The sequence below is a fragment of the Mixophyes fleayi genome, chromosome 12 (assembly GCF_038048845.1).
Source record: "Mixophyes fleayi isolate aMixFle1 chromosome 12, aMixFle1.hap1, whole genome shotgun sequence".
Classification (NCBI taxonomy): domain Eukaryota; kingdom Metazoa; phylum Chordata; class Amphibia; order Anura; family Limnodynastidae; genus Mixophyes; species Mixophyes fleayi.
Window position 1 is genome coordinate 21,591,464 of NC_134413.1, and position 144,179 is coordinate 21,735,642.

At 40.2% G+C, this 144,179-nt stretch overlaps 3 protein-coding genes across 8 annotated transcripts in view; all 3 read right to left on the reverse strand.

Moving 5' to 3' along the window:
* Positions 1 to 6,471: 6,471 nt before the first annotated feature.
* On the reverse strand, positions 6,472 to 90,651 carry SYT16 (synaptotagmin 16). Of its 4 annotated transcripts, none has more exons than XM_075193018.1 (7): positions 90,387 to 90,651; positions 42,262 to 42,441; positions 28,181 to 28,393; positions 26,289 to 26,521; positions 22,654 to 23,091; positions 17,570 to 17,759; positions 6,472 to 7,978 (listed from the first exon to the last, which is right to left on the reverse strand). In XM_075193018.1, exons 1-7 carry the CDS (start codon positions 90,397 to 90,399, stop codon positions 7,665 to 7,667), a joined length of 1,581 nt encoding a protein of 526 aa, XP_075049119.1. In that variant the 5' UTR covers positions 90,400 to 90,651; the 3' UTR covers positions 6,472 to 7,664. The 4 variants fall into 4 exon arrangements, with proteins under 4 accessions (XP_075049119.1, XP_075049117.1, XP_075049120.1 ...); XM_075193016.1 differs by lacking the exon at positions 90,387 to 90,651 and adding an exon at positions 34,925 to 35,484 and having other exon boundaries at positions 42,262 to 42,347; XM_075193019.1 differs by lacking the exon at positions 28,181 to 28,393 and having other exon boundaries at positions 90,387 to 90,649.
* An 8,320-nt stretch (positions 90,652 to 98,971) lies between these two features.
* Positions 98,972 to 123,644, reverse strand: SNAPC1 (small nuclear RNA activating complex polypeptide 1). 2 transcript variants are annotated; one of them, XM_075193555.1, is made up of 11 exons: positions 123,554 to 123,644; positions 120,967 to 121,119; positions 118,662 to 118,821; positions 116,981 to 117,121; positions 115,663 to 115,767; positions 112,885 to 113,043; positions 112,218 to 112,271; positions 112,033 to 112,095; positions 101,687 to 101,825; positions 99,943 to 100,020; positions 98,972 to 99,087 (listed from the first exon to the last, which is right to left on the reverse strand). In XM_075193555.1, exons 2-11 carry the CDS (start codon positions 121,089 to 121,091, stop codon positions 99,053 to 99,055), a joined length of 1,059 nt encoding a protein of 352 aa, XP_075049656.1. In that variant the 5' UTR covers positions 121,092 to 121,119; positions 123,554 to 123,644; the 3' UTR covers positions 98,972 to 99,052. The 2 variants fall into 2 exon arrangements, with proteins under 2 accessions (XP_075049656.1, XP_075049657.1); XM_075193556.1 differs by lacking the exon at positions 123,554 to 123,644 and adding an exon at positions 123,493 to 123,535.
* Positions 123,645 to 128,265: 4,621 nt separating this feature from the next.
* Positions 128,266 to 144,179, reverse strand: part of HIF1A (hypoxia inducible factor 1 subunit alpha) — a 28,969-nt gene continuing 13,055 nt past the window's right edge. The window contains exons 2-15 of one of the 2 annotated variants that reach the window (XM_075192605.1): positions 141,838 to 142,022; positions 140,880 to 141,025; positions 140,374 to 140,458; positions 139,536 to 139,648; positions 138,812 to 139,014; positions 138,435 to 138,541; positions 137,546 to 137,693; positions 136,755 to 136,981; positions 136,398 to 136,666; positions 136,104 to 136,226; positions 134,355 to 134,722; positions 132,720 to 132,828; positions 130,679 to 130,805; positions 128,266 to 129,808 (exon numbers count right to left, since the gene is read on the reverse strand). In XM_075192605.1, the coding sequence (XP_075048706.1) occupies positions 129,657 to 129,808; positions 130,679 to 130,805; positions 132,720 to 132,828; positions 134,355 to 134,722; positions 136,104 to 136,226; positions 136,398 to 136,666; positions 136,755 to 136,981; positions 137,546 to 137,693; positions 138,435 to 138,541; positions 138,812 to 139,014; positions 139,536 to 139,648; positions 140,374 to 140,458; positions 140,880 to 141,025; positions 141,838 to 142,022 (2,362 nt within the window). In that variant the 3' untranslated portion in view covers positions 128,266 to 129,656. Of the gene's footprint in view, positions 129,809 to 130,678; positions 130,806 to 132,719; positions 132,829 to 134,354; positions 134,723 to 136,103; positions 136,227 to 136,397; positions 136,667 to 136,754; positions 136,982 to 137,545; positions 137,694 to 138,434; positions 138,542 to 138,811; positions 139,015 to 139,535; positions 139,649 to 140,373; positions 140,459 to 140,879; positions 141,026 to 141,837; positions 142,029 to 144,179 lie in introns of both variants that reach the window. The other variant, XM_075192604.1, reaches the window with a different exon arrangement.

Consider the following 144,179-nt stretch of genomic DNA (forward strand, 5'->3'; position numbering starts at 1 on the left):
GGGATAATGAATGCACTTGCTACTGTAAATTATTTTGACATAGAACTCTATGAGGATATATATGAGGAGTTATGTGACCAGATAAAAGCATGAGGCTGAAGGACTTTATATAAGTCACAGAAATCACATTTTATAGTTATAGTTATACTGTTAAGTTCACAGTAGGGATTATTTTTTTGTTATAATACCCAAATTTTCCTAATGACCACTTAAGTGATGACATCAGAATTACAGACTAGCTGGATATTCAAAACTGCCCTGAAAAATATTTGTCTCCTTCCCCATTTCGGCTGTGAAATCTCGTACGTTTGGCTGGAGGATTTGGCGTTAAGTGTCCCTGCTCTTTTCATAGACTATGAATTTTGCAAAATACTGATATACAAATAGGGTGCGGAAGCAAAAAGTGGAACTTTTTAATGTGGCCAGAACTTTGCACCACTCTGAAACAGCCTGTTCCAATGCAAAGATAGATTTACACCAAATTTTGCAATGATTTCACACATCACTAATTAGAACCCAACAATTATAAGTGATAAAAGCAGAGCTCAATGTTTATAAAGATATTACTTCCAGGCATTTATTCACACATTAACATCACTTGTACATTACAAACTGTCACTGTCACTCATTCATATGTGTTTGTAATTTAGACATAGACACAATACAAGACTCATAGAAAGGACAAACACCATTTAATCTGCCAATACACAAGGTGTCACGATGAAGAGGGAAACTGAACTGGTGAAAGGATTTGTATAATAAAATGATCTGCCTGTTATGTAGAAAGAAAATAACTTCATGATGTTACATTTATAAAACTGATGGGATCTGAAGAACAAAGTCAAGGTACAATGGAGTAGGGCTCAGATCTCTGATGCTGATATAATTTCAGGGATTTAGCCAACATGAAGTTGCAGTATAACTGCTAAAAATCAGTTCTATTATTAATATTATTATTATTATTATTATTATTATTATTAATAATAATAATAAAAATAATAATCAAGAACAGTGCTGGTTATTGTATTTGCAATTTTATCAAAATAGTCCATCTACTTTTTATTTAAGAATTTTATTTACATTTTCAAATACTTGTGAACAAATATTTATAAATGATGTCTGGTCCCCAGATTTCCAAAGTCACTATATTATATAAATTTTCAAATACCTGTGAACAAATATTGCCATCAAACATAAATCTTTTTAAATGATGTCTGGTCCCCAGATTTCCAAAGTCACTATATTATATCCAGTACAGATGCCAAATGTATATGAATGGGTTACTCTCAGGTGCTGCAGAGATGTTCCTTGGCAGACAGAGCTGAAAAATGACTGTGACACCCAAGAGGTTCTGCAGCAGCTGAGCAAGATGGGTGAAGCTGATATTTGGGCACTATACCCAGTCCATGCCCCCACCACCCCAGTACCTGTTTAAATGGTCACCTCACAGCCAGCTCCTCAGGAACCCGTCTTCTCATTGCTCTCCCCCAGGACTCACACGTGTCTCCCTCCGGCTCCGGAGTCAGCGCTGAGAGAGTCGCCCGCACGCTGCTTCCTCTCCCTGCCACCCGATTGGTCCATGTGGGTGGAGCCGCGAGCTACCCGGTTGCTAAGCTGCGTTGCTAGGGGGGGGGGGATGCGTTGCCCGGCGACGGTGACGCTCACAGCATCCCAAGAGCATCTTCATCTCTGGTGCTGCTGGGGACCATCATGTGCAATGCTGTCACGGGCAGCACTGTCATGTGCAATGCTGTCAGATGCTCTGTTGGTGGAAATAACACGCAGGCATTAAAAAGAGAAGCGTGGGAGGTGTTTTTTTTATTCCCCTTAAGGATTGAAAGTATTTTCTTTTTTTTTCTTTTTTTTTCTCACAAGATATTCCCAGGTTTGCCAAGTTTAACTGGGTGCAGCCTTCACAGCTGCTCATTACTGTCTCTAGTTACAGCAAAAAAAAAAAGTGGTTCAGTGAGTCACAGCCATTGGTGTCAGTATTGTTATCATTTATTTATAAACATTGCTAGAAGCGCTGTACAAGGGAAGAGCTGTCATTCCAGAAACAGAATGGTGTCGTTAAAGCACCCTGTTTTATATTGGGTTTTTTTAATGCTCTTTTCTTTATAAGAATGAAATAAACATAGGATATAAACAAAAGTGCTCAGGGGGTACTGTGCATTCACTTATCATCATCATCATCATCATCATTTATTTATATAGCGCCACTGATTCCGCAGCGCTGTACAGAGAACTCATTCACATCAGTCCCTGCCCCATTGGAGCTTACAGTCTGAATTTCCTAACATACACACACAGACAGAGAGAGAGAGAGAGAGACAGACTAGGGTCAATTTTGATAGCAGCCAATTAACCTACCAGTATGTTTTTGGAGTGTGGGAGGAAACAGGAGCACCCGGAGGAAACTCCCACAAACACGGGGGGAACATACAAATTCCACACAGATAAGGCCATGGTTGGGAATTGAACTCATGACCCCAGTGCTGTGAGGCAGAAGTGCTAACCACTGAGCAACCGTGCTGCCCATATAGTCGCACACAGATTAAGAATGCAGATAGATATGGCAATATCAAACAACAATGTTGTAATATATTCAAAACAGACAATGAGATGAACCTTTTTGTTACTGTATGCTTTTCATATTAGAATATGATCTGTCTTGATTATTGCTTTTTGTGTTATCTTTAAAAAGAATTTCCCACTGCAGACAACTTTAATTTATTGCCTTTTACATGCTACATTTGCTAAATATATTGTCTTTTATTTTTAGGTTCCAACTGTTTTTTTTAGCTATTTATTTAAATCATCAGACAGTTGTTCATTTTTGGTGACAAGGACTATAGCACAGTTCCATTGTACTCTCGGCCTTGGACACCATTTTATACAGAGACCAGTTTTGTGTTTTATTTTTATGCAGTATTTCATTTAAATACTAATTTGTGATGTCACATACCTATATTTCCACAACTGATTATTGGGAAGCATATGGATCTGCTAACCAGGATGCATGCTTCTGCATAGGTTATTTAAGACAGAGGTGTTCAAACCCAGTCCTCAAGAGCTACCAACAGGTCATGTTTTCAGGATTTCTGTCTGTAGAAATAGATGGGATAATTACTGACTCAGTGGGCAGCACAGTAGCTTAGTGGTTAGCACTTCTGCCTCACAGCACTGGGGTCACGAGTTCGATTCCCGACCATGGCCTTATCTGTGTGGAGCTTGTATGTTCTCCCTGTGTTTGCATGAATTTCCTCCAGGTAATCCACGCAAACACGGGGGCTCCAGTTTCCTCCCACACTCCAAAAACATACCAGTAGGTTAATTGGCTGCTGTTAAACTGATGTTTGTGTAAGTTTGGGAATTTAGACTGTAAGCTCCAATGGGGCAGGGACTGATATGAGTGCGTTCTCTACACAGCGCTGTGGAATTAGTGGTGCTATATTAGCTGATGGGATTGACCCAGCCAAATAGATTAACTCAACTGTGCATGATTAAAGAAAACATGAACTGTTGGTAGCTCTTGAGGAGTGGGTTTGGGCACCTCTTATTTAAGACAAGAATGAGGCTGCGCCCAGCAGTATTTAAGAAGAAAAACAGAATGTTTAAAATGAATGAAGGGGATCTCCAAAAGTGTTAGCAGGCTGGACTTTGAAGTGATGTTTTTAGTTGTCCACCATACACATTTTTCAGCTGGACCTCCAAAAGGTCAGCTGAGTATCACTGACCTGCCTCAGAAGTGAAATTCATCAAGACTCTTGGCCATCTTGATAACGCTACTTTAGACAAGCGGTATCAAAAGTAATCAATAAATCAGTTTTTTAAATATAGTTCTTGTGTCATGTCTTTTTTTAGTATAGTAAGAGACCTTACAATAATAAACGATTACCTAACTTATTTACTTTTATAAGCAATACAAGCTTCCCATATGGAACCTTAGTTCTACGCTACACAGATGTAGGGTAGATACACAGGTGATATACTGCATAGCCAACACGAATGAATAGAATGGGTGTCAGCTCATCTTTGTTGGATAAATCATGGAATATATTTATTTAGTCTCTAACTATATATAAAATCTTGTTTTCACATCTCTTATCACATGACATCCTAATACACGACTCTCCTTCCTAAACGCTATCGGAAGTTTCCACACCTTGACCGTGCGACCACACACAAACTGCCCACATGACACTAGAACCAGAATTTTTATTTAAATGGCTTTGCTCGAGGTAGCACTAACAATGTACATTAGCTTCTCATTGTGTCAGCTGGTGTCATTGAAATGTGACAGGCACTAAGTGAACAGGTTATTTACTGATGTCTGTGACCATGGGGCTTAGTGAAAGCTTTGTGATCTGTGCATTCAAGGTTAATTTAACTAAGATCTCTCACATCCACACATTGCTAGTTGACCTTTAATAAGGTGACATCAGTGAAGACATCTGATAAACCTCTAACAAAGGGAGTTACAGACTCTCACAATTTATATGGGCTACACGGGCATTATATGAAGAATCCACATAAACTTGAATAACAGTCTCCCATAATGCCATCCTCCACTAAATAATACTATACGTGTTTGTAGGAAGGTAAGAAATGTTAGGAATATATGCCCTATTTAAACCCCAATTAAATAATCTAATTAGAAACAATGACAGTTTATATATAATAACTTATACTCCTTCCAAAGACATATGACCTATTCATCAAGGCACGTATCTGCCGATTGTGAGCGCAACATACGCAAAATCACCTGTGCATGCCCAGAATCAGCTGAAACATCCATGAATGCAGCCCTGTTCCGTGCGCCTGCGAGCGCAAAGGACACTTACAACAGCGTACGATTTAGGTAAGTGAAGAATGGCCCGGGGAAGGGGCATTTTGCCATAGTCATTGCACAATAGGGGTGTGCCAAACTCGAGCGCACAGAGCAACGTCTGAATCAGGCCCTACGCACATCAAAGTTCATTGCTTTTCTGCCTTATCTCTTGCTCCAGCTACAGGGCTAGTCTAAGTCCCAAACAGTAGTGATGTCAGTCTTGCATGCATGCTATAACATGTGCTTGCAATTACAAGAAACTGTAAAAATGTATTTTATGCACAGTAGACATTAACAACATTCTAATAAATGTATGACATGGGGAAAAAAATAACAGAAAAAACCTTTTTTTTGTACTGTTTTAACATTAATGGAAACAATCATGCAAGATTTTTTCATTATTTTCCTGTACGTTCTTTTTGCAAATTTATGATCCACATAGGTATTGGACGCACCCTGCTGCATCTGATGTAGTCGAGCACAGCAGACCAGCCCCCGATTTCATAAGCACACATATTTTAAGATCTGTGCCTTGCTGAATTTGGGGGGGGCACAAAGCCTAAATACGTTCCAATAATACCGAAAACATGCTTTGATGAATCAGGCCTATAATGTTTAGAAAATTACAATGTAAACATACTGTAGATCAATCCTTATCAATGCGATAAGGATTGAAAACTATTTTTCATATTTTGCGAGTTTTGATAAATGTGCCCCTAAGGGTTAACTGTTCAGCAGAGAGCCATAGGACAGTGATTCAACAAAGATACTAACATTAGTTTAGGCTGTTTGCCATGTTCTGTTATAGTGAATGAAGAAGGGAAGTAAATATGAGAGCTTGGACCACTTTTTCCAAAAAGAATTGACATCTCCAGGTTACAAGTATATACATTAGAAATAATAAATACAGCATAAAATGCAACAACAAATTGCAAATCATCTTATTATCAATCGGAAGATGTGTATTAAAAGAAATGAGGTACAATATAAGAGGGAGAGCACAGACTTGTGAGCACGGACTGGTCAATTTACAGGATACCATGTGACACAGTTTGGGACAATGATACTTGGTCAGCAGGTGTGGGACGTTATAACATGACGACCCCCTCACTGAGAAAACATTTGCAGACACGAGATCCATTATAAATAGGTAGCAAACTGCATAGTTATTGTATCTAGTAGTAATTTTACCTTTACTACAGAACAGTGAAGTCTAGTTAAAGCATCAATACCACGTTGATGCTTTTTTGCCTTTAAATATGAACCTAAATACCCTCTCTCCTCCCATCTGCTCCACCTTGGGAGGAGAGAGGGATCTGCTCTTGAGCAATTACAATTCTTCTGTGGTTCCTGCATTTTTTGCAGACACTCGTTATATACATTTCCGATCGATCTTTTGTACATTATTATACTTCATTTATTGATATTCTTGCATTTATGCCTCTGCAATGTCATATTTTGCCTTTCCTTTTCTGTCTTCTTTGACAGTTATTCCTCTAAGTTTTCATACTCTGCTTTACTTTCCCACTGTACGTCGCTGCAAAATATTACGGTACCATATAAATAAACGACAATAATTACAATAGTAGATGGACACATTGCTTTTAGTTACAAAAGTTACCAATCATGAATAACAAATCTTTAAAGCAAATTTTTTATTGGTTTCCATGCAGCTTGAAAATATAGAATCCAGTCTAAATTGGTATCAAAGACATTCCAAATAATTAAAAATACCAGTATAGAGACATGTTGTGTTTCATGCAGTAGAATAAGCTATCAAACTACTATATGACAGTAGCTAGAAGATCCATTCTTGATCTGGAAACTTAAAATGGAATTTATACCACGGACTATATACCCTTATTTATAGGCCAAGACATAGAACAAGTGTCAAGGGTAAGCGTTTCTTTCCATTTGGTAAATAAATTTTACATGGACCATTTTATAACAAATTATTTAATTTAACTTTTTAACATACTCTGGCCAACTTAGAAAAGTATTGTGCTTATATGTGAATACAGAGCTGATCACTTTAGCCCTGTTAGTTGCCTTGGTATCCAACATGTATATACGCCTGTAACTATATTAACTGTGGAAAACAGAAGCAGGTAGAGAGTACTTTAGGTGTATTTTGTAATGATACTACCTGTACATACTACTACTCCTGCTGTAGTTTTATAAATTAATAAATGTCAACAGCCCAAGAGGCCTGATGTAGTCCCCAATCCTAACTGCCCTTTTAAGAAAGATCTACAATATAATTTTTCATTCTCTTATCAAGGGCGCACTCAGGGGGGGGGTTTCTGGTTCTCCAGAAACCCCTCCCCTCTACGAAGAACAGTGTCCCTACATAGCGGCACTGTACTATACAGCAGCCGTGGCGCTGTCAAAGAAGCGTCCGCGGCGGATGCTTCTTTGACAGCGCGGCGACTGCTGTTCAGTGCAGTGTCGCCGAAATGGAGCTGCCGCGCATGCACGGCCGCATGCGCAGCAGCTCTTTCTAGATGTTAAAAATCCTGCGTGCGTCCCTGCTTATTTGGGTTGATGGGCACTAAAGATTATAGTGATGGGTGCATAATGACTTCTTGAGACAGCGTCCAATGCTGTACTATTTAGTTCAAGCAATCAAAGAAATATTTGTAGCGGAATCTGCCAGACTTCGAAATATTTGACTTATGACACCGTTTTGCTACAAATTAAAGTATAGAAAAGAATATATCCCGCTAATTGATATAGTGACAACATATCACTCGCATGATGACCAAGGAACTTTCCCAAAACAAGTTGTACAGCTTTATTTCTACATTGTGAGTTCTGGCGGTAAATGTGTTCATTAGGCTTCAAGTAGCGTATGCCATTGACACACTTCCTGACCCTTTGACTCCTTCATTTCCATCCAGTGGTTTCTCTCCTCTTCTCCGCTGCTATTTTGTCCCATTGAGATCCAACCAATCATTTCCTTCCGCTTTATGGTGCGCCGGTTATAAATTGAAATCATCAGTGTGACATCGGTAAGCTGAAATAGAGCCACTTGGAACATAAAGGTCTCTTTGTAGACAGGGTTGGGTTGGCCTCTACGAATAGACGTTTTACAGCGTGATAGTTCGTGGCCCACAGAGTTCAAGAGGGAAAGTTTTCCATATGTATCTGTGGGGAGAAAAATAGATATTTTAATGTATATATGCATATGCACAACATTCATTAGGGAGCAGTATTCTTACATATCAGAAAAACTAATGAACCAATGAACTCAATGTATGACGCAAGACATCCCATAGTCTTGTTATTTGATGGAATAATCCTTCAAACCTTCATCTAATTATATTCATGTAAAATTTACAAATGGCAGCAGAGCAATCAATCTTCATTTTTGAATATTTGTATCATTTTACTTGGTAACTACAATCGTTTTGGGTTGTAACCATGGGTGATTGGGCTTAATTCTTGCAGTCAAATCTAGCTCTGTTGTGACTAGACTCACTCATTCATTTCAGAACGTGGTCTAAATTTGGTCAATGAAGTTCAAGGGCTAGATTTACTAAACTGCAGGTTTGAAAAAGTGGAGATGTTGCCTATAGCAACCATCAGATTCTAGCGGTCATTTCTTTAGTGCATTCTACAAAATGATAGCTAGAATCTGATCGGTTGCCATAGGCAACATTTCAACTTTTTCAAACTCACAGCTTAGTAAATATACCCCCAAGAATGGATCCAGACATAAGTAGAATATTGGTAAGGTTGCCATGTGTCCCTATATACCTGGGGCACAGTATCCCAATGATTATTTTCTAGAAGCTAGATCCCAGACACACTCATATTAATCGTAAATGGGGATTTATTCCAATAAATGTTTTACTGTATTTGGCACTCAACTGGAAACAAGGGTGTGATTTTATACCCTGACAAAACCTCAGGTCACATGACTGTCCTTATGTGATTCTAACAAATGGGCGACTACGAGTATGTTCTGTTCAATTTCAGGTACCTGATAGACTTCTCTACTAGAGATAGGTGGTAGTTTTCCTTGCAAAATACACTCTATGGGTACATCACATTTAAAGTTTAAAAACAATGTCAAAAAAGGTGGAGCTATCCATTAACATGATAAACTCCACCTCATAGCAGATTTAGATGGATTTCTATGTGATCTATCCAGATGCCTCAAAACAATCGTAGACAAATAGGGAGATGACTACAGAGGCTGGAATATACTGAAAGACACATCAAAAAATGTATTTCCTAATTGTGACTAGCCCAGAGGACTGTGTATATAACACATTGTTATAGCCTGTACAGAGGGATAACATAAAACAAACTCATTGGGCTGTAACTGCCACCTATGTGTCTGCTCTATACCATATTTTTTTTTTTCTGAACACGTGCATGCCCCCAAATACATCACACTTTGCCATACCTCCCAATATTTGAAGTGTGCATGTCGAGACAAAGCCACACCTCCTCCGAAGGGGGTGTGGCTTCATTAAGTTAAGGGCATGTCTACACCACAGGATTCATGGTCACACCCCAGGGGCATGCCATGTAGTTCTCAAGTATTAGGTCACCCCCAACCCCCTTCTCCTCTCTTAAAAACATCATGGACTGCCATGATGAGCAGCACATACCTCCTAACTTCCCAAAAGTCGGGATAAATGTGCTGAGCATAGAACAGTCCTCTTAAATAGGGACTGTTCACCGATATGGGGACAGCTGAGCGGTGCTTTGCCACCACTAGTTAATACTCCCGAGCTATTGTATTCAGTGGGAACTATAAAACTCAATAAGATTTGCAGGAGAGCACAAAGGTATTATGGAGAAAAAAAGATGACAGTCTGTGAAGTTCGGCTAGCAGTGTAACTAGCACTACCATAGAAACTAGATAATGTCTTCTAATAGGAATATTTAAATACATTAATTTCCATAATGTTTTGATTAGGCAAATGCAAAGAAAAAAAAAAAATCTAAAGTCCCTTTTCCATCTGCCAAAGTATCACTCCAGATGAACAGCTAGCAGACACCAAAAACCTATCAACTGTGTTTCTAACGCAACGCTCTTACCTCTCTACAGATCTGCTTTACCTCTGTCTGTTTATCTTTCCTATTTTAGCATGGTGTGTAACTGTGCCCTCTTCGTGCTGAGAATTATGTGTTGCAAAAAGTGTGAAAACCTTCCCAGTCTCACTTCCTGAGACACCTCAGAGTTCTTAAAAGGGTATTCTTATATCTAGTGCAAAACTGAATAGTACTGGTATATAACGTTATCTGTAATAATCTACATACAGAAGATGTGTTTTGGAGCAGCTTTCTTTGTTCTTTCTTGTCTTTCATCTATCTGTGTATTTTTCTATGATCTCCATATTTACTAAAGACTCAAGTGCTAATGCTTCTATAACGAACCAGTTTAAACAGGGACTGGTTCACTTGGAGGGACCTGTGAAGCGATTGCCAACAGCAGCTAATCCTTCAGTCTACCGCTCCTACATGTTCACACAGAGCAAGGGCTAAAACACAAACAGGCAGAGGTGCTCGTCCTAGGGATCAATGATCCCTGCGGCAGCTGCATTCCTTGGATGGAAAATTCTGCTGGCGGCAGGGGAGGGCTGCCAAATTTTAGCCCGGTGGGCAAGACTCAGCTCAGTAGCCTATTAGGAACGTTTTAAAGGAAAAAAAATGCATGTAGCCCAGTAATCCAGCCCAAGGTAGCCCACTATGGGACTGAATAGAGGGGCAGATGCCCCCCAGCCCAACGTGCCCCTGGCTGGAAGGCTGAAACAAATACATGCACTGATGATGATCAGCATCATTCGTTATCTGCTTCTGATTGGTTGACTGCATCTTGCAACCTCTCACTCAGTACTTCATGCATTATTGTGGCTGCTATGTAACATGACATTGAGACAGTGTATTCACATTACAGATATCTTCATTTGGAAAGGTGATTCCTATTTCATTCTTAAAGAGGAAAACTACATATTGTATTTATATGTATTTAATTTGTACTTTTCTGTTTCTGTTTGTGTTTGTATTTGATTATATTTTACATGATAAATACAACATTCACATTTATTAATAACACTGTCCAGACACTATTCTACCTTATGTATAGGACACCTTATTATGATATTATATTGTGCACAAAGTGGGTAATGCCAATATTGCATTTACTACTAAATGCCAAGTCCCATCTCTGACATCACTTTATCAGGGCTATCGCAGTGCACATTTCTGTTAATCCTGACGTAAACCAGGTGCAAATGCTACTGGTGAAGATCTGGACGCATCTTGAGATGCGTCCGACCGAGCATATGCATGTAAATTTTTAATGAATGCCATTTATCTGCTTATGTTCAGGGAGCAAAGGCATCTAATTCCACACAAGGAGCCCATCATGCACAACCAAATACCTTGATTTTGCACAGGTTGGACACGATGGTCCACCCAGCACATTTTAAGATGCACGCCTGCTCTTTGCTCTAAGGAAATACAGTATCTTTGCAAACTACGATGTGCAGAATGGTAGAAAAATAGGAGCAGAATGGTGGCTCAGTGGTTAGCACTTCTGCCTTATAGCACTGGCGTCATGAGTTCAATTCCTGACCATGGCCTTATCTGTGAGGAGTTTGTATGTTCTCCCTGTGTTTGCGTGGGTTTCCTCCGGGTGCTCCGGTTTCCTCCCACACTCCAAAAACATACTGGTAGGTTAATTGGCTGCTATCAAATTGACGTGTCTGTGTGTGTGTGTGTGTGTGTGTTAGGGAATTTAGACTGTAAGCCCCAACGGGCCAGGGACTGATATGAGAGTTCTCTGTACAGCGCTGCAGAATCAGTGGCGCTATATAAATCCATTATAACGATGATGATCTTCAACTGTACAAAGGGAGAGACCATCATGTTAAGGTCTGACCTCTTACCACTTTACTACCATCCCTTTCAATCAAATAAACATGCCCATTTTTCTCCGAAAATACTACTCGGTTTTACCTAATCATGGCTTGTATTAATCATGAGAGTATTGGGACACGGGGACTGTCTTAGTACATGTGGCAAGTTTGTATCCTGTATTGGACACTCCCTGTCTTTGTACACCTATTGTAATTCTTTGTGGGTGAACCTAGATTACGTCCGCCTACTAATCACAGCAAGCTCCTGACATACAGGGACACACCACCAACAACTGTACCATTATTGTCAATGACATACCCCGTGATTGCATGCAAGCAGGGATTATATTAAACTACCACAAATCACACCCCTGACACATAGAATTGCTAATAAAGCAATAATGTGCAAATATTTGCTGGATACTGGAGTCAAAATGAAATCTTATATTAATGTAATATATGTTTGCATCATGCTCCTTTCAAGATACAGTATTGGCAGGCGCTGGTTTGTTTGACCCTGTACAATGAAGGCAAAGTTCATCATTTAACGGATATGGCAGTGACATGTACATGCATTGCTAGGAAAGATGAATTTGCTATTGTTGCAACAATTACATTTTCTTTGGCTTTTTATTATTTTCTGGATGGTTTCTGTTTTTTAATAAAAAAAGAAATAACCTAGTTGTCAGGTTACACTGAGCAGACATTATACCATGGTTTTTTGCCAACAACAGATATGAACTTAACATTCTAGAGCTTAGCATTTGTCCTTCAGCAGGATCCAGTACAGCACAAGATACATTCCTATTTGTTTATACTATAGATTTCTATAAAAAAAAAAAAAGATATATTACATCTATTCAGAATGATGTGAAACTTTGGGCGGAATTCAATTCCCCCCCAGAATTGCGCAGTGATAAATGTACTACCGTTATTACCGTAAATTTAACCCGGCGTTGACATTACATGTAAGAACAGCAATTGAGCGCACTATTCCCGTAATAACGGTGATAGTGCGCAGGCCGCTTTACTTTTTACAGTAACGCGGCCAATTGAATCTGCCCCTTTGATTTCACTGGAAATTATGGTGAAGTTTAATAAAAAAAAACCACAAGATAAAAAAACAACTGCACCTCCTCAGACCTGAAGAAAACATTTCTTTTCCATGACACTTTACTGTAGATCATATGGATTTTCTCTTTAGCTCTGGGAGTTAGAAGGGTTTAAAAGGTCTTAACACCAGTAAAAAATAGAATTGATTTTATTTATACTTCAGTTTCATTAAATATCTGTTCACTGCTTTCTAAATAGTCTGTGAAAAGTAAATACTTGTATGTGTTTTCCAGTATGCTTCAGATGTAAGGTTCACGGTAAAAGGTTTATTCCCCCCCCCCCCCCCCCCCAAATTTAGAGCACCATATTATGATATTCTAAATCATACTTGCCAACTTTTAACATTCCTCCCCGGATCTCCTGGGGGAGAAGTCATGTGACAAGGGGAAAGAGGGGGCATGGTGACATCGTCGCGTCACCATAGCCCCGCCCCCACTATGAAATGCCGAAATTCACAGCATTGAACAGCGGGGGTGGGGCTTAATTACGCAATTAAGCAATTAAGCCCCGCCCCATCCATTCAATGCCGTGAATTTTCGGCGAATGCGGGCATTTTGCCTGCTCTTCGAGGAGTCCGTGAGGACTGCCTGAAATTCGGGAGCCTCCCGGGAATTCCGGGAGAGTAGGCAAGTATGTTCTAAATTATGTGTGTTAGATACACGTGGCCCGACAACTAAGGCCCCTATATGCTACTCCCATGCATACAAGTACTTTTGTGACTAAACTCACAGTGATTAATGCAGAGCTTTATAAACATGTCCATGAGAGTACACAAACAATGTTATGTACAAGGACAGGCAAACGGCCCACGAGAATATTATATGTCAGATAGTTTATGCGCCATTTAATACCATATACATAAAGCAGCATGAATACTGGGAGAAAGGCGGCTTTCATTCAGAGCTTGTGACTATGTGTTTGCATATTCTTACCCTTTATAAACGCAGGCCCTGAGAAAATAACTGACAGCAACATTTGCCTTTGTACGAATTAATTCATGGATTGAGCACAAAAAACATCCATCTTTTTTTAAGCTATAACATGTAAGACCTTGGACTTAGAAATGCCCCTGAACTTTTAACAAAGAAATCTACTGAGATTATCCTTTGGGATTCACCAAATATCCTACCCAGAACTGCAAGAAACACTGAAGGATTCTGGGAGATAACAGATTTCTGTTACTGCTGTGTAGAAAAACCTGAGGTAAACAGGCTGCTTTCTCTTCAACGACATAGAAGAGATCTAAGTAGTCAGTTTCTTTTTTTAAGAGAGTATTTTTTTTACTTCTCTAAAACAGCTCTTTACAAATTATCACTTTACGTGCATGTGAAAAGTGTCAGCAGTTCCTAAAATCACACCAAAAAGTACCAAACAGTGCCAGAAAGTATTTAATTTTAGCTAACATTAATGTCTCGTCTCTCAACAAGGGTGGCAATTAACCTTAAACAATACTTAAAGGAGAAAATATTTTTAATAATTCTGCATTAACATAAGAGGAACAAAAGGGCTATATGAAGCAATATGAGTAAATTGCCCAGATAACTCCATGTGTGTACCCACAGCGAGCGTGATGCCCAGGAAAGCAACCATTCAACAATGTTTTTCAGATAATTTAGTCAATCTGGTTGTAAGATGTCCTCTGTCAATCTGTATGTGTGTGCTCATGTGCCGACCGCACAAACAAACATGTGTAATTTGAGAAATAAATGATTTTGAATGAAAAGTGAGGTGGAAAAATGCAGGGTAGGGGGTGGCAAAGACAGAGAAGTTGTTTTTGTTTTATTTTATGGATGGGATGTATATATGCAACATATTTTGCCACCCTTCCCCTGTGGCTTGCTACCAGCAGTCCACTATGTTCAATAGAACACAGTAATAGACAGGGCCGTCTTTCCGACTGGGCACGATGGGCAGGTGCCCGGGGGCCCAGCGGACAAGGGGGCCCGAGGCAGGACTCCTATTAAAAAAAACAAAAAAAAACAAAAAAAACTTACCTTTTGCGTTCACCTGACTGTTCAGGTCAGGTGACCTGAACGGTCAGGTGACATTAAGAGGGTTTACAATCGACAGGAAACACGAATCTGGGAGTGTTGGATGTGGGAGCAGAGAAGTATTTTGTGCTCATTTTCTTTACCATCGTTATATCCAGCATTACAACTTTATATTAAAACAATATTTAAACCAATGAAATTGATTGGTGCGCACCAACCACAAGAATTATACACAATAGCTCCTGTTCATTTAATAGGATGAGCATCCGTTTAGTGGGGGCCATACATTTTGTATGCAGCTTATCAGTTTGCTAGGAACCAGGGCCATCATTCAAACACTACCGACTAACATTCAAGAGTCCCTATTTAAGAAGTGTTTAAAACATTGGAGTCTGTTAGAGAGTTTGACTGGACTTGGGAGTGTATTCTGTAGGTGGGAAGCAATATGGGAGTCTAGGAAGCGAGAGAGCAGGAGAGACTGTAGTGTGAGATGAGGTCTGAGATATAGGGGGAAAGGAGTGGCTGAAGACTTTCTAAGGGAGGGTGGGGAGTCTGAATTGGATGTTGCAGTGAATGGGAAGCCAATGTATACACTGGCAGAGCTGAAAGGCAGATGTGGAGTATTGGGTGAGGAAAATCAGTCTTCAATCAGTGTTGTTAAAGAAAGCTTGAAGCGGAAGACATGGATGAGAGGGAGGCCGGGAAGGAGGAGGCTGCAGTAGTGGAAGCAGGAGATAATGTGAGAGTGAATAGGGGTTTTGGTAGTGTTGAGGATTAGACCCTTCCTCGATGTTTCGAAGTTGGAAGTAATAGGCTTGGAAGAGAGATTGGTTGTGGGGAGTGAAGGAGAGAGTGAAGGATGGTGGGAGGCTTGGAGAATCTACAGGGTGGGAAGGCGATGTGGAAGTCTTGTGGGACACAAATGGGCAGAGTCAGGTGGGTGGGTGTAGAGCTAGAGGTAGAAAGAGAGGAGCTGGTAGAAAGGGAGTAAGTGAACTGGGAGCCAGTCGAGTGAAGGGCGTGCAGAAGGAGAGGGTGGTCTACAATGTCGACAGTATCAAAAGTGGCAGAGAGGTTCAGGAAGATAAGTAAGGAGAAGTGTCCATTAGACCTAACAGAGAGAAGATCACTGGTGACATTAGTGAGGGCAGTCTTGGTGGAGTGAAGGTAATGGAAGCCTGATTGGAGCAAATCAAGGAGGGATTAAGAGTGAGAGTAGATGATGCTTGTGAGGAAATTTAAGAAGCTGCTCAAGTAATTTGGAGGTGAATGGGAGGAGAGAAGTTGAACAACAGAGAGGCAAGGTCAAGGGAATCTTATTTAAGGGTGGGGGGTGGCAAGCAGGGGAGGGTTGGCAAATTTTAGCCCACGGAGCAATACTTGACTTAGCAGCCTAATTTAATGGGAAAAAAATGCAGGTGGCCCAGTGACCCAGCCCAAGGTAGTCCACTATGGGACCGGCCTGGGGGGCAGATGCCGCCCTGCCCCCCAGTCCAGCCTGCCCCTGGAGGCAAGAGTGTGTTTGAAGGTTGAGGGGAGCAGGGTGCAGGCAGGCATTGGAAGAGAGGGAGCTGAGAAGGGGACAGAACATGTGGTCAAGGAGGCAGGGAATTATAGAAGAGTGTGAACCATGTCCTCAGTGACCATGGAAAAAACAGATGGTGGGTCGGGTAAGGTGTGTGTGGGTACAGTGGGTGGGGTCTGATTTATTTATAAACCACCAACATCTCCAACAAACACAAACAAAGGCATTATAGCAATTACATATTTAAAACAATTACACAACAATGAGACACAATAGGAATGAGAACCCTGCTCAAAAGAGCTTACAATCTAAAAGTTGACCATTATAAATACTGGATTAGAAAAATAAATTATAACACCTAGCCATACATGTAATTCTTTAAAGTGTAGACAGATGCTAAATAAACATTGTCACAAGTTGATTTCAGCAATTTCAACATTGGCTGCAGATAACTGATGCATCGGGGTCAGTCTCAGTGTTGTCAAACTGCAAAATGATTTTTTGGCATTCATTTAGTAATGGGAAAACTATACAGTAATGCAGACCAGATGTTTGTGAAACTACAAGCCCCAGCATGCTTTGCCAGCAGATAGCCAGTCAGAAACTGGCAAGGTATGCTGGAACTTGTAGTTTCTCAACACCTGGAATGCCACAGGTTGGCCAGACCTGCAGTATTGCAATCATGGGTCATGACACCCTCCAAAATGAACTACCTGGTCATTGTAATCAATGACTTATAGCTTCTGGGTGATCCAAATAATTTTAGTAGGTGTAAATGTAATTATTATTATTCATTTATTTACATATATGCAAATGAGATATTTTTCCAAAAACTAGAGAAAGAGTCCAGAAATGCGATATCACAGTTCTGTTTGACCCGTCCAGTGATTTCAGTCGTCATGTGAACAACAATCCTTATGGCTACTTGCAATTTTAAAGGGAATTTCATGAGTTCAGTTGCATAGAAATGTGTGTTAAAAAGGGACAAGTCCTTCAGTTGATGAACACACTTGTAAGTGCTCATTTTAGCTTAAACATTAATCTAATTTTAAGCTAGGACCATATAAACATGCAGGAGTCTCTCAGTCTCCCTCCTAGCATAAAAGATGCAATTAAAAATATTATCGACACTTTAACAGCGACAGAGACAATTCTGTCTCTAAAGTAAACAAAATAACCTTTCATGTACTCTTTGCTACATAAAATATTTATTAGCAGAGTGTCTACTTACCAGGTGGTCTATTGATGGCGAGGTTGCGAAAATGACTTCCTTTAATCAGCTGCACAGAAAGCCGCCCTGTTGTAGCGTTGTACGCCAGGCCCACCAGCAGCTCGGGCACCCCGCCATGTGACAGAGATTGCGAGGACGAAGCACTGTCACTGCGAGACATGGCAGAAATACTAAACTGGGAATCGCCACTCTGAGAAAACAAGAACAGTATGTATCTGTTTCATTATTTAGTCTTACAATGTGAACTGTGTTGGTTTCTTTCTGTTAAATAAACCTAAAACTGCATTTATTTCATGAATTATTTAAGAAAGGGGTGAATTTACAGCAAAGTAAACTGGCGAGAGTCTACAAAAGGTGGAAATAAAACAGAACATGAATTAGCTGTTAAACACCCAAATTATTGAATTATACATTGTGGCAATTTGTTTCGTTTAGTCCATTACTCACTAAGCCTAGTTAGACTATACACTGGCAATGCTACAATGGTGACTGTGTGTGCGCATAATAATATACATACACACACATACATATATATACATATACACACACACACTGGCTTCTACCCTGTATGAAACATATGAGTATCCCTATATGTATGGTAACTGTAAAATAAGATAATTCATAGATGACATAACTATGTGGTTATATTTAATATTGGGGGTAGTGATTTGATAACTAAAGTGATGGAAGTTAAGAGGACAGATGGGCACACGTTAGTTTTCAGACCAACAATAATTTAACGTTTACACATTTGTCAATCTCCAATCACCAGATAACATATTGATAGATAACCGTTAGGGGGAAAAATAGCACTATCATCATCACCATTTATTTATATAGCGCCACTAATTCTGCAGCGCTGTACAGAGAACTCACTCACATCCGTCCCTGCAGCATTGGAGTTTACAGTCTACACTTCCTAACACAAACACACAGACAGAGACTAGGGTCAATTTTAATAGCAGCCAATTAACCTACCAGTATGTTTTTGGAGCGCGGGAGGAAACCGGAGCACCTGGAGGAAATCCACACAAACAAGGGGAGAATATACAAACGCCACACAGATAAGACCATGGTCGGAAATTGAACTCATGACCCCAGTGCTGTAAGGCAGAAGTGCTAACCACTTAGCCACTGTGCTGCCCACTAGCATTGCTCTTTAGACCAGTGCAGTGCAGTTTTATTGCCTGATACATCTATGAATTATCTTATTTTACATTTACCATTTATACAGGGATACTCTTCCATGAGTTAAGAGCCTTTAAAGTGCTTTGTTATGTTAGCTTTCAGCCTCCCTCCCTCAGATCATGTCCTCTTTTTCTAGAAATCTTTGTGTGTTTAACTAAGCTGCCTTCCTTACTGTTAAAGATGAACTAGGGTCAAAGGGAATGTTTCAATAAAAATAGTTTAACCTCTAACTCTTCGATGCATAGGATATCTGGTGCCACTTATTTTGTAAAATTCAGGCTGCTGGCAGGTATTTGAAATTATTTTCCTGTCCCATCATGCCTTGCTTCAGAGTTACTCTGCTCAGCCAGAGACTTAATGCAGAAATTAGAAGAGCAGGTAGAGACAGACTATGGTCCTGAAATAGGGCTTGAAATCATGTTCATCTCTAGGCTAATGGTACTGAAGAGTTGTCATGGTTAAAGTGCAGGGTGCTTTTAGCAAGCACATACTGGAATAGAGAAAAGGTGCAGCATTGGAAAAAAATGTAGGACATAGGTAGCTCTGCTCCTTCTCCTCTCCTCTATACTGTAACATGTAAAGCTCTTGAATGATTTCCTTCTCTTGTTGAATTACTGCGCTCTTTCCTCCTTTTGTACTATCTCTACATTAACAACCACCAAATTGTACCTCTCCAACCCTGACCTCTCTCCTTCTGTTCTATCTGTGTAACCAACTGTCTCTCTGCTTCCTCCACACGGATGTCCCAACATTACCTAAAGCACAACACATCCGAAACAGAGCTCATCTTCCCTCCTCCCAGAGCAACGACCTCCCCTCAAATCTCCCTCCATGTATAACACACTATTTCCCAGGTCTCCCATGCCTGCTGTCATGGTGTCACATTTGATTCTGCCTCTTCATACATTTCAAATCTCATCTCAAAATACTTTCCCTTGTGCACTCTTAGAGGCATATTCAATTAGTATTCGCGACTGCACGGGTCCCACAACCACAATATCACAGATTTCCATGCGCAACCCTATGGGGTGCGCACGGAAATTCGCGTTGTTGCGGTATTGTAATGACACTATATACGCGCAGCCACGAATCCTAATTGAATATGCAGAGAGACCAATGTCTTACTTGAGCCTTTTTTTTAATCTAAATAAAAAATGTCAGAGGCAAGTGGGGGTCTGGATTGTGAGGGTGGAGGTTGTATTGAACACAGTACAAATAAACATTCGGTATGAAACTATGTATGTAGGAGAGCTGCTGAAGGTCTTACAGGTCGTCAAGTCCAGTTGTATTCAAACTTGCTTAACTCAATGGAGGTTGTATTGCCTGGCCAGCACCTATGCAGGGGTGGGCAAACCTGTCCTCAAGGGCCATATCCAGTTCATGTTTTTAGGATTTCTTTAATCATGTACAGCTGAGTTAATCTATTTGGCTGGGTCAGTAATTATCCCACCTGTTTCTACAGACAGAAATCCTAAAAACATGAACTGGATATGGCCCTTGAGGACAGGTTTGCCCACCCCTGACCTATAGGGTTGATGAGGCCCGACAGCCATACTGACATGGCAGTAGGGGCGGTCCCTTCTGCAGCTCTGCCTCTCTCTAGTGACTCCGCCTCAATCCCAAGAGCCTGCGCACCAGCGGTCAGGAGAGTGTGCTGAGCCCTGATTGGAGGAGCTCAGCACATGCTCCAGTGACCCCAGCCTCATGTGATTGGGGCTGTGAACGCAGAAAGCAGTGGAGGAGAATAGTGATCAGTATGTACCTAGTGTGTGATGTCAGAGTGACCCGTGATCAGTGTGTATAGAGTAAGCAAATAAAGTGGAACCGATTGGAGATGGCAAATCAGTCTCTTGTCTGAAGTCTCATGGGGTTTTATTCCAGCGTTGCTCACTCCCGCCTACAAGACTTCTCCCCTGCCACTATGGCAGAGAATGCTGCAGGGTTTGTCCCAGACATGTACATCACTGAGAGACCAGCTAATAGTTACAAATCAGGGTGTCCTACACAGCTGGGATTTATTGGTAAAAATCTCACTGCATTACAGTTTAGTTAAATGGCTTCCAGGGGTCGGCTCAACAAAATTTGGTGCTTGAGGTGAAAACAATACGCGGGCTGTTCCGTTTACCTTTACCAAAACAAGCTTTCTCTACCTATCCAAAGTATTTGTTCCAAAATAATACCCTTTTATACTCCTTGACTAGTGATGGTTGCTATCTATTAAAACGCACCTCAGGATAGTTACGGTTACATTCAGGGGCAGGCTGGGTTGGGGGGCTGGGGGGCATCAAGCCCCTCAGGCTAAAGTTTGCCAGCCCTCCCCTGGTCACAGTATGTTTTAAGGCAGTAGATTAATGTATATAGTAGTATAATTTGACTAATTTAACAGGTTTGGTCTTTTTATAAAGTTATACGCTCATATGTATTTTTCTATGGCTCTATGGATATATTTAAATAACTATTTAGTTTAGATTTTTATAATATTGTGCTTTCTGGAGTTGCTTGTATTGTAGACTATACTCCTCTATAGAATAGTACACGTCAAAGCCTTTAAGTGTCTATCTGATGTATACATCTCTGGAATAATTATGCTTTCTTTACTTCAGACACTGTTCAGCCTTGTAACAGAACAATAGCCTTCGTTGTAATTTATTCTGAATAGGATTACGTCTGTATGTGTAAAGATCCGCTGCCAAAATTATTATGTGAATGCAGTCGCACTATTACAGTGTATTGAACTGGGCGCCTCTTGTCTTTTTCCCGGTTTCCATTCAATCTCAATAAGGAATTCAATATAGGCTGCTAAACATATCTGAAGTGTTTCAGGTTCTTAAACTATTGAACCTGAGATTTGGCTTGGAATAATCTGGTTGCCGAGCAACTGTTTTAAAACAATTATGACACATTGTGCTAGCGGTGTGCGAGTCCTTAATTATTTGGTGCCGATTCTGTAACTATGCATACAAGACTAAGGAAATGAATGAGCTCTTTATAATTATTTACTTTATAGTCTATTTTTTAGATATATATTTTTTGTACGCTAGTTTAAGTATTGGATGACACCGAAATTTAAAAATTTAAATCCACTGGAACAGTGCTTTTATGCATCCTCACACTGAGTACAATTCATATATATATATATATATATATATATATATATATATATATATATATATATATATATATATATATATATATATATATATATATATATATATATATATAGATAGATAGAGAGTTTATTGAGGGAGTAGTTTTGGCAATTCTCTCTTTTACTTACATGTTTATCTCTTATTATTTTTACTAGATGAATCATGGTAGTATATTAAGGACTTTATGTACTTTTTATTGCCTGAGAGATGCATATGTTTTATTTATATTTGCGCAAATCCAGAGGTTCTTCTTTCTTTGTTCATAAAATCAGCAATAGTTAAACGTTTCTTGTTCAGCACAGTGGCCTAGTTGTTAGCACTTCTGCCTCACAGCACTGGGGTCATGAGTTCGATTCCTGACCATGGCCTTATCTGTGTGTTCTCCCTGTGTTTGCGTGGGTTTCCTCCGGGTGCTCCGGTTTCCTCCCACACTCCAAAAACATACTGGTAGGTTAATTGGCTGCTATCAAAAATGACCCTAGTTTTTGTCTGTGTGTGTCTATATTAGGGAATTTAGACTGTAAGCTCCAATGGGGCAGGGACTGATGTGAAGGAGTTCTCTGTACAGCGCTGCGGAATTAGTGGCGCTATATAAATAAATGATGATGATGATGAATGCTTGACAATAAAATAAATGCGCAATTGATACGACAACAGAATTATTAGGCCAATGGATTTAATTAGGGTGCTAATCATTATGTGAAAATTTCTATAAAACAATACATTACAACTGACACATATACTTACACTTAAGTTGCTTCTTGGTTCTAAAACCAAAGTTTTTTTAATCTCCGCATCTGGTTTAATATTTCTTAGAGAGAACAGCTTTTCACCCATCATCTTTTCGCGTATCACTTTGCGCACAGCGTACAAACGGAACCGAAGGGCGTTGTTGGCCATGTCCTCCGGCTCCAGCTTGTTGAATGTAAAGGTCTCATTGAACACAGGCTGGGCTCCTTTCTGCATAGCCGTCTTCCCTCTTTGCTTCTTGTTTGGCAGTAACACGACATGGACCTGCCAAGTGTTGACTCCACTGCGATCCTTATCTGGGATATCTTTGGCCTCTACAATGGTTACGGACAGCTTTTGGCTTGAGGCTTTGTAATTAAACACCACATCCAGGTCACCACATTTGGAAATTGGCACATGGGCGGTGGGAGGTGCAAGGTTGCCATCCATTTGTTCCTGCAGAAAAAGCACATAACACAGGTAACAAACTAATCCTCTTGCCTCAACTGGCTCCTCTTGTGCCTGGTCTGTTTACCCTCCCTTAGGATGTAAGCTCGTATGAGCAGGGCCCTCTCTCCTCCTGTCTCCATACCTGTTCTTCCGCTCCGTCTTTACTGCATATGACTGGCCGGAGTTTCTGAAGTATTGGTACTTTTTGTTCATTGTTCTGTACTGTTATACCCTGTATAGTCTACTGTTAGTACTGTGTGCGACGCTGTGGATACCTTGTGGCGCCTAACAAATAAATGATAATAATCATTTATTTATAAGGAGCCACAAGGTTTCCGCATTGCAGTACACAATACAAACATATGACTATAGAGGCTACAACAGTACAGAACTAAAGCTGAGTAAACCAAGACCCCAGAAGCTCCAGGCATAGCAATTATAGAGAGTGTGGAGCAGAAGAAATGGTGTGGAGACAGGAAGGAAGAGGGCCCTGCTCATAGGAGCTTACATCCTAAAGGGAAGGCAAACAAACAGCAGATACAGAGGGAGTCAGAAGAGGGGATCAAGTGCAGGAGGAGAGTGTAAGGGACGGAAACGAATGAATGAGCATGGAGCGAGGATTAAGTGGAAGGCTGGTAGGCTTTGGGGAAGAGGTGAGGTTTAAGTGCCCGTTTGCAGGAGCACAAGGTCAGTCGTTGGAGCGTGAGAGGTCTTTCCAGTGAAGAGGGGAGGCCTGGGAGAATTCTTGGATTCTGAAATGGAATGAGGTGATCGAGGTGGAGGAGAGACAATGGTCATTGGCTCAATGCAGGGTGGGAGTGTGGATGGAGAGGAGGTTGGAGAGATAAGGGGCAGTTGATCTGATGTGTCTTCTACTGAAAGGGTCCAAATCCTGAAATGCTCGAATGTGCCAGAGACACAAACAGCTGAGTGCAACAAGTATCAATGGAAAAAGAAACTATTTATACGTAGATTATTTTCACTTCACTATTTTTGTATTACCTTGAGAAAAGCGTCTGCATGTTGCAGTCCCTGGGCTCGGGCAATTAGCGAATCCCTACACTACCACTTTTTAATAGGTGCTAGTGCAGCTTTTAATTGGCATGTTGTCATCGCATGTGTCTTCCCCAAATTAGCATCATAGAAATCCTATAGAAATCAGTTAGATCATTTTCAGGTGTCTGGAACAGTCCAATGTGACCATTCATTTGTGTGGGCAAAACTGGGAACAAATACCGTCAATCAATTCTCTAGCTAAACTCCGGCACCCAGTACGATGCTCCGTAGCAGTCTACTGCTTATGGAAAACAATAGGTAGGGGCCAATATTTTTACCAAAATAGTCCTATAGCTCTTCCTAAACTAGAATGTATCAAGAAAAATTTTAATTTACATTTTTGAACTCTGAAACCACACATCCTCCCTCCTCTATCTGCATTTCATACAGACGTAAATTTGTAATGTACAATTATCTTTAAAAACTTGCATCTTTTCCATGTCTACAAACCACTTGGCAATCTTCCTTAAATAATTACAACATGGAAATATAGAAGCGCCTGATAATATTAATACTATCCAAAATGTAAAGGGGATAATCACACAATTTGGCACTCAATGTTATAAATTATAGGGGAAGACTTTTTTTTGTTTTTTTTTAATGCAGCAGACAGGAAAAAAAAAATCTAAGTAAAATGCAGAGCAGAACTCACAAGTCTTGATGGAAAATAATTTATAGATAACAGATCACCTCACTGTACAGCAGAGAGTTTAAAAGTACTTTGTTTTAATTGGGCACCAGATTAATGATGTAATGGTTTCCATGGATAACGGTTAACTTTACTAAAAGTAGACTAAATAGGATTATGTGTTAGCATGATCTGAGGGCAGATTGCTCAGTAAATAGAGATGGTACGATGGTTCATGTTCTGGAAAGGAAGTTTAGCTTAAGAGATCATCTTTTTCCAAGAATATGTATCTGCCTTTTTCATTTGTGTGCTATTCATAATTAATTAGCTGTAATAGAGTGAAAATTATACAGAGAAGCTATGGAATAAGCAAATATAGACATTATCATTGGGTAAATGAAACCATATATAATGTATTTTATTGTTGTTCTTCTTAAATGAAAACTAAATGGCTTTTGTTTCTGTTAACAGTGGGTCTGGAAAACTTTAATAGAAAGAACTGGATATGTACTTTTGGTTGTGTTCATCACGGAATGTTATAGAAAGCTACTGGAGTCCAGGGTTCCCCCAATTTGGCTTGAACGGTCCTAGCAGACAGCGGTGTTGTCCAGGGGCGTAGGAACAAAAGTTTTCAATGGGGGCAAAAGGCCAAGGGCTACTCTAAGCCTTGTTTAAAGGGTTGGCCAAAAATGTATTTATAGGTTAATAAATATTATTATTAATAACATTAATTACCAATTAGTACAAAAGCTGTTAGAAAGATATATACATTCAATTGTTCAGCTTAAAAATGTACATTGTTTTCTAGTCATTAACCTAGTTTTTATTCAGATTTCGTTGACAGCCTAATCTCATTTGATTGGGAGTATTTTTAAATCTATAGTCCCTGCCTTACTGGTTATAGTATGTGCTATAAATTTAAATGGCTATATCCCATGTTTGTTATTGAACGCACCGCACGAAATGCAGGCTAAAAGTAACGTGAATAGTTGTTCATCATCAATACAGGTTATTTATTAAATGTTTAGTAAATATAACCCTACGTGTTGTGTTCATAAAGTGCGGGTTTGAAAAAGTGAAGCTGTTGCCTTTAGGAACCAATCAGATTCTAGCTGTCATTTTGTAGAATGCACTAAATAAATGATAGCTAGAATTTGATTGGTTGCTATAGGCAACATTCACACTATTGCAAACCGGCAGTTTAGTAAATATACCCTTAGAGTTTTTTAAATCAATCAGTCATTATTAAATCTAAGGTAAATATAAAGATAAGTAATCATATTATTTTGTTTGGCTTTAGCCTCTATAAGGATGCTACTATGTCTGTTGGCAGAGCTACTCATTTACTTAATTGGAGTATAAAATATATCTAGGGTAAGTATTTCATTGTATGTTGCACAGATAAACAAAATAGAAGATGCAGTGCCTTCAGTATTACAATTAATCTAAGGAATCCACCTATTTGCTTCAGCCATGTATAATCGACTGATAAAGAATGGAGCGCAGACCAATGTCTTACCTCTGGACTCCATCCTGACGAGCTGTCTGTAGCATCGTGTCCTTCAAAACCATTGTTGCTGAAAGCTGTCTCCATCTCTTGACTTCCCTCTGTGACTTGACGACTATTACTGCAGATGGAGCCGGCTTCTTGTCTGGAAGCTCCTTGAAGCTCACCAGCCACCGACGCAGGAGCCGAATGGACAGACACGTGGTCATGTTCATTATACGACTGGTAACTAAGAATATCCAAATCTAAGCGGATGAAATGAACAGGATTATGACCTTGTCAGACATGATTTCATCACACAGGTCTAAAGATCAATGCTAGTGCTATTTTTCCCCTGAACAAAGTTATCTATCAATATGCTATCTGGTGATAGGAGATTGACAATGTGTAAACATTAAATTATTGCTGTTCTCAAAACTAACGTGTGCCCATCTGTCCTCTTAACTTCCATCATTTTATTTACAAACTCACTACCTCCAATATTAAATATAACCACATAGTTTTGTCATGGTGAAAGGACCTTTACTCGCATTGCTTGGAGCATGCAATAGAGGAACAAATTGCTAGCTCCATGGGTGAGAGGAAAATTAAGATCTTTCTATGGGAGTGGAGTGAAACATCGCTACCAAGTAGTTATATCATTGTTTAGAATTCAGTATAAGGAAAGGACTACAAATTTACATATTAAAGGCCACAAAAGTGGAGGTAGTTTATTTTGTGGAGTAAAGCAACATTCATTAAAATGCAGCCTATCAATTCATTAGGAATTAGTGACACATGTCTCCTACAAATGGAATAACATTTGTGTAATGCACCTTTTAAAAGCCCATCACATTGTTGTAATAGAGGCATAGAAATGTTTTTGAAATGCACAATTTTTAATGGTCAGTTTAAAGCACAAAACTCCTCTTCTAAACGCTTGGTGCTATGGACTCTACATAACGTTAAGGCCGTGGTTTAGAGGGAGATGTAAATACAAATACTCGGCTTCTGTAAAGCTTGTCACACTGTGAATGGGCACAACTTAAGGAGGTATTTTGAGTTGAGCGTATCTTACACTTGCAGCCTCTCGCACTTGAAGAGACAGGTCAGGGGCATTCATGTATACGTTCAGTACAGTAAGGACAGGGTTCAATTCTGACTAACACTTATGTCCTTAAGATACACCTTTTTGGATGCCACATCTGATAAGTTTGGTGTAACTCTCAATGATGATGATGACAGCTGTATTTTTGTGATGGACGTATATATACTATATACTGGATTTTAAGTTGCACGTATATTAAGATACGTGCAACTCAGAATAGGGCCATAGACACACAAGTCTACTGATGCATTTTTGCATGTAAACAAGTCACAATTTTACTTCCAACTTTAGATCTTGCCTTACGTCTGCATGCCATCCCAATCAGTGGCGGAACTACCATTGGTGCAGTCCGGGGCGGGCCCCGGGCCGCTCTGTCTAACGGCTGTTCGGGCCGGCCACCACCCCCCGTGGTTGAAATATTGGCTGAATATTACAGGCGGCCGCGTCTGCCTCTGATCCCAATAAAATGTATCAGATAAAGGCTAATAGTAACCATGTCCACCCCTCTACGTCCCACTAATCCTCCCACAAACATTTAAATGTAGTGAAAATCCATGCGAATGAAAAAATAAATCACAAAGTAAAATAAATTATTACATTCATCATGACAGAAAATACATGCGCTGGTTTTGCAAACATAAGCGACGAACAACTTACAAATTAAAGGAAACACTTGGAAATAAAGAGATGAAAAAGAAGATACAAATGTAAGTCAAACTCAAAAAAAGCAAACTGCAAAATATATGAATTATTTTTTTTGCATGCTCCAAAAAAATGTTAAAATGTTGCAGATTCCAAACATTTTTTAAAGCAATACCTTCACACTCAGAAGCCTCTGTGCTCAGCTCCTCGTGGCTTGACAGCAAGCTGCTGAACTTTTGCTTGCTCTCAGTGCCAACCTGCGTTGCCTTTTCAGACACCGTGGAGCGAAAGCTTTGAGAACGCGACACTGATATTTGAAACTGTTTATACACCTCTTCATCACTGTCTGAAGATGTAGTTAGCTCGTCATCTTCCCCATAACTGTTCACTAGGAAAGATAAAATAAATGGTCTAGGCATTCCTTTTGCCCCAATATTAACCAATTAGATCAGAAGTCTGCATCCGGCCGTTGCAGGACCAAGGACTAGATTCACTAAACTGCGGGTTTGCAAAAGGGGAGATTTTGCCTATAGCAACCAATCAGATTCTAGTTATCATTTATTTAGTACATTCTACAAAATGACAGCTAGAATCTGATTGGTTGCTATAGGCAACATCTCCAGTTTTTCAAACCCGCAGTTTAGTACATATACCCCCGTGTGTCTTACATTATTCTCTGCTTTGCTAGACATCTGAGGTTCACGTTAGTGGGTGGCTTGGACATTGTCAGCTGCAGGCTCCTGAGTTAGACCATTCTATGATCATTATATCAATGTATTTCCTGTGTGGGCAAATTACAATACGTACACACAGAAACCCTTGTATAAAACTAAGCATGTGGGTACATACAAACCTGTGTAGTATGGTGTATACCGTCCCTTGAAAGTATACATTTTTCTGAAAAATATAAACTTTTGAAATTGATGCAAAATTCATAAAATCAACTTTTTTTTTTTATTTTAACCTTAATTTGGTGTTGGAATGTTGATTAATAATCCCTATAAAGGACCAATTTTTGTGGGATAGGTTAGCTCTGCAATATTTGGAGATCTGGTGAGGCAATACATCCTAAAAATGGTATCTAACAATAACCTAATGCTCGTGAAGTATCTTTCTATTAATTGAACCATCCTAAAAATACAAAAAAAAAAAATCTATCTCCTCATCTCTTATTTTACTATAAAACACCTACTTCTGTTAAGGATCCTCTAATTTATAACATTAAAACAATCCTGCAATTTGCTCAAAAAGATAAATATTAAAAAAAATGTATATAAAAGTATATGTGCAACAAGATAGAATGTTGTGAATTAAAACACTGTTGATACTGAGATTAGACTACACACACGTATATAACTCCCCTATAACCTTCCATGTATTGCATTTAGGATTCAAGTCCTGGGGAAGTGCAACCAAAGCAGCTCAATTTGCTATTCATTACATAGGAATAGACAGAAAAAAAGTGGTTGCTTATAAATGGCTCACTAATGATGGATACCTAGCTAATATAGCAGGATTATTTATCTTGCTTTGCTAATAGCATCAGAGATATGTAATAATGTCTCCATAGTGAGTTATATACAATAACAGTCTGCATAAATTTATGCAAAATAATAATAATAATGTGCATGTTTTTTTCTCCACTTTTGTTAAATAAATCTTTTATTATGCACAATTCGACTGTGAAAAGGGAACACAACTAGGATAGAATAAAATAAAGCCCTAATAGTCACATGATGTTAGTTACATAAGTCCATAACAACAGAAACAGTGTATAATTCATTTGATATTTACACTTTACACCTACACAGATTTTTCCACCTCTCTGCACACCGAGGCATTTCTAGCTTCAGTTTTCGCTGCGGCAGCGTCTCCTGAGGCTGCAGAGTAGGCGCGTACCTTGATGTGTGCAGCGTAAATAAGGTCCTGCGGAGGCATCTATTTTGTGAGCTGAATCAATATTCACCAATCATCAATTCACTAGGAGTTCGTGACCAAACCGAGGCACAAAGCACAAAGCCTCATGCCTCAATGGTGCGTCTAGTTCCTAGTAAATTGGTAACTTGCATTCTAGGGATTATTGCTCCAGCCCACAAAGTACGTGTTCAATTGAACACAAAAATACATTGAAAATTAGAGGCAGGATACGGCAATATACAGTTTAGATGCATTTCCCTCCAAGCCTTCTCCACTTGACAAAATTCTGTGCGGTTTTATTAAAAGACTTTGAAGGCCATCCATGCTTCTTAGCCCGTGAAATGGTACATTCATAAAAACACTTACAAACAGTGCCTGCAACAGAAGTGGTGTTTTATGACCTTTACTTAAAATAAACTGGGCACTTTAGAAAACCTTGCAGTGAAATAAAAGACCAACTTGCTCCATATATTTTCTAAAGCTCAGCTCGCAAAGCAGAGAGATTGGGTTGGGGGTGAGAGAATCTTCATTAGGGCCAGCAATAGGAAAATGAAGAATTTAGCACTTGATTACTTCCAAAAAATGAGGAGGGCAAAACAAAACCCAATAAGACAGATACCAATCTATACTTACGTAGGAAAAAAAACCAAATCTTCTTCCTGACCCTATATATGACATTCTGAAAAATTTCCTGGATCAATCAACTCAATTGTGTAATATACTAGTTATAACGCCCAATATCATTGTACCTTGTATAGATGACATTTGATGATTTGGATTATTTTGATGGTTGGCAAAATATTTTGGGAAGGTCTCAGCATTGAGACAATTTCTCAGATTATATATTAGAATGATAGCTGTGTTCCAAAATTAATTGTTTGTTAGGTTACTGTTCATTATGATATGTTAAGGATCTGTTTATAAAATATTTGTTTTCTAACTGCACATATGATTGTAAAATGTTTTTGATATTTTGTTTATATTTATGAAATAAATGCTTGATTCCATTATGGTGTAAAAGAGAAATTAAACGGAGGGATTGCTTCAATGCAGAACAACAGGTAGGATCAGAAAGCAGTTTACTGGCAAGAAGTCTAGCTATTTAAATTTAAAGCAACAATTCCATGAAAAAACATTTTTGGGGACTGCCATGTTAACCACAGTCACATGACGCATTATATAATGAGCAGAGAGGCTTTGGATCGCCCTCTAAACACTGTCTGCACTGTGACAACCTTTTTCTTTGTGACCGTGTACCAGACTGACTGTGTCGGGCAGCCATTTTTGTTAGCCAACCAGAGAGTTTTTGAAAAGGAGATAATGATTTGTAGTAGAACAGCTAAGGAAAATGAAAAATCAGATGCATGCTTAAAAGATGCTTCACTTGCTATTTCAAGAAGAAAAAAAACTCTGGATTGGTGCTTTAAAAGAGCCGTGTAACTCAGCCCAGCTTTGTCTGATAAAGGATAAATGACAATAGGAAAATAAATACATTATATTAAATTACACACACACAAATATAATTATGGACAATGTAGCAATGATTACTAAAAGCATACTATATCAGTGTATAATATGAAAAACATAATTGCTAGAATACTATAAAAAGGTCCATTACATATTATCAATTTGTCTAGAAAATATGTGATTTTAAGGTAACACTTTCACATTAATTGGGCTTATAGAGAAAATACTATTATACTGGATTAATAGTGATAGTAATTATGATGGTGTAGACAGCAGCATAGCGAAAATCAAGGGTGAGATAACTTCTCCCACGAAGATTCTTACTGACTCACTGAGCAAACTGAAAATTTGCAAATGCAAGAAAGTGGATTTGAGGCATTAGACAACTGTAGTCAGATCAGCGACTATCTGATTCAGTTTAGAGGAGATCAATGTGTGCCACTCACAGATTCCCTACAGCTACGCAATGGTCTACCTTCTGGATTGTGTATTTTTAAAATGACTTTTGCAATTTGCAAAAGAAAACCTTAAATTATAGTTATCTAAATGTTGAAATTTATAAATCACGGTCTATCCTAACAGTAAATAAGGAAATTGGTTACTGGCTGGTTGGAACAATCAACAACAAGAAGCAAAGTGTACTGGATCTTCTGTGTATACTCACATAAGTTCACTAATAACGCCAAGAAACTCTTTTTTATGATTGTTTCCAGAATGCTCAACATATGTAAAGGCATTGCCTAGTTTTGACTTTATTAGATGTTTACTGATGCTTTTCCACTTTAGTATTTTGCTGTCTAACATCAGATTGACTGAAGCTGGCCATAGACTCTGTGATTTCAATGGCCAACGTAGGTTATGATTGCCTGGAATTACTGTATGTGAAGGTCTCCACCAACCACCAAAGATTTCTGGTATAAAGAAATCTTTGGTGGCCGGTGGAGACCCAAACTGGGGCTAAGAAGCAGTGGTGGGGGCGCTGCCTAGGGAATCCACATTGCTTCTGCTGGCCCTGAGTTTTAGGAATCTAGGCATCTATAGAACCTCTTCCCATTTGTCATGTTGAATCGAGACACAATTGGAATTGGAATTCTAAAAAAAAAAAAAAAAAGACATTTTAATGTAAAGCTGGGTACACACTACACAGTTTTCATCCAATAATCGGCTAAATCAGCCGACATACGACCGCTCGTTCAAAAGTCGGGTCAGTGTGTGCAGTGACACCATGGTCGAAAGTCTGCCCAAATGAACGATTGTCGCCTCATTTGGTTGGTCGTACCGTTTGAAATTTTCGTTCCAATCTCGTTTCCGCTGTGCAGTGTGTATAAACTTCCGACCGATCCACAACAGTGAGTATGAAATTACAGTCATTGCTCACGACAACATGGCTGTAAAAAGTCGCTAAAGGGACATCGGCTCTTCCCTTTATCGTCCTAAACAAGGCTAGTGTGTATGCAGTCCATGGACCGAGCGATCGGACCATCGATCGCCTGTAAAATCGCTCGGCATAAAAAGTTGGTTGAAATTTCTGTAGTGTGTACCCAGCTTTACACATTTTCAAGTGCAAATAAATTGCATCTCTTGAAAAATAAGGTGTATGTGTCTTCATATATTTGGCAGATGCTGGGTTTTTTTTTTAGCCTGTGCAGAGCTTTTATTATCAATTAATCACCTTCATAGACAGCTCTACAGTAAGCCAATGTCACAGCGTTGAACAGTTCTGTCAGCATGCAAATGATGCAGAGTGAAAAAGTAATTTATGTAATCGGAGCTTTGTGCGTTTTCAAGCACAGTAATCTGCAATATAAGAATTATAAAAAAATCTTTGTTGAAATATTAATTTTAACAAGGCAAAGTTCCAGTCACAACTGGATAGATAGATTCCTTTATAAACAGGTAAAGATGAGGGACTGAATTCAACTGTAGTTTCTCTTTAACATCAATATGGAGGAGTTTTTTTTCCCAGGCTTAAGTCTGCAAATTGAAAAGTCTTGACTGAAAAAAAAATCCTCCATTTAGCTCAATTAGTTGGAAAAAAAAAACCCCACTGGTCTGAAAAGATGGCTTTTGAGAGCTCAAGTTGTACAGTGTAATTCAGTGTAGACTAAATGAAGTGTATCTATTTTCTCCGTTACATCACCATTGGCAACCACGTCCGCAGTAAGTGTCCAGAATCGTTTCCATGGAAACAAAAAGCATCTGGCATAACTTTCCTTTTGTGGCAACTTATCTCACAAGCTCCCATTGTAAATTAAAAAAAAAAAAAAATGTCCATTGAAGAATAAAGGTATTTGGACATAATGTTCTACTAATCTGCAGAAATAAGGTTTAATGCTGTTAGCAAAAAAAAAACAACGAAGAATATACGTATTTTTAAAATAAGATCACCGCTAATTATGTTGCTCAATCTGGATTCATGATTAGCTTAATAGCAAGATAAAGTAGACAACGGTTAACTCTTTAGGTTGAGAGTGGTAGCTTGTGACTTCTTCCGGGACTGCCTATAACAGTGTTGGCTAACCTGTGACACTCCAGGTGTTGCGAAACTACAAGTTCCCGGAATACCCTTGCAGCAATAAGCTGTTAGAGATTGGCAAAGCATGCTGGGACTTGTAGTTTCACAACACCTGGGATTGTCACAGTTAGCCAACACTGGCCTATAATCATTAAATCCTCTGAAAATATAGTAAGGTGATGTTGTGCCTATTAATCCTCCATTAATTCTACAACTACAAGGAATCAGGAAAAGCAGTAACAAGTGATGGTACAAAAACTAGGCAGAGCAAGCGCTACAACATTGTAGGCAAAGGGACAGCCAGTGTACTAAACAGAGACTAAAGAGCAAGAATATCGCGGGGAAGGGGGCGGCAGGGTAGGCGACACTGGCAGACAATCAGAACCTAATAACAGGCCAAAGTAATAACCTAAATACAAGACCTATAGAGTCAGTTTACATATACTTACCGAAATCAAGGTCTCCGTACATGTGAGAAAATAATAAGGTTTAGGCTATGCACACTCTGGAGCAGATTTGATGTTAACAGAGAAGAAGCGGAATATATATATATATATATATATATATATATATATATATATATATATATATATATATGGTGGTCACGTCTGCTTCTGGCAACGGATTAATTTTAAAAGCCACCAAGTAACTCAATATAGTGATACAAAAAAAGTCAATCCTAAATACAACTAATGTCTGTAAATACAGACCAGTACATTTGGATGAAGTTCTGTGTAGAACGTCAAAGAGTTAAAAATATGTATAAAAATAGACTTATTTTCAAGACAATTATGTACTGTACATCCAAGCGTTATTATGTGCTATGAATCTGCAGCAGATAAACATTTTAGAGATAGAGATAATTATTTGGAAAAAAAATTGCTTTTTGTGATGTAACTACATTAGCTAGAACATCAATTTTATACACTCCAGGAGAGACAAAGAAGGTGTTGAAGGTTAGGAAGATAAAAGTTCGGGGAGAACAAGAATAACGGTAATCTTACCTTCAAAGTGTCTTACCATTAATTGTTCCTAGAGAGCTAAATGTTGGTGTTTCACTGTCCCTCAAAAGAGTTTTTAATTGATCATTAACATACTCGTCATCCTCTGGTATTGAAGAAAGTGTTTCTAAGCTGTTCTCGTGGTGAACTCTTATTGCAGAGTTAGAAAATTTGACAGAACGTGGCGTGTCCTCCCCAGGTTCCACGAATTGTGAATTTACTTGACTCTGTGGCGTTTCTTCATCTTCAGAAGTCCATGACTCAGCATCAGAATCATGTACAATTAGTGGTGGGATTCTATTCAACTGTCCTTCTTCAGGAAACTCGTCCAGGCTGTGTTCACTGGTGATTTCCGAGCCTTGGTCACCGTTCGTTCTGGGCGCAGTCTTATTTAAATTTGTAACAGAACCGGATGTTGATCCTCCAGAAAGAGAAACGGTTTCATACATACGAGACATCCATGATGAAACTGGCTGTAAGAAATTCTGGCCAGCCATGTCTACCACCATGACCAGAATTTGATCATCGAGAACACAGGTTTTCAATTTTGCTGGTACGCCAGAATTTTAAGTCCGTGAGCTATAGAATAAGCATCATTGACATTAAACTGCTTTTCTACCTCATAATGAGTGACAAATGAATCACAATAAATCTGAATTGGCTACATAGACTAATGACGTACAACTTTATCAGTTTATCGTAGTGAATGGAGCAACCTGGTAAATTTTATTTTTCTTTTCTTGCCATCGATAGCTGAACTAATCAAAGATATGTCAACAGATGGCATGAATTCTCTACTTAGTTCTTGTAATCCATTCACAACAACAAACTGTACTTCATATGTAAAATATAATAACTTTTTTTTGTCATACACAATTTTGATCTTTTACAATACAAAATAGGTCTAATTTATGAGTTGCTCATAAGTAGATCTGCAAGCATCTGGATATACACACACATTTTTTCATAGCCTGACCCAACATGATATTTACAGGTGCCTATGGATTTACATTATATATGATTTATTTTTAACTACACAAATAGTGAGCTGTGTCCTACAGATGTAGCCAGCGTTATTACGAAGTGGTATTTCATATTAACCCAGATGATTACCTCTGAAACCAGTTCCTAAGGCTGGGTACACACTACAGGAATATCAGCCAATTATCGTTCCTAAGCAAACCGTATTAATTTAATTTTTTAACCAGACTAAAAATCTCGTTCAACGATGGAACAAAGTCAGGCAAATCCTGCAATGTGTACGTACTCAGAACCAGTAGTGTCCATAGATTTCTCTGGAGTGTGCAGAGTCTCAATATTTTTAGCCGATGGTTATGACAGAGAAAGAGCACAGATCTAGAGAATCTTGTGTTTCGTGTGTACACATGTGTGGCGAGTCTGTAGTATATCTAATGACTGATTGCTATTTTCCTTTGAATTCATGTATGACAATGTATATTGTATGTAACCTTGTAATATAATCTCAACATGTGCTTTGCTAGATGACATGAGCTTGAACTTATGCAAGTACTAGTAATCTTTTGAAACTAGCCAGGCCCGGGACAGATAAGGGTCTTGGGGGAGTTTGAACCCAAAGTTGTAAACCATCTAGCCCAGCAAAGAAGGAGCAGAGGTGAGAACTCAAGGTCTGGTGAACATTCCATCTAAATACATCCCTAGCTCACTTTGAAGCCCTGTGACATTTGGGAGATCAAACTGTCTTTATTGACAGCTAAACTCCAAAAGGTGGGGGGCTAAAGTTATGAGGAAAAAAGGGTTTAAAATCTTCTGCTCTTAGACATCAAATTGTTTATTTCTTTGAGGGAGCCTGTCAAGGCTGAAATGTGTCATTCTTCTCAATGTGTATTCCTCACACGCCAAATCCTGAACTTGTAAGTAAGGATTTATTTGGCTTTATTTCCTATTTTATTTTCTGAAACTCTTTTGTGTAAAACCTATTGTATGTCTGTTTATTACCTTTTTTGTAAATAAGCCTTGGAAATATTTTTCAGATTAAACATATTTAATACATAGCGTATTTCTCCGTGATTCTTTGTGACCTTACGGCGCCCAGGGAGGCTCATGCTACAGGTGTATGGAATTTAAGTGTAAAACATTAATAAGTGGTTCTGGTGATCGCAAGGACACCATAATAAGTCCTTTGTGGTGGCAGAAAATGTGTATTCATTGTTAATTGACTAAAGGTAACACCAGTCACGGCCAGCTGTTCACATTGCTGTATCTGGGATAGGCTGGGCATTCGTGACAACATGAATCAGCAGGCTGATCGAGACTTCTTTTTTTTCCCGTCGTTGGTAAAATTGTTAACTATATCGGGAGAAATATTCTGTAGTGTGTACCCAGCCTAAGCTACACTCCTAAGTGAATTTGGAGTAATATGGCTGAAGACAATCTAGATAACTTCTGGAATAATACTGGCTGCATGTGATGTGTCTCAATACAATATTATGTATTTATAGGATGACATTGACATTGTACTATAGATTCACATTGTAAAAAATAGCAAGCTGCAATCCAAGTATATTTTATGATGAATACACAGTTACAGGGGAAATTCAGATTCCGCTAATAAACAGAACAAACATTAAAACATTCTTGGGGCATGAGTTAAAATGGGGGGTGTTCATTAAAGGGAATTGATACATAACTTGCAACATATGTAATCTAAAATATCTATCTATGGATACAATATTGAGTAGATTAAGATTTGGGCTAATACCGGTTTTGGGATAAAGATTGTGGTAAGTTCAGATGTAGGATGTTGGCTAATTTTAGCTCTAGGGCTAAAGGCTTGAGTAGGGTCAGATTTAGAATGCGGGGTTTAGGGATAAAGGATGTGGTGATTCAGATTTAGGGCATGTAATAATGCTACCACTAGGGCTAAAGGTTGAAGTAGGTTCAGATTTTGAATGTGGGCTAATGCTAGATTTAGGGATAAAGGATAAGACAGGTTGAGATATAGGATGTGCTCCAATGTTTGTCCTCAGGTTAAAAGTTCAAAAATATTCACACTTAGGATGTGGTATAATGTTAGTTACAGTGTTAAAGGTAGGAATAGATTTAGAATGTGGGATATTAATTATAGGGTTTAATGTTGGAGTAGTGGATTAAATGTGTTGCTCCACAAAATTAGTTACCGCAGAATTTTTTTTTTATTGTACCCTAAATTTGACCTTGGATATATGAATTTATGTTGTTATGCATTTTTTTTATCTAACACTTAATGACGTATATAATAAAAAAAAAGTACAATACACTTGCTACCTGTTGATGAATGTATGCTATGAGGAAATACTCATAAGCAATGGACACGTCAAAACAGGAAGACAGAATATAGACACCAACAATCCCAGCATTTGGAAGCAAACTAAATACAAGTGACAAACATGTTAGTAACATCAACATCTCAAGGAAACAAACCAGACAGTTAGAAAAGAAATCTCTTGAAGCTAAAGTTGATTTTTAGAGTTAACACCACGACAAAAGACTCATGCAAAGACGAACAGATGGTAAAGAAGATATACAAACAAGATTTGAAGATTCCTTTATTTGATATAACTAATTATACAAGAATATAAATATTTAATATACCAAATTTGCATGGACCGTCTTGTACACTTCTCTTACCTACAGTAGATCTTGCTATATTCTTTGATCACATTTGATAATTATGCTATGTTAGCTAAACATTTATGCAATATTACTCGACAAAGAACAGATACCAGATGCTAAAAAGGGACTAAAATAAAAATAATTTCATAAACCTTAAAAATGTAGATTTTATTCCGTCGCCATTTGTACAGTCTTGGCTTTTGCCAACTAGCTTTGCTTTACCATTTTTCAAAAATGGTCAAAAGTCATTAATTGCTATTACGAGGGCAGTTTATTTATTGCTCCCAGTAAGTAAGTGAAGTTATGGGATGGTCTTTCAAAGAATATGGCAGCTTCCAGGGACAACTCTTGAAAGGCTTTCTGGGTAAACTATACAACACCTTAATCTACATAATATCAAACACGTATCTACTTGTTTGGTTTAGTTCCACTTCAATATATTAGTTCCTTTTAAATTTAATCTAATTATGTTTATCCACAAGGAAGTATTCAAATGAGACAATTGATTATAACTTTTATAACGTTATTATATAATGCTGGGTAAATATAGTACTTGACATGACACATATCTAGTTGGAAAGTGAAGCTTAAGATGAATAGAGGAGTGTTTATTTCTGGTAAAACTTGTTTATTGTTTAACATCCTACTAACCATAAAAAAATGCTGCTTTTAGAAGAGAAATCTGTCATATAAAGAGCACTACACACAGTGGGCTAAGGACATCCATTTTGTGGGCTTAACCAATATTCAGGAGCATACAGGGGAATCACTGGGGCCTGTCATGGCAGCCATTTTGTGACTGAACCAATATTCAGGAGCATACAGGGGAATCACTGGGGCCTTTCGTGGCAGCCATTTTGTGACTGAACCAATATGTAAGACAATGCAGCCTATAAATTTACCAGGAACATCACAGAGGCACATCCTGCCTAATATTCATACCGCTAACACACGGATAGGCTGCATTCGCATGAACATTGGTTCAGCTCCCAAAATGGCTGCCTCAACTGTACATGGGCCTCAGTGGCACTTTACCAACTTAACTAGAAATAGGGGATTGTCTCAAATGCCTATAGATGGTAACAACAGAATGAGTTAGTAGAATAGCGTATGCAAAAAGAAGCACAACCACATAATTGGGGTCAATGAAGACATAGCCAACCTCCCACCTGACCAAAACAGGTTGAAGTGGGGTGCAGGAGACACAGCGAGATTTACAAACCAAAAACAGTTAAAAAAAATAACCAAAATATAGTGTTTAAAGTTTATGTCCATCCAAAAGTAGTAAATTATATCAACACCTCTCAATTAGTAGTACTGTGGGGGTCCGCAGTATGGAAAACCCACCCCCACCAATGCTGTAGCACAGGCCTGGCTAACCTGTGGCTCTCCAGGTGTTGTGAAACTACAAGTCCCAGCATGCCTTGCCAGCTATTGGCTGCATATCTGCTGGCAAAGCATGCTAGGGCTTGTAGTTTCACAACACCTGGAGAGCCACAGGTTACCCAGGCCTGCTGTAACAGGTCCTCTACCTCAGCATGGCTTCTAATCCTTCATATCCACTGGTGTTTTTTACACGCATTTTGCTAGGTTTACTAACACTAGTCAAATTCAAGTAACATGGTCTGACACTATAATCCATTGTTTCCAATGTCACGCTACCTATGTTACTAGAGTTCCATTTGGAATGCAATTTGTTCTTTCCAAATGCCTATGACCTCCAAACACTAGTAAAGAATACATGATGTGCATTTTGCTAGAGTTTAACACAGACAAAAATTACAGGCACTATCTGGAAAGAGCAACAGCCTGTGCAATCATACGGTGTGGTAGAGTATAACAAGGCGCTAATTACTTTTCTGCTTTCCGCTGTTGTCAATGCAGGCAGAAGATATGGTGGAGCAAGTACTTGCAAACTGCAGGCTCCCTACAGTATTGCTGCTTGGGGGGAAGGATGGATCACTAAAAGTGGTATCAAGTTTTATGAAGCTTCTAGTACTGGAAAAGGTGAAGCTGAAATACTTGTTTTTTACAGTGTGTGATGTTTTTGTATTTTTGCTATTACTGATATAACTTGTACCAGAACAATCAAAGTAACAATAATTGAGACATATTGAGCTATACACATTTACACTAATTCAACTCACTAGTAAATCCCTCTATCTACACTGGGATACATGTGCTTCCTTCATTTACATCAGCCACCCATAATGGCTTCAGATCGTACACAAATTCTTTAAGATAACTGAATTTAGGATTAGGGATGGAAATAATGGCCAATTGTCTGTCTTTGAAACATATCTCTGATACATTCAGTACTAAGACTCATCCCTTTAACTTCTGAAATGTCCTTCTAAGCACAATTTTTATCCCTTAGTCTTCAAAGGTCTTAAATCCCAGTAAGTAAATATAAAGCCCTGTAAGGTCTTCTAATCACTGCTTCTGCACCGCATTAGTTAGGACGTGAATGCAGTGTCCAGGTTTGTCAAAACAGTAAACACTGTGCCCAGGAGAAGAGCTGGGATCAGATCTAGCAAACGTCAGATGAATTAATTGCTTTAGTTCCAGGATGTACACGTGACACAAGTTTCTGAAGGCTCAGGTTTAAGATAAGCGTGGGAATGAAATGTTCAATCACATTTCATTTTACACAACATATAGGGGTTGATTTATGACACATATAATGTTGCTCATGCTAATCATCATTTATTAACACAATTTATTAAGATTGACAGTATCTCCGATAGGAGAATAATCCATAGTAAAGTGATCGCAATCGTGATGGCCTAAGACAATTTGCGATGAGTGGGAGCACGAAGCCTACCAGGGAGGAAACCAAAGATCTCTCTCCTGCGACGCTCTCCCCACGGAACAGAACGGCTAATTCCATATTCAGAAGGCGTTAGCTCTCAAGTCAAGCTCTGAATTCCAGAGCTTAATAAAAAGGGCAAAATCGCAGCCCTTATAGACCCCTATAGGGCCTGGATTTGCTATCGATAAGACTGGGACCACAGCTGATATCAGAGATATCTGCTGCGATCCTCTAAAAAAAAAAAAAAAAAAAGAAGAAAAACAGAGTTCGCTGCGCATGTGCCAGCGTATGTGCAGCAGCTCTGTTTCGGCTGCACTGTACTGTACAGCAGCCGCGGCGCTGTCAAAGAAGCGTCCGCGGCAGTGCTGTATACAATACAGCACCACCACGGACACTTCTTTGACAGCGCCGCTGCTGCTGTACAGTACAGTGCCGCTATGTAGGGCACTTCTTTATCGGAGGGGAGGGGTTTCTGGAGACCCAGAAACCCCCCTGCGTGCGCCCCTGTAAATAGCCTCATTACTTGATAATGCAGTAATACCCTGATAACTGTATGCACAGGCGTGACACAAAGCACAAACGGACAGTCTCACAAACTTACATAACATTTAAGAAAATAAGTATTACATTTATCAGAAAACATACAGTGAGATGTTTTAGAGTTTACATTATGACAATATACTGATGCAATGAAAAACTGGGTATGCAACAAGTAACGTATTAAAAGATAATTGTAAGGCTGTCCTCATTTAAATATATAATTGCATTGTACCTGCACAAGGAGTTATATTAGCAAGGATCGTTTAATTTGATTTTGTGGTATCTCTATATCTTATTTGCTTTTTTTTTTTATAATCCACTAAAATGTGCAACATTAACCGCTTCTGAGACGCGGTGATTATAACACTTACCAAGAGCTTGCAGAACCCCAGGTTTTTCTTTTGGGCTCTTTCTTTTGCCACGTTTGTCCCAGCATGGAAAGTCACCAAGTTTTTCAAAACACAGTTTCTTGTTTATAAGGAGAAAAAGGATTGCCAGGAGTACAATGAATACACCCACTGCAGACAGAAATCCAATGGCCTCTGGGGTTACTAAAGAAGAGAAACAGTAGATTTATTTACCGGTAGAAAAACAATATAGCAAGTTGGCCTATTAATGCATTTCTGTAACAGAGGCTAAAACCGGGATTGGGGAACCTCCACCCAACTTCAATGTATCGACTTGTACAGGTGTATTCCTTCTGTGTTTCCAAAAAGACTCAGGAACGGTTGCTTATTTTAATTGACTTTGGATATGTCTCAGGGTTGCAAATCTATGCCATATCCAAGGGCTAAGAACACATGGATGAATGTTATAATGGCCATAAATGAAGGAAGGTGTTAAAGGCACCCAACTTAAAGTAAAGGATGAGTTCTGGTTTGCCAACATTTCCAATAACATATAAAACCACCAGTCTTCTTGCAGGAAGTTAAATACTCTGCACGGCCCAGTAACCGGGGTAGACCCCAGTAGGTGCAAACATGGAAAGGCAATATAGCACTAAAGTACAGGTAAATGAGTGTAAAGGAGCTGCCTGTAGATAATGATCCATTATATGATCATTATATGATCCCTAATGAAAAAAAACCCAAATAAGTTATTCAATTAGCCTGGTGCTAATGATGTGATGTGTGTGTAAAGGAATTAAACTCTTAATGTAAAATCCAATCTGTAACTATGTCATTTTCACTGTAAAGTGACCAATAAAGATGAAAAATTTGGTGAAGAAAGGAAAATAGCATCGGAGTAAAGCAAATGATCAACAATCTACTGATAAAGAATTACAGTCTGTATGACAAACATCCAATCGATTAACACTAAGGGGTATATTTACTGCGGGCTTGAAAAGTGGAGATGTTGCCTACAGCAACCAATTAGACTCTAGCTGTCATTTTGTATCATGTACTAAATATATGATAACTAGAATCTGATTGACTCCAAAAGCTGCAGTTTAGTAAGTATACCCCTAAAATCCATCAACTCAACCATATCATATAATAACAGGCTTAAAAAACAATTAAATCAAACTGTATATTCTCATATAATCAATAAATATATAACATGTCAGGCCCTACATCTCTAAAATTATAAGAATACAGGAATGTAATAATCAACAGTAAATCCTCAACAATGTAGCCCAGGAAAAGTTCATAATTCTAATGTTCATGTATAGAAACAATATTTAAATTCTTTCACTATATTATGTAACTGAAAAACAGAAAATTATTCCTCGTTTCTTTGTAGTCTTTCTATTGTAATGTTATAGATATATAATATGAGATAGAAGTCTGTTCGTTGTCAATGATCTTCAATATGCAAACTCCATATGTTTCACTTAAAAACAGTAAAGCACATGATAGCACATGCTAACCACTAAGCATGGTGGCCTAGTGGTTAGCACTTCTGCCTCACAGCACTGGGGTCAAGAGTTCGATTCCTGACCATGGCCTTATCTGTGTGGAGTTTGTATTTTCTCCCTGTGTTTGCTTGGGTTTTCCTCCAGGTGCTCTGGTGGTCTCCCACCATCCAAAAATATACTGGTAGGTTAATTGGCTACCATCAAATTGACCCTAGTTTGTGTGTGTGTGTATGTTTGGGAATTTAGACTGTAAGCTCTATTGGGGCAGGGACTGATGTGAGCCAGTTTTCTGTATAGCGCTGCGGAATTTGTGGCACTACATAAATAAATTATGTTGATAATGATCACAATACTTCATTTGTGCTGTCGCATGGCAGTTCTCTGTACCTTCATAAATGATCCTTAATGATAAAAATATGAAAATAAATGTTATGAATTCTAAAGTATAATAATTATTAGGAACACTATAAATAAATATGCATAGAACACCCATGCATTCCTTAACATGAGTCATCAGCAGTAACCTATACCCAAGTCTTTACATTAACACACAGCTCAATAGAGAATAAGTGGTGAATCCCTTTAAGTACACAGTATATGCACGCACTAACGTTCATTCTATTCCTGTACTTCTCACGATACTATGCACAATACAGTAGTTGGTAAAACAGATTACTGCATTGTATAGAAAGCATAAGATTTCTAGCCATTTGTTTCCGGTTGTGACTGAGTGTTACATTTTTGCAGAACGCAACAACATTATTACAATAATGTAGAAGAAACCCTAAAAGTAGTTCTGGCTATTTACCAAATTCTATGGTAGTGGATATGATCGAGAGGCGAGGAAGCCAAAGTAGATGTTTTCAATTTGACTTGACACATGCCCGTTAAAATCTCCTCCGAAATGTTGTCTTGAAGCAACTTTAACAAAATGCATTGCGAATCATCTTACTGTCAATGGAGGAATATGAATTAAAGATAAAGGGCCTGATTCATTAAGGATCTTAACTTAAGAAACTTCAGTCTCCTGGACAAAACCATGTTACAATGCAAAGGGTGCAAATTAGTTTTCTGTTTTGCACATAAGTTCAATACTGTTTTGCTCCCTCAAAACTGCTAGACATGATATAGGCAGGTGTTAAGAAAGAGCAAACGACTTTCATTTTTCCCCTTAACTGAAATAACACCTGAGAGCCATTAGCCCATTATCAAATGTAAGGTAGGTTCACAAATCGTTCATCATCTTATTGTCACAGGGGCAAAAACAATCTGTTATAAGAGATCCTGCACGGCTATCAGTGTATCTTGGGAGGCAAAAACTTTACAGAAGTTATTCCTCATTCACTTTTCATCCTCACTCTCAAAGATATCATCATCATCATCTATTTATTTATATAGCGCCACTAATTCCGCAGCGCTGTACAGAGAACTCATTCACATCAGTCCCTGCCCCATTGGAGCTTACAATCTAAATCCCCTAACACACACACAGACCGAGAGAGACTAAGGGCAATTTAATAGCAGCCAATTAACCTACCAGTATGTTTTTGGAGTGTGGGAGGAAATCGGAGAACGCGGAGGAAACCCACGCAAACATGGGGAGAACATACAAACTCCACACAGATAAGGCCATGGTCGGGAATTGAACTCATGACCCCAGTGATGTGAGGCAGAAGTGCTAACCACTGAGCCACCGTGATATGCAGCTTTTATCAGAAATGCCAACATTTTTGGGGATAAATGGATCACGTCAAAAATCACCTTGGACTCAGGTAAGACCACGTCTAAGCTACCAAAGTGCACTATGAAGCCAGACGCTCTGCAGTGAATTGTCCAAGAGCTCTAGCAATAAGGAACTATTATCCGCACATGCAGTCCAGCTAATACATCTACACAGCCTGTAAAGAGAACTGGTAAAACACATGGTGCTTTCTGCACAACCTCCGAGATGTAAAAGAAAATTTATACCTTCCTTTCCTATTGTTCCCAATTCTGCCACAATCCACTCTTCCATTCTATCTGAGGCTATCCACTTCTCTGTAGTTGATATTTGCTTTGCATTCTTTTCTGTTTCTATACATACTGAAAATATCTCTTTGCTATTACATATGATGGTAGACAGTACATAGGGATGACTCCCCCCAAGGGTATTATAAAAGTCCTAGTATATAATCAGGCATTCAAAAGTGGCCTAGATGACTTACCATCTAATGTTCGGTCATCCATTATATGTCAAAGATACCTTGCTCATCTGACAAAGCCATGTGTCTGAAGGACGCGATTTCTCTGCTAAGGCACTTAGCACATAAAGGGCATAAGGTAAGACAGACTTTAACTGTGGCGCAAGGGCATACAATCTCACAAAGTGAGAGATTAATTACAGACACGACGAGTACTAAGGCACATGCACCTTTGACGTTAAGTAAAGCTAAGCTCCATTCATGTCTAAGAATGACAGGCTATTGGATATCGAACTATGTAATTCTTTCAGACCACACAGGAAAGACTAGCTGCATTTAGCCAGCTCAAGGGTGCTCTCATAACTGCACCTGCATTGGGGTTCTTACCTTTTTTCTGTCATGCCAAACAGGGTTTTACCTTCACTGTTCTTACACAAACATATGGTGACAGATTTAAACCACTCACATACTATAGCCTGAAACAGCACACATTTGCTAGTGCTTACCTGTGTGCCTGCCAACTGGTGCTGACCTTATATTGGGCAATACACTTACAGTACAAGGTCCACATTTTGTGTCTGCCCTATAAGTTCAAAGAAAAACACAATATTTTCACCATGCCATGGTAACCAAATATGAATTGCTTCAACTCAGTCTCTCTAACATTACAAGCAAGAGGGGCACAATTCTTAACCCAGCTGCTTCCCACTGATGGGGAACCACATGCCACACATGACAGTATTATGTATGTTGAACACACAACCACACTTAGGCCTTATCTCGATGGCATCCCTCTACACAAGGAGGAATTGGAATTTTAGGTTGATCGGTATTGCTTTCATGATGAAACAGGAAATATTTGGAAAAATCTGGCTATGCAGTAATTATACCACATGAGCTAATGTGTCAGTCTTAACATCTACAATGATTCCAGGTATGTTTTTGGAGTAGTACATGACTATGGAATTTATATTATTTAAAAAAAATTCTGCTGGGACAGGAATCTATAACTCTCAATAGGTATGTGGCCTTCTCAGTGCTTTACAACTTTCAGAATCATAAGCATTCATTAAATGCCAGGCATATACGCATGCAAAGTGCACAGTGAGTATTGTAAATCACACGGCAGGTGATACTAGTAGGGTGGCTACCTTTCAGCCTTTAAGTACTCTTGCTACCGCCACCATTAAGTCATCTATCCATGACTTCCTTAGTCTGGCTCTTTTGCAAAACCCAACTGAATATACCATTAAAGATTTCTGGATCCTCGCTGACTGTGCACCAAAAGATGGTAGGATATGAAACAGCCCTTAGGGCAGAATAGTAAGCCCACCTGTATTGATCCCATATCTTGCTCCCACGGCATGTCCCATGTGAACTAAAGAAGGATGATAGTTCTGCCAGTCCTCAACAGCACAATAGTAACTGACTAAAGTTTAACATTTACAAATTAATTTAATACAAATGCTGAAATGTTTGAGTATGTAGTGGAATGTGTCGATTTATTCTCTGGACGAGTAGAGGCATACCCTTGTGTAAAAGAAGATGCTTCCCCAGTTGTTAACAAACTGTTGAAGGAAGCTGTCAGTACATTTTTGGTACCTCACATAATATTTACAGATAAAGGGACATGGTAATGGTAGAGGTTTGTGAAGCATTGTGGATTACTCAACAATTGCATTCTCCATACCATCCACAATGATCAGGTCAAGTTGAAAGAATCAATGGTGTGTGTTAAAAAAATAAGATTGTTAAAATATATGCAGAAACTGATCTTAATTGGACATAAGCCTTACCCCTTGCTCTGATGGCAATAAGAAACACCCCACCAGGTAACGTCAAAGGGGTTTATTTACTAAACTGCGGGTTTGAAAAAGTGGAGATGTTGCCTATAGCAACCAATCAGATTCTAGCTGTCATTTTGTATAATGCACTAAATAAATGAAAGCTAGAATCTGATTGGTTGCTATAGACAACAACTCCACTTTTTCAAACCCGCAGTTTAGTAAATATACCCCTTGTGTCTTCACATGAAGCACTTTGGGAGACCTATTTATTGTACAAAGAGCTTAAACAAATCTTTAAATGAATGTGATTTCTTTGACACAACAGCTTCCATTGACCTGATAATGTATAAAGTCATGAATCACTCCAAATGTGCTTGAGGTAAAAAGTAGAGCAACTTACAATTGTCCTACATTATCTTTTCCTGCAGCTTTAAACATCTCTCTCACAGGGCTGGTACTGTGCCATAAATACAGAAAACTAAGAAAGTTCCATGATATTTGTTATGGGGTATGTCAAATGTCTATTCTTTAAATATATTTGGACAGACAGCCAAATTCAATAATAAAACGCCCATTTTAGGATTAGTTGATGCTAAAAGTTTGTCTACTGATCCAATACACTGACTATGATTGTGTTATGGCTTTTCCCAGAAATAGAGCACCCCCCAGTAGGAAACATTTAATGATCCGTGACTAAACAGAGCTTGACTAACATTCAGGATGTAGTATACCTCACCCTTATTTACCACACACCAAAACATTTTTTCTTACGGATTTATTTCCACTATAATTTTTTGTTCATACAAGATATTTCTCCATGGGCGTGTAGAGTCCAGAAATGGCCTGAAAACAACACACGCTGAACACCAATTTTTTTCTTTAATAAACTTTCTGACAAAGACCTCAATTAAATGGAAGTTTCCGTAATACAGTCACCTACCTCCTTCTTTATTTTTTAAGATACAGCCGGTTGGTAGCAAAAATGGCTGAACAGTGTAAAAAATGCCACCCCTGGTTGCCAGGGGAAACAGCCTAATACCGCCAAGCAGCAGAGAGACAAATTAATCTATCACTTTTAGCTGCATCAATCAGCTGAGGATACTGGTTTTTCTGTGCATTATTCCGGCTTCTGAAGAATCTAATTTAATAGGACAAGTGGGGATCGCTATATAGAAGGATGTCTGCTCTCGAAGGCATCCACTCTGTTTACTACTGATCGACCTAAACCAGCTCTTGTTGAGAACAATGAGGAGTTTGAGGTAGAATCATTCCAGGACTTCAAAAAGAGAAGCTACCACATGCATTGCCTGATTAATTGCAAGGGTTCTGGATTAAAGAATAATAATTTTGATTCTGATGTGGAGGGCAGGTAGGTGTACAGTTTCATGGTAGCTTTATTTGTCCAAGTATAGGAAAACTGAACAGAGCAACATAGGAACAGGTGTGAGCGATGGATGGCTATATACAATATAAACAGTATTTACAAAGGCAGAGGATGGCAGACAGTGAGCCAGCATCATCATCATCATCATCATTTATTTATGTAGCGCCAACATATTCCGTAGCGCTTTACAATTGGGGACAAACATAGTAAAGTAATAAACAAACTGGGTAAAACAGATAAAGAGGTGAGAAGGCCCTGCTCGCAAGCTTGCTTCTTACAGTCCTTCCTACTGTATAATGATCCTCTGGAGTCTTATAAAGGGCATAGGACAAACCAATGTGGAGGCTGGGGGGGGGGGGGTGCAGTCCCATGCTTTCTCTTACCTCTCTGTCTGTCTGTATTACCCATTATTGTTTTATTAATGTGTGTTCCCAATTGTAAAGCGCTACGGAATTTGCTGGCGCTATATAAATAAATGTTGATGATGATGATGCTTTTGGAGATGTTAGCCCCTTCCTCTTATGTGGCAGATCTCAACCTGCCACAAATGTTTACACCCACATAATGATTAGAGCCTTCCATCTGCCTTATCTTGACATACCAGTTTCCTGATGGAGGAAGAAGACAGCAGAAGAAGCTGCATCCTGGCTGCTGGTGCACAGAGACAATCGCATGATCACATGACTGCTAACTGGTCAGAAACAGAAGCTTAAATATCCATGTCTAGGCAGGGGCACGTTAGCTTCCATGCACACTGGAAAGCCAGTGCTTGCTCCCACACACGATAAGGAAGGTCTTGATTAGTGATCTTTAGCTATTGCGTCTATTGTGTGCATCCGGATCTGCTAAGCTATTTACCTTGGCCTGTTCCTCACCTACGGAGTATCTTACGCTGAAACTCTGCTGCTGGCCCCTGTATTTAATATACAGAGTACAGTTTGAAGCAGCTAGTAAAGAATTAATAAGGTCCATGGTGGGTAGATAGATTGATACATATATATATATATATTAGATATTTATTACTGTCAGTAATAGCTGGGGGAAGATAAGAAATATACTAACACATAAGAGCATAAAAATAGATGATCTCTGAAAATGAAGAGCAATTTCACTAAGAGGAGAAACAGCCAACAGGCTGTCACATCCTGACAGTTCCCATCTTTATCCTAAATATATATTGCACAGTTTTCGGCATACCCGCGAAATTTCTGTACTCTACTGTCTTGGAAGTGCCATTTGTCTGTATATCAAATCTGTTAATGACACAACCAGCACATACTACTGAAATGTATCCTGCAGAACCTGACATCTGTTTCAGCACACAGCAGTATATATGTGATCACATTAAGGTGACACAGGGTCTGAGGTTTACAGCTACATGAAAGTCTCTAGAAGTGACACTTACCAACCATCTCTATACACCAGCCATATACACATGTAAAGTATCAGTTGCCAGTTTACTGACAGTAATAGCCAGGGGGAATAAGATGGTGGCCAAGTGGTTAGCACTTCTGGCTTACAACACTGGGGTCATGAGTTCAATTCCCAACCATGGCCTTGTCTGTGAGGAGTTTGTATGTTCTCCCTGTGTTTGCGTGGGTTTCCTCTGGGTGCTCCGGTTTCCTCCCACACTCCAAAAACATACTGATAGGTTAAATGGCTGCTAACAAAATTGACCCTAGTGTGTGTGTGTGTGTGTGTGTGTGTGTGTGTGTGTGTGTGTGTGTGTGTTAGTTAGGGAATTTAGACTGTGAGCCCCAATGGGGGCTGTATATTTGAGACTCTTGTGTATACAAACATCTTGCCTTGGAAGTGTCATTCAAAGACCTAACAAGGTACTGCCGACTACTGCTGTCAAGCTATTGAAGGTTTATATCATCTGTTACCGATATATGGCTTCATTTAGAATTAGGAGCAAGTCCAACTAAAAATGGCAAATCTGAACCTACCCACCTATGTTGTATTCCTTGTTCATGTCCTGCATGTCTGCGAAACCAGTTTTGACATGGACAGCGACAGATTGAGTAAATGAAGAAAGGACTGTGATTGACAAGGGCACTGCTAGCAGAGGAATGGAGAGAAGATATAGGGGTAAATTTATCAAGCTGCCCATAGCAGACAATCCGATTCTAGCTGTCATTTTTGTAGAATGTACTAAATAAATAATAATTAGAATCTGATTGGTTGCTATAGGCGACATCTCCACTTTTTCAAACCTGCAGCTTGATAAATTTACCCCATAGACTGGAAGAAGCAATAAGCTCTTTTTAAACTTATGCAGAAATATTTTGGTGTGAACCATTCCTCTACAGAAGGCAGAAGTACATACATCCAACTTTTTGGTTAAATATGAAATGACATTATCGAGTCACATGAAAATATGTGTTTGCTTTTTAATTATTAACACCTACACTGGCTGCTGTCAATTTACAAACAGGCTCCAAAGAAACATGTTGTCAAATTGTGGGACCTGGCCAGCTAAAGATATCCGCTAACCTATATGTTACTTCTCCAATGGAGGAATTCTGTACCTTGGAGGTAGCAGTAAGTAGCAGTATACTATTCTTAACATGCTGGTAATTAACGCCACATTCTATAAATAACACAATCTCTTATACCCTCAGGAATGCCATGGCAGCTTTCAATAAACAGTAATGTTTGGCCAAAATTGTTTGACATAGGGGCAAATGTGATTTGAAAATCTTGGAAGCCCCAATACTTGTTGGCTACTTCCACTTCATAGAATATGAAATAACATCAATATCACATGTATGTATATTGGTATTCATGTAGCTTATATAACTCATGAGTTAACCCCTTCCATGTCATTAATAATCCATCATTATTACACAAATGAAAGTGAAATCTTCCCTAATTTCCCATAATGATGTTTGGATTTTTTTTAGCAATTTGGAACTGCATCCAGTCAACCCCCCTTTTTTTGCTTCTTTTAACAAAAGCTTATTTTGTCATTGTGTAACAATATATGTCTGTTATAGTATATTTATGACAGTTTTGATAGGTTCAACTGCTAACCACACAGTTAAAACCCCATTATACAGATTTCATCCTCCATTGATTGTACATACAGAATTGCCAGCCAAAAGGCCCAGAACTCATTATACAGATCCAATTATCCATCCATCCACAGCAGAGATCATTGCCAACACATTGTCCAAATCGAATCACTAAATAACAAAACCCATTAGACTTGCAGTTCATTTAACAATAAACTCCTCATAGGTTGAGAGATATCTGTATTATACTATATATATATATATATATATATATATATATATATATATATATATATATATATATATATATATATATATATATATATATATATATCTGTGTATCGGTGTACTAAATAATAAAGAACTTTTTTGGATTTGGACATTGGCTACAGTTATCCCAGCTGGTCTTAATGTATGATGGATGAATAATGATATTCATATGGTTGTCAGATAGTTTGCAAGACAGTAATGAACATTTAATGCAACAAAATTATTAAGGATAAAAATGTGCAGTGTTTAAAGGTCTTTTAATCTGTTTCTTGTACTACGTACTCACACTTACACATGTATTTATGAACAAGGCATTGCAAGGTATATTGTGATACATTGTGTTTTTAATGTAGAGATACTCCGGCTCGGTTTCCCGAGAACCGAATATACCCGAACTTAGCAGATCCGAGTACCGAGCCGAGCCAGCTCGGTACCTTTGCGCTTTTTCGGATTTGAAGATGAGGCAAAATGTCATTGTTACGTCGTCAGATCTCAGATCTTGCGATTTTTGGATTCCTTTTTAAGATCCAACATAATGGTGGGTGGACCCCCATTTTTATTTTCTGCCACTGCTGTGTGCCAATGTGTCCTAGATGTGCTAGAAACTGTTGTGTGTTTGTAAGAAAAATGTAGGAACAAAAAAAAAAGAGTAAAATTATGTGATTTTAGCATATTTTAGAATTTTTTCTAAAAAACCAAAACACACAAGGGTGGTTTTGCCAAAACCAAAACACAAAGCTAATCTAGATCCAAAACCAAAACCAGTTCACTGGGGTCAGTGAGCATCTCTATTTTAATGTCAGTGTCTTTGTATATGACAATCACCCTTTTAAATATTGAAGCCTTGGAGCCTGCATTATAAAACTTAAATGTTTATATTGGTAAATACAGCTATTCTATCATTCAAATAATGGCAGCACAGTACAGTCTGCTCTCTTCTACAATTTCTAAACATTTTAGATATTTGATTTTCACAGAGAAGCGGTGGCTAGATGTAGATTAATGAGACCTGGGTATTGCACAGTGACCAAGGTTTTCCATAGAACTGAAGGGCAGCTTAGTCACTGTTTCCAGCATTGAATTATGGCAATAAATACTGAGGTATGCAATATGTTCATTAAATAACAATCCTTCATCGAGTACATAAAAGCTTTTCTAATTTCAACTACATCATTTCTTACTGAACATGCAAGCTGAACTTGTATTTAGATATAAATATATAGCTTCCTTGCTTTTTATTCGTTTTAAAATATTTTATAACCTGTTCAATTTGCAGGTATACAGATACCATGAGTCGGTGACTAAAAGGCCAAGCCATTTATTAAAGTACATCCCAGCTGTAAATTTATGCCAATGCCAAAGAGATTAAAAAAATACTTATTTCTTTTTCTTTATACTAGAGAGCATTCTGTTGACAATTGATGATTTTCCCTGTAGTAGTCAATTTTCTCTCAGTTTGTAAACACTGAAAAAGTTTGACTGAAACGCAGATTAAGATTGAAATATGCTAAAATTGTAATTAAAGCTGTCAGGAGTTTTTCTGCCTCCAGGGGGCAGCAGTGGGAGCCTGAAATGATGCCCCAGCAAACCTTGCTGCCCTCATAATATATCCTCCAACCTCCGCAGTGCCAACACCCTCCATTTTGCTTGCCAGCAGTGGCGGAACTCAGGGCCATCTTAACAACATTATGGGCCCCCGGGTAAAACAGTGCACTGGGGCCCCTACCAACACAACCACTCACAGGAATAAAAATGTAAGTTATTGATAAAATTTAATTTATATTTGTTATCTGCTTAAAAAAGTCAGTGTTTAAATATTATGAAAACATGCTGTAACACAGAGATTACTCCACATAAACGTTTTTTTCTGTTTGCCCCCCTTCACCCTGGTCCTGGTCTCCCCCTGTATCAGACACTGTGCCCTCCATTATTCTCCTATTTGTCCCCTTCACTTATCTTTCTAGCGTCTTCTTGTCTCCTTTTTTTTTTCTTTCCCGTTTTCTTTCTTCCTCACTTGCTTGTCCGTCGCGTTGTGGCTCCTCTCGGCGCGCTCCTCACTGAAAATTCAGTGAGAGTGCAGCAAGGAGGAGGGGAAAAGGGAGGGAGCCGAATCACCGCCGCGTGACCGCAAAAATGTACGGGTTTTTTTCTAAATTACTTCAGAGCCCTGGCTATGGGGCCCCTATGCATGTGGGGCCCCTGCGCAGTTGCCCACTGTGCCCAAAGGGAAAGACAGCCCTGGCGGAACTACCATTAGTGCAGCAAGTGCAGTGCACCGGGGCCCATGGAGATAATGGGGCCCGCTACACAGGGAACTAGTGAGCTGTGGGCCCTGGTTCCCTCCTCCCAGATTCCCTGCACTGGGTTCCACAGCTCACTAGTGCCACCTCTGCTTGGCAGCACTGAGTGTGTCACAGCTGCTGCACGTTTGTCAGATCACACTTACATTTGCGAGAAAATACACTCAACCGGAAATAGTCGGGTTGCAATGTTTAAACGGCTCATAGCACCTGGCAATGCACAATTGTGATTTCAGAGCTGCAATGAGCACAGGGAATGGACTACAGCGCAGTTGCCAAAAGTGATCTAGTCAAGTGATTCATTTTTCACTCTGTTCACCAAGTTCTCGAAAAGCAGAAGAGTCCACAGTTGACAACAACCTGCAGAGCACTACAGCCCTGAGTGCTTGTTTCCAACATTGAAGGGCTCTGCTGGTTCCACAATGTTGTTAAGTGAGGTTTGCATATAGTCATCCTGTTATAAAGCAAGGTCATTGATCACCTACACGCCATGTTCCTCCGTTTGACATTTAACAATAACCGTACCAGATCTCTGACGCCCGCCTGTTTGCGCCTCTCCCCTGCACTATCAAGTCAAATAACACACTCTGCGTTCGTACCGCATACAAATGTTTGGTTTAAATGTCAAAATATTATGCCTTATTACCTTAATTAATTACACTGCATTGTATGTGTGCAACCAGCTATTATTTTCACACTGGTTCAGGAGACATTTTTCATTACCAGATCATAATTATTTTACATGGATAGAGAATGGAGGAAGGGGGCTGTTGCGTAGGAAGAGGTTCTTAAGGAAACCATACAGCGAGAGTAAGTCAGTGATTAGCTGCGAGGCTTGTTAGAATGTTCACACCCACTCACACACCCACAGAAAGCGTCTCAATTCTATCGGAGTGCTTGGGCAGAGGATAAACGCTGAACCATCTGCAATATGCAGTACAATTGGTAATTATCACATATCAAAGTGACAAAATAATCACTTAGGCAGCAATTGAAATCCTGCAAAGCCCATTGTTTGCTGCAGCATAGGCTCAGAAACGCTATTATTTTCTGTAGATATATATTATACATGGTACATTTATTTTTCAATCACCACCGCCGTTTTCAATGATTAACGAACACAGCATGTCCTAACGATCTAATTGACCAAGATTGCGGTTGTGAAAGTAAGTTAGGTTTGTATTCTATTCAAATAATGTGCTTTCCCCAGCTGGAGAGTCTTTATAAGTGTGCAGTACCAGACATATAATAATTCAGTGAAATGGGCAGTCTTTAAGCAGAACTTTTATTGTCTGTCTGGACAATAGAACTCTTGGGATTTGGCGTCCCCCTTTAATCAAAATATCTCAGTCACATGTTGCATGGTACATAGCTGAAACAGTGCTGGCTGTCTTACCCAGCCATCCTACAACTCCTCAATTTACTTTTCTTTAAGCTCAGCAGGGGCAAACACAGGATTTGTAGAGGGGGGTTTCTACACCACGACACCAGTGGGCGTGACCAGCATGCATGGGGGCGTGGCTATAATATTAGACAGTGCTTGGCTGCTCCCCAACCCTTCATATCCCTATAATATACATGGGCAATGCTGCAGGCACTACTGTTAGATGCACGCAGCTCTCTCTTTTCAAGCGGGGGCAGGGTCCAGCCACCTCAATTATACAGTGCCCCAGGCTTGGAGGGGGGTTTCCAGGCACTAGCAACCCCCCACCCCCCCCTTGGTTTGCCTATGCTCAGAGACTAATTCCCTACAGCTACAATGCAACATGTTTTGCAGCAGCTCTCAGATGTTATAGTCTACATTCGTTTAAAATACACTAACACACACACTGCTACACTCCGACAGAGGGAATCCAAAACAGGTGAGATTGATAAAACCATGCAGGTTTTAAGTCTTACAACAGTGGTTTCCTCTTATATATACTAAGTAGTTGTAGGGAGATTACAGATGACCAGAATGCTCAAACAGTAGGTATGAAATGTTACATGGGAGAAAGTAGGATTTAAATAAAACAGAACTCAGACTACAGAAGCTCAGAGTCCTCTAGTTCCATTCCACATGCTTAAATGGGTAAAGCAAAAAAGAAGAAACTCAAATACTTATGAGCATATTTTGTTTTATAACACAACAGATACAGGTATAAAAATTGAAGACAGACTAATTTTTCACGCTCCCGGATAAGGTGTGGGTGAAAAAAAAACACCTATGACATTTTTAAAGAGAGAAATTAAATGTCAGTGTTGATGGACCCTAAAGGGTATATTTACTAAGCGGCAGGTTCCAGTCATTTTTTTTTTTAAATGGCAATTTTATTAGCCCAAGTTTTGTCTTCAATAAAAATGCAGTTTTAAGAAAATGATGGTAAACCGCTCAGTAAGTGATCAAATGAATTGGAATTCATTTCAAAGTCCCTCTTTGCCATGACAATGAACTTTATCCCCAAAACAACATTTCCACTGCATTTCAGACTTGCCACAAAAGGACCAGCTGACATCAGGTCATTGATTCTCTTGTGAACACAGGTGACGAGGACAAGGCTGGAGATAACTCCATCATGCTGATTGAGTTAGACTAACAGACTGGAAGCTTTAAAAAGGAGTGCAGTGCTTGAAATCATTATTCTTACTCTGTTAACCATGGTTATCGGCAAGGAAACACATGCAGTCATCATTGCTTTGCACAAAAAGGGCTTCACAGGCAAGGATATTGCTGCTAGTAAGATTGCACCTAAATCAACTATTTATCAGATGATCAATAATTGTAAAGAAGGCTACAGGGCACCCAAGAACGTCCAGCAAGCACCAGGATTGTCTCCTAAAGTAGATTCAGCTGCGGGATCAGAGCACCACCAGTGCAGAGCTTGCTCAGGAATGGCAGCAGGCAGGTGTGAGTGCATCTGCATGCACAGTGAGGCAAAACTTTTTGCAGGATGGCCTGGTGTCAAGAAGGCCAGCAAAGATGCCACTTCTCTCCCGAAAATACATCAGGGACAAACTGATATTCTGCAAACGGTACAGGGATTGGACTGCTGAGGACTGGGTTAAAGTCATTTTCTCTGATGAATCCCTTTCAGATTGTTTGGAGCATCTGGAAAAACGCTTCTCCGAAGAAGGAAAGGTGAGCGCTACTATCAGCCCTGTGTCATGCCAACAGTAAAGCATCCTGAGACCATTCATGTGTGGGGTTGCTTCTCAGCCAAGGGAGTGGGCTCACTCACAATTTTGCCTAAGAACACAGCCATGAATAAAGAATGGTACCAAAATATCCTCCAAGACCAACTTCTCCCAACTATCCAAGAACAGTTTGGTGAGGAACAATGCCTTTTCCAGCATGATGGAGCACCTTGCCATAAGGCAAAAGTAATAACTAAGTAGCTCAGATATATTTTGGGTCCATGGCCAAGAAACTCCCCAGACCTTAGTCCCATTGAGGTCAATCCTCAAGAGGGGGGGGGGGACAAACAAAAACCCACAAATTCTGACAAACTCCAAGCATTGATTAGGCAAGAATGGACGGTCATTAGTCAGTATGTAGCCCAGAAGTGGATTGACAGCATGCCAGGGTGAATTGCAGAGGTCTTCAAAAACAAAGGGTCAACACTGCAAATATTGACTCTTTGCATAAACTTATTGTAATTATCAATAAAAGCCTTTGACACTTATAAAATTTTACTTCAGTATACCATAGCAACATCTGACAAAAAGGTCTAAAAACACTGAAGCAGCAAACTTTGTGAAAACCAATACTTGTGTTATTCTGGAAACTTTTGGCCATGGCTGTAAATAAAAATCTACTTGCAATGAAAAGTTATTAGCAAACATACCATTCCTCAACAAACAGCTATAAAACTTTGCCCCTCCCTCTTTTTCTGGAACGGCTGTCATTTCCCTTGACATTGATCCAATCCTCCACTTCTATGATGTCACAAAGAGTCTATGCTGAGCACCGTGAGCATTCTTGGGCTCCTCACTCTCTCATTTATATTCAAATATTTATACATTCTCAGTAGATGGCTGACTTCACGCAGCTAGGCATAAAGGTGATCACGTCATTGAGCAGCAGGGGGAGGGACCCTAATGATGCAAATCGCTTCATTACGACCCCTTCACTTTCCTTTTGCAGGTCCTAAAAGTAGGTAAGTATGGTTTAAAGAAATGTGGTAAGATTATGATATGAGGGGCAATCTGCAGCTACTGTAACGCTGGCACCCTCACCGGAGACCTATATTGCCATTCCACAAATCTGATTTGCTTCTAAGCAGGGGTCTATAGAATATCAATTAATTAATATGCTGCTTATACTACACCTGAAATGACAATGAAAGACAATAGCTGCTCACAATAGCACTGCTACAGACAGTCTTAACACAAACGGGGGCGTGGTTATGCTCATTTGGAAGCTTGGCCTATTACTTCTGCCTAAAAATGGGGAGTTGGGAGGTATTATTATTATTATCATCATCATTTATTTGTTAGGCGCCACAAGGTTTCCGCAGCGCCGCACATAGTACAAACAGTAGACTATACAGGGTATAGCAGTACAGAACAATAAACAAAAGTACCAATACTTCAGGAACTCCAGGCAGGCAGATGCAATAGACACGGAGCAGAAGAATGGGTAAGGAGACAGGAGGGAAGAGGGCCCTGCTCAAGCGAGCTTACATCCTAAGGGAGGGTTAAACAGACCAGGCACAAGAGGAGCCGGTTGAGGGAATGGGAAAGAGGGGAGAATGAGTGGAGGAGATGGGGGTTAAGTGGATGGTTGGTAGGCTTTGAGAAAGAGGTGAGTTTTGAGTGCACGTTTGAAGGAGCACAGAGTAGGAGAGAGGCGGATGGAGCGAGGGAGGTCATTCCAGTGAAGGGGGGCTGCACGGGAAAAGTCCTGGATTCTGGAATGGGAAGAGGATAGGTATAGGTTTCACTGGGAGGTGCAACACAGCGCAATATGACTAAGCCACAACAGTTTGTCTCTCTTTCCAATTTCCAAATTTTGGGAGGTAAGCAATAGTATAGACTACAGTCATGGCCAAAGGTTTTGAAAATTACACATATATTATTTTTTACAAAGTTTGCTGCATCAGTTTTTATGATGGTAAATCGCACATACTCCAGAATGTCATGGAGAGTGATCAGATGAATTGCAATTCATTTCAAAGTCCCTCTTTGTCATGACAATGAACTTTATCCCAAAAACCAACATGTCCACTGCATTTCAGACCTGCCACTAAAAGGACCAGCTGACATCAGGTCAGTGATTCTCTAGTGAACACAGGTGACGAGGACAAGGCTGGAGATCACTCCGTCATGCTCCGTTTTCTCATTAAAATCAATCAAGTTCTCAAAATGAATGGTAGTTTTACACAACACATTATTTTATCAGAAACTATATTCAAAAAAGTGAATAATAATGGTCCATGCATGCATTCTGTTGTGCAGCAACTTATTTCATGAGATATAATCGCAAAGACGGCAAATCTCCCGTGTAGCCTCAGGACAATGACATCCCTTTTTGGTTTAGAAGTGATACATTCACACGAGAAGTAGATGTTAGGCTCTATTCTCAGAGCACTGATCCGCTTTTGAGTTATAATTTGTTGAATGAGTGAGACAGTTGAGCATTCAAAATCATGGCAGCCTACACATAGTTTACAAATTGTAGATGCCTTTGTTTATACACCATATATCAATTCTTACAAATGCTGTGCGTAAGTACCTTTTTTTTAAATTTCAATATTCCTTTATATTATTGGAGTTTTATTCTGATCTCATACCAACAACAAACTGTGTTTGTAAATGCCATCCTACCGAACACATTATTTTCTAACTGCGCCAACTGTCGCAGCATTTATTTAATCCTTTAATAGTTCCCTGTAATATTTTATGCATCAAATATAGCACATAACCAAAAGGAACGACTGGCGTTTAGTATTCACAGACACAGCCATTTAAATTAAATGCCAGCCACTGTAATTTAGCCTTTGTGTCTGATTCTTTAAGTCTTTTGATTATACACAATTCACTGATTGAAAGCACTGATAATCAACCATTTCTACTCAACCTCTTATATATTGTGTATAAATTATCCCACTTTGCATATGGTAGAAACAAAATGTCATGGTGTTTCAAATAGAGATTTCCTATTTGTTTTAATTGCTAAATTATCTAACAAATTAAAAAGAAAAACAGGGAATTCTATAGTCCTGTTTGTTTCATAGTTCTTAAAGTGCTGAGATGGGGCAATTTCCACTTTTATCAAAATACCAGACCAAGTTGTCTCATTCCAAATTACTGCGCTATAAAATCATCTTTATTTACTTATATAGCGCCACCAATTCCGCAGCTATACAGAGAATATTTGTTACTCACATCAGTCCCTGTCCCATTGGAGCTTACAGTCTAAATTCTCTAAAACACACAGACAGACTAGGGTCAACTTCGATAGCAGCCAATTACCCTACTAGTATGTTTTTGGAGTGTGGGAGGAAACCGGAGCACCCGGAGGAAACCCAAGCAAACACAGGGAGAACATACAGACTTCACACAGATAAGGCCATGGTCGGGAATCAAACTAAGGACCCCAGCGCTGTGAGACAGACCCTCTCCGTAACAGAATCTGCTACCAGTAAGAAAGATGTTTGCGGCTGCTTTTATCTCTCAAGTAAGTTCCGCGCTGTCATTTTTCGCTGACAAAGTTACTTTTCTACATTTTTGCAAAGCAAATTTAATTTTCAGAAGCCCCTGGAGCAATTGCCCCAAATGCAAAGTACAGACGTCAATGACTAATATTCTGTTGCCGTGCAAAACATAATTTACCCAAGCAAATTTTGGCAAGAGCTGCGGGATGAACATTTGAAAAATGCAAAGATGTGCAGCAATTTAGAAACACTTTGCTGCGTCCATTGGCAATTATCATTATAGTAGAGAGTTAGCCTTGTATTAACCTTAGCCTTACAGAGAAATAATTCCATCGGTGAGCCTCTTGATTATATTACAGCTGATGTGGCTTATTATAATCGACAGCCTTTCTACTTTGTGCTTAATAATATAATGCAACTTATGAGATCCCACATTTCCATGGCAGGATACACAGCCCACACTGGCAGATTGCTATTACGTCATTGATAGTCTCCAATGTCCTTATGTTGGCAAGAAGTTCTAACAAGCAGTATTATGAAGCCGGACAGCCTCATTGTATAGCTGACCATTATGCACCAATTATTAATTCACTGCCTTGTGATAATTCTGAGATGAATGCAAAGGGACACCCTTCCCCCCCAACGGGGCTCAAATGAAACAACGGAAGGGGTTGAGAGGGTCAGATCGCTATATCAAACCTTATTTAAAAACAAACATAACCAAGAAAAATAAAGTAAAATATAGAGAAACCATACAAGACAAATTTGTAAACGAACATACTGGTTTATTGTATAAATAGTTTGTTCTACAATGCAAACTGTCTCCACATGGTGGGCTTGCTGTGAACAATAAAAACACATGTACTGTAAAATAAAGTGTTAACTTGAGGGGGAAAACTAATTTATACGAATCTAAGCACATGCAGGTACTGTAGAGCATTTTGGAAGTGTAGCATTACTAAAACATGAACTATTATACTGTACTGAAGTAAATGAAAGCACAAAAAAAAAGTACTTAACAGCACAATAATAGTTCAAATGACTGTATCTGGGATATATTTGTGGTGTGAAATGTGATAAAATGTTTTAGAATCAAAGAAGTGGATCCATTTAAATTGGATAATGTGGGGACCATGGGAAAAAATATAAGGTAAAAATCGGGAAAAATTTTAAATGGGGGTTTGAATGTAATTATTCCAGTTATGTTGGTCTGTGGTGAAGGACTAGGTGATCAGTGCCCGATTATGGGTTCAGCCGCCCTAGGCTAAAATGCTCGCAGCCCCCCACCTTATCTTACACGCCTACCCCCCACCCACCCCCCCACCCGCCTCACCACCAATGTTTATGTTCTAGTGTTTTTGAAAGCTCAGGACCATTTGGCTTTTTAGGGGCATGGCAAATTTTTGTCACTCATTTCGTTTTCCTTAAAATCAGGACTGTATAGCGGAATGGAGGTATGAATGGGCACTACTTTGGGTGAAGATATGAAGTGGGAGTGGGCTGCTACACCTGACTCCAGATTTGTTTCTTCTACTGGCTTATCCTCAACCGTCCGACCAAGGACGACTCATCGTCTTCAGCCTCTACCACGGTAATTATCAAGATTGAAACCTTGCTACATATTTCTTTCATGCTTCCTTTTTACTTGGGAGAACAACTATTCTCTTATATTTTACAATTAATTTCAGTTTATACCTCTCCTTGTCACAATTTTGCACCCCCCCCCCCCAAAAAAAAAAATGTTGTGCACCTCTCCAAAAGCCTCATGTCTTAGCCTGCAGCTTAGTCAGCCTATTGTATAATCAGAACCTGTAGGTAATATAATCTTGCACTTGCACAAATCAGGCTTGCACTTTGGGTAGCCCTGGACTTCAGTACCATACACTATACTGTCCACATAGTCCATTCCTCTCCTACCTCCCCCACTTTATGCACCTACCCTTTCTATTCCGCTGATGGCATGTCACATGTGGGGCATAGATCACCTGACATGCGTGCTGTCACGTGTGCAGGAAGCAATAGAGGCAAAAAGAAAGATCTGCCTCTGAAATGTACAGTGCCAGATGGAAGAAAGTAAGTGTGGGAGGAAAAGGCTCTTAATGTAATGGGGTTGGGCTGGGCTATTAATGTAATGGTGAGGGTTGGTGGTAATCATTCAATATGGTGTTTGCAACATTAATTTATTGGTGGGGGGTAATTTGTTTGATGATGTGGGCTATTTAATAGTGGTAGTGCCTGTTTATTTAATGCTGGGGTAGTTTTGGGGCTATTAATTGAATGTAGAGCTGACTATGTGGAGAAGGGCAGGGGGCTATTTATTAAATGGGAATACTAATTACACTGGTTAACAATATTTTTATTACTTTTTGTCAAGAGTGAATATCGGTGAATCTAATAGTATTTTCTGTGCTGAATTCATACATGGTTTTAGAATGTCTCTGTCAGGTAAAGATTTTGAGTGACACCCAATTAAAGTTTACAATATTACGTTTCTTAGCAATACATACATAGTGAATGATTAACCCACTTAAAATGTAGAACTACAGGATTTTCTGCTGTATTTTGCCTCGAGAGTAACCCTTCTAAGGGTCCAACAATAGTCAACAAGCATCCTTGGACTTCACTTGCACTGGTACCATTTTTCCATTAAGGAAATATCCTGGCGGAACCGTTCATCGCTGACTGCTCCAAGATTTGTTGGGAAGAAATCCATGTGCGAGTCCAATAAATGGATTTTCAAAGACAAGTTACATCCCACGGTCTTGTAAGATTTTAAAAGATTGTCCACTATCTCCTTGCAGTTGTCTGCTCTATGTTTCCCTAAGAATTTCCGGCAAATACTCTTGAAAGACTCCCATGCGGCTTTTTCAGCCTGATTCAACTGACCATCGAAGCTCTCATCTTAAATCGGTTCTCCTTAAAGTCACTATGGCAATATCTAAAAACACATCCTATTGTTTCTTTGTGGAGGATATTCCAGCCTTTCAATCTGGTGCCTAAAAGTTCCGCTTGCCTTTAGGTAGGTTCAAATCTCAGACAAGGTTATTGAGATCTCTTTGGGTAAGTAAGTGTGGTTCAGAAGACGAACTGGAAGCTTAAAAGTTTGGATCAAGCTTTCCATGACCATCACCTTGCTCTCCAAGCTCTATTTCTTGTTCGTCATCATTAAGTGACATTTTCTGCCGGCTTTGGCACAGGCAATTCTTCAATATAAGGCACGGGCCTTATGGCAGATGGTAAATTAGGTTATGTCATATGTAATTACTCTGTACCCTTCTTAACTTATACTAATCTTCCCAGAACAATATTATTAAAGAAAACAATGACCCTTTTACTGAAGAAAAACCCTGCCTAAACATTGTATAAATGGGTTATATATTGTAGTGTATATTATTAAAGAAGGCGTAACTTTAAAATTATGGGTGATGGAAAGATTCTAAAACCATTTTTTAAATCAGCCTACAAAATACATATGTACTACGATCCGAGATGCTCTGTGACAAAATCTTTGTTTACCAGAGTTATTTAATGTTGGGCTGTTTAGAAACCGGTAATTAAAGCTCCCTTGCACTACATTTCATTTTGTACCACATTAATAACTTCACGGACACATAGGTTCTTGTCCACATTCAGTTTTTTTGGAATTCCCCCCAGATAAGACCTTTTATAGGTCCGGATGAAAATGTAAATGGTGGCAACGGGCAGCACGGTGGCTTAGAGGTTAGCACTTCTGCCTCAACACTGGGGTCATGAGTTCAATTCCCGACCATGGCCTTATCTGTGTGGAGTTTGTATGTTCTTCCTGTGTTTGTGTGGGTTTCTTCCGGGTGTTCCGGTTTCCTTCCACGCTCCAAAAACATACTAGTAGGTTAATTGGCTGATATCTAAATTGACCTTAGTCCCTCTCGGTCTGTGTGTGTGTGTGTGTGTGTGTCTGTATGTTAGGGAATTTAGACTGTAAGCTCCAATGGGGCAGGGACTGATGTGAGCGAGTTCTCTGTACAGCGCTGTGGAATTAGTGGCGCTATATAAATAGCTGATGATGATTAAAGTTCAGCCAACTGTCACTTCAGGACCACCACCTTCATGATATCTCTCTAAAATACAGCTTGTTCCAGCCTAATTTATGTCTGAAAATAATCAGTAGACTTCAGAAAGGCCTTTGTTAGCTGCCTCTACCATATATTTAAATGTTGCTACTGAATGACTGAAATTCACCTAAAAACGGTATAAAGTACACCTAAAAGAATAACAATAATAACACCTCGTAATGTGATGACTAGCAGAAAAAGGACACAATCTTTAGAAACAGAGACACCGTTTACCTGCATCCATAAAATACATACACCACAACAGATATACGTGCCTATATTTACCAAAGCAAGGAGATATCAAAGATTTTCTATAGCAGTAATAGGAAATCTTCTCTCTATTCAACTTATAAAAAAAAAAGTTCACCAAAGCAGCTGGCTGGCAGGAGTAAAGCTGAACGTTCCGCTTCACCAGGCCAGTGTGGGAGCCCATGCCCATGCTTGATCCAGCTTGTTCTTCCACTTTCACTTTCCATAGAAAATAAAAATGGTTAAAAAGAGAGAAAAAAAGCAAAACATTGGGGGAAAAAATTCAGATATTTAAAATAAGAATAAATGTTTTTCTTTAAATAATAAAGCATTTTTTTGGTGAACGTGATCTGCTATCATCAGAGGGCGACAGGAGAGCAGCGGCAGTACTTATCACGGGGAAGCTTTCACCAGGCAGACTCGGCAATAGCACTCACTGGCAAAACCCATTGCAGGCAGTGAGGGCTTTATAAATAGTGAGAAGTCCCATCTCCGGTGGAAACACCCGTTTTCTCAGTTGAAATGGATTCTCCCAGTATAATAAATAGACCCCATAGATACCTATTAGCTGTCAGTGCTGTTTGCTATACATGACTGTAAAAGGTCACAAGGAACTAAGACATACATAAAACATACATACATACATATAGCGTAGAGACTGTGACATACAAAATGTTACATCTAACTAGTTAACGATAGCAGAAAACAATGGGGACGTTCAGCAGTTATGAAAGAAGACTAAGTGAAAACGAAGTAAAGAAGATATCTCAGAATTCCACAGGCATGACTAATCAATTCCCAAATAACTCAACTTCTTTCTCCCTTTTTCTTAACACCCCTTTAATAAATGTCTCTACTGAATTGTTTCTTACTAAACCGGTGTCTCACTAGAAGAGTTACCAGTGACATGAATCTGTCCTGTATGACAATGATAGAAAGTAAATATAATTGGCTTACCTTGCCTTGCATAGAGCAGACTGGGCTATATGAGTAAATAGTTTCCCGTCATTTCAATGAGTTCTAAGTCACCAGAGCCATTGTTTCATACACCCATTTCCCTTCCTTCCTGAACAGCCAGTGACGATTCTTCTAGACTCCTTTAGCTGTAAAAGCCTGGGAGTGGTACTGTGTACGGAACAGAATTTCTCAACTGAAACAAGAGTGATATTTGTATACTGTGTACAGGGCGATCCACAAAGGAATGTCAGCCAACAAGTGCAGCGAAAAACTAACCAAACAAGTTTCCTATTCACACTGTAAGAAAGTCTTCCAGGCACTATTTTTGCCTAGGTTAGATATTATAGAGATTGGATGTATTGTCCTTGAGATAAAACGAGTTTGATATCACCTTAACTAGCTTTCTTTATCTGTATAACCAAGCACATATAAAATGCGTGTGGCTGGTTCCATAGCCCAGGATTGAGAGCCATGGACAGTTTGACATGCGCATGTTTTGCCATTGTGGCTCAGGGACAAGCATGACCACAAACTATCCACTTCTCGGCCTCTGATAAAGGGGATGTTCACATGGGGGTCCTCCTCTATTTGTTGTATGTTGGGGAAATAGCTAATTAACAACCTGCCCACGAAAGGTGAATTTGCTTACTGAAAGGTGGGATCGGGAGCGGTGTTAGGATGAATAGCAGGTTGCCAGCAACCACATAACTAATCAGTGGAGAGCTGCCAAATTTTAGCTCTGGGGGCAAGACTCAATTCAGCAGCCTATTAGGAACATTTTAATGGGAAAAAAATGGAGGTGACCTAGTGACCGAACTCCAGGTAGACCACAATGGGACTGGCCCCAGGGTGCAGGAGCCCGCTGTCCCCCCAGCCGAGCCTACCCCTGTAACTAATACTTGCACAGCTTCAGTCTAAGTACACTAATAATTTTTGTTAATTTATTTTTAACTTTAAAATCTAAAAAATACCTTCAAAATCTTCTTAATGGCATCCACTGAAACCAGTAGTCTCCCTCCAATATTTTAATTAAAAATAACAATAATAATGATAAAAATATTAATTATTAATTATTATTATTATTATTATTAAAGATCTCCTTTTAATTTGAAATTGTATTTATTGCACATTCTTTGAATTGTCTAAACTGAGCCCGCGATTGGGGTTCAATACCATTAAAAGCTTAATTTTTAAATATTACAAACTTCCAATGTTGTCTGGAGAACATCACCATTGCCCAGTTATCATTCAGTTTTCATCCTTCACCTATAAATATGTATGTATTTCTTTAATGCCTATGAATTAGTTTTATTAAGTAGAGAACGAAGGAAGGAAAGTTTTAAAATGTTGGGATAACCTGGGATAGCTGGCAGGAACCTCTGTATTATTGCTTATTATTTGTCTGGCAAATCATAAGGGTCATTCAAAAACTGGACAAACACGGAGGCGAAAGACATTTTTAAATCACACAAATGCACCTATTTCTCTACTATGCACGTATAATAAGGGATAGTTACTGACTTGTATTTAGGTGAAAAATTACACTTAAGCTCTAGCAAGCAATAGGCTTGGATCCATTTTCAGCAAGTTGTTAAAGGTTATTAAATAAATTCACATTTTGATCTTTATGCGGACGTTTGCTGTGAAATGTATGTATGCCTTTATAGCACAAAAGGTGTACCATCAAAAGTAATGACCAAGGTCCCTGTACCTCAGTGGCGCACGCAGGGGGGGTTTCTGGGTCTCCAGAAACCCCTCCCCTCAAAAAAATGCCCTATATAGCGGCATTGTACTATACAGCAGCAGCGGCGCTGTATACAGCACCGTCGCGGACGCTTCTTTGACAGCGCCGCGGCTGCTGTATAGTACAGTGCTGCCTAAACGGAGCTGCTGCGCATGGGCGGCAGTTCTCCCGTTTTTTTTGTTGGTTTTTTTTGGGTGAAGGGGAAACCCCCCCTTAAAAATGCTCCGTGCGCCCCTGTACCTCCGAGGGGATATAAAAGTGTGGCGGTTTATAAAACAGGAATGATTCCACCGTCCCCCATCACTCCAACTTCATTAGGAAATCTTGTTTTTGTATTTGTCCGCAGAATCCAGCGCCTTACTGCTGCCGGTCTACTTTCACCCCAAACTTCCCACGACTGGCTGGCTCCTTTCAAACAGCACAATCTATTTAAAGGGGAGATACTTTGTCATTAGAGATGGCTGAAATGTTCAACATTGTTCCACATATGACCTAAAAAATTGCATGTTTCAGGCCTCAATTGCTCCACACAGAATTCCCTCTATCATTTTTGTTCCAGTGGAATGGACGTATAATATTTGTTCCGAGCGGACTTCTCGCTTATTATATCCCAACCACAAGGCAACACAGATTTAATTGACCGCACCAATGTCTCAGCTCTATTAAAAGACGATAAATTCTTGTGGAATGCCATTTTGGAAACATAGGGTGGAATGCTATTCCGCGTTGCTAGTCCTTCGCACTTCTGCAAAATGGCTTGTTCCGCCGCGAAACCCAACCCATGCGCAATTTCGTTCAACTTTCTTTATCAGCCAGGGAGTCAGGGATGGACTCGGATGGATCTATCGTGAATCTTGTACAACTTCCTTGCACATTGTTAAAAGAAGCACCTCCAACTACAATGCGTTGAGGTAACATTAAAATGGTTGAGCAGCAAACCCACAGTACACGGCAACTAATATGATGAGTAGCGGTAATAATCCTTACAAGTCAGCAGCAGGCACTTAGGAGATGATTTAGAGTCATGTGTTGTACTGTGTGTATAATTAGTCATACTGCGCATGCACATAACCAGCGCTTGTATTTGCAGCTGCACATACCGGCCACTTGCAGCAACATGCGCCTGAATAGGCCAATCAGGTGTGGTCACATGCAAATGAAGAGCGTGCAGATGCAGGTTAAGCTAAATTAATATTACCAGGGCCTGGGCATGCCTAGGGGTCCTTGTGCTGCATGTGCAGTGGGAGGGGCCACCAACCTGGTCACACCCCCTTTTGCAGCTATAGAAAGGGCCCCAAGAATTTGCTGTAAAGGGGCCCGAAATTCCTCTTTGCAGTCATGAGCTTCTTTGAAAAGCATCTTATTTTCTGTTATACATATCTTTGAAATTTATTCCTTACCAAGAGTAAATTCTGTGCCTAAACAAGACAGGAACGGTTGTTGATGATGGCTTCTGTGTATTTGCTTCGAACGCATCTATACGGTAGATTTACATACTGAAACAGAAATGTGGGAAGGGGTTTACAGGTGCCCATAGATGTCAGCATTATATGTCACTTATTAATTAAGAAGATTTATTAATTTAAGATTAATTTTTGTTTTGGAGACCACAACCCCAGAAATAAATAAGAAAACTAGCAATAATTGAAATAAAGGCTACTAAAATTGTCTACAAGTCCAAGAAAAAAGATCAAGATAAACTGAAAGACCAGGGAGGAGAGAAGGAATAAACAAGTTATGAGAGAAAGGTTTAGATGCATCAAGGAATTTAACAGTTCTGGGGAGAATTGGGAGTAAGCGATAGAACAGGATTATGTAGCCTGAAGGAGCTAAATACAGTCATGTACAAAGAGTTCAAAACTGTCAAGTCCTACTTCGAGATCATTAATATCATCCTAGACGACTTTCCCCTGGGCCAGGGCGTGGCATAGAAAAAGACTGCAATACCACGTATTACCACCAGATGGTGATATAAAGCCCTCCCATTAAAATGGTATAGTTTACAATGTAGTTTTATACTAAACTAGGGCGGGGCTCACATCATACATGCGAGTATACTATACCAAAATTGTCTTGCCAGAGAGTAATGGTGCCCATAAGAATCCCGTGTTTGCATCTGTGATAGGTCACATTGTATTTGCCCTTTACATTTGGAACCCCCTCTCCAAAATCCTGTACATGCTGCCTGTTTGGTCCCATCCCTGCTGGGCCAGAATCATATTTGCGTAGTACTTTGCTGACCAGCATTTGAAAATCCCACACCTACGTATTGAAACTAGTGCTAACCAGTTGTATTTCCCATAGATATCCCCTCAGCGTGGCTGCCATGGTGACGCAGCTTAGTTTCTAAGCAACACCAGCAGTGTCAATCATTATGACACCGTTAATCCCCCATATGTCATTAAGTTTATAATACTTGATGGCTTCATTATCCAATGCAGATTGGCTAACAGAACACAGCAATTTAGTGAAAAACAAAAAGATAATTCACAAAAAGAACACATAACAGGTGTGTAATATTTAGTACATGGTAATTCAATGCTAAAACTTCAATTATAACAGGTTCTCTTTCACTAGGGGCAAACAGAGGACATATTTTAAAGCACAAAACCATTGTCCCCAGGTGGCATTAAGGGATAATTCCATAATTAAACAATCTCTGTAATACTGCTACTATTTGCCCAATAAATGCGCCCGAGTTTTTGATTTATTATCTTGATCCTAGAATATCTTTTTCTTGGAGCTTCTGTGAATCCCAGTAGCAGTCTTCTGACTTTGGGGTCTAGTTATCATTGGTGCCGCACTGGAACACGAAATGCCCTTTAAGGGAAAGCAATGGTAGGGGCCCATTAAATAGAGTTTTGGGCAGCTCCCCTCTGAAGGGGCCTAGCCTGGCACCCGAGGGTATGGTCAGCCACCAGAGAGGTGTGACCAGACTCTAGAGGGGGGTGAAAAGAAGGAAGAATAACTGCCCTGGTCACCTCATCTTAGTGATTCTTCTCTCCTTCTGAAAAATATTAAAGGGTAGTGTTTCTTCTTTCCTTGGGATGCATATCGGAGTGGTGTGGGGGTAGAGCAGAGGCAAATGCAAGATTTCTAGAGGGGGTTTTTACACACCACACCGCCAGAATGGGCATGACAATCATGCAAAGAGCATAGCAATTATGTTAGCCAGTGTGTGGCCGCTCTCCAACACATTCCCATTCACTTCTAATACATGGGCAATGTCGCGTGCACTGCTGTTAGGTGTACACAACTCGCCCTTCACTAGCAGATAAGTGTAAGGTGGGAAATACCTCCCTAAGTGAGCTAAAATTGGAACTGCCCCATTAGAATCAGGACAGTTGTCACTGTCCTGCTCTCTCCTACCTGCTGCTATTGTCTTAAGCTCAGCAGCTTGTGCTTGTCTGGATCCTGGAATGTTGGGACCCTGTTTGGAAAAAGGCATAGGTACATGAAATATAGAAGTCTAGCAATGAGTGAACACGCTAGACCTCCATCCCCAACGTTAAATCACTAATCCATGTTTAATAAATAAGCTTCTCTATCGGAAACATTAAATTAATAGCAATTACATTTAATAAATGAACCTATTTCCCCCAAAACATTAAATAATTCGTATCCACATTTAATAAATGCCACCCTTTCTCCCCAGACTCAGCCCCTCATTCAATTATTGTCCTGCAAACCACATCAGCATTAAATAAATAGTCCCCTCATCACACCTTAAATTAATAGGCACTACCATGCCCCTCTTATATTAAATTAAATAATCCCCTATCATCACCACACCAATAAATTAATATCTCTCACCGACTGTTAAATAACTAGCCTTCACACATTACATAAAAAACTAAAATAAATTAACTTGGCCGCTAATTAACGGTACCAATATTTTGAAAAACAAGTGTCGTTACTGCCAGAGGAGACTGCGAGATCTCTTATTTCGTCAGGAATGATAAAAGGGAGAGAACAGGCTGCATTTATAATCTTATTAAAATATATAAAACCTATAAGATAAAATATAGAAATATCTATGAGTTTATCCATCATGGAAACTTATATAATAAAACAATAACAATATATATTAACTTAAAGAAATTAAATAGGATTTTAATAAGCTTATTTCAATACAGCCAGCAAAGAGAACATAAATATTAAGTATATATAATAAGTGGGCACAAAGGTGGAGGAATTCTATTATTTTTTTATGACAATACGGCCACTTGGTGCCACAATTCTATAAATATCTATACTAAATGAGATTCTATGTTGTCTACGCTGCAGGGCAGGTTAAAATGCAAACCCCACAGCGATTTTTACAGGTTAGGTGGCGCAGGTTTGCAACCCGTTCATGCCCAAGAGTTTTGGTTCCGCCCCGACAGAAATGAACAGGGGTGTGACTACACCCATCTGATTCGGGAGCTGAGGATACAGCAAAGTTAGAGGCTGTGGTGTGTCCTGCGAGAGGCAGTAGGTCTGAAATAGAGGACCAGTTGGAGATGGACACGAGATCTGGACAGGAGAGTCCTGTACTACAGGGAGACAAAGAGAGACTGAAGTTGCAAGTGCAGACAGAGGAGTATATTTACTAAACTGTGGGTTTGAGAAAGTGGAGATGTTGCCTCTAGCAACCAATCAGATTCTAGCTATCATTTTGTTGAATGTGCTAAATTAATGATAGCTAGAATCTGATTGGTTGCTATAGGCAACATCTCCACTTTGTCAAACCCGCAGTTTAGTAAGTATACCGCAGAGAATTAATTGGAGATAGACAAGAAGTCTGTCCCAGGAGAGCTGGATTCTGACAGTGAAGAGCTCAGTAGAATCCTGTGTTTGTTAGAGAAAGAGAGAGACCACAGTGTCTGGCTGAGAAAGGAAACTCAGCAATACAATTACTATATATGGGTGTGCATTGTGCCACTCTTGTGAAGGTGGTAGGCAGTCTATCTGCCCACTGGACAGAGAAGTGGGGTAGTACGCTGAATGGGCGGCTAAGTGATTGTTGTATTTCTTGAAGCAGTGTTATTTAGCTGTACAGTTGCTGCTAGCTAAAGTTAATTCTGGTGGAGAGTAGTATTTTACCTTTAATACTAGTCACTGTCCAACGTCTGCTACCTTTCAATCCATTTCTGTCACCCCACAGATGCAAATAACAACAGGTCTGCAGGAATAAGCTTCTGTTGCCCATTTGTTTGACCAAAACAAATACGACCAGAATCCTACTACGTAAATCGGTTATACTGCACGGTAATAAAAGTGTCTATTCAACTCTGCAGAAATTGCTTTCACTGTACATTTACAAGCCTAAACTCTATTTATTTTGTGCTAACAATAAGGTCACCGGTGTGCTTCCTACCCATCTGTGTAAATGTTTTATTGCTTTATTTCATTCCCAATATGTAAAAAAAAAAAAATAAAAACCTACGCAATTCTTTAAAGAGGGACCTTTGCTCTGCTAAACTACATCCTTTCACCCGAGTTCTATAGAGTGGTCAGTTACCCTGGCAACAGCCTAGCCTTCCAAATAGGACGACTTGCTATTACATATCATCTAGCAACCAATTGTCTCGGGGAGACCAGTCTCTCTCCCGCAGCACAGCAATCTGCCTGTTGCTAAGGTCGAGATGAAACGTCTATTTTTCCTTTATAGTGGCTGATTTGCTTTTGATTATATTTTTATCCTTATTTCCAGTACTTTTCTATTGGCAGTAAACTCACCATGAAAAATATCTGGTATCCCCATTGCATAGACTCTACTGGTCCTGAAAAATAGAACGGACACAACTGAAATGTACCCAACTGTATCACCAGCCATATGGAGTACTTGAAAGCAGATGTACAGTAGGATAAACGTCATTCTTTGTACTGGCCTTGGTGATAGGGACATTCAAACATGAATAATCTCCTTAGAAACAAAATGTGTGTCAAGTGGCACTAGATAGGAAGGCTGCACCAAAGATAGGAAGTTATATCAATATTAGTTGTTACAGTGACAATGTCAAAAAGTCCTTTGTAGACATTCGCTCCCTATAGATTAGAGGGTGGCTGCCTCTCCCATGAGGAAAGAAATCTGTGATATAAGAGATGGGTGGGCTGTAACCAAGGACAGAGAGAGGACTGATGTACCAAATACATGGAATAAAAGTGGTCTTATCTGGATTAATGTGGGTCTGTATTTTAAATAGAGGTGTTCACTGACCCCCGTGTTTTGGTTTTGGATCAACTTCGTGTTTTGGTTTTGGATCCTGTGTTTTTTCTAAAATCCCTTTTTTTTTTTGCTAAAATCACATAATTTGGCTCTATTTATATCCCTACATTATTATTAGCCTCAATACCATTAATTTACAATAATTTCCAGTCAATTTTTGTCAAATGACAAGAACACTGCTACCCCTTCTGTTTTTGTGTGCGCATTGGTACTGGAGACTGGAGAGTGACAAAAACACTGCTACCCCTGTTTCTATGTGAGCAATGGCGCTGGATCTCCTAAGGAGGGAGGAACGTATAGAATTCAAAACCCGCGAGATCCGACAACGCAACAATGATGTTTTGCCTCGATTCCACGTCTAAGAAAAAAATAAATAACGTAGAAATGAAATAAAGTCTCAGGGGCAGACTCAATTAAGAGCTAAATGACGTAGGAACTCGAGATGTTCCTGGTTAAAATCTTTGCTCTTTTTTGCTTGCAACTCTATGAGCCGATGGTGTGCGCGGTACTCTAACTGCCTGTAACAGCACCCACTAACACCTCGAGCGAGGTTCCTAGGGGACTCTGCTCCCAATTGACCCTGACCCTTATTTGTTACATTTTAGCCTCCATAGCGGTGAGTGATCTTTCTACATCTGAAAAATGAAGGTTCACCAGCACCATAAGGACTGCAGGGGGTCGATAAAATTTGAGAGTTTTAGAGATAGGCGATAAGACTATTTTATTTGTGCGTTATTTACTTATTTTCTTGTACATGGTAATTAACCTTACTACACGACTAGCATTGTTGACTTCCATATATTTGGCACATGTCCATTCGGTGCAGTCTTCCTGTCCTTGGTTCTCTCACAATTTCAGTGCCCTTACCTTTTCTCTTCTGCGTCATAAATAATCTCCTAACGGGCATCCCCTCTGCTGTGGTACCCAAGCATGGGTATATGACTTGGGGAAGTTTGGGAGAAGCTGTGGATAAGGAACTGCAAAAACGTGTTATGACCAATAGCAACCCTTCATCTTCTGTCCTGTCCTGTCCATGAGCGTGAGTGAGTGTGAGTGAGTGAGTGTGAGCATGATCGCTAATTTAGAGAGGCACTCAGGAGGTTCAAGTCTCCACTAAATCTATGTTTGCCAACTTTACAAAATGTACAGAAAAATTTAAAGAATTTAACCTCAAAAATTGAAATCTCCATTAAATAAAAACATGAAAATGAACTATGTTGTTCAGTCTTGCCCTGACTTTGTACTACAGAAATATACTGGATATTAATACCTGGAGGTGGTACATACTGACCGTAAGGGATGGCTCTTTGCATTCATACCATGCAAACACATCCAATTCCCTCTGCAGCACATAGAAAGTGCTTTTAAAAAGCATTAAAACCATCTCCTATAATAGAGATCAGACTGAGAAACTGTGCAGCAACACAGTATGTCTTGGATGATATATTTATATTACAAAGGAAGACATAATGGGCACATAATTATTGCACATGGTATTACATGGAATGAATACAAGTTTATTTTAGTATTTCATGTTAACAAAATGTTTACAAAAATATATATTATCATTTTTTCCTTTTTTAGTTTCATTGTCCCCACTATTATTTCACTAATATTTAAATATATTTCTTATCCATTTTTAGTGTGTCTGCTATTGGTCACATATTTGTTTCTCTTGTTGCAAAAAAGTAATGAATTTCCACTTACATTTCGTATGTATTTTTTGCATTTATCTAGAATATTTACCGTATATATCCGAGTATAAGCCGAGTTTTTCAGCACATTTTTTGTGCTGAGAAAGCCCCCCCTCGGCTTATACTCGAGTGAAGCTCCAGGACAATGAAAAATACCTGCTTGAGGTGGCCGGCGGCAGCAGAGTGAGGTGCCGTACTGAGCGCAATGTAGGCTGCAGCAGAACGGGCAAGGTGGGTGGTGCATGTGGAGCCTGTGCAGAGTGACCTCTGACATCACGTCACACTGCGCAGAGCCACGTCGGGAACAGCTGAACTCAGACACTCTCTGTACTACCTCCGTGGATTACCGTCTTCAGCGTGGAATTAGCGCTGTTGTTGGGGATCCCCTTTTCTGTCACCTAGGGTACATCTTAGGAGAACCGCTGGACTTCGCTACCTCTTTGTGGACTATCAAATTTATAAGGTTGGTTTAAGACTGTTCTTACGGGACCTACTACATAGACTTGTTATTAGCAGCTTTCCCGGGCTCAATCACGGAAATACCCATTGGATACATTATGCCATGCACTGGACATTGGTTTCTTTTATATATAAATTTTAACCTTGTGCCTTATTTATGTGGTAGCGTTATCACAATTTTATCATAATTCAATTGCATGGCTCATCTTTTGATTGTATTTATCCTCTTATGTTAAATTAAATGTCTGGTCAATTTTTATACATTTGTTTTTGCTATTTCTCACCAGTATATTAAAAATTGAGCGCTATCATTATTAAGATTCAGATGCAGTCTAATCCCAAAATCCCCTTGATTTATATTATTATTATTTATTTATTTATGAAATAGCAGCCATCTCCCTCTCTCCTTCATTAGTCTAGCAATCTCTCTTCTTTCAAGTAGCCCACATTACACTGTTACATTGTAGTGTGGGGAAGTGATATAGTGTGGGGAGGTAGCACAAGGATATAGGGCATGATTCAGACCTTATCGAGGGGCCAGCATTCAGTTAAGTTATCTTTTTTTATTTTTGAATTTACCAGTAGCTGCTGCATTTCCCACCCTAGGCTTATACTCGAGTCAATAAGTTTTCCCAGTTTTTTGTGGTAAAATTAGGTGCCTCGGCTTATATTCGGGTCGACTTATACTCGAGTATATACGGTATTTCGTTTTTGTGTGTGGCACTATAAAAATGATCAAAAATAACATTTATTAAAAACTTTTAGTGGTACAAAATACAGCATTGTAAGGTCCGGCACAATCGGGAATATAGAATGTAATATTAGATATTTTAAAGGGGTTAGCATTGCTGACACACTGATCTACAGGCCTTGGGTTCGAATCTGACCAGGGCCCAACGTACTGTTAGGTTAATTGGCTACTGACAAAATTGGGCCCTAGTGTATGTGTTCCTTCATCTTTATCACCACATCTATCCAGATGTTTATCCAGACACAGGGATCTCTCTCAGCGGTCCCGAGTATCACACTCCTCTCACTCTGTCACCCCCGGCAACCACCAACCACTCCCCACTGTCACCCCCGGCAACCACCAACCACTCCCAACTGTCACCTCTCCTTAAAGAAATAAAAATATATTTTTTTTAAAATCTTTATAAACACTTTTAACAATTAACAAATTAAATTAACAAATTAAAAACATCTTAGTATACCAAATTTCAGCCCTTTCTGAGTTTTTTTTCCATACAAACTAAGAATTTAGTAGGTCAGTGTATAACTCCGCCCAGCAGGTGGCGCTGCAGCTTGGTTTTTTTTTTTTCACACACACACACACACACACACACACACAGACACACACACAGACTAACACACGCCACAAGGCTTTTATATTATAGATAATACAGGGGTTATCCACCTTTAAAATGAGTTTTACTAAATAACGTCATTTACCAATAATACTACTTTGGTGTGGGTCTCTCTACTGGGACTTGAATATAGCTGGCATATTTGCCTATCACAATCAGCACACTCCATCGGAGAGGAGATCTAACACAGCAGCTCTCTGAATTAGAGCCAAACCACTGATCTGGCCTATATGCAATTGTAAGGATCCTGTTAAATATAGCACGTGATGTTAGACCCAGATGATGGACCCCAACAAAATGCTATTAGAAGAATTTATTTAAGGAAACTAATTGTTAAAATATTAAGCCCTTTTAAGCTCTGTACCAGTGGGAATATTTGTCACACCGATACTCCAGGCGCTTAATAGTCACCAGCAATAAGGCATGTAGGATAATAGCGCCATCTAGTGGAGCACAACAAGCACTGTACAGCGTGTGTGAGAGTGTGTGTTTTTACTGCCTCAGCTCAGTAACTAAACAATTTATTCTGCAGCCAATGATTTTCAGCCGCCACCTGTTCACCTTCTGTGTGTACGTTTTGTATTTAGTCTTGGCACAGATAATCTGCCATAATTATTCACGTCCTTAGCACCTATAATTGTGTTTCATCATCCTTTCATCATCTCTGTATTGCCAACTGCTATGCTGCTATTTTAACTGCGCAGCTTTGCGGTTGCCATGGACACCACGGAACAGAACAGTGGACAGAGAATAGCTGAGTTCTATTAAGTAAACTGCAACAATTAACCTCTTTCATCATTGTGACGTTTAAGAGTTCATTTCAAACTTTAATACATGGGTCAATACTGGAGATATTCTTTAAGCCCTTCATGACCAGCTGTTTCATACCTAAATGGTGGGACTAAAGGTCACGTTTAGGAGCTGTTTCGCCAGGAGTAGATATTTTGCTCCTTAGTCTAACTTGGTAAATTTTACATTGTTTTTTGGGGGACTGGTAGGGCATTAAGTACACTCTTAAGTGTGAATATATTTTATTTTATAGTCATTGTTTGGAAAACCTGGCAAAATGGGTGGGGGAATTATACTCTTGTCAAAATTCTACTGAATTTACACCAAAATGGAAATGGATTTTCCTCCCAAGGAATGATGGATTTACCACCATTGCTGTGGTTGCCAGTGGCTATGGGGCACAGAGGTGAGGGAGCCCAAAATATGCCAGTCTACCGACCCCCCGCATTGCTCTCCTAAGAACTTCTGAAAGCCCAAACAGGGCCTCAGTACACATGTCCCTGAACATGCTCAGAAGAGTAGAGCAGGAGAGTAAATATACGTTGTGGTTTGCACAGAGATGCCGAGTCCAAAAGTCTTCATGGTGGAAGTAAAGGAAGACGGTGGTGACAGTGAATAAATGGTTTGTGACAACATTCATTCTGTGTGACATCATAAGTGCGTTATATCCAAACTATGTATGTATGGATACCATGTATGTGTGAAATCTATACAAAGTGCATTAGTGTTAACTCACTTATAGTAATGGGAAGTCATTATACAGGGGAACACACTTTTTTTATACTATACTATTTACTTTTGACTCCCTTTGTGCCAGCCGTCTGTTTGTCCTCCCTTTAGGATGTAAGCTCTTATGACCAGGGTCCTCTTCCCTCCTGTCTCTCTACCTTCTCTTCTGCTCCAACTTCAATATAATTGCTTTGCCTGGAGCCTCTGAAGTCATGGTATTACTTGTTTATTGTTCTGTACTGTGTGTGTCGCTTTATAAATAAAGGATGATAATGATAATAATAATAATAATAATAATAATAATAATTTATTATTATTTATTTTTATTTAATAGATTTTTTTGGGGATCTGAATGAAATGGCTCCTTGGCATGGTACTGGAACCGGAGGCTGTCAATGACCGCCTAGTTCCAGCCTGGAGAAGGTGGGAGAAAAGCACCCATCTGCAGAGTTTACGGAACCAAGATCTATGCCCTGGTTTAACCTGGAGATTGCTTTCTCAATCTAGAACTCCTGAAGACTTGGTCAATATGAGAGACTCCCTGAAAAACTGGTAGACTTTCAACGTCCAAAAATCCTTATATCCTAATCCTTTAGCTGTTTGGTTATGTCCAGAACTTATTGGAGATTTTTTTTTTCTCCTTTAAAAATGTCATTGACATGGTTTTCCCTCACCCATGTCCATATGTGGACTTAAGAATCCCGTTCAAGTGAATAGAGAGGCGTTTTAGGATTGTTTCTGAAGCGTCATTTGTGCTACAAACAAAATATACATCTGTCCAAGGCCTTTAAAGGGACATCATCATAAATCATTACCTATATTACAAACATGTTTTGCAAAAACTTTTTTTTTTAGTTTGAATCAAACTGGAATATTCCCATGAATGAACCATACAAAAAGTATTACCAATAAGTACAAGCAGGTAGCATGTTTATCGTGATAATTGTGCCAAAACAGTGAAATTGGGCCCATTAGTGGCTACAACCACTGCATTGACAGGAGTTCCGACACAGGTACCAGGCGCTGTGTTTGTCCCTGTTGGGAAGAGTGAGTTTTAGAGAATAATTTTAGTTCTTTTCTTTCTTTGTTATGTCAAAGTCGTATAATTGGATGAAAGAAAGTATATTGATTAATATTGTTTTACAGTGCAATTGCGATCAGTTATTTGGTTTATATTTATATATTATAAGGTTATATGTACACTTTAGTGATATTTTAAGTTCAGGTCACGGGAAGCATGTCATGTTTGGTATCATTCTAATCCCCTATTTATCCGCAGTTGTCCGGTTCATTCACCGAAAGGATCGCACATTGCATGCGCTAGTTATCAATGATAGGGTATAAATGATTAGAATGATATTGTCTGTGTAGTGCTAATAGACCAGTTTGAACCAGTTTGTGGCGGGAAAACTAAGTATGCATCATCTGGAGAGTTGACCCCCACCCTTGAAATGTTGATCCCCTCCCTTGGAGGGGGTTGTTTGAACTGACCTATGGACTGCTTTACACAGGATCCTCCTGAAGCCTGGACCTATTAAAGCAAGCCACATTATCTGTATAGTTTTCACTGTATCACTAAGTGTATATATGCAGCTCCCTGGGACCAGCTAAACAGTCATCTCTGACCACAGTCTTCTGGGCTGAAGGACTGTAGCGGTTACCAGCGGAGCACAGCGAATGTATATATAATATATTGGCTGTACTGTACTAATTTATTGAACTGCTAATCTTTTGCTTTTGCTAAATAAATTGCTTGTGCTTTGAAACCACACAAATCGCTAAGACAATGCTTATTGGAAAACGATGAAATTACTTTAATAGTTAACTTCTCCTTCTCCGAGGCAGAAGCACAGGGATCCAGTGTCTGGCATAATAGGGGAGATAGTCGCCCCCAGTGTACACACTATTAGCTGGGGGAGGGGAGGTGTTCCAGTATCATTTTAGTTCAGGATTTAGTTCTTCTTTAACAAATTGGGGTTTTGTGTTATATAAACTTGTCACTCAGAATGTGTGAAACTTAACAGGCCTTGGGTTGAATCCACATGCATTAGTAAATATTCCTTGGCATCCCAGGAGGGAATACAAAAGACTCATAAGTGTGCTTGGCTGGCCATCAAACTGAGTCATCGCTGTAGTTTCCTCTTAAAAGCATTATATTATACAGTAAGTGTCAGTAATCCCAGGGCCATCAGGATGAGAGATACTGATGTTAAAGTATTATATGCCTTAGAATTTATTTATTTTTTAAATCTACTTTTGAAATTCAGCAACATATCTATACTACCAGTAACCTGCAAAAAATATTTTTTGCACAAATTGAGTATAATGCCTGGAGGTATAAATCACAGGAGAGCAGGAGATATGAAAACACGCTCAGTTCCTATGGACTGTTGTGTACTGCTTTAGAATATCATGGCATGCCTTGCGCTACTATATTCCTTTGCTTACATGATGATTCATGTAGGACTGAAACAGCCCAACTTGACACCCTCTGGACTCCAGACGTCCTAATAAGAGGCATCCTTAAACTTCCACACTGAACCCCTGTGTGCGATTTACTGGAGCCCATGTTCGTCTTTGCTATATCAAGAGGTCATTAATAATAATGTAGCCAAATAAATAGCAAATAGAGGCAACAGGAGGAAACTTACTATTGAAGAGGGTCGGACTGGGACTAAAAATCAGCCCTGGCATTTAAAGTACACAGGCCCACCTCTGGTCCAGCAGGTAAGAAACTGTGTGCCGCAGCGCAGTGGCGGCGCTGAAAAGGGCATGACCACATTGTGTTGTGGGTGTGGCCAACATGGGGCATTGGTACATACATTATAATAATACATTACATTTATCACGCCCTCCCAGCCACATCACGCCATCCCCCCAGGCACATTATGACACCCCTAGCCCACTGTACTTATCTATGCTTCTGGTGCTGCTGACATCCCATCAGGGTGGGAACTTCTTGTAGAGTGAGCAGGGAAGCTCTTTGTCCACGAGATTACAAAATCTTGTGATACTTAGAGCTCCTCAGCTTGCTCTGCAGGCTGTGTCCTGTCCAGGAACTGGGAGCAGCTATCAGTTCCCTTTCCCTAACCATAGCTGGATTAAGGCGCAGGGTATTTATGATATCATGGCCCCTATTATGTAACATGGTTATCATGTTAGACAAACACACAGGCAATACTGTGTGCACTACTGTTAGAAGCACACAGCTCTGCCTTTACAAGCAGTACGTTGTGAAGCGGGACATACCTCCCAACTGTCTTACAGTCGGACCAAATCCTGACTAAGTGAGACAGTCACCCAAATTCAGGACTGCCCCACCAGATTCAGGACAGTTGAAAGACTGTCCTGCTCTCTCCTACCTGTCTTGGTCACTTTCACCACTTGCAGCAGCTGGTTTCTTTAGCTCAGTTCATTCTTGTCTTGATCCTGGAATATTGGATGCCCTACTTTGAAAAAAAATGGGTACATGAGATGTAGAAAACTCCAACCAGCCCCGGTAAACAATAGCACTCACGTTTTATAATTAGGCCTCCCTCCAGTCCCCACAATAATAATATTCACATTTAATAAGTAGACCTATTTCCCTCCAACCAGTCCCAACAATAAACTAACAGTATACCCATTTACTCAAAACATATTTCCCTCCCTCCAAACAGTTCCAGCAATAAATTAAATAGCATTAAAGTTTAATAAATATAGCCATTTTCCACAACCATCCCCGACAATAAATAATTCATATTCACATTTAATAAATAGCCCTCCTCCCCAAAATCAGCCCCATATTCAATTGATAGCCCTAAACTACCCCAGCATTAAATTAAAGGTTCCTTTACCTCACCTTAAATAAATTAGCCCCCACCTACACTTTGCCATTGAATAGCCTACCTCCCACACTATATTAAGATCCTCCCTTCCCTCGCATATTATATTAAGATACTGCGGACACACACACTATAGGAACATGGCGCCACACACACACACACACACAGTGGGCATTAAAATAGTATTGTACAGACTACTAATCATTTAACTTTGAGGCAATCAGAGCTATTTAAGCTTAAATTAAAGCCAAGTAATATGCCAGAAGGTAAAGGCAGCTTTAACACGTCAAAACAGAGATCATTTGGATCACTGCGAAAGCAAACACTATCTGGACAAGGAACACAGCTTTTTGCATTTATGGTTCATCCTCACTGTTAAAACTGCTGCTATTATCACAGCAGGGCTTGATATAATGATCTACTGATCACAAAATATAAGGGTACCTACATGTGTATAATATTTTTCATGAATGCAGAGGAGGTGTCATCCATAATTACACATACTTGCCAACTCTCCCGGAATGTCCGGGAGACTCCCGAAATTCGGGTAGGTCTCCCGGACTCCCGGGAGAGTAGGCAAATATCCCGCAAACGGCATCTTGCTGTCAAAATGACTCGATTTGCAGTGAATCGCATCCTTTTGGCCCTGCCCCCGCGATAAAAATGGCGGGGGCGGGGTCAAAATGACGCGATTCACCGTGCCCCGTTACTCCCGCCCTCAAACCATGCCCCCTGCCTGGGCTCTCCCGGAAAGAAGTTTAAAAATGTTGGCAAGTATGTAATTACATATTAAAATAAATGCATTATTTTACATATCTATGCTTTGTGTTGCCAAATACGAGTGTGGAAAGAAGTGATTATTTAGTGATTGTATCATGAAACTATGATGCTGCATTTTAGGTAGCTATTGTAACAAAATATTACTGCCTAAATTTATTATAGCTGGCCGCCACACAAAGTATTATTACTTCACGGTGTACCTCCTCACGAGACTACATCAATTACGAAGTGTGCTTCAGCATTGTTAAAACACAGAGAGACACACAGACAGACACACAATGAACATGGCTGGCCACACACTTACCTTGTTACCCCCCTGCGCGCTGCTCGGCGGACAGAGTTTCAGTGATATGCGGCCAATGCCAGTGATATGCGGCCAATGCCAGTAATCACATGGGACGCGCACCACGTGACAGGTGCCGTCCCATGTGATTAAAATCACATGGCCGCACATTACTGAAACTCTGTCTGCCGAGCAGCGAGCTGCTGCTGCTGCTTCTGGGGCGGGCGGGCATGCTACCAGATGGGTCGGCGCAACTAGCCATCGGCCCTTCTGGCATTTGCCAGAAGTGCCAGATGGCCAGTCCGGCCCTGGTATTGAATCAGAGTCATAGGTACACAACGCTATGGCATACCTCTCGGTTTTATTATAATTACGTATGACATGTATGGTGGTAATGTTATTATCAGTGCTGATAACACAATAAAGACGGGAGAAGAACGCATATAATTCTACAAGCGCCAGCAAGCTCTGGCAGCCATGGCAAGAAGACACTTGTAGTTCCACAACTGTCAGCATGCCCGTGAAGTTAATGGCTGCCAGAGCTTGCTGAAACTTGTAGTTCCACACAATAAATTCATGATTATCTGACTTTAACACATTACCCCAACTCCACCGTCGAGAGGTTGTAAGAGCCCCTATTCAGCATGTGGTTGGTTTGTCCTAGGGAGAGGGGGTCCATATTGTCTGCAGCTGTTCTGACCAGGCTGCGGCTGCTTAACATTATATATATATTATATAGCATAGTGGGTTCTCACGCAGAAGGTCCTCCAGAGTGACAAACTCATCCTGGTGTAGTCTGGTGCTGATCAGGGCCCCACAGTGCTTCTTCTCCTGCATTATCGGTACTCAGCCCAGCCTATAACTTCAGAGGATGGTTACACTTTTGTGGAGGGATATATCATTTTTTTTTTCAAATACTTAATATTTTTACACTAGCAAAGATATGTGCTGATGTTCATTAATCATCATAATCACAGCGTACCCTGACCCCACGGCTCCTCCTAACAGACGTATTACCGTAAATCAGTTGCACTCTCCAGACATAGGTGTTTGCCAGTGCAACTTTCTTCACAATGCGGAATATTGTGCCTAAAAGTTGGACTTAAATTCAGCCCAAAATGAGAGCCAAATAGGTCTGGACACTACATTGCACCGTGAAGAAACGGTATGTGGGATATATCATTTCAGAAGCACCATATGCAACTTTATTTTGTCCTGCCAATCGGATACCATTAGAATGTCCTGTACCAATGTGTCTTGCTCTATGCTACATTGCATAAAAGTTATGGTGGCAGAGTAGCAAAATTGTATTCATTTAGATATAGTTATACCAGTGTACAGTACAGTTTACATATTCCCAACAATCCTATATTATTACATTTATAGAGAGACAAGGGACCATGAGACAAAGCCATATGACATAGAAGAGAAGGAGTGAAATAACATTTGATCACAACCATCACTTCAAACCCTTACCTCATACTTGCCAACTCTCCCGGATTGCCCGGGAGACTCCCGAATTCCGGGTAGGTCTCGCGGACTCCCGGGAGAGCTGACAATTCTCCCGCATCTACCCACTTCCTAGTGGGCAGATTTGAAGCCTTCATGACGCGATTCTCCGGGAATCATTTTGGCCTACCCCCCCCCCTGCTAAAATGATGCGTTTGTGTCATTACGTCACAAGAGGCGGGGCCAAAATGACGCGATTCATGGAGCCCTGCCCCCTCATGCCCACCTCTACACTGAGACTCCCGGAGGCCAATCGTTAAAGGTTGGCAACTATGCCTTACCTTCACAGTTATCTGGTCAGCAAACAGACTTACTGTATGTTCAGCAACAGCACACAATGCTGCAAACAATGCTAGGCATCATAGTACAGTAATTTAAATAACAAATCTGCCAGCACAGGAAGTACCATCATTTTTCCGCCCAGGAGTATTCTAAATATTAAAGAACCACTAACACATATCTTTCAACTGTCCCAATTTCAGCTGGACAGTCTATCACTTCACCATCATGATATAACCACGGGGAGAATGGTGGGAGAGCACATGTGGAAGATTGGGGAGGGTGTATGTCACATATGCCTTCTACACTCCCACCTTGCCATGTATGCTCCCTGGTATTCTATTCTTGTCAGAGGGGGGGGGGGGGTACTACTCTTCCACGCACGCCCACTAAATCCATCAAACGCCCCTGGAGCTCAGATTCTAAATTCCCCACCACTAACACACATACTCTAGGGTCTACTTTAACCATACTTGCCCAGGAGACTCCCAAATTCTGGGTAGGTCTCCCAGACTCCTGGCAGAGCAGGTCAATCTCCCACATCCTGCCCACTTCTTAGTAAAGTGGGCAGGTTGGAGGCCTCCATTGAGGCATTTTGGCCCTGCCCCTGTGGCGCAATGATGTGATAGCTGCATTGATTTGCGAGTGGTAGGGCCAAAATGACACTATTCGTGGCTCTTCAGCTTCCCCTCCCTTACTGGTTATTCTATACCCACCTATTTTAAAACTGGGGACATAGGGACATGCAGGGGATGAAGAGTGATAACAAAAAGATTTGCGAACCCTATTTAAACACACCTTGAAAATCATTTTAATTTCAATACTCTGAAGCCCTCCCTACTGTATTACAACAAAAGGGTTATGCAATCCTGTAATTCAGGGCAAGAGCCAGAAATAATTGTAAATGAGCTTAGAAGATAACTCACTTTACATCACAAGTATTAGCAGGCTGAATTTTATGCTTGTATACAAACTTATTATCCCCAGTTGAAGATTTATTCACATACACACAATTTTGGTGATTCAACCCATCAAACTGCAGGAAAGTCAGCTCTAGCCGACCGTGAAAAGCCTAATCACCTCCTGAGATATATGACAGCAGTGAGTGCATGTTTGGTAACACAGATGAGTAGTACACGCAGAGATAAGCAGCTGCAAACCTTGTATCTCTATTTAACTAGGACATGCTGCTCAAAACTCTTTCATTTCATTGCATAACCCCTCTACACATCACAAACCTGTCACGTGCACAGTTCATCAAGCCGTGTAACACGTCCCAGAGTGCACTGTCCTATATCTACTCTAACTAAGGCAGAAAAACCGCAGGCAAGAGGCCAATTATTTTGAAAAATCAAAAATGTATTCCCCATCGTAGTGTACTGAGAGTTACAAACATAAAATGAGAAAACACCTATGGTTATAAAACAATGTAGCAATACAATGCAATTGTGATCATTGAGTGTTATTGGATAATATTGATCAAATGTACAAATTTGCACCAAAACCATAGCAATTTGCTTTTACAGTATATTGCAATTTGGACAATAGAGGCAAGTATCCGATTGGTTGCTGCGGTTTTACTGCAGTTTTCTACATTTAAGCAATGTTAATAAATAACACTCACAACCTCTTTATAATTTAGGTGCTAATCAGTGGCATTTTAAATCTAGTTTGACCTATTCTGAGCATACAGAGTGGAACAGTGCATAAATAGACCCCATAGCAAAATTTGGGTACGGGCCCTGTGAAACAGCTCTTCTGAGCCCCGTCCTCTTTTATCCCACCGCACACACCAAACCTGCTGTGGACTGGCTCAGAAGCCACCACTCTACTCTTTTGAATGGTGGATTTTGGGGATGAGGAACGGGGACATTGCTCCTCATTGCCAGGCTCCCTCATGTACAGGCCCTATAGTGGCTGCATCACCTGTAATTCCTCCCTTATGATGTCCAAATGAATACATTGCTTAGTGTAATGTGCTGATTATCCTGATTGGATGGCTGCTGTAGCTCATCCAATCCTTCTTTATCGACATTGCTTTAAGAAGTGTATTCTGTCAGCCCCAGAGAGGTGACTGCTACCTGTACTGTTTGAGGTATGCTTTTGAGGAACTGCATGGGTCCTGAACATAAAGACCCCAATGGGCCTGCTAATTGGGGAGGGTGTTAATTTGTTAGGCAAACATTTTGGGTGGACATCATAAAAAACTATTTTAAAGTTTACCCTTGCCGATAGTCACTTCCCCATTATAAACTAAATGCCCAATTATATTAAAATGTGCCCACCAAGTGCTCTACCAAGAAGGCTTGTGTAGCTCACACTCCATGCAGAATATATAACTTTCACTTTCCTATTGGAGGAGATGAATTGTGAGTGATGAGGACACTGTCAGGCATCAGGTGCAAGCAGCAACTGGTATCGCCCCGCACTTCTATAGAAGAGCTGATACCTGGAACGGAGCTCCAGCGAGGACTTGGGAAGTAGCTACAGAAGTTTTGTATGTGCAGATATGCGCTTAGCAGCGGACATTTTCCAGGACTTAGAATCCAGGAACAAGCATGAAATCCCACGGCTGCCCCAGGAAATTGAAGTTGGAAATGTGTTAAAGTTCTACCAATGGGATGTATACTCTAGTGAGGTTATTTTTTTATATTGTTTAATGGTGCAAATAATCACTAAGACCATGGCCACCAATAAGATATTCGCTTTTATTGTCTAACTTTCACTAGGTAGATGAAAGCTAATGTCTGATTGGTTGCAAAGATTTTAAAGCAGATTTGCACCTTTGAGCAATTTTAGTAAATATCTCTCCAAATATTACATCTGGTCCTTGGACAATTTTATACTGTAAGGCTACCCCTAGTGAGATGGGAATATATATCTGTACTGGTAAGATGGTATGTTGGTAGTATATTATGTGACCTGCTATTACCTCTTGGTCAATCTTTTCACACATTACATATGGTTATTTCTGTGTGCACTGTTTCAACCGAGCTCTGACCTTAATGGAACCACTTCCATACAGTGGACAATTTCGTTCTAATGCCAGTCCAGATCAGGCCTATATATATATATATATATATATAGGCCCTACGTGATCCATGTGTTGCACTCACAGCAAGTCACGGAAATGAGACGATCCATACATATAGGTGTGTTTTTTCTTCAATGATACATTCTATCATGGACCACATTTTACCTGTTTCCAATATATATATATGTGTATATATATATATATATATATATATATATATATATATATATATATATATATATTGTGTCTGATACCAACATACATAAGGACCAGCCTTCCTGTTCTACAGCATGGGAGAAATTAATCAATTTTCCTCAGAAATGGGTCGTTCAGAGAACAATGGTCCCAATTTTTAATGACAGTGCAGCAAAAGAAGAATGCATCCTCTCCATTTATCTAAATAAGCAATTATCAAAAACCAGAGCAATTATGCTCAGTTCAAAGTATCACCAATACCACACATTTGCAGTACCATATATTGACAATCATTAACAAACAAATACGGTCCAGGAAGCCCCCTGACAGAAGGGGACCTAAGGCAACTGCCCTCTTTGCCTCCCAGTAAAACCACCCATCACCAGCACTGTGTCACTCTCAGGCATCCAGTTCAGGTTTCGCTGATGCACTTACAGCCAGCAATATAATGATATACTGTAAACATTCATGTAACTTTAAGCATCAAATTCCCCTGCATTATATATTACACATTGCAGTCTTATTGCATCAAACAGTTAATAGGAGAAGTCTATAAGGAGAGGTACAAGACAACTCTACAAATGGACACAATTAAGACCAGTGACTAGTCAATAACCCCCTAGGATGTGCTGACCAACACCTTAATGATAGATAGATAGATAGATAGATAGATAGATAGATAGATAGACTATACACACATATACATCTGCATCGCAGTACATATATAATTGCACATAGTAAGGATTCCTCCCTCTCACACTAACCAGGCTCCCCTGCATAGCATCTTATTGCAGATCTGCCTGAGGGGGTTGGTACCTGCCCAATGTAAACAAGATGACTGCACCATCTCCCCCATCATCACAGGAGTACTTACTGTCAGTGGCCATGGTGCTTGCTGAGCCAGCCTAGCCGTGCAGCTTGTAGTGAGGCTTCATATTACACTGGCAGGGACCACAGTCTGTGTATAGGAGACACAGCAATGCTAGTGATGATGGAGCCGGTCTGATTGTATGACCCAAACTCTGCTTTCTCCTCTCATCACCGAACACATCAGCTGCAGCCCGCACTACCTCACGTGAGGTGTATAATGTGAGCCATCAATCTGTGCTCACAGCTGAGCTGAGCATAGACTGCAGGGAAATCACAGGGGAGCCTGCACAGAGTGTATCCGTATTCTTCTGGCAATTAAATCCATATACTGACTGATCATCGTTTCTTATTGTTATCAGAGGGACTGTCCAAACCAAATGCATTTACCTTTGCTTATTTTGCCATCTACTTCCTCTCTGTGAAATCCTGTTTATAAATTAATATTAGCTAACTGATTAATCAGATTAGTCAGATTAGTCTCATTTATTTGTAAACAATTTAATGCTAGAGTATTTTTTACTGGCAGATTAACACATTATTCCATGAAGAATAAACAGTGTCATTCACTTCTTGTAATACCAAACTTCCACATTCCTCCTCTAAACCTAGTGTTATCAGGGACATGCTCGGGATTTCCAGAGGGCATTCCCATATGTGTGTTTCAGAAGAAACTATCATCATCATCACCATTTATTTATATAGCACCACTAATTCCGCAGCGCTGTACAGAGAATTCACTTCAGTCCCTGCCCCGTTGGGGCTTACAGTCTAAATTCCCTAACATACACAGAAAGAGACAGACACACAGACTAGGGTCAATTTGTTAGCAATTCCCCACCATGGCCTTATCTGTGTGGAGTTTGTATGTTCTCCCTGTTTTTGCGTGGGTTTCCTCCGGGTGCTCCGGTTTCCTCCTACACTCCAAAAACATACTGGTAGGTTAATACCACTTTCATACTGCCGCCCCGGCAATATCCCGGGTTGTTAACCCGGGATATTGCCGGGGCACAGGGAAGTATAGATCAGAAGATTCCCGGGTTGGGCGGGTTCATACTGCACCTGCCCGACCCGGGTTTTAGAAAAAAAAAGTGAAAAAAAAGATTTTAATTACTAAAAAATACAAAACAAATGTTTACTTAACTTATTTTCAGCCAGCGGTGTCTCCGGTGCGTTGCCGGCTCAGGGACCTCTGGGTACTAAAATGACGTAATTTCTGGTCCATTAGAAATTACGTCATTTTAGTACCCAGAGGTCCCTGACAGCCGGCAACGCACCGGAGACACCGCTGGCTGAAAATAAGTTAAGTAAACATTTGTTTTGTATTTTTTAGTAATTAAAATCTTTTTTTTTTACTTCCCAATTTATTTTTTTTCAGTATGAATGGTGAGACCCGGGAATTACACGGGTTGCACCATTCATACTGCAGGCTAGCGGGGTCCAACACGGGAATTACCCCTCGCAAAATCCCGGGTCTAAGTCCCGGGATTTTAGAATCGGGATTTTGTGGTTGGACTATTCATACTGCACTAAGACCCGGTTTTTCAGCGCGCCTCTGCAAAAACCCGGGTTTTTGGTGCAGTATGAATGGGGTATAATTGGCTGCTATCAAAATTGTCCCTAGTCTCTCTCTCTCTCTGTCTGTGTGTGTATGTTAGGGAATTTAGACTGTAAGCTCCAATGGGGCAGGGACTGATGTGAGTTCTATATAAAGCGCTGCGGAATCAGTGGTGCTAAATAAATAAATGGTGATGATGAAGGATATCCACTATCCCTCCAGGGCCATGGTGGGTTCTCCATCGACCCCTTGTACGGAGTTTGTACATGTGCCATAAAGCCCCTTTGTTGTCCCCTGCGCTTGCTCCGAGTTGTTGCCTGCGCTGGAAGTTATATTTTTTCAGCGCAGGCCAGCTAGTGGGGTGCTCCGGTAAATAAGGCATCCTACTGCCACACTTAAGCTGGGTACACACTACAGAATTTTCCACCAACTTTTTATGCCAATCGATTTTACATGCGATCGATGGTTCGATCGCTTGGGTCCATGGACTGCATACACGATAAAGGGACCATGGCCTTATCTGTGAGGAGTTTGTATGTTCTCCCGGTGTTTGCGTGGGTTTCCTCCGGGTGCTCCGGTTTCCTCCCACCCTCCAAAAACATACTGGTATGTTAATTGGCTGATAACATATTGACCCTAGTCTGTGTGTATGTTAGGGAATTTAGACTGTAAGCTCCAATGGGGCAGGGACTGATGTGAGTGGGTTCTCTGTACAGCGCTGCGGAATTAGTGGTGCTATACAAATGGTGATGATAATGATGATGATAATCGTCGGAAAAGTCGTTTGCAAATCCAGCATCATTGAAAGACATCTAGTGGTTATAGCCTTGTCATAGACCAATTGCATGTCACATTGTCCCTATTATAACTCATTTGCTAGAAGTACGCTATGTTCACCTCCTCCTGCAACACCAATATAAGAGGACATCTATTTGGGAATCCTCTCCTTCCCGTAACGGCTACCATTGGTGGTCTACTTGACATTTTTATACAGTTGTAGACTTGTATTTTCAATAAAATCATTCTACGTCAGGATATGAAGTCTCTGTTTCACTTGCCACAATCTTTAAAAATGCTCAGTTAGTCCATTTTGTGAAAAGCCTCCTCCACACCAGAAAGACTTAATACATTTAATGACATCCTTATGCTTTAATCTAACAGGACAAGGCTTTATTCTGCTTATGACATCAATCAGCTACACAGACCAAGCACATGATTAATTGGGAGTCATGGTTCTCAGAAGCATTATCAGCAGAAGCCTGGGCAGGAGTTTTCGAGAATATGGACAACTCTTCCTTATGCATAAGTCTTCCTTAATTGGTACCTCATCCTACAAAAGCCCATCATATATACACCCGTTCTGTTGTAGGGCTTGTGGTGCAGCTTGAGGCTTTTATCAGTGGCAGAACTACTATTTGTGTGGCAGGTGCTGTGCTTCAGGATCCATGGAGATACTAGGGCCCACTGCAGAGGGACGGGGGCCCTGGGTCCCGCCTCCCTGCATCGGAGCTCACAGCTCGCTAGTTCCGCCTCTGGTTATTATTATTGTTTATTTATAAAACACCAACATATTACACAGCGCTGTACATTCTGGAGATCATGGTACAAATAAATAACATACAAAGACACACAACAGGATGTAAAGATGGCCCTAACCAAATGATCTTACAATCTAGTAGGTGGAACAATTTATACATAAGGAATTGGATTAAAGACTGTAGCTCTTGTAAGGCTGGGTACACATGTCGAATCTAAATCAGATTATTCACCTGTAAGTGTCAGTTTATCAGTTATGAGCTCATCAGCTGGAGAGAATTAAATACACTGCATGGTTTGCGTGTACAATTAGCTCTGCTTTATTAGTTACAAGTCCATATCTATATAGCAAAAATCACATATTACAGAAAACTACGCCCCAAAAGGTTTTAACCACTCATGCTCCCTTTACACAGATGTTGCTACATTCTCTCATTTTCACACAGGAATACTCCCCAGGGGGGAGTTGGTTTATCTCCTCTTCTACTATATTCAAGGTCATGGGCACAGTCTCCTGCAAACAATGAATAACTCCTACAAACTAGCTGTATCTAATCTGTCTTTAAGCTATAAGAGAACAAAATGGCTATAAGGCAACAAGATGACGTCAGCTTAGCAAAATCACATTTCTCACACACTACAGGTGATTATTGGGCCAATCACACCATAAACGACCGTTCGGCACGATATCACATTAGCGTGTACGCTCCAATGATGAGTGATTATCGTTCCAAAGCACATCGTTTAATTTCATTTGATTTTTAAGCCGAACTCAAAATCTCGTTCAACGAGGCAACAATGTCGTTCCAATCCTGCAGTGTGTATATACTCATGGCCGACAGTGTTCATAGATCTCTATGGAATGTGCAAAGTCAGGATCTCTTCAGCTGATGGTTATGACAGATGAAGAGCACAGATCTGACGGTAAAACGTGTATAGTGTGTACACATGAATCGGTGTGCTGATCAGGACCCATTTTTTTCAGTCGTTGGTAAAATTGTTTACGATATCGCATTGGGAGAAATTCTGTGTAGTGTGTACCCAGCCTAAGATAGGTGCATTATCAGCCACCAATATTAAAGCTGCCATTGGTGAAAGGCGTTTCTGCTATCCGTATGTTGTGGACATGTGCGCACATAAAATATACCTAATTATTCTTATTGAAAGGAGTTGTCAAGCTCATATCTCATATTCTACAAATTCTGATCCCTGGTTAAATAAAGTTGTTTAAAATGTAATTTTTTTAAGTTAAACTTTTTACATTAATTTTTTTCAGGTAAAAGTATTTTTAAAATCAAACTGTCCAAAAAATAATGGTTGGGGATAAAATGTTGTTTAAAAATTGTTGGAGGCTAAAAAGTAATTCATATAAGATTACTACATTTTGCTTTTTTTGTATATTTGTTTATATGTCTGGTGTAAGTTTTCAGCTCTATAAAAGTGACGTTATTTTTGGAGAAACATGAAATCTCACCACTTATTTGCGTGTTACTTGGCAAGCTGGAGATAAAGTCACTTCATGGACAACGATATCAACGAATACACAATTTGTTGTACTGAGGTACTTAATGAATGTTACTCTGTCAGTTCCAATGATAAAGAAGGACAGTACTGATCATAGGATTACACTGACATGTCAACTTGGGTCGCAAGTCACATTTAATTGAATGACAAGAACTGAGGTTTACTCTTCACATGAGAAACCGCAGAGAATTTTCAATTTCAATAGTCTGACATCTCTTTGCCAAGGACTCTGATTGTAGAGCTACCAAGTCATATAGTTATGACACATGACAGTTCCAAGAGCTCACAGCAGAACTTACATTTCAACATACTCCTACAGCAGGAGAATTACTCATTGACCAGTCTCTGGGGGAGTTTCACAAATGACACGGTATCCAGACTGAGGTAGGGTAGGGTTATTAATATTATATCAAATTAGTTCCGGGCCAATATAGAGCAAATAGCCCTTTAAACCTGCAAGAGTCCCATGTATTCTGGATGGAACCAATATATCAGTCTTTGGGGATGTCAGTGTTTATTATTAGACTGTTAAGGGGTGGCCATTTTCTACTTCTACCTATATGTCTTCTAGCCCTCGACCCTGCCGTCCATATTATTTATCATTGTCCATTGTAGTTTTTAAACTAAATGATATAAATAAAAAACGAATAAAAACGAATAAAAAAATAAAAGAATTGCCCCATTTTACCCCATGTGTTCTCCCTAGGCAACACATCATGCCACTTAACATTTTAAACACCCCAAATGCAATTTAGTTCACATTTCTATTCCCTGGCTCCCGTATCTACCCGACTATCCAAAGCACTAATTTCCCAGCTTATACCATCCTCCTCCACCTCTTCTGTATTGGTTTCTCTGCCATATGATTTTGTTATACATTTACTGGAATTTGGATGAATTCAAGTAATCAATATATAAATATGTGCTTATACATTAAATAGTTAATACAAGTTAACTATAACAATTTCATGCCAAGTTCCACTTGCTATTGATCAACCCCTTCCTACAGTCTAAATTCACATATTATCCTCGTTTATGAATTCATTGTTACCTCGGGCCGAGAACTTACCTCTCTGTGCAATTTTTTATCAGGTTTTTGGTTATTCCTTTTTACATAGAACATTTTATGCTTTGCCTAAAATGTTATTTGTATGGCAGAATAAGCAGCACCTGATAAAAATATACTACCCCTTTCTTCACTGATAACCATTAATTTGTTATCTTTTCCACTGTAACACTAATGTACCAATTAACAGATAATCCTCTTCATTATAGTACAACAAATTAAACTGAATTTTTTTTAAACAAATTATAAATAAGACAAAATGCGTATTTCAATACAAATGTTCTTTACAAAAGTAAAGTAATCTCCCCACGTTTACTCAGGAGAGATCAGCATTGTATTGCTCTCAATATTCTACACAGTTTACCTATCAGCCCTCTCCTCTTTGTCAGCATTGTGTATGATAAAACACAATTGCTGAAGCATAAACTTGTTTTTATAAAGTATTTTTATCAGGAAGAAATTCATTGAGTCATCTCTCGTTTTCAAGTCTTTTCTGGATACACTACACATTACAGACATAAGGTATTAAACATTACAATTACCTGTTTTTAGAGCCGTATGACAGAAGTTTTGGAACATCTTAGTTTGGATATTCCAAAAATGGAGAGCCCTTTTGGAGAAGACAAAGCATCCAGATTCCTTATTGTATGTAAGAACCCATTAGCAGAGTTCTGGGGGTAAATGTATCAAGCGGATTTAAAATCGACAGCAAATCGCGCGAGATAACCGGCGATTTGAAGTGCAAAATTACTATATGCATTAACCAGCGATTTTGACTTTCCTAAATCCAATCTCCGGCGATTTGTGTCGATTTTAAAAAACTTATCTCTCCCATGTTAAAGTCAAACTCACGGGAGATTAAAAACAAACTCTCCTGAGTTTGAATTCAAAATCGCCAGATACAACACGCTGCTTTCTATAGGTGAGATTGGCAAACACATGACTGATATTAAAATTGCCCTGCAGTATATCAGGAGGTACAATGGAAGTTTATAGAAAATATCTCTTTTTTTTGTGTAGAGGGGCAAAAATGATTATGAATTTTCTTACGGGGGACAATTTATTTTAATAATAAATTAGTGGCCCAAATGTAATTATAGAATAAATGTAAGTTGTTGCTTTTTTTTTTTATAACCGTATCTTACTATTTCATTAACACTGGGGCAATATGTATATTTCTATGTATATCTGGACTCAGCACCCTGTAGGCCAAGAATAGTATGATCTGCAGTATTAATATTGAGCGCAATAAATTCTAACAGCAGGTTGGGGAGAATGACAACTGGATTTGTGAGGGTGGAAAGTAGGTCATCAGTAAGGAGTTCAAGCTTATACTACCCTGATCCCGTACATCTCAGGGTTAGAGCGAATCTCTCTAGCCATCGCTTCCATGCATAACATAAAAATAAGGGTTGACCCTGTCTCGTAGAGATGTGAAAGGATCCAAGAGGGTGCCGTTAATTCTAATTTCGCCCATAGCTTCTCATCCAGGGACAGGACTTTAGACAGGCAGGAAGGACCCAGGCACAGACGCCCAAGTATTCTTCTCAAGAACCGCCAATCAATCCGATCAAAAACATTTTCGGCATCAGTAGAGCGGATCATCATCGACGTGGAAGACATAGAGGCAAGATATATCAAGGCGACTTGAGTGGTGTTCTCCCTGGCCTCACGACCCGGGACAAGGCCAGCGGGTCACCATGGATAATATCCATCAGGAGATGCTTGAAGCGCTTGGCAATCATTTTAGCGAGTAATTTAATATCTATATTTAATAATTCTATAGGTCTAAAGCTACAGCATTGGGCCGTGTCCTTTCCCTCCTTGGGGATAACCGAAATGTTGAAGAATAGAAGCCAACTGCTGTCTGAAAGTCTTATATTATGAGACAGTAAAGCCATCTGGACCAGGGCTGTTCAGAGATTTGTTGAAGTAGAGGATTAAGGATGTGTGTGTTATGAACAGTATATGTGAGTGCAATTGTGCATTGGCGATATCAGTGCAGAAATAAAAGGCACTCCCAGCAGAGCGCTGTATTGTGTGTCGCGGTAGAGATATTACACTCTGCTCTAAATCCACTTGGCTCAGGATATAATACCCACTCGGCCTCTGGCTGTTGCCCTCAGGATCTATTCAGTCTGCAATCTGCTGCCATTGCTTTCTTATTCCCAAAATGCCTGTGGCAAAAGTCTTAGTTGCACACATTTGCAAATGTATGTTAAAGCCACCCGCCACTCCACGGCGCTTTTGCTAATAGGGTGTTCCTAACGCTAAACAGTGAGAGTCCCATATATTTGGGCCATACATATATGTGTTTTTAAATTGAGAGCTAACTTACCAAAGAGGTACCCCAGAAGCCTCCAAACAGCAATTAAGCACCAGTACTTCCCCGTCAGCTACTGACACCAACATGCCTCTCAGACAAATACAGAAGTGGAAGTTGCTCAATCAATTTATAGGCTCATAGCAGGTGCTTGAAAGGCTGGGTTTATCCTAAAAGGAACACACACACACAGAGATCCCCCAGCACATTGCTATAGCCAGCAACAGATCTGCCATTTCTACTGTAGATAAAAATGCAAAAGTCTTAGTTGCACACATTTGCAAATGTATGTTAAAGCCACCCGCGACTGTATAAGTAAACATGTACCTGCTGCCAACAGGTCCTTCTTATCTCTACTTGCCAGCTAATAAATTAATTTACTCTTCCTGTAAGATTTTCACATAGAATCACTAACAATAACACTTTATTACTGAAATCACTCTACTCCCATGGGATTTGTGGATTATTTTATAATTAAGTTATGAACCACAGAAGTGTATCATTATCACAGCACACATTTTTAATCACCTTTAAAAAATAAAGATGTACTCTCCCAATGAACAGTATAAATAAAAAAAAATAACATTTATATACACAGCGTTTATTTGGGACTTTATAGTCCTGACTATCTCGGCAATCGGAAAACCTTGGTCTTGTTAATGGCGCTCAGCGTTTTCTTGGCCGCTTTGCGATAGGAACCTCTGCAAAAAAAAAAACAAAAAACATTTTTTTTTAGTTTTGTCATTTTGAAGAGATAAATACAAGTAACACTACAACAATGTAATACACAAATGTACAGAACACTGAGCTGAAGGCAGAGATGAGGGGTTAGATGATCAGTATTATAGAGGAGAGTTATAGTGTGTGTAACAGGACATGCCTTCTGTGTATGTTTACACTATGTGCATTGGAAAACAATTTATGCTACACTTCACTGATGAGGGGTGTGTAGGGGAGGGCGGAAGGGGGCGGGGCGTTGCGATTCACTTCACTATGGCCCCGCCCCCAGTGATGTATGCCGGTTTGGGGTCTTTTTACAGTGGTAAAAAGACCCAAAGCAGGCATTACGTCTCTGGGGGCGGGGCCAAATTGACGCGAATCGCAACGGGCCGCCCCTTTTCCGCCCATGCACCCTTCCATGCCAGCAGATGCGGGAGAATTGCCAGCTCTCCCGGGATTCTGGGAGACCTACCTGGAATTCGGGAGTCAGCTGGCATGTATGCTTAAAAAACAGTGGCAGCTCCTAAGAAAGACTATTAAAAGCACTACTATTACTACTTACTAATACTGGTCATGGTGAATCTCGGTCCTGTCACCAGTTCCTAGTGAATTGCTAGGCTGTATGACAAATTGGTTCAGTGCATAAAAATGGCGGCCCCCACAGTGTGCAGGTGGTAGGTTCCCTTTTAACGTTAGACAGTGGGATATACTCTGCAAATCTGGAGATTCCTGTCCCATGCCTCCCAGTCTTACCAGATCATTGGTCTTACCACACACACATCATGCACCCGGAGTACAACACAGTAATTATGGGGAAGCGATGTTATTAGTTTCACCTTCGCTACTGGAAGAGGACTCCTCCTCAGGGATGACGGGCATGCTGACAGACTTCTTCTGTGTCTTAGCGGTGAGAGCTACAAGCAAATCCCACAGTCAGTCACTGGACACCAGACCAGCATACTTAGGGCTAGTAATACAGAATCATGCACAGATCCCAAGTACAATTCTCACAGTGAAAGAGAAATGAATCCAAACAATGGAAACAAGTCGGTCTTATCAGGTGGTCATTAAATAACTTGTATTCAACTATGGAAACACTTCCTAAAACGAATGATGACATAAGGGATTTTTGGCAAAATGCATTTAGAGTGGCCTTCAATATTAGGACACCTCCGTCTCTGTTTTTAGTAGGTGCCTCCCTGAGGCATCCACCACTTTCTACTCTCAGTAAAGAGCTTCCAGGACGCATTGCCCGATCCTTTGGTGGCCCTGGAAGGGGCCCCTAGAAGTTGCTGTACCGTTCCCGAAATTCCTCTTTGCAGTCCTGATTGGCGTAGCACCTGACAAGACTGCCAATCAGTTGCCACATTCACTAGACTCCTCCTAACACAGGAGGATTAATTACCCGCTTTTGTCAAATGGGTATAATTTAATATAGGCATAGACTATGCTAATCTGCCCTTTTACACTGCGCAGGTTACTTACTAAGAGATTAAAAAGAACAGATAAGCAGGACCGCATAGAAACCAGACATTAGCTATCATCAATCTAACTTCCAGTAAATGTTTTCAAACTAATTGCTGGAAACAAATGGCACCGCTGCCATATCTGTGCAGGTGACCCGACTTGTTCACTCAGCTGTGTAGATCCATCATGTTACTTCTAGCATTCCAGGAACCAACCCAACTTCCAATTAATTCCTTTTGCAGAGAGAAAACGTCCGCACACCCTTTTGATGTCCTCCACAATTTTAGTTAATTTAATCAATCTAGTCCTGCAAAATACACTCATTTGTGTATGTGGGTGGAAAGGTGTCTAATCTGTACTCAGCAGGAAAGCCCTGCTTCACACAACTACTCCCATTAGATGGCGCAAACTTTGGTACTCCCACAGATGCCAACATCTGGGCCCCCAAATCCTCGGTATCACATGCCAAAGTAGGCATGCGGTATCACAAAGGAGCATTTTCACTTTTGTACATCCGTAAAGGACTATATAGGAGGCTTGACACCTAGATCAGTCTGATGAGGTTACGCTGGCCGCAGGATTGGCCCAGGTTGGGGCTAGCAAGTCTGCTTGCAGAGCTCATCATTCAGTATAGCTGCCATTATTTGTTTTTCTCTTCCCCATAATCCTTTTAAATCCCTCCAGAGCCCTCCTGTTAATGTAATCCATGTGTGATAATGTTCTCACAATACAATAACTTGGGGCATAGCCTAGAAGTAAGAGGGGCATCATTGGGTGCTATGTATGATGCCGCTTGGGGCATGGCCAGATCCAGGACAGAATAGGCGAATAGGCTGCAGACACAATTGTGTTTTCTCTCAGTATATACAGCGCAGTACCTCCCACACCACTATGTAAGACGCATCATTGGTAGCTTCTAGTCATCAAAAGCAGAAGTACGGATGTGAGAATAGGATACACAGTCATCAATTTCTCTAGTACTAAAAATGCTGCGTTTAAAATAAATATATAATATATATATATATATATTTCCACTTTAATCAAAAACAGATGACATAAATGCAGTGCTTTTAGACACACAGACTAGAATTTAGTGTACAAAGAGAGAGATACCTTTCTTCTGTGTCTCACGTTCTGCCTTCTTTTTGGCTCTCTTTGCCCTTTGCCTCTCAGCTTTTGTGGTTGGGAGACAATCAGACCTAGATTCGGATGATACCAGCTTAACTTGTCGGTGCCGCCTTGATTTGACGGCCTACATACAGGAATATACAGACATGGAGAGAAAGAAGAGAACAAAGAAACTTTTATTTTTGTTCCTCTCCAACCACCTTTAAGATATAATAGATTTAGAGATTGTGGACTGTATGGGGAGGGGGGCCCCGCTAGATTAATTAGTACTGGACCAGGGGGGGCGCCAGATTAATTAGTACTGGGCCCCACAGTTTCTGATGGCAGCCCTGTCTGTGAATATACCCCATTATAAATGAAAACACTACACAATACTACTATAGAGTCTCAGCCGAGCAAAAAAAACAACAACTGAAAAGCTACACTAGGATTCACCAGCACGTCCAACTTCTTATCAGTAACGTCACAAATAAGCAAAATCAGAGACTCTTTGGGGGGGATTCAACTGGTCGCGTTACTCGTGGAAGTCACGTGGCCCGCGCGCTATTACCGTTAGTACTGTAATTTCAACACTGATATTTGCTTGCAGCTCTGACAGCCGCGAGCAGAAATCCGCGTTCAAATTACCGTACTATCGGTGAAAAGGTGTGTCCACAATGTTCTTAGGAACACAGCAGACAACTGAATCTGACCCTGGGCATCATAAATAGTACTCATTCATTATAAGAGCCGAGACAAATGGTCGGGTGTGATAATTACAACCAAGGGTTTGTTGCCATCTAGAATGGGCTGAGATTAAAGTCACCTCTTACACAAGCATTTTACCATGTAAGGCTATGGATTGAAGTGCCCTGTTTGACAGTACTATGTTAAACTACAAGACCAACAACAATAGTATTCTTAACATGAAGACTACAGAAAAGTAATTAACCGTTTCAGAGCCATCTTTTCTGCTTAAGTACAGTATTGAAACAACAAAACAAAAAAAGTCTTTTTTTTTTTGCACATGTATTCCCTACGGTTTGTGGGTTTGTGATATGTTCTCCAATAGCATGCTGCAATGCTCTACGTACCTTATAGGTGCTGTGCTAACGAGGGACCTCTTGGTGGGTAATGCAGCAAATATTACCCAGCTGATGCCCTAGAACCAAGGCTGTGACATACAGATAATAGATGGACCACCTACAATTGTACAAAAGGGGCCTGATTCATTAAGGAAAGGGGAAAAAAAAGAGCAAGTTTTCTCCTAGACAAAACCATGTTACAATGCATGGGGTACAAATTACTTTATTATTTTGCACACAAGTTAAACACTGGCTGTTTTGTCATGTAGCACACAAATACTTGATAGCTACGTTGACATGTAAAGTTGACTTGCGCCTAGTTACGCGAACCTGTTTGTGGCTGTTTGGGAAAACAACAACATATGGACCCACAATCCGTTTCTCCAATTTCTACATCTGTGGTATAGATACATAGATGATGTCCTTTTCATCTGGACAGGACCTAAAGATCAACTTACACTTTTCCTCAACCACATCAATTCTAACGACCTGAACCTACACTTTACTGTAGATACTAGTACAGAGGCTATCAATTTTCTGGATTTACAAATTTATATCCAACAGAATCGAATTGAAACAAAAACATTTTTCAAAGAGGTAGACTCCAACTCATTTATTCCATCAACAAGTAGTCACCACAAGAATTGGATGCATAACATACCTAAAGGCCAATTCACAAGAATTAGGCGCAACTGTTCCAAAATAGAAGATTTCGATAACCAAGCTGAACTACTTAAGAATAGGTTTCTTGAGAGAAACTATAATCAGGAAATAGTTGAACAGGCCCTAACAACTGTTAGGGAAACAGATAGGACCAGCATCCTTTGTAAAAGCAATGCCCCAACCACTGAGTACAGTGTCCCGTTCATAAATCAATACAGCAGTGACTCAAAAAAAGTCGAGCACATTATCCAAAAACACTGGAAAGTTCTTCTGGGAGATGAAAAGCTCAAAGAAATTCTTCCAAAAAAGCCAAGATTTATCTACACTAAAGCAAATTGCCTTAGAACCCAACTTGTGCATAGTACTATAGCACCAAACAAACCAAATACTGGGGAGACTTGGCTTAAAGAAAGCACAAAAGGTTTTTTTCACTGCACCAGATGTGCAGCGTGCAAAGTCAGCACCAGTAGACACACTAAACCTTCTACCCTGTATACCTCCACAACCACGGGAGAAACACACCCCATAAGGGAGAAAATTACGTGTGACACCACAGGGGTTATTTACCTTCTACAATGCCCCTGTGGGTTACAGTACATTGGGAGAACCATTAGAAAACTCCACGTCAGGATCTCCGAGCATCATAGAAACATCAGAAAGGGCTTTGACAAACATAGTGTCTCTGACCACTTTGCAAAACACCATTCCAAGGACCCATCAAAATTGCAATTTATGGGTATTAAGAAAGTCATCAAACCTTGGAGAGGGGGTGACTATGTCAAATCCATATCGAGAGAAGAGTCCAAACACATCTACTTTATGAAAACCCTTGCACCGGAAGGACTTAATATTGACTTCGAACTAGGCCAATTCCTTTGAGATCCCTCTGTATAATCTGCAAACCCTGTTTTCATGTAACCACCCGCCAACCAATGGCACTACTACATATGGTAATTATACACTACCTAATCCTGCAAAACCACATATGGGAAACAATTATTACCCAATCCTGCGCAATTACCATCATAACCCCTAAGCGGTGGTTAGTGTGGGATATCCAAATATCTAACACAACCCTCTTGTTTAAATCCATTGTTCAAAAATATTGGCAATACCCACTATGAATAGGGGCCACCACATTGCTGCACAACCAGCTCAACCATCACTACCAGTTGTGAATGTAGGGGTGACCCCTATGACCATATATATATATACCTGTGACTAATGTAATATTATGGCAACAGGGATCTGTTGCAAATGTAAGCATTTTTTGCCACTATGTAACCAGCAACAAGGACTATTGCCCTCCAGGGCTTTTAGGGGATGTCTATTAAACATTGGACATTACACTACTATAAAAAGACTTTGAACTCCATATAATGGAATCAGATGAAGGAAAATGCAGGTCTTGCAACCTATCTGAGAACACTACCAACAAGACTATAACCTTTGCAAGATAAAGTCCGGCATGGACACACTTTATGTGTTAATGTCCAGTTATGGTATACTACCAGTCCACCAATGCTAACTTAGCTATATAAACAGCAACACAAAAGGTGTAAGGAACAATAATAAACAGCTGATATATATAAAAAAATGAGGGAGAAACAAACTTATTCATCACGACCACTCCCATTGGATAAGACATCTGTCCATCAGAAATAGGACACATGACAGCAAATGTGACCTATCAGGAACCTACCCGGAACAAGGGTGCCTATAAGAGACTAACTAATGGGCCCCCTTTCACAATCCCTGAGGAAGCCCCAAGGTGAAACGCGTTGGATTGAAACCACAGAACACAATACAGCACTGCTCTCTGTAGGTATTGCTGAGAACACCTACATTCAAACCCACCGCTACGAGCGGCGGCATCACAGGCGCATGCGCATGCGCAATAACTCACTATCTGAGACGGACACTTCCGCCAGGCAACAGGACGGGACAAACATCTCCACGGCAACGGGCCTAAAGCACAAGGGAGCGCGTTTGGGTTAGGACTATCCACAACTATGTGATCCGCGATCTGCCTCACTAAGGGTAAGTCTCTAAACCAGCCTCCATAACTGGGCTCATCCGATGGACCTGTCTGGCTCTTACTAACACTCTCAAACCAAGACTTTGTTTTTGAACTAAATCAAACCTATTTGGGGATTTTTCAGCGTCTGCACTTTATATCTGTTACATAATCTCACTCAGGAGGAATGAACTGTCTGGCTCTTACTAACACTCTCAAACCAGGACTTTGTTTTTGAACCAAATCATTCCTATTTGGGGATTATTCAGTATCTGCACCCTATCTGTTACATATCCTCACTCAGGAGGAATGAACTTATGGAATCCGCATTTGGACAATATTTGTAACCAATACTAGTCTTTGCCGATTTGGCTATTACTCAGTGTTGTTGTACACACGGATAGCCTTTTATACCACCAGCTGTTATACATCCAATATATGTGTATCTGTTTAATATTGCCTTTACAAGCTGTTACCTATTGATGCTACATGTAAGGGGCTGGTAGGTATCTACCACCAAATAGGTCATATACTGTCGCTATTTTATGTATGTATCTATGTACAGCACTGTATAACCTATACAATATATGTTACATTAAATTGTTTTATACATAACTACATTGTCCATGCGCCCAGGGACCCATCATCATCAAAAATACTGTGTCTAAGGGCTGAGCTACCCTTCATCCTTCCCCCTCCCTTCTCCATTTCCCCCTCCGGTCCCGTATGGCTGCAGTTTACACAGATCTATTTGCATAGGGAGCGCTGAATCAACATCCTTTCTATATATCTCTAGCTCTCTAGATTCAGCTGCAACCCTATATACAAAAAATCCCTAATATGATACACACCTGGCGTCAGGAAAGACTAGCTAGGGTAGAGGGTCTTTTCTCTAGGGAGAAAGGAGAGGAGGTTGTAGAAACTCACAACAACGAAAGTACGTTTTGTGAATATTTTCTCAGATACGAACACCTCCTCATACAAGAAGTCAAACAATGGTGGGAAATCACCACTCTATCCAAATACGTAGAACATAAAATTGTTCCAAGAGGCTTAAGAATCACCAAAAAACCTACATTCAACCATAGCAATGAAAAATTCATCAGTACATGGAATGGCATTCTTGAGTCATGTTCAGTAGCACTTATGAAACACATCATCTCAGATAGGCAGACATCCCTAAAATACATAGAAGAAGAGATAGCTATCATCCAAGATAGGCTAAAACCATTACAACACCTAGAAGACTATATAAATTTAGAGACGCTCACTGTAAATAAAATTAAAGGAATAGAAGAGGACACCATTAAAATTAAAGAAAAGAAATTTATGAGGGACATTAAGGACTATGAAAACACACCTTACCCCTACCTGCCAACAAAGAAAACCCAAGGGTTCAAACATAAAAACCAGGACAAACCTTCCAATCCATCAAACCCATCACACTCGCATCGATATTCTAAAACCAAATTGAGACCCCCAAGATCACCATTGATTAAGCACATTCCAAATTCAGCCACGCAAAGGAGAACATACAAACCCCTTAACCCTAACAATTTGGAATACCCCAACAGGCCACCATCTCGCACAATATCCCAGAACGGGAAAGTACTAGACAGCTTTAGGAAAGGTAGAGATTCCTATCACAAAGAAGTCCAAAGCTCCCAATCTATTCTTCTTGACAAACTCAACCAATTTCCCCCCATTACACATTCACATACAGAGATTGAGGTTGAAACAAACCTCAACCTTTTTTTAAAACTAGCGCAAGCCCTCCCATCGCAAGGGGTTCGGAACATATCGGATCCCACATTACCATGCACAACAACCAGCTCCAATCTAAACGAACTAACACAATCCACCACCAAAAGCAGGAAAAGATCAAAACCATCAGAGGAAGACGAGGAGGCAGAACAACTAGGGGCAAGACCAAAAATAAGAAAATAACAGAAACTGGCAAAGGAATTTTCAATCTCAGCAGAATACCTCTGACTGATGCCCAAACCAAATTATTGGATAAAGGCCTAAAATTCGCTCCTGATAGAACCCTCAATAAATTTAATACATACATAAACCTGCATAAGTTTATTCGAAAACTTACCCTCAAAAAATACTTTATAGGAACTGAGAGAACCACAAGCTCAGAACCCGTTCCTACCACTGATTTGGAATTTGTTCACACCCAGCTCAAAGCACCATCTACTTTTTACCCACATCATCTTAAAGGACCGTTTATCACAACATTTCAAAAATTGGTTGAAACAGATTTAGACAAACTTCAGAATACTCAGAAGGAACATATTAGGGACTCCAACCTCACCAAAAAAGAGAAACAAGCAATTTATGATTTTCAGAATAATCCGGACCTAATCATCAAACCAGCAGACAAAGGGGGGGGGGATCACCATCCAAGATAAAGAAAAATACCTGGAGGAACTAAATAGACAGCTAAGGGACACCACTACATACGAACCCCTTAAAATGGACCCCACTGTACAATACCAGAACGAACTGCTGGAACTTCTTAAACCAGCTCTTCAAATAGGCATTTTAAACAGAAAAGAGTTTGACTTCCTTCATGTAAAATTTCCAAGGACCCCAGTCATTTACCAAATACCGAAAATACACAAAAACTTGCAGAACCCACCGGGTAGACCAATCGTTTCGGGGATTGGATCACTAACCTCCAATCTATCAAGCTACATAGATTCTTTCCTCCAACCCCTAGTGTCCCAACAAAAAAGCTATTTGAGGGACACAGGACATGTTTTAGAAATTCTCAATAAAACGGTTTGGAAGGAAGGGTATATATTGGCCACATGTGACGTCACTTCACTATACACTGTCATTGAGCACGCATCAGGCTGTGCACATGTTTTAGATATTCTCACGCATCAATCAAACATCCCAGTACAACAAGTAAAATTTCTAGTCGAGGCCATATCTTTCACACTTAACCACAATTATTTTTGGTCCGAGGGGCAGTTTTACAAACAGGTTCGCGGGACAGCAATGGGCGCGAAATTTGCGCCTAGTTACGCGAACCTGTTTGTGGCTGTTTGGGAAAACAACAACATATGGACCCACAATCCGTTTCTCCAATTTCTACATCTGTGGTATAGATACATAGATGATGTCCTTTTCATCTGGACAGGACCTAAAGATCAACTTACACTTTTCCTCAACCACATCAATTCTAACGACCTGAACCTACACTTTACTGTAGATACTAGTACAGAGGCTATCAATTTTCTGGATTTACAAATTTATATCCAACAGAATCGAATTGAAACAAAAACATTTTTCAAAGAGGTAGACTCCAACTCATTTATTCCATCAACAAGTAGTCACCACAAGAATTGGATGCATAACATACCTAAAGGCCAATTCACAAGAATTAGGCGCAACTGTTCCAAAATAGAAGATTTCGATAACCAAGCTGAACTACTTAAGAATAGGTTTCTTGAGAGAAACTATAATCAGGAAATAGTTGAACAGGCCCTAACAACTGTTAGGGAAACAGATAGGACCAGCATCCTTTGTAAAAGCAATGCCCCAACCACTGAGTACAGTGTCCCGTTCATAAATCAATACAGCAGTGACTCAAAAAAAGTCGAGCACATTATCCAAAAACACTGGAAAGTTCTTCTGGGAGATGAAAAGCTCAAAGAAATTCTTCCAAAAAAGCCAAGATTTATCTACACTAAAGCAAATTGCCTTAGAACCCAACTTGTGCATAGTACTATAGCACCAAACAAACCAAATACTGGGGAGACTTGGCTTAAAGAAAGCACAAAAGGTTTTTTTCACTGCACCAGATGTGCAGCGTGCAAAGTCAGCACCAGTAGACACACTAAACCTTCTACCCTGTATACCTCCACAACCACGGGAGAAACACACCCCATAAGGGAGAAAATTACGTGTGACACCACAGGGGTTATTTACCTTCTACAATGCCCCTGTGGGTTACAGTACATTGGGAGAACCATTAGAAAACTCCACGTCAGGATCTCCGAGCATCATAGAAACATCAGAAAGGGCTTTGACAAACATAGTGTCTCTGACCACTTTGCAAAACACCATTCCAAGGACCCATCAAAATTGCAATTTATGGGTATTAAGAAAGTCATCAAACCTTGGAGAGGGGGTGACTATGTCAAATCCATATCGAGAGAAGAGTCCAAACACATCTACTTTATGAAAACCCTTGCACCGGAAGGACTTAATATTGACTTCGAACTAGGCCAATTCCTTTGAGATCCCTCTGTATAATCTGCAAACCCTGTTTTCATGTAACCACCCGCCAACCAATGGCACTACTACATATGGTAATTATACACTACCTAATCCTGCAAAACCACATATGGGAAACAATTATTACCCAATCCTGCGCAATTACCATCATAACCCCTAAGCGGTGGTTAGTGTGGGATATCCAAATATCTAACACAACCCTCTTGTTTAAATCCATTGTTCAAAAATATTGGCAATACCCACTATGAATAGGGGCCACCACATTGCTGCACAACCAGCTCAACCATCACTACCAGTTGTGAATGTAGGGGTGACCCCTATGACCATATATATATATACCTGTGACTAATGTAATATTATGGCAACAGGGATCTGTTGCAAATGTAAGCATTTTTTGCCACTATGTAACCAGCAACAAGGACTATTGCCCTCCAGGGCTTTTAGGGGATGTCTATTAAACATTGGACATTACACTACTATAAAAAGACTTTGAACTCCATATAATGGAATCAGATGAAGGAAAATGCAGGTCTTGCAACCTATCTGAGAACACTACCAACAAGACTATAACCTTTGCAAGATAAAGTCCGGCATGGACACACTTTATGTGTTAATGTCCAGTTATGGTATACTACCAGTCCACCAATGCTAACTTAGCTATATAAACAGCAACACAAAAGGTGTAAGGAACAATAATAAACAGCTGATATATATAAAAAAATGAGGGAGAAACAAACTTATTCATCACGACCACTCCCATTGGATAAGACATCTGTCCATCAGAAATAGGACACATGACAGCAAATGTGACCTATCAGGAACCTACCCGGAACAAGGGTGCCTATAAGAGACTAACTAATGGGCCCCCTTTCACAATCCCTGAGGAAGCCCCAAGGTGAAACGCGTTGGATTGAAACCACAGAACACAATACAGCACTGCTCTCTGTAGGTATTGCTGAGAACACCTACATTCAAACCCACCGCTACGAGCGGCGGCATCACAGGCGCATGCGCATGCGCAATAACTCACTATCTGAGACGGACACTTCCGCCAGGCAACAGGACGGGACAAACATCTCCACGGCAACGGGCCTAAAGCACAAGGGAGCGCGTTTGGGTTAGGACTATCCACAACTATGTGATCCGCGATCTGCCTCACTAAGGGTAAGTCTCTAAACCAGCCTCCATAACTGGGCTCATCCGATGGACCTGTCTGGCTCTTACTAACACTCTCAAACCAAGACTTTGTTTTTGAACTAAATCAAACCTATTTGGGGATTTTTCAGCGTCTGCACTTTATATCTGTTACATAATCTCACTCAGGAGGAATGAACTGTCTGGCTCTTACTAACACTCTCAAACCAGGACTTTGTTTTTGAACCAAATCATTCCTATTTGGGGATTATTCAGTATCTGCACCCTATCTGTTACATATCCTCACTCAGGAGGAATGAACTTATGGAATCCGCATTTGGACAATATTTGTAACCAATACTAGTCTTTGCCGATTTGGCTATTACTCAGTGTTGTTGTACACACGGATAGCCTTTTATACCACCAGCTGTTATACATCCAATATATGTGTATCTGTTTAATATTGCCTTTACAAGCTGTTACCTATTGATGCTACATGTAAGGGGCTGGTAGGTATCTACCACCAAATAGGTCATATACTGTCGCTATTTTATGTATGTATCTATGTACAGCACTGTATAACCTATACAATATATGTTACATTAAATTGTTTTATACATAACTACATTGTCCATGCGCCCAGGGACCCATCATCATCAAAAATACTTGATCTAGGACATGCCCGACCTCAACTGTAATCCTGCCATCACATTTTAAATTTACCTCCCCCCTCCAATGCAACATGGTTTTTCCAAGGTGCAAAGTTACTCATTTTTTTTGCTTTACTTTCCTTAATGAATCAGGCCCAAGGTGTAGACATCTATTGTAGTATTTGTCTCAGCTTGGCTCACCACTTTTAGGTCAAATCCTACTGTTTTCATAAAAAAATAAAGTAACCTATAACTTTCAATAAAACGAGAGTTATTGTGCAATAAAGTGCGCTCCACCTGCAGACGTAGGTCACACTGGAGAGACGTGGTTACGTAACACTTAACCACTGATAACCTGTGTCCCGTGAAGCCCTGGAACCTGGCATGGGAAGAGTGCAGAGGAATGAACAGTTGCTCTATACTTGTCACAGTGAAAAGCTTGCACAACGTTTGTCTTAAGCAAGGAGTAATGACTTGCACTTGCTGATAACCTTTAGGGGCATTGGGGGTAGAGAGCACCGCATTTCATTAATCAGAGCAATACTTTACCTGTGTCGCGGAAGTATAAGATTTGGATTTTATTTGGGCCAAAAATCTTGCTCTCTCCGAACCCTACAAATGAAAATAAACTCATTAGCCAACACCAGAGGATACAATTTAACACAGCACCTGATTTGCATTCTTCAGAGCTGTGCAGTTGTCATTTTTAATACAGAGCATAATGTACTATTTACCTCTGAATCTTGAGAAGTGCCTTCATTTTCCTCATCATTTTTGGTTCTTGGTGCCTACCAGAAGAAACAAGAGTTTAAATAGTTTATATTAACCAGAGTGATTACCCATCCAAAAGACCAGACTCAGATGTGTCGCACTCTGGTGGTCACCGTGCATATTAGAGACCTGTGTGTTCCCTCTGCAAAAATAAGGATTGGGCACCGTTTCCATTAACATAAGTCTATTAACTATGTCACAAATATTCACATTCGAATTAACGAACATCAAAGGGGAAAAGACTCTGTGATCATCTTCACTGTGGCAATATTTGTAGCTGAATATTTATAGGAAATTTTATTTACACAGACAACCTTATTTCTGTACTTTATTGGAACGCCGCGATCACAATTATATGGAAAATGGTATGGTAGGAACATGTGATATCACTGAGGCAGCCATTGTTTCGTCTGAATCCCTATATCCAGTCACTAGAGATCTCCTATCACTGACGGTGAACCAACAGGCTGCATTTATATGGAGATTACCTCAGCACACAAAATGGCTGCCACCACTTTGTGAAGGTGACAGGTGCGCATTAAAGGAGAACTAAATCTCCAAAAAAGAATTAAACAACATTTATGTTGGACCATATAAAGACAATCTCAGTGCCGTATGTTGTACGTTTACCCTTTTCTCCAATTTCCAGCGCTGATGTTCTGTCACTAGAGATTGCAGGTTACCAGCAAATTCCTCCTTTATTAAACTCAGAGACTTATCTGGCTCAGATTTATCAGCAGAAACCAGACATTTGGTTTTCTGGTAGTGCTCATGAATATTCATAATTTCCTAAAAACCAAAAAAGAAGCAACATCGGTCTCAGGTTGTACAAAACATGGTCAGGTGAGAGGACAAAAACTCATTATAACGTTTAATTCTAACATCAGAGCTCTTTAAATGGAAAGCAGAGAGCAGGCAAGACTAAACTTCCCATACGTCCATCTTTCTTCACCACACATCACAAACATTACTTTAAACTATCCCCTCTCTCCCACATTAACATAAAACAGAGCATACTTCTTTGGCTTAATATTTCAATACAAAAAAAATTAATTTTAGTATTATGGATAGTGTATACTACACAGTTGCAATGTTAAAGGAGGAGGAAGGGTTTAGTCTATGTCCACTGTCAAGTGTTTCAGTCACAAATGGTTGTGTATTATATAACACTGGAAGTGGATGTACACTCAGGGAAAAAAGTATATCAAATAATTTAAACATTGTTCACAGAATACAATAAGAATAATGTACCCCTACTGGCAGCTAGAAGCATACTAGAAGTCATCGATGAGTTCTGTCCCCATATAAAAGCATAAGGCCTCAGGCCCTGAAACTTCTAATATCCTTTATATTTAGTAGGAAGTACATAGATCCGTATAATGCATTGTGACTGGATCACTGATAAATAACTTTTGGTATAAATGTATTAAAGGAAATAGCGCAGGGTGTTTATTTATATAATTGCACATGCACTTATTTTTGATATTGTGTATATTGTGAGATAGGAAATCGTTATCTCTGAGACCAGGGTAGAATTTTTTTTTTTCTGTTTTAACCTATCAAAAGCAAATACCTTATTTCTGATGTATATCTGATACAATAAGTCTTTGTTTTGAAAGCCTTTTGCATATCTTGGTGCAAGGAAATGCTTTGGTGTTCCTGTCTTTGGGAATGCGTATCCTGCTACTGTCTAATGAAAGGATTCATGTTGATTGGATCTTTTGATATGTGAGGCCTTTTGAAGGCAGGAAGGGTTAATTAAGACCTTGTTACTAGATTTCCTGCGTCTAAAACAAGAATTTCACAGATAAGTGTAAATATTGTTAGCTTTGCGATGTATGTAAATCTATGTTTTGGTAAACGGGGTTACATCCCGATTCTATAAATAACCTGTGTCCAAATCTGTATAAAATACACTGACTTGTACACTGAAATGTATCATTCTGATGTTCCATCTCACCTGACCACTGATACCTCTAATCAGTGGACACTTGAGCAATAAACATCATTTGCTTCATAGACCTGCTTGGAAATATCTTCCATGCTGAAATCCTGTGACCTACAGATTAGACTCAAACTCTAATCCATTCTGTGGCTGATTCTGAGGATGGACCCAGCTCTCCAATACCACCTCTCTGCCTGCTACCCATGCAGCCCTGGTGTGATAGACCAGGGGGGATCCATCCACAGCAACCCTGATCCATAGTAGGAGGTCAGGAGTATCATCTCAGGTACACCAGCAAGGAGGTACGCTAGCAGCGTCAGTTACCCAGAAGGAACGTGGTTCTGAGTGCCATAAAAGGAGCTCAGTGGTGGCAGCAGGCCCCTCCCACTGTGGCAGAAGGGGCATATTTGGAATAACGAAACGAGACGGTGGCAAAGTAAGCCCAGCCGGTTCCCAGCACCAACAGACAGGGTGACATAGGCGGTCCATCCTGTCACATGCATTTTCTTAGATGTAAATAAAACAAGCTGCTTGTAGGAGATGTCTCGGCCTTACCTGACAGATTCCCTGCATTCCATCAAGGAACACAAACCGAGTCATGTGACAAGTGACATCACTGCTCACCAAACTTAAGGGTACCTCTGCCAAGAATAGGTGTGTAATCAGCCTGCTCTGACATGTGGAAGAAATGTATCTCCCGTGTGCTCCCGTAAGAGAGCTGCTCACCGTGTTACACAGGCGCACTTGTCCCTCCGTGCCATCAGCGCCCTTAACTCTGCCCGTCGCCAATCTCGGACACCGAGCGAGGCAGCAAAGAGAGATGGCAATAACTAGGCAGTGATTTGACTATATGCGTTAGGAAAGTGTCACTGTTAATGTCAGTCTCTCTGTGTCATAGCCGGTCTGTTTCTGTTTGTATGCATATGTGAAATATATGAATATGAGAAGTCACCAATGAAATGTGACCCGAGTATGGGAAATGATTTTTGGGGTCACAGAAATCCTCAGTGACTTCTCATATATGTCACAGGCGGGATACCATTATTTATTAACAAGGGGTGGCATTACAACTCGGATCTAATTTTCAGGATATTTTACATTTTTCACTTTAGAGCGGTGGCACAGTGGTTAGCATTGCTGTCTCTGGGTTTGATTCTGACTAGTGCGCACACACACACACATCACCCTAGCTGTGGAGTCTGTATGTTCGCCCTGTGTTCTTGTGGCTTTCCTCCGGGTACTTTAGTTTCCTAGCATACTCCAAAGACAAAGGTTAACAGGATTCTGACAAATTTAGACTGTTTGCCCCAGTAGGCCAGGGACCGATTAGATGATTAAAACACTGTCTGCAAAGCACTGCGTAATATGTAGGTGCTATATAAAGGATAATAAACATTAGCATACGATACATAGAAGTATTTTCAGGATAATGTCCCTTAAAGTAAATACAAAAACACAATTACCTCCACAGTATCTGTTGTAACCAGATCGGCCACTCTGTCTCTTATGTCCTTAAATTCTTCTTTACCCACTTCTGTTGGTATACTCCTCTGTGACCTGAACGTCAGCTGCGGAAAACACACATAACATTGTAACAACACATACAACAGATAGGCTGCGAATAATTGTCACCTGGTAATCTACAAGATAAAGAGGAATTCCGCAGAAACTATAAAACTTATTACATGCAGTGTTCGGCCAAACCATCCAAGCCTTGAATGGTCTCTAAACCCCTGCAGACTGCAGCTAGGAGGGGTCATAGAGAAGGGAAGGATCTAAACCTCAGTGAGGAGACTGACACTCATTCCTAACACATGCACTAGGGGAGGGGCATCGACAACCGCCTTTACCTGCCTGAATCATGCAAGATCAGCAGTAATCAAGACATCACCATAAAATACACTACATCTAATATTAAATCTGCTGTTCTGGGTAAAGATATTCTTCAATGCATGATTATCATAAAATGTGTAATAAAAATTTATCACAGAAAGTAAGTGTTACTTATTAAGATATTAAGGGAGCTAAAATATGACATTTTCAGAACGGGCAGAGGGCAAATACATGACAATTGAGGCTACTCGTCCTTTTATCATTATTATTATTGCCATTTATTTATTTAGCGCCACTAATTCCACAGCGCTGTACAGAGAGAGAACTCACTCACATCAGTGCCTGCCACATTGGGGCTTACAGTCTAAATTCCCTAACACACACACACACACACACACACAGACAGTCAGACAGATTAGGGTCAATTTGATGGCAGCCAATTAACCTACTAGTATGTTTCTGGAGTGAGGGAGGAAACTGGAGCACCCTGAGGAAACCCACGCAAAAACGGGGAGAACATACAAACTCCTCACAGATAAGGCCATGGTCGGGAATTGAACTCATGACCCCAGTGCTGTAAGGCAGAAGTGCTAACCACTAAGCCACTGTGCTGCCCACGGTGGCTAAGTGGTTCTCATGTCCTTCTCATTTGATGCCACTAATCCAGTTCAGTTACACAGCTTATTCTACAAGAACAATCAGAGAGGAAAGCAGACTGAAAGGGTACGGTCTATCACATTATGTCACTGAGCATAACCCAACATTCTCGTTGAACAAATGTTTTTTAATTGCAGGATTTGAAACTGCCAAATGCACCAATAATGACTTTGCTGGATTAATATTAATTGGATGTACACAGGCCATGAGGAGCACATGAAGTGCAGCACACCACCTCGTTACTTGTATTAATGAACAGAGATTTGCACAGAACGCCCCCCTCCGGCTTACCAGCGTGGGCATGGCTGTGAAATAAAAGGCTCGGCTCCGACGCATGTGTCTGAAGATGTACACTGCATCTAAGTGCTGAGAACTGATTAGATCCTGGTGGAACTTCTCTACTTCACCCCAGTCCTTCAGGGCCATTCGTATCTGCAGGAGATGAAACAAGGAAAAATCACAACTTGTTTCTCTAATCCCATACACCAGGGGCTGTCAGCAAGTTAAACAAAAAGAATTGAAGTATTGGCAAATGTAAGGCTGGTTACACAGTACAGAAAATTTCTCCCGATGTGATATAACTAATGATTTTACCAATGACTGAAAGTCCCGGGTACACACTATACACATTTTACCTTCAGATCTGTGCTCTTCATTTGTCATGCCATGGTTTATAGAGACTTTTAGTCCGTTTACAAAATCAAACGATACAATGTGCTTTGGTACGATAAAACATGATCGTGGGAGCGTACGCACTAATGCGATATCGGACCTACAGTCGTTTATCGCGTGATTAGCACGATAAACGGGTGGAAAAACTATAGTGTGTACCCAGCCTAAGAATATCCTTCCACTGTTAGCAGATGTATATTTAAATCAGCAAAGGAGGGTGAGGAAATAACATTCAAGCAGTATAAACAACAGAATTGGCTACTGCCTCTACAGCTCAGCAAAACGATAGAAAAACATTAGTAGAAGCAATTTCTAACAAACGTTTATCAGCCAAACCCTTACAAGTCCAGCAATGACGTTCATTGAATGAAAGATCCCTGTTAAATCTCAGTATTGGCTATTTATAATTTGGAAAAAAATAAAATAAGTTCAGAATGATTGAGTGCACCTAACTGAAAGCAGTTGTGCCTGTAATAAAAAATAAAATTGTATTCTGCAAAACATTCACATCCAAAAAAATGTATGATTAGCAAACCAAGTCTACTGAATAATGAAGGAGCCGTCCACTTTTTAAATAACCCCCTTCAACAAAAAATGAATTCTCCATTTAGAAAAAAAAAGAGGGGGCCCCCTGCACTACAGCCCTTGGCGTTGGCCGCACTAAGTCCATCCACGGCTCACATTAGTGCTTCTATAGAGCTCTATTGTAGGACTATGGACATGGTTTAATACTGTTGTTTCAGCATAAATAAGCACGATTAACAGCCTCAAGTAACAGGGGGGTCCCCATAAAGATAACCCCTTCCTCCAAAATTTGCTGTACAAATGGAGCATGTTGCTATCTAAGCACTTCTGTGCACACATTGACTATACACTATGCGTTACTAGTCCTAACCATCCCAGCAGCATCCAGGCCACTCTCTCCGCTGTGCACAGAAACCATGCAGTCATGGACAGCCCATATCACCTCTGCATTGGCTGGTAACCATCAGAAGAGCTTCCCGGCAGTTACATCACAAATAGATTGTGCTCTAAATAGAACTCACTGTATCAGCGGCAGCTGACTTACTTCCGCAACACACGGAAATCCCAGTGACATCATCATCGGGCTCTCCTTGTGATTGGGTATAGTCTTCCCTGATCAGCACCCGCTTTTCTTCATGGTGCTATTAATGATTTAAGGTTCTGGACTACCATGGTAACCACAGTCACATGTTGTAGCAGCAAATATTTATGTATTGGACTAATATGTTTAACGGAAAGATTTCCACATAAAGGACAACCAGAATAATAACGGTACCTTTTGTTTAGGTCGGCACAGCTGCGTGTTGTACAAGCCGTACAGAAGGTACAGGGCACCCACGCGTATCTGAAATGTGTAAGGCGGGAAGAAGTAGGCGCTGACCACGGAAAATGCTTCTTTGGTGAATCGGTTGCTCTCTAGACTCCTCATCCCACCGCTGCAATATAATAAACAAATGATAATAAAGTGCAGGGCGGAAAGAAATAAACAAGTGATGAGTTTATCCCCTGGCGGAATTATTCAAGTAATAAAGCAACAAAACATACACACAAGTCACCATCTCGACTGTGTCCGCACTACAGAGCAGCAACGATTAAGCCGAATTTTCGTCGAGTTGACGTCAACTTTACACTGGATAAGACACATATACTAGTCCCTACACACCATACTTGCCAACTCTCCCTCCCGGAATGTCCGGGAGACTCCCGAAATTCGGGTAGGTCTCCCGGATTCCTGGGAGAGCAGGCAAGTATCCCACAAACGGCAATTGCGTCATTTTGGCCACGCCCCCGCGACAAAACGGCATTTTGTTGAGGGGGTGGGGCCAAAATGCCACGATTCACCACGCCCCACCCCTCCCGCCCTCCAACCATGCCCCCCTCCCCGAGATCTCCTCAAATGAAGTTTTAAAAGGTTGGCAAGTATGCTACACACTATGGGACTCATTTAGAGTTCGGAGCAAAGCGGAAGAAGAGGAGCAAATTTGCACCTCGGCAAAACCACGTTGCCCTACAGGCCAGTCAATATAAAATGTGTGGACAGATTTAGAGTGGGTAGGGGGCGTGTCCTAGCTCAACTCTAAATTGCAGTGTAAATATAAAGCTGTCCAGTATTTGTCTGCTACATGCAAAAGCAGCCAATGCTTTACATACAGGCAGAACAACATTAATAAATACATTTGCACCCTCTAGCATTGCAACATGGCTTGTCCAGGAGCAACTAGTATGATCCTGGGTAATCTTTGCAGAGTGCCCCTGGGATATTTGCTCTTCAATAGATTTATGGTTATGATGTTTCTATTCTTTAGCTTGCTGTAATCTATGGTGATATTAGCCTTTAAAATGGTTCACAAATTCAGGTAGAATATGAAACCTGAATAAATGGTCTCTGTGTTGCTATCTTAGTCTCTAGCACATATAGTGGATTAAACACATTCCTCCTGTTACACACGTGTAGGCATGTTCAATTAGCCGCGGTGTTCCTCCGAACATCACGGGCTGCGCATGTTTCCCAGTACTGCAGTACCTCAACATCGCGGATTTCTCCTCACACCCATATGAGGGGGCTAAGACAAATTCACAGTGTTACAAAGCCATGGGGTGTATTCGCGGCCGTTCCGAAGGCCCTCTGTGGTTAATTCAATATGCTCCATGGAACAGAGAAACAACTGTATCAGCGACCATAGTTCAATTACGAATCGGTTTAAAGAAGACGTGTCACCAGAATGTCGGCCGTCATTTTATTATTTTACTACATAATGCCATGATCATCTATAGCTGGGAGAGAACATTTAATCCAGTTCACTCCGTAGGCGCTATGCTTCCTACACATGCTGGCTTCTACATAGCACAACAGGAGAGTTTAAAGGGATAGAGGAAACAGGCTGCTCTCTAAACCGATTGCTCAACTCTCCTTCCAAGTCGAGCGATCAGACTGCACTGTGTCCACTGGTTACACATAACTGGCCTGACTCACTAAGGAAAGTAAAGCAAAAAAAACTGATTAACTTTGAACCTTGGCAAAACCATGTTGTTTTGGAGGGAGGAGGTAAATTTAAATTGTGAGGATAGATTTATAAATGGGGTAGAACATGTCCTAGATCAACTTTAAATTTCAGTGTACAAATAAGCTATCAAGTATTTGTGTGCTACATGAAAAAACAGACAGTATTTAACTTATGTGCAAAATAATAAACTCATTTGCACCCCTTGCATTGTAACATGGTTTTGTCCAGGAGAAAACTTACTCATTATTTTTTTGCCCTACTTTCCTTAATTAATCAGACCCAAAATGTGGAACTTCGAATGTACAGAAAGTGGGATGTTTATTTCTTCCCCTCTGGTACCAGTGTTTCTCTTGCAGATATTAAAGTACATACATTTAACAAAATGGAGGCAGTCATGCTCTGGGCTGAACCAAACTTCTCGAGAATGCAGCCTAATAATTCCCTAGGAACCAGTGATATCACCAAAATGTAATTTGTTTTGTGTGATGTTAATACTATGCTTATATAGAGCAATAAATTACATTCGTACTTAGCATGCCCAGTTACCCATTAGTAAGAGACAGTATGATTACTTACAAAAATATGGTAGAGAATTTCATATTTTTCCATAATGCCAAAAATTCTTCAAAACGCACACTGTCTGTGGCCTGGAAGCGACCAAGCAGGGTCTCACAGTCTTCTTTCAGGCCTGGGAAACTCATTCTGCGGGGTTTGTAAAAATGTCAATCCCTAGAATGAAATGAATGAACAGGAAGTCATGTGGTTCAATGGGAGCAGTTATGGAGTTCAGCGTGGACTGAATAACAATCCATTCTGTCCATTTTCTCAAGACTTTGTTTGGCGTAGAGCCTAATAAAACAGATTAAACTAAATTACATTTAATATGAAAACTATAGCTAATCCATAAAACACTACCTGGCTGTAATAACTAATATAGATGTTCCAAACATTTTAAATGCTATTAACTAGCAATTTTACTTTATACTGCTAACTTTATGTAAGCTGAGAGGCTATTTTCTGTTTTTAAAAAGCCTTTGTAAATAACCGTATTTTTCTAATCCAAACAGCGCTTTTAGAAACTTATTGTGTGTCTCAAAATGTCTGTGTTTTCTGGTACAAATGCATGAATACATTATGAACGGTTGTGCTGTGGTTGTGAGAGAAGAAAGTACTCAAGAATAAAAAGTGCACCCGCTCAAAATATTATGCCATTCTTATGATGGTTGTGCAGTCCCAGCTTCCCCATACTGCTTGTGTATAGCTCTCCCTCTTCCCTGGAACAATACGACGAGTACACAGTCCAGCCGCTCATTCTGAACCAAACTGGACGGGATTCAGCTGTTTGGTACTGAGGTTCATCAGCCGGATGTGCTCCAGCATCACTGGGCAGTTAGTACTGTTTGGAGATGATTATAATGGCTAACAGCGACAATCTCCCGAACACATTTACAAACATTGCCGATAATGATTATTGCTGGAGGGAAATGTGGTATTTGTATCTACTATAATCTGGAGACACCACACTGGTCTCTGCAAAATCTATGAAGGACCATATAGTTTACAATGTAATTAGAAATATTCTCTGACCCTGCACTCTCCTCTTCTATCCACCTATTTTTCAACATACTTGCCAACTCTCCTGGAATGTCCGGGAGACTCCCGAAATTCGGGTCGGTCTCACGGACTCCCAGGAGAGCAGGCAAGTCTCCCGCATCTTGCCTTACCAAAATGACACGATTCGTGGTGAATCGCGTCATTTTGTCCCCGCCCTCGTGAAATAAACTGCATTTTCGTCGCGGGGGCGGGGACAAAACAACGCATTTGGCCACGCCCCGCCCTCCAGTCACGCGCTTCTCCCGGACAGAACTTGCCGAATTTAGGCAAGTATGTTTTTACATTATAAATGCTATCTTTGATCTCTGTGCAAATACTAGTTAGAGAGAGAAATCAGTTAAGCTGGGTACACACTACAGAAAATTATGGCAGATGTGATTTCATTGATTTTACCAAGGACTGAAAGACCTGATGAGCATGTAGATTTATATGTATCTAGATGATTTACCCTCAGATCTGTGCTCTTCATCTCTCACAACCATCTGCTGACTCTGCAGTCCATAGAAATCTGCCTACACTGCTGGTTGTGAGGGCGCACACATCATTCATCATGAATTTTATTAAATTAAATTTTATAAAATTAAATAAACGATACGATGTGATTTGGTATGATAAAACATGATCATGGGGAGGGGAGGGCAGCCTATTAGGAACATTTTAAAGGGAAAAAAATGCAGGTGGCCCAGTGGTCCAGCCCAAGGTAGCCCACTATGGGACCAGCCCAGGGGTATATGCCCCCGTGCTCAACCTGCCCCTGATTCTAGAGTGTACACGCTAATGCAATCTGTGGCTTATTGTGTTATTGGAATGATAACGGAATGAAAGACCTGTAGTGTGTTCCCAGCTTTATGAAACACTGATTTTACTTTTTATTAAGGGTCAAACACATTAGGGTAAAAAAAAATCAAAATAAAGCTTTTTTCAATAATTAAGATCTGAGGGTTGGAATTATTAAGATCTTGGAAGTTATCTGTGCAATTTAAGCCATTTATTGGGTGATGGGTCATTTATTAATGTCAATATTTATCAGTGTACAATTCAGCATTTCTTTTTGCTTTCTTCTTTTTAACTTTCAAAATTTTTGACTGTCTTCTGGTATAGTATGACATTGTGGTACTGAGGTGTTTAGATGATTGGTTCATCAGGGAGACCTGTTACAAAACCAGGCAGCATGACTGCATGAGTTACTCATTAGCCAAGACAGCATTGGAAATACTCAGTACATGGCATTTCCAATGCTGTCTTGGCTAATGCATTGTGTATACATGCACAAGGTGTATCAGCCCTACAGCGCTGCCCACTTATCTTACTAGGAACATTTGGTAACCACTCATTAAGATCGTAGCCATCAGCTGCAAATACTAGAAGGAGGTTTAGCAAGACAATGATTATTTATATATTTTCTGTATTTCTGATTGGGCCTCTATTCCAATGTCAAACCAGGACCAGAAGTGTGCGCTGGACGTGCGGAGACACCAGGTAACACACAGGGAGTTAGGACGGACGAGCTCACAGAGCACCGGCCGCTCCGGGAATGATTGACACTTACCGCACGCACAGGAGAGGGCAGGAAGCCTGCAGCGCTGTGACGTCACCACGCCCAGAGGACTCGCGGCGCACGCTGAACCTCAACGCGTACGTGCGCGCTCCCGCGGCTCTGGCTGAGGCGTTCTTGCAGCTGCGCTCGCTCTCGCGGAGGTGTCTGCAGTCTATATGGGGGATATGTTCCCAGGTCTGGTCCCTGCTCCATGTCTGCTCAGCAAACCTGAATGGCTTCTGCTAGTAATCAAATTAAATGACATTTTAAAATAAACTCATTAGGAGATTGAGTAGATAACTCACTGTTGGGAGGCATGAGGTGCCTTGTATTAGGGTTAGTTCAGAGGTCAAGGGCTGGATTTGTTCAAACTTAATTATTTTACTTTTTATGCCTACTTTAAACATTGGCATGGTGCATTTACTTTACTCTGACGAATGCTGGATTAGCCATTTAAATACCTTGCACATCTGTACTGGCACAAAGTAAAACGTCTGTGCCCCCTGGGTTCCTAATACTTGGGGGCCAATTAAATTCAGCCAAATTATTCTGGCCTGCGCTCTATTAGCGATACTTCGGTAAAAGTGTGAAGTACTACCGTTAGTACAGTAATTTTAACTCTTGAGGGGCATATTCAATTGATGGCGTTGCTCGGAAAAACAACGCGGTGTGCACACTATTACAGTCATTACGGTAATAGTGTGCGTAATTACCATTATTACAGTACCTTTAGTGCTGAGCTGCGAGCAGAAATCTGGCTTAAAATTACCGTAATACTGGTAATATGTTTAACGCTGCGGGAAACGCCAACAGTTAAATATGCCCCTGAGTGTTGCTCGGGACCGCGAGCAAAGACCCAGGTTAAAATTACCGTATAAACGGTAATACAATTAGCGCTACGCTATACCTATTCTAACAGGCCAAACTGAATCGGCCCCTTGTATTGTACAATACAGCAACCAATACCCACTGCTGTTTTGTGGTTAAACATGTGCTCACCTGGTGGCAGGTACTCAGTATAAAGCAGTGCAGGGCTACTGTTCCCTTCTGTTTCATGTCATTGTATGTAATATGTGTCATGATTCCCTCTATGTGCAGCAATGTGAAATACATCAGCACTATATAAATAAATAATGAGAAGAATAATAATGAAGTTTTTTTTATTTAGTTTAGAGACCTTGGTAAAGTTCAGTGTGCAATTTAGCATAAACCACAGGCTGGGGCCACCTTGCAAATTTTAGCCCCAGGTACGAGACTCGGCTCAGCAGCCTATTAAGAACATTTTAAAGGAAAAGAAAAATGCAGATGGTCCACCCTGGGCACAGCTTGTTATATACACAGCTAAACTGAGCATTAAACAAAATATAAAATGAATATTATAACCAAGTTCAGTCCTCATATCATTAGGGGCATGCACAAAAGTCATTTTGGATTTGTACGGGAGAATTAAATTGTGCGCAAAGTCCCGTCAGAACCTCGTGTGAGGGTCCATGGGATGTTACAGTCCTAAAACATACCCAATTTTTGCCTGTACCTCATCTATGTCACACTTGGGGAAGGGGTCCCGTAAGTCAGCTAGTGCCACAGCTCTTGCTTGTCTGTCTATAAGGAAGCTCTATGGAAGTTGTGGCATGCTTGTTACAAGCGCAATATTAACAGAGCAGTCTTTTTGCTGCAGATAAGGTGATGTATTGAAGGGGATTATGCTGCACATGGTGAGCAGATTACTGAAAGCTCCACTAAAGGTGCAGATGTCCTTATAGTTTGGTCCCTTCATTCTGGAAAGTTGACATCACAACTTACAATACTGTAAGCAATTGCAGTAAGGGGGCAGTGATAAGTGTTCCGTATCGTGAGAAGGGCCGGTCAGTTTACATTTGCAGCCACTGTCTAGCACTGTGTGATGCTACTCAGCTTTCTATCAACAAGTATTCCCAATGTCTTTTCCTTCTCCATTTTTCCAAATTCTAATCTGTTTAATTTGTAAATAGCATTTCTAGTGCTACTGGCTGGGTGGATAACCCCACATTTATCTACATAAAATGTTATCTGCCATTGTGTCTAAATTCCTTCCAACGCAAGATAATAGCCAGATCTGTGTTAATTATCCTTTAATCAAAGAGTCATCAGCACATATGAACAGCTTACTTTCTAGGCCATTGACAAGGGCATTAATAAAAAAAAAAAAAAAAAAAGGGAGAGCTCCCAATTCATCCCTGTAATACCCCACTGCACCCACTAATAATTCCAGTCTGCATATATTCCATTTAAAACTATCCCTTTGTGTTATATCCTTCAACCAGTTCGTTCGTTCCATCCATCCATCCATCCATCTCTTGGGTGGAGGTAACCTAGGCCAGGGACTTGATAGGTCGTTTTGTTTAGTCGTAACTGCAGCTCATCCTGCATTAGACAAACATTTAGTAGTGTGTATAGGATATTGCTGCATAGTCCTTTTCCTGCTTTGTAAATACAGATTTTTATATAGTTATTTTCCTATGTTATCACTTAATGGCCCAATTAGTATAGAGCAAAACCTTTTGGAAAATAACATCCTTCACATTTTTAGACTTAAGGTCAAGCCACAATTCTACACCTGTAAAGATATTGGTAATTGTGCAGATATTGAATGTTATACAACACAGACCACACAAAAGCCTTGCAGCATTTACACCTCAACTCCTATAATTGGTCCTGCAGAGATCTGTCCGCGCTCCCAGAGGAAAACTAACCATGGCATATATCTGGCCGACTCCAAGAGACACAGACCTGCAGAGCAATCCCGAAACACAAGGCCTTGGAAACCATATCTACATCAAGAGACGAAACATGGAATGCAACCTATGCTACTTCTTAACAGGAAGGCATCAACATAAGGATTTCATTACCTACATGAACTAGGTCTTGAAATGGGCTGTGCACTTCTCTATAGAACTGTTCGGTTCTGACACTGAACCTACCTGTGGTCTTACTTTGTGTATACAAAAATATTTCAATGACAATTTCCTTTTCTGGTATTGTGATCAAAGCTATAAGACCTATTGTGGTGACTATTTGGATTTTATTTTATTGTACACTAAACACATCTTCAGACAGAGCAGAGGCACACATAGAATGTCTTCATAGCAACAAGGACTGCAAGTTTGTAGATTACGTACCTGCTGTATGCACCATAAATGTTTGTGGATCACAAGCTGTTACTGAGATTTACATGTTAGTATTCAGCATTACAGGAACTGAAAGGTTGTTTTTGTTTTCTTCTCCTTGGCTTTTTTTTTTTTTTTTCTCCTATATCTGATGAACTTACTATAGCTGCATCTCTCTAAATTGCTTAAATCTCCATTTAAAAAAAAAACCCCAAAAAAAAACCATAACAAAACCACACTACATTACAACTTAGACCCCCGGCCAAATATTTTTTTTGCTCCATTGTATTTTTACTGTCTTTATTCAATGACCCAGGGACCAGAATGGTTTCTCATTTCACTCAAAAGTATATACAAAAGGTGAGCAGGATTATATTAACTTTACATGAAATTTAAATGACGACACTATTGTCCTTTTTTTGGGTCACATGCTCCACAAAATCTCCGTTGTATTTCACTCTGTCCGTGCAGTGATTCCGGGATCCGCCATACCCCTCCTGCCAGCATACAAGTTTATTACAGACTTTTATTGTGACACCTATTAGGACAATTATTGGACAGTGTTTAGAAGGTTTTATTAAAATTTAGATAAATTCCATCTATACAGTTCCACCTTGATCTATTATCTTAACTGTCCAGGTTTGTGATCTGCTTCCTCAGTAAACGCACACAGCTTGTGATCTTGTAACTTGTTAGACATTCTACAGTTCCTTTAGTAGCATTTCTATTAAATTTCTCACACAACGGATGTCAGGCCCACTGGTCCCTAGTCAGTCTCTTCTCTACATTTACTCCAGACCTCTGGGGTTAATCCAGGGGCGGACCCAGACATTTGCCCTACCCGGGGCGATTTTAGAGGGGGGGGGGGGGGGGGGATTTAGGCCCCACCCCCTTTCTGTGTTCTAAGGCTGCCGGCGGCTGCACAGTATGTGCAGGTCCGTTCAGCAGTGAAAGTGTGCTGTCCCGCTGCTTTGATTGTGTTTAAAACACAATCAGAGCAGCCGGCCAGCACACTGTCACTGCTGAACGGACCTGCACAGTGTGCAGCCGTCGGCAGCAAGCCCCTGCTAGGGAGAGGGGTGGGGGGGGGGGGGCGGGGGGGCGATCGCCCCCCTCCTGGATCCGCCACTGGGTTAATCCTGTTAATGGTGACTGGTTAAATAATTCAGTTAAGGGTGTAACCAGCATCCCGTTAAGTCCAGTTAGTATTCTCGGATGTATCCCATCTGGCCAATGACTTGTCTACTTTCAGTTTTGAGAGTTGCGTCAGGATCCTCTCTCCTCTGTAAATAAATGTTGTCATGTCAGACGTCTTTGCGTCATGATTCCTGCTACTTACCCGAGGGCCCTCTTCTGTAATACCTATATACATGTGCTATACATTTTCTCCCTCAGCCTTTAAACTTTCTATTCATCCTTTTGAATTTTCTCCCCCTCAAATTTATAAGACGTTGAGACTGTTGGTGTAAAAAGTGTGCTGCGTGAAACAGTATTTTTGTACTGTGAGCGCTGGTGGCTGGAGAAGTGGGTACATCCTAGTATTTCAGTGGTATGTGACAAACTTTCAGTTAAGCACAGTTATTGACCAGTTGTATCCTTTTTAATGGAATGATAAATGCACCCAATGAACATGACAGTAAACAGATGAACACATTCGCTGGGCCAAACTTTAAAGGCCCAATTGACATAAGAGACTTTGTGTGGCCTGGTCCACGTATGTTTATTGATGTAATAAAATACAGTTAGTGTTAGATCCAACCACAAACAGCAAAAAGGATAAATGGAAAAAAAAACAAACAAAAAAAACAAAAACAATTTACACAGTCTGCAACATACAATCACACTGAGCAGATGGTGAAAGTAACCAATACAACCTGCAAAAAAAAAAAAAAAAAAAAAAAAAAACTTTCTAAACAGAAGTCTTTCACAAAAACAAAAAAAAAGGATGTTAACAGCGGAGAAAGTGCATAAAAATCAAATACCAAGCAAACTGGATGTAGTATACAGTTCTGCTAACAATGCATGATCTTTAAGTTTGCTTCAATTTCTACACCACCGCCAGTGGTCAGCAGACTATTTTCATAGGCTTACAAAATTGGCATGTTTTTTACAACTACAAGCAAAGAATTTCTACTTCGTCTTCTACACGAAGATTCTCTTTCTAAAAGTGAAACACTTTATTTTTTTTATTTTACTAAATGACTTTATTCTTACCAGTTTATAACCCTCTGAAAAACCTATTTAAAAATCACCACAGGTTTTTTTTTTCAATCTCTACGATAGCTGTTGCATTAAACAAGTCTATTTAAAAATTGGTATACATCAGGCCTTAACATGATCTTAGACATTATAAACTAAAAAGAATCCAACACAAAAAAAAAAACAAACATTTTTAGAAACTAAATTTTAAAAATGTATAATATTGCGTGAAGAACTGCTGGTAAATTTTTTCGTTTTCTTAAGAAAATATATATTGTGCGGCTGACTACAATGCACCACTGGCAAAAGCATCGTTTCCTGTGCATAACATAGGAGATTGGAAGGACGACATGAAATCACTTAAACAAGCAAAATAAGCTCAACTTCTGATGGAATAATAATGAACAGACGATGAGTTAGGACTCAAAGATAATTATTAATTTTTTTTGTGACAATTTCTATTAAGCATGAAAAAAATAAAAATAGAACAGAAGGTGAATGTTTCAACTTGTGTGTGTGTGTGTGTGTGTGTGTGTGTGTGTGTGTGGTACAGGTATTTGGATAGATCGTGCTGGAAGAGATTTTTACTGTAAAAAAAAAACCAAAAAAACCGTGAAGACAGGAGAGCAGGGATGGAATTGAAATGGTGCTAACTAAAGTAGTAGTGCGGTATTGTAGACAGGCTGCTAATATCAGATCTAGAAAATATAAATACACTGCTTTTAGGTGGAGAAGGGTCACAAGTGTCCAGAAGTTGAACAGATTAAGAATCAGTTGGCTTGATCGAGGGCCCTTAATAATTCCTCGCCCTGTAGTAGGTTCCGGTTTCCTTGTATTGGGGCGTTCACTTCACAGTCATAACCAGTTAGCTGAGGAAGCCCAGAGCTGTTCAGTGACTGTCCGAGCAATCGGCCAGTCATGTCTAGAAATAAAACACACAAGACTTAGGACCCACACAGCATCAATATAACAAAGTGACATTTACATTACATACAAAGACAAACTAACTAAGCCCTTAATGTACTCCTACAACCAAACAATCTCAAATCCCTGCATAATAACTCCTTGAAGCCCTCAATGATCCCATGGTAACATGCTGTTGGATTACTTAGCATAATTAGGTAATATAATTTCCTATGTATGGAAACTACACAATAATATACACAGTTGAGGGACCAGGAAAATTTGGTTTAAAATGAAGGATGGGTCTAACACACATTGAACCGTTTTGTTCTGCCGCACAAGTGGTTTACACTTTATACACACACGTCTGCCTAGTAGCATTCCATGACATACGTGTATTATGAGCCACCAAACACATGGTTTCCTTTTGTAGTAAAACCTAGGCTGAACTAATGAATTCTGGCTGGATGTTATCATCATCATCACTTATTTATATAGCGCCACTAATTCCGCAGCACTGTACAGAGAACTCACTCACATCAGTCCCTGCCCCATTGGGGCTTACAGTCTAAATTCCCTAACTTACACACAGATTAGGGTCAATTTTGTTAGCAGCCAATTAACCTACCAGTATTTTTGGAGTGTGGGAGGAAACCAGAGCACCCGGAGGAAACCCATGCAAACACAGGGAGAACATACAAACTCCACACAGATAAGGCCATGGTCGGGAATTGAACTCATGACCCCAGTGCTGTGAGGCAGAAGTGCTAACCACTAAGCCACCGTGCTGCCCAATGTTAGAGATTACTTTACATTTTTTAAATATTTCCCTGGTGATTTATGCCCAGAATTTAAACGAGAATATGGGGGAAGGATCTGAACATTTTACCCGTGGACAATAAGAGGATGGTTCTCTGCTCGGCTCCACTTGGCTTCTCCTGGTCAGATCCTTTGACACGTTTCCACAGGAGAGGAGAGTTCGGCCCTGGGTCAACATTTGTTTGGAATAATGCTCCCTGAATTTGAAAAGACACAGAATAATTATTAAATATATTTGTTAAAAAAAAAAAAAAAAAAATGCATCTTTGGAATCAAGTTGAACCCAACCTTCCCCACCCAAAAAAACCAAAAAACATTTGTTTCAAAGAGCACTTTGAACTTAGGACTGAAGTGAACGTGACAAGACTCCAGATGACAGCGGGATCCCTCTGAAGACAGCTGTGATACAAGGAGTGTTCTCAGCCAGTACTACACCACATTCCTGGGGCTCACAGGTGATCAGCAGAGCCTTAGGCAGTTCTTAACCTCCAGCAGGGAATGTGGGGGCAAGAGGAGATTGGGGGGTGGCCTGAAAGTGCTGCCTGAGTAAAGTCTCTCTAGGACTGCCGCTAGGTATTATACGATACCAGGAAGGAGAACTCGGTGTACATACAGTCAAGTCCATAAATATTGGGACATCAAAATAATTCTCATATTTTGGGCTCTATACACCACCACAATGGATTTTAAATGAAACAAACAAGATGTGCTTTAGCTGCAGACTTTCAGCTTTAATGTGATGGTATTTACATCCAAATCAGGTGAACGGTGTAGGAATTACAACGGTTTCTATATGTGCCTCACACTTTTTAAAGGGACCAAAAGTAATGGGACAAACTAAACAATCCTACATCAAACTTTCACTTTTTAATACTTTGTTGCAAATCCTTTGCAGTCAATTACAGCCTGAAGTCTGGAAGGCAAAGACATCACCAGACGCTGGGTTTCATATATTGTATATTGCTCATACTGTTCATTTTATGAAATAGCGCAACCTAAAAGGTTCTCATCAATAAGAAATGCTGCATTTTAAGAGGCTATTAGTGTGTAAACTGCAGCACTGCCTGGTTAATGTTTTATATTTTACAACCTTCAGAGACTATTATTGTGACTGCCTTATATAGCAATCATACAACTGCTACAGCACTTCATGGGAAACAGTGACACCTGGAGGCTAAAAGCATGAACTACATTGCAGCTTATTTTTACATTCTACTATACACACACTAACCAGTAGTACAATATCCTGACAGAAACGGACACAGTGTTTATATTTACTATACAGCCGATGACAAGGAATGGTTGGGTTATCACACATTTCAGACATTAATCCATTGTATGGCAAATCTCTTCCATTCTGGTAACCTCAGACGTTAATAGATTTGTGAATGTGACATCAGGCTATCATTTATATAGCGCCAACATATTCCGTAGCACTTTACAATTGGGGACAAACATAGTAAACTAATAAACAAACTGGGTAAAACAGACAAAGAGGTGAGTAGGCCCTGCTCGCAAGCTTACCATCTATGGGACAATGGGAGTTTGACACATGAGGTTAAGTCTATATTTTGCATTTCGGCCCAGCCAGACTGCAAAGGTAAAAGGGACTCATAAGCTAAATGATCCCGTCACACAACAATGTTGGTCAGGGGGTAGTTGTCTTATGTGAAATTGTGTAACGGGTGGTAATAGGGTAATGTAGTGAGGTTAAGAGGGTGGTTAAGGAATATTATAAGCTTGTCTGAAGAGGTGGGTTTTCAGAGAACGCTTGGAAGTTTGTAGACCAGAGGAGAGTCTTATTGTGCGAGGGAGAGAATTCCATAGAGTGGAGGCTACCTGTATTTTGGATTTAGTTGTCCTATTAAACTGGAGCAGTGATCTACACAGTGAAGACATTCATTGTTTGGACTGAATCAATATTCATGGGAATGCAGCGAATCTATTCAGTAGGCACTAGTACTAAATCTATAGATGGATAATTGGTTCAGCCCATTGTGTTTACAAACTTCGAAATGATACGTCATATGGTAGCGAGAAAATCTGTATTTTCCTTAGCCGGTAAAGAGTATTTCTATTGTTTGAAATGATAAAAACGTAAGACCACTTACGATTCCCACAGCTTGAAACAGAGGGCCATCACTTTCGATTTTACGTTTTCTCTGGACATTATGTAACGCAATCATCTTTGGACTCAATTCCTCATCCAGAACTGTAGGTCTGTAAAGCAGAACATTTGTCAGTAGGCAAAAAAGTTGCTAAATGCAGTAACCAAAACATTACCAGCTTGTTTGCATTACCTGAAGCAGCTGGCATATGATACCACCAATATTGTACATGAAAACATGTCATACATGACAGCAGTTTGGTTTGGCACAGACACATTTGTCCAGTTTGGTACCATTTAATTCAAGAACTACAAGTTTATTACAGCTATTCCTACTGCTTTGTCAATATTTACACCGGATGATCATTTGACCATGTGAAAGAAGGCATGCCACAAGCACAGTGTTAGTTCCAGTACAGCCCTGCTCATCAGTGTGCAAACAGCCCTACAAGGCAAAGCACACCAGCCCCCATACATATCTGTTGGCACAGCTATAAACCCAGTTCAGTACCACGGACAGTCACTGAAAGCTGCACCCATGGCTATTATTAAGCGCAGGGTTGGGAGACTGAGCAGCCTGTTCTAACAATAGTTTGGTTTGGAGCTCATCTCAGACTCACCAAGCCCTACTGGAAAGTGCCATGGTTCCCAGTACAGACCTAGCCAGAAGTCCCTTGAGTGCATCAATACAAATGGCTGTAGTTAGCTACTAAGGCCCCACAAAGAGTCAGCAGCCAATCAGAAGTTGAAAAAGGCTTGCATTGGACATGTTCAGACTAGAGATGCTCACTGACCCCCGTGAACTGGTTTTGGTTGTGGATTAGCTTAGTGTTTTGGTTTTGTCAAAACCACCCTCGTGTGTTTTGGTTTTGGATTCTTTAGAAATCCTAAAATATGCTAAAATCACATAATGTTGCGCTACTTTGTTCCTACATTATTATTAACCTCAATAACACTAATTTTAAGTCATTTGCAGTCAATTTTGACCACCTCAAAGATCACAACCTTATTTTCATACACTTTCGGACAAATACTGCAGCGACCTGGCTGGATGGTAAGCGACAGAGCAATGACGCAAACACACGGCAGTTCCTAGCACATCTAGGACACATTGGCACACAGCAGTGGCAGAAAAGAAAAATGGGCGTCTGCCCTCCCTCCCACCCCTCGCTATTATGGATGTTAAAAAGGAATTCAAAACTCGCGAGATCGGATGACGTCACAATGAGGTTTTGCCTCGTTTTCATTTCAGAGGGCGCACGACAGTACCGAGCCGGCTCGACTGGGTACTCGGATCCCCTAAGTTCGGGTGTGTTCGGTTCTCAAGGACCCGAGCTTGAGCATCTATAGTTCAGACAGCTCACTTTGGCAATGATTTCACTAAAGTGGAAACCTGCAAACGCAAGACGGACAGCATCTTACTGTGCTTATCAAAGTACTTCCAATGTGGTCTTATGTAAAACACTATGTAAAATACTAGATCCTTCAGTTTTGTTAGGTCATGTACAGCATTATGGTCGATTCTGGGTTTTTTTCCATTTATAAAAACAAAATACCCCCTATGTGATAAGTTTTCATGGATTTCTCTTAATAGCGAGGTTTGTTCAGGAAACTGGCGTTCCTGGTCTTACTGGATTACCTTTTATTTAACGGAGCTGGTATATTGGGAGTTCCGGGGCGGGATCTGTCCTTTTCTATCGTTTTGTCTGTTCTCACAGGAGAACTTGTGCGACTTCGGTTTCCATTATACGGGGAGTTGGGGGCACTCAGGATCTCTTTCACTGATCGTGCTGGGGACTGGACGATGATGGTTTTGGGGTCGTTCATGGCTTCGGTGGTGATGGGTTTCATGTCAGCGGAGGTGGAGGGCTGGAACAGACTGCTCATACTCCCCAGGGGCTGCACAGAGTCACTCTCCAAGTCAGAGAGCTGATCAAAGCTTCTCAGCTGGAAGTCATCATCCATTGGGATGTACGGGGCCAACATCTCCAAATCTAAATCAGTTTCCTGGAATAAAATAAACATTTTTGAGCACAGTGTACGGACCAAGGTGATTATGGACCTACCACTATAACACTAAATAAAACGTTTCCCATACACATTTCAAGTTACAGATAAATGAAGACATTCCTATCAGTTACTTCAGAGGATGACCATACCCAGGTCACAAAGTCCAATTTTCCAGATGTTTGGTAGCAAATGGCAAAATCCACATCATCGATTAGAAGAAAATGAGTCAACATCCTCAACCAGAGAAAACACAGCCCCATAACTCCTGAAGTAAGCAGTTCATACAGATCAAATTAAAAAAAGGTAGTATCAGCACTTAATCTACAATATTGTATACCTATGCCACATACATGTACTGAAAACATACATACACTGCACACAGTATAATAAACATACAATATTGTGTAGTGACTTATTACAGTGGGACATGGAGACTTGCACACAGGACAATACACATATTTGCACTTACAGCAGGAATGGATTCTGTAGGGGATCCCCATCCCCTACAGAATCCTTTTCAGACACCTGACCATCACTTACAAGGCTCTCTCCCAGTCCACTGCCCCTATATCTCTAACCTCCTCTCCATTCACACTCCTGCCCGCTCCCTGCGTTCGGCCAATGACAGTCACCTCTCCTCTGCGCTGATCACCTCTTCCCACACCAGAATCCAAGACTTCTCCCCCTTCATTGGAACGACATCCCTCGCTCCATCCGTCTCTCTCCTAATCTGTGCTCCTTCAAACTGGCACTTAAAACTCACCTGTTCCTTAAAGCCTACCAAACTTTCACCTAACCCCCTTATCTCCTCCGCTGGTTCTCCCCTCTCTCCTCCCGGACCCCTGTTCTGTCCCCACATACTGGCTCCCTTTGTGCCCGAGTTTTGTCCACCCTCCCTTAGGATGTAAGCTCGTTTGAGCAGGGCCCTCTTCCCTCCTGTCTCCATACCTGTTCTTCTGCTCTGTCTTTACTGCATTAGCCATGCCTGGAGTTTATGATTAAGTTTTAGTAATTTTTGTTTATTGTTCAGTAATGTTTCACCCTGTATAGTCTGTTTTTGCTGTGTACGCGCTGCGGAACTCTTGTGGCGCCTAACAAATAAAGAATATTATTATTATTAATATTACAATCCATAAAGGGCTTATAGGACAGAATAGAAGGATTTTTAACCTTGGTGTCACTTCTACAATCTATGCTGAATCACTACAGCAGCTGAAGAAGCAGTGGCTCCATAACCCCCTCATCATCACGGCCAGCGCTGAGCTCGCCACGTACTGATGTGCGTTTCCTTTGGCACAAACAATCCAGATACCAATGACAGTAAAGTAGGAGATAAGGACTCCCCGCAAGCACACACCCAGCATTGTGAAATACACACCTGTGTAGACAAGGGAGTTTTTGGTTCTGTGTCTATCGCAAAAAGTTTCTCCACCAAATCCATCTTGAACTCCCCGGAAAATTCACCGTCGACTTCAAAACAATACTCTGAAGGAGAGCCAGGCTACAGAGAAGTAAAAACCAAATTTAAATAAACATGGTTCAACAAAAGCTGCTCAATGACACATTAAATGTTCTATCATCTATAAGTATACTGAAGTGATTACACAACCACTAAAAGAGAAGAGATAACCTTGCAACTGGTTATTTAGCGATGATAAAGCCGCGTCCTTACCTCTGTAGAGCTGTGGCTGCTGCCACCGTCTGATGGGCTGGATGGTTTGGAGAGCTGAGGAATGGTAAACGCCAGCTCCAACTGTTCTGGTCTTGTCTCCATCTTTACTACCACTTCTCTATTGAGAGCAGGGTCTGCATTGCTGCGCAGAGGCTTGGGCTTCTCGGAAGCTGGGACAGGCGACACCAGCATGCTTTCTGGAGGCTTACTGGTCGAGTGGAGCATTACATCGTTATATAATGGAACGTTGTCAAACTGCTGCTCAGAATCTAATGAGAAAAGGCGTGTTCAAAGAAATTACCTTCAGTGCCTACCAAAGCAGGAACCAAGAAAGGTGGTAAAATAGGAAATGCCTACCACTAGAGCTGAAGTCCAAAGCAATGATCTCATCCCCAGCATCTGGAGCAAGAAGAGTCAGGGACTGTGGTTCGTCTTTAAGATCATCATACAGGCTGTTGGCAGAGTCGTCCTCTTCACCCAATTTACTGAACATTTTAGACATTTTCAGTTCAGAAGACTCTGGAGGCGCAGGAGTAGACTCTGTCTGTCCGAGGGACAAGATCAGCTCTTTCTCCACAATGCCACTAATGAAGAAACATTTTTCAGGTTTTTTTTCCCCATTATGGACACACGTGACAAATTAAATAGGTCATCATTTTCTAACAATCCCAGAATATTTCAAGTTACAGCCAAACAAATTATGGGTTAAGGACTGGGGCTCTTTTACATGAAGTTCCAAACCGAAAGCACTTGTAGCGATCATTGGTTTAACTATGGCCCCAATTAAAAACAAAAGACAAGTATTTTTACTACCACCTCTCACCGTATGTCAAAATGCCTTAACCATACCGGAATGCATGTTAAACCTTTGAACGGACTATATCTTACCCCTAAAAGAAAAAAAACCAACATAAAAATGTGGCCTAACCATTACAACTGCAACCAAATAAGCGACATTATACGGTTACTGGGAATGGCCAAAAATTCAGCCACTCTGGAGAGAGGTTTTTGATCTAAAGTTCTAAATAAAATCACCTCCTATCAGTAGCTTAAACATTGACCACAATGAGAGACTAACTGTAGCACTTCATCTCTGCGGGGTTACGTGAGCAGGTTAAATGAAGAATGTTGTGAGGATGAGCACTCACCTCAGGACATAGTTAACGCACACAATGCACTGTGGCTGGGAGTTCTTTGTGTTGTATATAACAGTGGCTTGTGTTTCCACCCAGACAAAGCCACCTTTCTTGGCCAGCATTCTGTACTGTCCTGTAGTCACCTGTCCCTTTGTGAACACTAGGGAAATAAGAGCATAAAACTCAAATTATAAACTGTCTTTTGGTTGATCCAACAGAAACGCACTGTCTGGTATAGGTATATATAAGGACATTTCACTGAAACTAATTAGAAAGTAAAAATGCTGATCTTGTGGCTTTCTACCTAAAACGCTTTCCCCAAGTTGCTTTACAGTGATGCCACTGGTTTTGTATTCTATTGTCCCGGCTTCCCCCCCTGGGGAACATATAAAAAGGAATGGCACAGTGTAGACACTTCTGAGACCATGGAAAGTTCTCCAGGACAGAAAGAGCCGCCTCCTGGTAAGGTTGTTGTCACACCAGCGTCTCAGACTGCCAACCCAGAAAGTATGGTCATTTAATAACTTGTGTGATACTATCCTAACTGTGATGGTCTCAGGAAAACTACCAAAATCACACTGCTATTCTTGGTGCACAGGGAAGAACAGATTTTAATATTTATAGAACACAAGCAAACGCTGTAGCGCTTTACACAGAAAATACTGCGTAGAAACAGTAATAAAACAAGACTACTAACAGTCCGTTAAGAGGGCCATGCTTGCAAGCATACAATCTATAGGTCTTTGAACAAAAAATGTCCTACAGATGCGTTTAATTTAAAGGATCTCTAAGCCTAAAATACAAGTTAGCTTAAAAAAAAAATTTAAAAAAAAAATAGCAAAACTAATTGTGTAAAGTAAAATATCGATCATTAAATTTGAACAATCTTCCAGTCACTTACTGTTATGATGGGCTTTGGTCAGGTGGTCAGAGTCCAAGGCATGATAATACTCATACACTGACTGCCCAAGGAGCTCATCTGGCTCATAGCCCAATAATTCTGTTACCCTGGAGAAAAAAAATAAGTCAGATTTAGTACTGGAGAGATGTATACGAGTTCATTGTATCCAATGCTCTGGAGTTATGTCATAAACTACTTCTGTTTTCAGAGTGTCAAAAGACAAGTCTGTAGTCACCATGTTTAGCATTCACTATAACAAACTACATGTTGTATTGTTGCTGACCAAGAGATGGCAGTGCTGTTCCACGGCTGGTCTCACATGGCTATTCTTGCAGTAAACAATATAGATTATTTCAAAGAGGTGTTTTGCTGAATACCTTTCATCGCAGTATGAGAACTTCATGTCAAGGCTGTGGCGACTGAGGAAGGTTTTGCTGTCCAATGGAAACTCGATATTAGATGGGTGCGGGATAGGCTCACAGATCAGCACCATGCAAGTCATGGGCGGCTTTTTGTATCCGCAATGGTTCTGGTTGTTTCGGGAATCGTATACACGCATGTGCCCTGTGCAGTGAAGAACCTGAGGACAGATGGACATAATTCATAGGTTTCCTAGAAACATAGAATACATCAAGAAGTTTGGTCATACACATTAAAAATGGCCGCCCCCGCTGTATTCTAAGCAATGGATACACTTTAAAACTAAGTGACAAGAGATCAGATAAAGTAAAATATTTACACGCAGCCCAACACAAAAGACCAGGCCCACAAATTAATATGGTCAGCCTACTGTAGAACCACTTTTTTTGGGACGGGGAGGGGGGCACAAAGTTAGTGTTATTAGTGGCTTACAAAGCTGTTTCTTTACTATGGGGTATATTTACTAAACTGCAGGTTTGAAAGAAAGTGTAGATGTTGCCTATAGCAACCAATCAGATTTTAGCTGTCATTTATTTACTACATACTACAAAATGACAGCTAAATTCTGATCGGTTGCTATAGGCAACATCTCCACTTTTTCTAACCTGCAATTTAGTAAATAACTCCTAAAAGTCTCTTCAGTAGAGTAATGATCCTGTGCCTACACACGTATGTTCTCACCTTCCATGTGGCAGACTTTACATTCACTGTCCTCCCTCGACTGGTCAGTGTGCACTTCATCCGCAGGAAGAAACTTCTCTCTGTGATTTGTTCTTTACCCTTTTTCGCTGGTCCTATAGAAGGAGGAGAGATGTGGGTTACTGTGAAATATAGATCATCAACATTAAGAGAAATTGTTAGAAAGATCAATATAAAAACTATTCACAACGTAACCGGATCTCCCAAAACAGACTAGAACAGCACTCATTTTATCAAGGAGTAACTAGCGGCATGACAGATGCACAAATGCCACTGTTACTAGAGAAATGACAGGCTGCGTTTTCGTTAATATTGTAGGCAATGAAAATATTAAAGGTCATATTGTATTTATTTGGATTGAAACATGTTCAGGCAGTGCACTTGTCTTATGAATGGAGAGTTACATCACATTACTTCAGTCTCCCACATTCTACCTTGTGTATGAAGGCCCTAATGTAACACTGCCCTACACAGAAATGTGTATTCTCTGTTCAGGTTTATTCTCCTTGATTTCTAAAGCTTGAAATACCTTTGTCTGGGTTAGGTTTCACATTCTGAATAAAGACAGCTTGTGTACCACTGGCAGCCTCACTGCGTAATCCCATTGAAAGATTGTATTTTAGTTCCATAAGTATACATGGGTGGGTGTGGGGCATAATAGCTTATAATTACTTAATTAAAACAATTTAAAATAACATAAAATGGTTATTTTATACGGTAAACACCGTTTATGCACATTGCTTGTGCCCCGACTGAGTAACAATTGAAAAGTGTTACTTCTATACAGATGGCCACCTACACAATTGTTACCGGTACTTACCAGTTCTAAAGGTCAGCATCTCCCTCAGCTCCTCATGGTCACAAGGGTGGGTGAAGTCAAACACACTGTGCCCAGTAAGTTCAAACTGCAAACATAAAAACACAAAATAAAAGTTTGTATATATGAACTCTAAAGGGGAGCTCTTTTCAGCAGTCTTCAGTGAAATGATTAGTCTCTACACAATACATTTGGCCTTAAGTGATCCCAGTCTAATATGACTTCTTGACGTTACCGCTTCTCAGCTAACTTAGCCTGACATTCTGCCTGCCTTATGTCCAAGTGGACAACACGTTTATCTCGTGAAATGCTATGTGCTGCTTAACATATTCAGATGAGCTGAGTTGCTGCAGGTCATTACATCCCAGCCCTCTTCTAAACAAGATACGCATGCACAGACTAGAGATTAAAGGTGCTCACCCCTTAGTTAAAACACACCTTAAAGACACAGAACATACATACACAGTATGTTACCACAATACAGCCCAGCAAAGAGAATACTCTCCTACCTGTGTAAGGCCCATGCACTTGTTGACATTCTCAGATAAGTAAATCATGTCTCCTTCCTCAGTCAGAACCAAGACAAACCCTTCTAAAGCCTTCAGATAGAAGCAATTGAGCTGCTTCTCCATCTCAGATTCTCCATCCAAGTCACCTAAGACGTATTAAAAAACAAAACATTATTTAATTAGGCATACAAATAATTAAACTGAATTGATATATTGTGTGTGTGTGTAAGGATAAGTGTCTATTACGTAAAATCTAAGTCATATGGTTAAAATTCGCTGTTTAATGTTACATAACAATTACTGTAATGGTATCAAACAACTGATGGCCATTGTATACTGAAAAAGTTCAAAGAAAGGTCTATCTAAAATTTAGTAAAAAAGGATCATGGATTAAAATATTGCTTAGACATCATCTTGCAAACTGATAAGTCAGAGAGAGACTATACTGACCAATTATACAGAGGACCACTATAATGGTAGAACATGGTCTTGGATTAATAATGGATCATAGAAGTATTGATCTTTGATCACTGATGCTTGGGTTCCCATGTAAATAGCTTGGAGAAAATGGGCCTCAGCTATAATCATGCTAATATTTGGCAGTGTTATTTAGAAGAGACTAACACGGGTCTACAGCTGTACTATTACATCAACTGGGACCTAAACACTAATCTCAAAATAGCAAGTTCCTCGATATCACAAAGCGCCTTCACAAAATATTAAAGCTTTAGAAGCTTTGCTGCCATTTAGGTTAAGTAGTTTCTAAATCTGTGCAGCTTAACCTGTAAATATTCCAACATCGTGGGAAGTGGTGCCGGGGAGCTTGTACTGCAGGCAATCTTACCATTACTCAAGACACAAGACCTTACATGCTAATGTGCTCTATATCTGACAAATAGGAGAAGTTAATGGCACTAATGGATGCAGGGATAACACCAGTAAAATGTGTGGGACTTACCAGCATCGAGAAGCCTTCTTACGCGCAGGTAACTGATGGCGAGTCTCATTATGGAGGCTTTATCCAGATGAGAGCTGACATTGTGAGGCAATGGCAATTGGTGGGATAGTTCATAGAACACCTCCGACTCTTTACTCCTGCGACACCGGGCAGCATCTCGAGACTTCTCCTTCCGACGCTCCGAACTGATCCTGCAATCACATTGCAGACACTGAACATACAAAACCCGATACTTTTTACTCTCAAACTAGACTATACATGAAGCTACAGGAAGGCTAGTATTGAAAGTGGGTATATATTAAAAGAACAGGGCTATATTTATAGGCTATAGGGCTCCATTTAGGTGCAATGTCACTTTATAGTATAGCGATAGAACATATGCTGCTGTCCTGATCAGTCTGCCAGGCCATATGTACTCATACAGAACCCAATCATGACTGGCTTCAAAAAGTATCCCACAATGGAACGGACACAATTAGTTATGATAAAACACAACATTTGTAGGAATCATCTCATATAAACAGTAATTGTCCCTTCTTCATCTCTTAATGAAAGCTTGTTTATGCTTAAAGTACATTTTTTTTGTATGTTATATTTTAGATTTGCCATGGCTGTTTCCTGTATGTAAGATAATTATGGGGAACTTAATGCTTTTTACAATAAGATGGGAGGGGAAGTAAGACAAATTCAGATGTCTTAAGATACATTTAACATTTTAGAAAGTATTTATATACTATACAGGGTAATAATTGTCTACATCACTGGACATATAATGAAGACTTTGCCTAATGGAGCGTAAAGTCTAATGTTTGGGACAAAGGTTGACATAGCAACTTGTTCCAAGATCACAGGAAGCGAACACGGTTTAAAGAACGGTCAACAAATATCATCCCACTTAATCAGTGTCCTTAAAGGTCCAGTAACGCCAAAATTTAACATTTTCAGATATGAAGTTAAGTTAGTTACATTGTTCAGCGTTTACCTGCAGTGGAAATTCAGATTAAATATTACCTACATAAATCTTTGCAACAGAGTAGCCAATCCTGAAATGGAAGTTGCTCAATGTATAAGTTCACAGCAGGTGCTAAGGGGAGTTAGGAAAGATTGATACACTGAAAATGCCCCAGCACACCGCTGTGAATCAGGGAAAGGGCTGCTATTCTATATGTGCATAAAATGCAGCAGTCTCAGTTACACACATCTGCAAACACATAAGTCATCTGCCAGGAGCTCCTGCTAATAGAGTGGACCTAACTTCACAACGAGTGCGCCTATATCGGGTCACAATAAAAGTCAGAGACTGCAGTCATTTGAGGTGTTCTGATGTAATTGGCACTGCCCCTGTATAGGGATCCACCAGTACACAGTGTGACTGACAAGCCTGCAGTCTTGCTGTCTAACAATGCCGCCTGCCTGTTCAGTTACAGAATACATGCTTTCCCAAGATTGCAGTCTTCTGCAAAGGGGTTAAAACTAAATATATCCATCTTGTTCTTTAGGTAATCAGTTATTTCAAGTATATTACGCAGCTCAGTTACATGTGTCAACGGTTCTGTATTAATGTCAAACACTGACTTTACTTGCTTTCTAGCTAGAAAGCTCAACCAAAAAGTGGAATCCCTACTTACACAACAAAATATACATTTTCCGAATGAACACTAATAAAAATAGGCAGTGTAGGTATCTCACAATATAAAGTGAAGAAACCACTTGGTGATGCCACATGGGTGCTCCTGAGCACCGGGCTTGGTGACCTAGAGAAATGTGATGTTCAGAAGTTCCTGTCCTACCTATACGTTGACTGTACAGGAGATCAGCATTTGCCATTGAACATCGTTTACAGCTAAACGAGCTTCTCCACATTTCACTGGCTTGAAAAACGCAGCATTTATAAGTTTTGCAAGACCAATGTTTGGAAGATTGGGTAATTGGGAAGTGACACGATCAACTAGCACAGTACAAAGACAATACTACAGGGCTCTTAGGGCATCGGGTATTTCCCTCTCTGAAGAGAACCTGAAAACCTATAATTTTTTTTTTAAGTTTTTTCTGCCCAAAAAAATTAAAAACAAAACTGCTATAAAAAAGGGATGCAATACTTCATTAATTTCCCTGATATAATCACTATCCGGTAGGAAGTGGTTTCGAACAGAAAGGCAACCTTATATTACCTTCCACTAGGGTAGTCTGACCCCCCCCCCCCCCCTCTCCCCAGAAATGAAGCTGATTTAAACAGACGTAGAAACAAAGACTAGCACAGAATAACCCCCACCCACCAACAACAACTTGCTAGTATTGAGATGTGAATTGTTCGGCTTCCTGGAATTTCCTCCACTAGTTAA

What these genes read in the sequence shown, in the direction of transcription:
- SNAPC1 (XM_075193555.1), bottom strand. Translation starts at nt 121,091, where the DNA reads ATGAGTTTCCCAGGCCTGAAAGAAGACTGTGAGACCCTGCTTGGTCGC. An exon ending in TCACAGCCATGCCCACGCTG is followed by an intron (nt 115,768 to 116,980) that starts GTAAGCCGGAGG and finishes TGTTTTCCGCAG; the next exon opens with CTGACGTTCAGGTCACAGAG. An exon ending in CTTATACTTCCGCGACACAG is followed by an intron (nt 101,826 to 112,032) that starts GTAAAGTATTGC and finishes TCCTGTATGTAG; the next exon opens with GCCGTCAAATCAAGGCGGCA.
- SYT16 (XM_075193016.1), bottom strand. Translation starts at nt 35,414, where the DNA reads ATGGTGGTAGACATGGCTGGCCAGAATTTCTTACAGCCAGTTTCATCA. An exon ending in AACCAAGAAGCAACTTAAGT is followed by an intron (nt 17,760 to 22,653) that starts GTAAGTATATGT and finishes TTGTTTTCTCAG; the next exon opens with AGTGGCGATTCCCAGTTTAG. An exon ending in CGCCATCAATAGACCACCTG is followed by an intron (nt 7,979 to 17,569) that starts GTAAGTAGACAC and finishes TTCTCCCCACAG; the next exon opens with ATACATATGGAAAACTTTCC.